Below are 144,179 nucleotides of genomic sequence, written 5' to 3'. Positions count from 1 at the left end.
CAGGTGGAGGGTCTGGAAGCGCCACCAGAGCCAGGTGGAGGGTCTGGAGGCGCCTCCAGGGCCAGGTGGAGGGTCTGGAGGCGCCTCCAGGGCCAGGTGGAGGGTCTGGAGGCGCCACCAGGGCCAGGTGGAGGGTCTGGAGGCGCCTCCAGGGCCAGGTGGAGGGTCTGGAAGCGCCTCCAGGGGCTGGGAGAGTCCGCCATCATGGTGTCTCGCACCATCGACAAAGTGTCACATTTCTTTCCCACAAATTTCGCAGAATTTCACCATTGTAATTATCCTCAGAGCCGACCTGGCACTCACATCGATATCTGGAAGGGTCGCTAGGGATGTCACGGAACGGGGGGGGGGAGGAGAGGGGGGAGGGAGGGGGAAGGGAGCAGAGGAGGGGGGGTGATAATGGAAGGGGGGGAGGGATAGGAAGGGGAGAGGGAGAGAGAGAGTAGCTATGGGGGAAGAACATTAGTGGAAGGACGCTTCCTCTTGTTGCATCATTCCATTATGTAATCGCTGAACTATATGTTTAACAGATCTCTAACCCTGTCTGTGGAGGACAGAAGAAAATGTATATATGCTGGATAGCATTGTAAATGTCTGGCCACGTCTGTGGTAGAAAAAAAAAATCACTTCAAGAGAGTGAATTGCCGGAGGGTTTGAAGAACGCCTAATGGTATGCTTAGGGGGTGCCTTCTCGCCATGCCCTGTGGCTGGGGGGATTGGTGCCCTGAAGCTACATAAACACCCTATACCCCCCCGAAGTGGCAAGGGGAGTTAGGGGGACAACAATAGCACTATAAGCACAAAAATAGGCAGGTACGAGTCACTGTGTCACTAGCAATCACTCCCTACAACGTACTGAAGAGACTAATGAGGCATTTAGACGAACTACCCATTGTTGTTAAGCACCAACATGGGTTCAGCGGAGGGAGATGGAACGTAAACATTCTCAGTAAATCTTTCCGAGTAATGCACTAGAAATGAACTTGCTTCCTAGATCACCCTAGACGCTTGCGTTACACAGGATGCAAGTTCAGTATGCCTGCCTTCCTAATAAAGACCTTTTGTGCCCTCTGTAATGCTTTTGCGCTACCGCTCACAGGATGAGTATGGGGTGCACAATAAACTAGCCGCCTTCGGCGGCAACAATCAACAATCAAAAATATGCCTGCCTTGCCTCAAAACTCTCTCATCCTCATACACGGATTTTATTCTGCATAATGATTTCAATAGATTTGCCAAATTTTGTGGAGTTGTAATACAAGATGAGAAGTGTGGAATGACTTCGTCTACCCATACAACCTTGTCAACAAAGCGGGTGTAGCTGGAAAACTGTATATATGGTTATATATGATATACATGAGAAAAAACTAGTACAAAATAAACGTGGCTTAGTCTTGGAATATCCTGTGCATAGATTCGAATCCTCATCACGACTGCTGAGGAGATTCACGATGAGAAATATGTTATGAACTATCTAGTAGCCTCTTCCTAACTAAATTTAAAATGCCATTCTATTACAAAGCCTAGGACGAGACCGCTAACTAATTTGCACAGTATTGTATACTTCATAGTTATCTATCTTTGTTGTTGATCGTTCTAAAGAAAGATTATGTATACTGATGTCTCTTAAACATGTTTGGTTGGACAGTAATTTAGTAATTTATTGGCATAGGCAAGCATATGCAAATTAGTCTTGCAAGAGTAATAATGTAATTATTTCAAACAGAGGGAGGAAGGAATCAGAAGAGAGACAACCACAAGGGAAAGATATATCAAGATAGCCATCACCAGGAAAGAACGATAACACTGGAGCGGCTATATTGATCTCTGCAAGACACGAAAGATTGAGGTGATGGTGGTGGTGTTGAAGGTTAAGTAGTCCCCGTGGTGCAGTGGTAAGACACTCGCCCGACGCTTCGCCAGCGCTTTGGCCTGGGGTTCGTATCCTGGCCCAGGGGGTAAGGATTGACCGGGCACCAATCCTTAACTGTAACCACCCCCTAACCCCCCAGTTCACCCAGCAGTGAATTGGAACCTGGTTGTTAAACGATCAGGCGAGATCATATTCCGGGAAAAAAAAATTAAGATTACGGACCTGCCCGAAACGCTATGCATCCTAGTGGCTTACATGACGGTAAGAACTTTTTGTATATATAAATAAAAACAAAGTTAACGGCCCCCGCGCACCTGCCAGAGTCACCCTCCGGCCTGCATTCACTTCAAAGTTACTCTAGCATTAGCGCCAGTTTTCACTTCTCTATACAATAGATGGCGGTTAAGACTGCTCTCTCTCTCTCTCTCTCTCTCTCTCCTCTCTCTCTCTCTCTCTCTCTCTCTCTCTCTCTCTCTCTCATCACTACACCTTTGCGTGTTGTACAGCTGCGAGGTAAATAACACATTAAAAGATCGCCAGCTGGTGGTGTAGCTCAATATATATATATATATATATATATATATATATATATATATATATATATATATATATATATATGTGTGTGTACAGGTGTGGGCAGACATCTGCAACTTTATTTCATAAACACAATAAAGCTGTGGAATAGTTTAACAAAGCCACCGTCCAGTTTCCAATATCCCCTGATTTTATTATCAGTATTTTTATAGTTTTATAACTTTAGTGTGAATATTAATATAACCTTTTGTGTTATTGTGATTATTATTATTATTATTATTATTATTATTATTATTATTATTATTATTAATATTATTATTATTATTATTTTGAGTTATTACTATTATTCAAGGGGCTTTATATTCACCCTGAGGAGTATACCACTTCTATACATACATACATACCACTATACCATACACTGAAAGTTTACATTAGTCCTGGAGTATGTTCAGGACTACGGTATAGTTGCTGGTTGGTCAGTAAACTGTTGTAGTGGCCTTAATAACCTTACAGAGGTAGATAGGCTTCAAGCCTAACACCACACCAATGGCATTTTTGTATTATTATTTTACGCTGAAAAATTAGGAAACGGCGGATGTGTGTATTGAATTATCCCGAGTTTCCTTTCCTTTTGACGTCCTTTAGTTACGTATAAACGTATTCCACTAACCCGTCCTCCTTAGCACGTCACATTTTGACGTCGTACTAGAAAATGGTAGGGGCTCTTGCAATTTATTTTTTTTTTGCAAAATTGTTGCAAGAACGTCGCAAATTAATTGCAGCTGCAACATTCATTGTCTAGAATGTATTTGCGGAATTCTATAATTAAATTTGATTACGATGCCGAACTATAGGAAAGAATTCAATTCGACGTGGCTGGCCTTCGTGTAAACCTTCGATATTAGGATGATAAGCTCAGATAATTGTTGCCATCTGTGTTTTATTATTAATTATTATTATTATTATTATTATTATTATTATTATTATTATTATTATTATTATCTACCACAGACGTGGCCACACATTTACAATCCTAACAATCATACATACATTTTCTTCTGTCCTCCACGGATAGGGTGAGAGATTTGTCAATCTGTGGTGTGTGACCTGTCCCCATCTCACTAGGGATGGGGGATGATGGGGCAAGTACAGGGGATGGAACTATGGTATGGGAGAACTGTATGACATGGGATGGATGAATGTATGACAGTATAGCAGAGGCGGAGCGAAGGGCTGAGTAGAGCTGTATGTTAGGGAAGGGTTACATGATATCTAAATTACTTATACAAGAGTGACAAATACAACTCCATTTGCGTGTTTAAAAACTGTCATAATAATGTAGCACAGGAGGGGTGGAACCCCATTGCATTAAGTGACTTGCAATACAATATTCCGAGTCTAAGCGTGCAGGGGAGTGTAGGCTCTAAAGGCTCGGGTAGCCTTTAGAGCTGAGAGTCTTCAGAGCCTGAAAAACGAGATAAATGCCAGATATGCAACACATCTTGTGCAGGTATTGAGAAGCATTAGCTCTGATGCAACAGGACAATCAACCTCACCACAATCATATTTAAGACAGGCATACTATTTTCAAAATTCGAAGCCTCTCTTAAATATTACTTTTGAGCGTTATATTGTAGCCGAATTCTGGCTTATTGCACATATCTGGAGTTTTAAATTACGACTTTTTATGCCGAAAATATGCAAATTAGCGAAAACGCCAATGGGTCATATTTTGCCCAAATTGACCTGCAGTTTTCAAAATACGATGCCTATTGGAAATATGACTCTTGGACGTTATTCTTTACCCGAATTCTGGCTCATTGCACATATTTGGAGTTTTAAATTAAAATAAATTAAATTAAATTAAGAGTAGCTGAATCCAAAAACAACAACAATAACAGGAATACAGGGTGATTGCACGTATTTGGAGTTTTAAATTATGATTTTTTTTTTACAAAAAATATGCAAATTAGTGAAGACGGCGATTGGTCATATTTATGCCCAAATCCCCCTGCAGTTTTCAATGTGCAAAGTAGTGAAAAATATGCAAATTAGTGCAAACGGCGATTTGTCATATTTGGGCGAAATATGACAAATCGCCGTTTTCACTAATTTGCATATATTCCGTATTAAAACTCGTAATTTAAAATTCCAAATATGTGCAATCACCCTGAATTCCGCCCAGAAATAACGCTCAAGAGTCATAGTACCGATAGGCAACATACGTCGAAATAGGATGCCTATCGGAAGAGCAGAAGCATCGCACACAAGCCGTTACGAAGTCATCAAACGCATCTAACACTTTAAGCTCATAGTTTCCCCTAGATATCCTTGGCTATGACGCGCCACTATCACCTGATGCGCCCATTACACACACACACACACACACACACACACACACACACACACACACACACACACACACACACACACACACACACACACACACACACACACGTACGTTTGCTGCCACTTGCTCAAGTTCTACGGCTATAAAGGGGAAATTAACGCATGAACGGCCAAGGGAAGCGACGTAAACACGGAGAGAGGTCGCTTACAGTCCGCCGCCGAGCCTCGTGTCCTCGTCGTCAAATCTCGGGAAATAAACATATATATTATAACTATTACTGATTTCAAATTTCACACATTTATACTGAAATAAAAGGATGTAAATCATATATAAAAGGTTGAAAATTTAAGATTGATAATTATAGTTCACGAGACAAAAATGAAGTGTGAACAGAACTGCTAAACATCGAGGGAGTTTTTATTAAAATGGATACCACACGACTACACTGAAATGCATATCACTACAGTTTAATTAAATCACGCATCACACACCCATAACTATCTTAAACCGATCAGACGAGAGTGACAATAACGTGGCTGAAATATGTTGACCAAACCACACACTAGAAAGTAAGGGAGGACGACGTTTCGGTCCGTCCTGGACCATTCTCAAGTCGATTGTGGATCGACCACAATAGACTTGAGAATGGCCAGTACGAACCGAAACGTCGTCGTCCCTTCACTTTCTAGTGTGTGGTTTGGTCAACTTAAACCGATCACAGTATACAGTTAGCTACACATAATTATAGGGATTATATGATCCCATATCATATAATCATATTTTAGTGGTATCATATCATGGTATCATATTTTATATGATGAGGCTATTTTTTTTTCTTTTTTTTTTTTTGGTGGGCAATGAGGCTTCTCGCTCCATGGAGCCTACAGGCCTCACGTCAAAATAATTAGTCGACCAGAAACCACTCAAGAGCCACGTATCTCCCTGAGCTCATTAATGCACCAATCTTCATTAATTCTCAATCCTCATTAAGCCCCTTCACCCTGTCAACCTGCCGGGTAAGATCCTCATCCTCCCTCATCCAGAAAGCCAGACAAACATCCACCCTTCCCAACCCATCATGTCGGGGAGACCAATGTTCCGTAATCTTTCTCAGCTGCTGCGGGAGACCATCACCCTCATTCTTTCCCATTGGGGGAGCTCCTTCCTCATGTACTTGTGCTGGAGGGGGGGTTATACTCAACCCCCTCCTCATGTCTCCTACTTCAGGTTCAAGTATAATTATAGAGACAAGAAAATACATCTCAAAGGGATAGAGTAGCTTAGGCTATTTCCTTTCTCCTACTTTCTTCCTACTGAGGAAGACTTACACCTCATGCTCTCTTGGGAGCGACTTATTGACCAATCACCATGTGTGAACTTTAAAAAAATTAAACACGTAGTCACGTTATTACTGTACTAATGGTAGTAACGGGAGAGTAGTTCTTTGTGTGTGGTTGGTGGTACGTGATCAGTTTGGTTGTATGAGAGTGTATTTATTGCGTGAAATACTCACCTTTAATGTTTTATATGTTATTGTGTTTGTAACACACACACACACACACACACACACACACACACACACACACACACACACACACACACACACACACACACACACACACACACACACTCTCTCTCTCTCTCTCTCTCTCTCTCTCTCTCTCTCTCTCTCTCTCTCTCTCTCTCTCTCTCTCTCTCTCTCTCTCTCTCTCTCTCTCTCTAATCCTCCGAGTAATTATTCCTTCCCCAGGGTTGAGCTATATAAAGATTCAAAAATAATATCCAAAGTGTTTATATACACCATGAATCTATATAAAGCAATTTTATGACTCGATTATTGAAAGCTGCAATTTTATTTTGAATTAGTTTTTAAACTTTTATCACAGACTTTAATCAAACCTATGGTGTTTGCTTCACTCTCTCTCTCTTACTCTCTCGCATCCTCCTCTCTCACTCTCCGCCCCTCTCTCTCCCTCTGACCCCTGGCCAGAAAACAAAGGGGAGTGACAGTGAGTTACGAGCAGCCACGAGTAGTAACTCTCAGTAAACTACAGACCTTGAAACGTTGTATGTCATAGTAATTTCCTCTTATTTTGAGAGATTATTGCAACAGATGTTGCCATTTCTCAAACACTTTCTTAATGTATCTGGTGGACCTTCTTGAACCTGATGAATGTTGCCATTACTAGCAGAGTGAGAGAGTGAGAGAGAGAGAGAGAGAGAGAGAGAGAGAGAGAGAGAGAGAGAGAGAGAGAGAGAGAGAGAGAGAGAGAGAGAGAGAGAGAGAGAGAGAGAGAGAGAGAGAGAGAGGCACCATATTCTCTCTCTCTCTACTATGTTCTAAGTTACAATTCTGGTGTCTATATTTTCCCCCTACGCCTGTTTCTCTCTTTATTTGCCTCCCTCTCTCACCACCTTTACCCTTTAACCTTATTCTTAATCGCCCTCTCATTTCTTCTGGACTTTCCCCCCCCCCCTCTCTCTCTTCTAGTGTTGCTCCTATAAATACCATTATCACTCCTACGATTGTTATTATTGCTTCTGCAGGTGGTATATATATATATATATATATATATATATATATATATATATATATATATATATATATATATATATATATATATATATATATATATATATATTTACCACAAGCTTGAATGGTCCCCAAGTCAATATGCAACCGAAAACTCCTCACCGTGCCTGCAGGATTCGATCTGTACCCAAAAAAGGTTCACCGAGTGCCGTTGGGCACAGGTATACTAAAAGTTTCACCGAGAAATGTAGCCAGAAGCAGGTGTGGAGGAACAGTTACTTGTAACTGTTCTAAACTGTGCAGGTTAGAACAGTTACAACTAACAAGCGGTCAGATAATAAGCAAGAAAGTATAAACAAAAAGCCTCATGGAACAAATACATAATATTTGATTATAATATTGTATTGAGACATTGTAACACTCCCTAATCAGAGTTTTTCATAAACTGTTGTGCAATATTGCAACTTAAATACGGATCTAGTTTGTACATACCAGTACAAACATTGAGAAGATTTGGACACTGATTAGGACAGATTCAATCAAATTCCGTTCGACGAAACCCCTGCAATTGGTAATCTTTTTTCGCTCCTTCCCATTTAATAGTGTGATCACACAAACTTGTGTGTAGCTAAGATGCCCTCGACGTTTGGGCAGTTCTAATACTATAAGCATGTTGGGACACACGCCATTGTAAGGATTTTCCAGTTTGTCCGAGATACACAGACTCACATTGTAGGGAATCGAATACTAACAACCTGCTGTACCCGGAGAGTATTTTTTTATTAAATGGGACTTAATCGTACTAATATTGAACACCAGATTGATATTAAGGTTTTTAAAAAACTGGGGATAGTTTTTCAAGTCCTACCGCATAAGGTACCACAAATAAGTTACGAATTTCTGGTTTAGTTTTTGGATTATGATTATAAAACGTACGTTTGCCTGTAGCCTAAGCTATTGTAAAAGCCTAAAGCCTGTGGCCTAAGCTACAGTAAAATGAGTTACCTCTTTTGAGATTTTTGAACGCATGAATACTTGGACAATTAGAAATGGATTGCTAAGTAAATCACCATTCACCATATTCTTGCACATGTTAATATCATCGAAATGTGACCTCAACTATACTTTTTTTGTATTGTAGAAACCGTTAGCAAAATCAACAAAATTAGATGTTGCAAAGCTTATATGGGCCATAGCCTAGTGCAGTAATCTTGTCATTATCAAATTGTCTATCCGAGAGGTTGATAACAAAATCCCGGTTGAAGCGTTTATTCCTGCCAATTTACTGAATACGTCTATTCCATTTAAAAATCAAGTTTAATACTCACATTTGTGTAGGCAGACCTCAGAGTAGTATAACAGTAATCCATCAAATAACTGTTCCATTCAGGCGGGATGGCTTGGAGAAACACATATTTACGGCTTTCCACCATTTTAAAACATTCCCCCACTTCTAATTTAAGTCAATCGATGTCTTTTCCATAAGCACTATGCGGGATATCTCATCAAACGCGCCGATCTGACAATTCAACGACGCTGTTGGGTAATTAGGAACGGAGAAGCACTTGTTCGCTTCACACATAAGACACAATTAATAAGACCGGCGTCGCGGCGTCTATGACGTGCTGTTGCTTGGAGGCTCCACCCATTGATGACGTCACAGGTTTGGTTGCCAAGCCATTCTTTTATCACTATTATATTCTACCATATTTAAGTATCACTAAATTGAGAAATTTATATGGTTGTAAAGTTCACATTTTGGATAGATTAAAGATGCAACAGAATATCATAAGCGTGGCTGGTGTGCTGTGCACTAGAGATGATATTATTATGTGATGGAGCACCTCGCTGATCCCTTGCTGTGATTGGCTGACGGTGAATGTCAACAAAGAGTTTCTACCAATGAGATGCAAGCTCGTGGGGGTAGAGGGGGGAGTGAGCTTCCTTCAGCACAACAACCAACCTTTATGGGCTGCTGTTCGCCTGTTGATAGTGCGTTGTCATGATAACAGATGGCACCACCTGTATTTTACATGCTATTTGATGTTGGATTGTTGATAGTGCAATTTTATCCCAACAGATGGCATCAGCTGTATCTTATGAACTGCTGCTAACCTAACCTGTTGATAGTGCATCTTTCTGCGGATAGATGGCATTACCTGTATTGTTTACCTCCGATGTACAAACCCGGTAGCTTCTGATAAGGTAAATACTCTCCTGGTATTAGATATTTATAATTAACACATTCCTGGAGCTCTGCTTTTATTTTATACTTTCTTGTGAGTATCATAACATTTAAACATTTTACAATTTGTGATTAAAGAAGACTTCTCTCAATTAATTTGGAAGGATTAGGTGATTACCTAATTAATACTCAAGTGTACTGTGTTCAAGTTGCCAAAGTGGCAGCCTGGAAAAGGAATAAATTTCGGTTTGGGCAACGGTTCTGTACTTCTGAAATCCTTTTGTATTGTAGCTAGTGCGTAGCTCAGTTGGGAGAAAGCCTGGTGGAGCGTATATACCTTGAAGAGATAATAATCATATTATTTTGGTCGATTTACATATGGGTGGAATAGGGACTGAACTACGTCTAGGGAGCATTAAGTCTGAACAACGTCTAGGTAGCATGGGGTTTGAACAACGTCTAGGTAGCATGGGGTTTGAACAACGTCTAGGTAGCATGTGGTTTGAACAACGTCTAGGTAGCATGGGGTTTGAACAACGTCTAGGTAGCATGGGGTTTGAACAACGTCTAGGTAGCATGGGGTTTGAACAACGTCTAGGTAGCATGGGGTTTGAACAACGTCTAGGTAGCATGGGGTTTGAACAACGTCTAGGGAGCATTAAAGTCTGAACAACGTCTAGGTAGCATGGGGTTTGAACAACGTCTAGGGAACATTGAGTCTGAACTACGTTTAGGGAGCCGTTTGTCAATTGCCGGCTGGAAAAATGTTGTAAATCAAATGCAATATCATTCATTGATAACTGGGACCAATTCTATAGAAGGAATAACATGTATGCTCTAGATGGGGTGCATTTATCTAAGGCTGGGGTTGTTGCTGGTGTCAACTCGTTATAATCATACTAACAAAAATATATATAATGAAACGTACTAATAACTTGATATATGGAACACAGTGTAACGCAATGAATGACTTCCAAGTCATTCATTGTTCCAGGGCTACAATTCATCAAGCACTTACAACTACTTACGAAACCTATGCATCTTCCCTAACTCTTGGCGACTTAGTTCGCCTTTATTAAACAGTTAACGAGCTCCGAAGCTCAACGAGGCTATCTATAGCAATAACCTCGGGTCAATAACGACCTCGGAGCGGTTCCAAGCTCGCAAGCTGTTTATTAATAACAAAGCCGCAAGGATTAAGGAAAGATATGAAGGTTTAGTAAGTGGAAGACGTAAATTCTTGGTGAATCAGGTTGCAGGGTAAAAACAATACCATAATTATCTTGATTATTTGTCGGATGTTTTTGCAAAAATTATCTTACAAAGAAACGGAAAGAGAGAATGAATGCTAAAGGAATAAAGTAAAAATGGGAGGAAGGTAGAGGAGGAAGAGTGAGAGTGAGAGAAATTGTGAGACAGAGAGACAGAAGCTACCCAAATATCAAACAGTAAACCACATAACGCTCTCCCTCACTCTGGCAGCAGCCTTACCAAGCTGCTAACTGGAGGAATATGTGGGGGTTTAATCGGAGTTACTGAGCCTCGCCCCGGGCGTTTTTGCCGTCATTAAGGTCGACTCTCATCACCTTTCATATACAGAAAATGTGGGTTTTTCCTCGACCGTTCCAGGAGAAGGAATACGGACATTAGGAGTGTTTGGCGGCATCAGTTCATATATGGTTCATATACAGTTCATGTAAGGGGCCTGACAGCTGAGTGGACAGCCCTCGGGATTCGTAGTCCTGGGCGAATTCTCCACCAGTTCGAACCCCGGTGGAGGCGGAAAGAAATGGACAGGGTTTCTTTCACCCTGATGCGCCTGTTGACCTAGCAGTAAATAGGTACCTGCGAGTCAGACAGCTGCTTCCTGGGGTTGTGTAACAAAAAGGAGGCCTGGTTGAGGACCGGGCCGCGGGGACGCTAAACCCCAAAGTCATCTCAAGATAACCTGAAAATGGTAAAACCGTTTCTTATGTGCAGGAAGAACATGTACCAATTCTGGGACATGCTGTACAGACATGATGATGCTTTGCTTTTTAAAGCAGCATTGTTTTCGTTGACATTGCTTCCTCTACAATTGCTGTTTGTTTTATTGGCATTAATTGCATAAATCTCATCACTTTTCATATACAGAAAATGTGGGTTTTCCTGGACCTCTGTTTTATTGTATTATTTTAATATTTGCTAACCCTCAAATTTTATTTTAATGTACCTACTAATCTTTGTAAAATATCTTACAAAGTACCTGTTAACATTTTGTCAATTTTTGCTAGAAATTACCTACTTAAAATTATCTGTTAGACTAAAGACCTGCCCGAAACGCTATGGTTTTACAAGATGGTTTTAATGGTTTTGTGGTAGAAAATAATAAAAAAAAAAAAATGAAAAAAAAATGCTATGTACTCTCATCTCTCATAAACCTAATGTACCTTCTTGTATATATATATATATATATATATATATATATATATATATATATATATATATATATATATATATATATATATATATATATATATATATATATATATATATATATATGTATATATATGTATATATATTTATTGTGATATATAAGTTGCCCTAATAGAAATGTATTAATTGTTGAAAAATAAATATATATATATATATATATATATTGCCTTTTCTCTTCTATTGCATTATTTTATTTATTGCCCTTGCCCTTCTATTGCAGTATTTGATCTATTGACATTCCTCTCCTATTGCATTATTTTATCTATTGCCATTGCTATTCTATTGCATTTTTTATATACTGTATTGCCATTGCTGTTATATTGCATTATTTTATATATTGTGATTACTGTTCTATTGCATTATGTTATCTATTGCCATTGCCATGTTATCTATTGCCATTGCCATGTTATCTATTGCCATTGCCATGTTATCTATTGCCATTGCCATGTTATCTATTGCCATTGCCATGTTATCTATTGCCATTGCCATGTTATCTATTGCCATTGCCATGTTATCTATTGCTATTGCCATTTCTTGTTTTATTACATAGTTTTTTTTAATTTAGTTATCCTAAAGAGTGTATAGACAGAAAAGGATAATTCCCAAAACACACGAATTAAGGACAAGAACAAAATAAGTTAATCCCAAGTCTCACGTTAGATTTACTTTAAGAAAGATGGTCCCATCCATGACCATCCTGGAAAAAGAAAATAAGGTCTGGGAGGCTCCACCTGTCAGCGTCTTCAGGTGTACAGCTTTCTGAAGATAAGCTTCAGCCTCACTATATATTTTCTAACATTAAAAAAAAGCCTAAGACATACAAAATAAGAAGCACAAAATATTGGCGTTCTTTGATTTACTTATTAAACAAACGGTAAGAAAATTAATACATTTTATTATTTATGTTTATTTTTTAATAAAAAGTCTATAATTTCACAGGCATTTTTTAATTTTTATTTATACATTTATTATTTTATTTTTTGTTTCACTTGAGCAACTGTTTACATACTGGTAGTTATGTTACATATATTTGAGAGTAACTTTCTCTGGAGACCATGTGATGATCTGGTTTACTTTGTGACCATCTGGTTTACCTTGTGACCATCTGGTTTACTTTGTGACCATCTGATTTACCTTGTGATCATCTGGTTTACTTTATGGCCCTCTGGTTTACTTTGTGGCCCTCTGGTTTACCTTGTGACCCTCTAGTTTATTTTGTGATTCTATGGTTTACATTGTGACCCTCTGGTTTATTTTGTGATTCTATGGTTTACATTGTGACCCTCTGGTTTACTTTATGACTCTCTGGTTTACCTTGTGACCCTCTGGTTTACCTTGTGACCCTCTGGTTTACTTTGTGGCCCTCTGGTATATTTTATGACCCTCTAGTTTACTTGAGACTAGTTAACTCGTGACCCTCTGGTTTACTTGTGGCTCTCTGGTTTACTTTGTGACCTTCTGGTGAAGTTTTGAGGCTCTGGTATACTTGTGACCCTCTGGTGTACTTGCCAGGATACACCAGTGTACCTGGTTTTGTATCATTCAAAGACAGAATGCCAGGCTCTGTGTACATCATAAACAGTATACCTGACTGTGTGTGTGTACCAAAGGCAGCATATTTGGCTTTGTTTACACTAAAGACAGTACCTGGCTTCATGTTCCCCTAAGACAGTACCTGGCTTCGTGTACCCCTAAGACTGTACCTGGTTTCATGTACCCTTAAGTTAGTACCTGGCTTCATGTTCCCCTAAGACAGTACCTGGCTTCGTGTACCCCTAAGACTGTACCTGGTTTCATGTACCCTTAAGTTAGTACCTGGCTTCATGTTCCCCTAAGACAGTACCTGGCTTCGTGTACCCCTAAGACTGTACCTGGTTTCATGTACCCTTAAGTTAGTACCTGGCTTCATGTTCCCCTAAGACAGTACCTGGCTTCGTGTACCCCTAAGACTGTACCTGGTTTCATGTACCCTTAAGTTAGTACCTGGCTTCATGTTCCCCTAAGACAGTACCTGGCTTCGTGTACCCCTAAGACTGTACCTGGTTTCATGTACCCTTAAGTTAGTACCTGGCTTCATGTTCCCCTAAGACAGAACCTGGCTTCGTGTACCCCCTAAGACAGTTCATAAATCCATAGGCGAACCATTTTGTGTACGGTATGAGTGTATGCCGCCATAGTGGCCATCGTACACTACAAGATCAACTGTTGTACGCTTCATATTCCTCCATGGCGAGCCACGCAGGTAAATTCACAACTTTTGGAGTAATATTGAGGCTGTATGCAGCTAAGCTCGCCATATAACTTGAGAACTTCTGCTGGAGGCGACACAGTTTCCCTCTACCAGAGTTCCAGCTGGAGACGAGACTGTCCAGAGTCGATCTCACCACCTCCGATCTCGTCCCGCCTCCCTTCGGTCACAGCGAGACCTCGGTCACTTGTCGTGGCAGCCTGGAACGACAGATAAACATGGAAGGATAATCATTTGTAACGAAATGCCAACACGGGTAAAGAGTGGGGAGGTCTTGCCTGACAAATCAATTGGAATTGTATGAGTAAATGGGGAATATCATTAAAGTGGAATCACACAAAATTTACACTAGTTCTGGCACCATTCTTAGTGTAAATGACCTGAGGGGAGTACTAGACATCTGGTGTAGAGGATGTGTGGGCCTACGAACTGCTCCAAGCAACAGCCTTTTGGACCAAGTTATCACAAGTCTTGTATATATCTCAAAAAAAAGTCAAGCCCGGCTCCCCAGGCCGGGCTCGAGGTGTAGAGGAACTCTCATAACCCACTCCAGGTACACTCCTGGTAAAGTTGTTTACGGGAATCAGAGCGGGTTATAAATGCAGTATGCTCCTGGAAGACTTGCTAATGTCAGTTTCATGGCTAATAGAATTAAATGAAAGCAAAGACATGGTCATGAATAGAAGGACAGGTGAACGATGGTCTGTAGAGTAATACACAAAACGGGGAGGAACCTAGAAGCCTCAATATGAAAAATAACTATACAGACCAGACACATTTTCACCTATGCACACTCACTGTTGTATAGCGATCTGCCGGCCGCGTTGACCGGCCCCACGAAGAGGCTCAGCACGGAGGACTTCGTAAACCAGCTCCAGGAAGAGCACCCAGGCCGAGGACCGTGCAGACTAGGTCCTGGAAGAGCTCCCGGGCTGAGGCCCGGGCTGAGCAGCCCCAGCAGGAGCAGCAGAACCAGCAGGGATGGGAAGCTCGTGTTTGCTGACGAGTGAATGGCCGCAGGAGTCTCGCCTCCTGGGGACGAAAGCCGTATTCAGCTAAACAAGAGAATACAATTACAGATCATATACACAAGTATACAAGGTTATAGAAGCTCACACATTCATATCGCAGACAACCATATGGACATCACTGGATATTTTTCTTGATTGATTGATGAAGATTAAGCCACCCACGAGGTGGCACGGACATGAATAACCCGTGAAGACAGGATATTTTCCTGTCCACTGACCCTTTAAGACGTGTATGGAGATGAACGCTGGACGGGTGTTAGACGGGGAGCAGGTGTAGTTGCCGGAGTCTGTCGGTCTCACATTGTCTAGAAACAACACACTCAGGCCCCCGCTGGTCTCCACGCGGACCTGTCAACACAAAGAAAGAACTTTTTCAGTGTCAGAGTAAACAGCATTAGGCAGTGATGTGGTGGAGGCTAACTCCATACACAGTGATGTGGTGGAGGCTGACTCCATACACAGTTTCAAATGTAGATATGATAGAGCCCAGTAGGCTCAGGAACCTGGGGCCAGATTCACGAAAGCACTTACGCAAACACTTACGAACCTGTACATTTTTTCTCAATCTTTGGCGGCTTTGTTTACAATTATTAAACAGTTAATGAGTTCCGAAGCACCAGGAGGCTGTTTATAACAATAAAAACAGTCGAATGTGAAGTTTTCATGCTTGTAAACTGTTTAATAAATGTAACCAAAGCCGTCAAAGATTGAGAAAATTTGTACAGGTTCGTAAGTGCTTGCGGAAGTGCTTTCGTGAATCTGGCCCCTGTACACCAGTTGAGAGGCGGGACCAATGAGCCGAAGTTCAACCCCAGCTACGAAGTTATGGTAGCTGAAATGGTTACAACATCAGCAGGATGTTCAGGTTGTTAGAGTAGCGAAGGTGGTGCTTATGGTAGCAGAGAGAAGCATTACGAGGATAACAATCCTCCATGCAGGATATAGAAGCGGTTGTGTACGATTCCTTTCACCTGATGCTTCTGTACACCTAGCAGTACATAGGTACCCGGGAGTTTGGCAATTGTTTTGAATTGTTTATGTGGAGGAAGGTTATTAGTTGACCTAAGGAGGGGCCTCGATAGTCATACATACAGGCGTGCTGTCCCCAACAACGGTAAAATAAAATTAAGCACTATAGGCATTTAAAAACAAATATAGACTTACGGGCTTGCCATAGCCCGTGCTCAACCCGTTCTCGCAAATTCGTAAAGTCAATATTGACTTATTAACTACGTGCATAGGTGATATACTAAACATAATAGATACCCTTAAAAAGATTCATAGAAAACACCGACCTTACCTAACCTTATTAGTATCTTAAGATAAGTATCTTATTGCTTCGTAATTACAATTATTACTTAACCTATACCTATTATAGGTTAGGTAATAATTGTAATTACGAAGCTATAAGATGCTTATCTTAAGATACTAACAAGGTTAGGTAAGGTCGGTGTTTTCTATGAATCTTTTTAAGGGTATCTATTATGTTAAGTATGTCACCTATGCACATATTTAATAAGTCAATATTGAATTATTAAATTTGCGAGAACGGGTTCCCCGTGCTACCTGGAACTTTGTGTTCCAGGTAGCGAATCTTATACAACAACAACATCTAAAAACACTGTTACAGCAAACAAGTGACACAACACTTGATAGTGGAAATCTAAGGGTAATTCCTAATGGATACCTTGAGGTTACCTTGAGGTGCTTCCGGGGCTTAGCGTCCCCGCGGCCCGGTCGTCGACCAGGCCTCCTGGTTGCCGGTCTAAGAGCCACACAACTGATGCCAAGGAACTGTACATTAGTGTACTTATAGCCACTTATTGTGAAATTTCCACTTTAATGCTATTCTACACCTCTTGATACCCACATTAGTGGCTCCCCACCAGTATTTATTTATACAAATGGGGAAATGCCAACTGCTTCAAGGTTCATTAATAAATAGATAACAACAATATCCGCCTGAGATATGAGATGATGAGTTAAATCTTTTTTTTTTTTGAGATATATACAAGAGTTGTCACATTCTTGTACAGCCACTAGTACGCGTAGCGCTTCGGGCAAGTCTTTAATCCTATGGTCCCTGGAATACGATCCCCGCCGCGAAGAATCGTTTTTTCATCCAAGTACACATTTTACTGTTGCGTTAAACAGAGGCTACAGTTAAGGAATTGCGCCCAGTAAATCCTCCCCGGCCAGGATACGAACCCATGACATAGCGCTCGCGGAACGCCAGGCGAGTGTCTTACCACTACACCACGGAGACTGTTAAACAGTCTCCGTGGTGTAGTTAAACATCTCAAACAACAATAATAACTGGCAGCAAGATAGTGCCACTAAGACAGTTTTATGAATGAGTTGTGGATATATAGTGTTCAGTAATGATGTCGATGTTCTGGCGGATGAATTATTGCTCTTCAATCAAAATTTAAGAGGCATGTGCTTGCCAGCAGTAGTTGCAAAACATTATATGAAGCACAAGTTTGCTTGTATCTTGACTATGCACGATTCTCTTGCATGGCGTGACCCAGGTCCTCTATGCACCTTTCGATTCCATGCTATATGACTCAGCTCAAGTCCTGATTCACTCTGGCTGTAAAGTCAGCTCACCGGAGAGAGAGAGAGAGAGAGACAGAGAGAGAGAGAGAGAGAGAGAGACAGAGAGAGAGAGAGAGAGAGAGAGAGACAGAGAGACAGAGACAGAGACAGAGAGAGAGAGAGAGAGAGAGAGAGAGAGAGAGAGAGAGAGAGAGAGAGAGAGAGAGAGAGAGAGAGAGAGAGAGAGAGAGAGAGAGAGACAGACACAGAGAGAGAGAGAGAGAGACAGAGAGACAGAGAGAGAGAGAGAGAGAGAGAGAGAGAGAGAGAGAGAGAGAGAGAGAGAGAGAGAGAGAGAGAGAGAGAGACAGAGAGACAGAGACAGAGAGAGAGAGAGAGAGAGAGAGAGAGAGAGAGAGAGAGAGAGAGAGAGAGAGAGAGAGAGAGAGAGAGAGAGAGAGAGAAAGGGAGGGGACTTTAAGATTTTTTTAAGAAAAAACTATCTAAAAAATATTTTAGTGTGCCAGGGAGGGCATTAAAGTGTGCGGGTGAAGGAAGAGGTCACCAGCGCCCCACAGCAAGCGAGGTCTTCCTCCCGGGTGCCACTAAGCCGTCTGGATTTAAAGAAATGCTTTCACCAAGCAACTCTTTGCTCTCAGGCGGGATTATGTAGCACAACGCATCTGATTTTATTTGGATTGATACGTGTATCATGAATGTATTCATTTATTCTTAGATTTTTTTGTATTAGAGAAGAGGAAGACACTTGTAGGCAGTACAAAGATATCTTTTCTGAAGATCAGTTATCTTTCTTTGTTACTAATTTGCTATATCGCCTGGTCATTACGTATATGGTATCCCCAAAGGTGGACCGGACCGAGTTCCAGAAGGACCGAATTCCTGGACCACTTTGAGGACTGTGGACTATTCTATCCCGGGTCCACTATAAGGACTGTGACCAGGAAAGCCGATCCTTTTTTCCAGGCACGACAGATAATAGGACTGACGGTCCATTTTAAAGAAATTCCAGACGCTCTGAAGATCCGAGGTCGCGTTTTTTTTATTTTAAAAACTAGAAAAGGATTAATGTGACGTCGAGGGGACCACAGGTAAGGTGAAGATGTAGATGGTGTCTATGGTGGACAAGACTCTAGCAGTCGTTCCCACTAGCGGTGCGGGTGGGAATGACTGCAATGATGACTTTTTCTGGGGGGCGCTTTTGGGGGCGAATGACCGCAATGATGACTTTTGGGACCGAATAACCGCAATGATGACTCTTTTGGGGGCCGAATAACCGCAATGATGACTCTTTTGGGGACCGAATAACCGCAATGATGACTCTTTTGGGGGCCGAATAACCGCAATGTTGACTCTTTTGGGGGCCGAATAACCGCAATGATGACTCTTTTGGGGGCCGAATAACCGCAATGATGACTCTTTTGGGGATCGAATGACCACAATGACTTATTTTGGGGATGCTTTACGAGGATGAGGAGAAGAGAAGAGAAACAAGGACCAAGCTGGCGGAGAAATTCATAAGCGAGAAAAGGGTGAAACGGAAACCCTTTACCATAAACAAGGGCCTGTTCCCCGGCCCGGGGTTGAAGGATTTGTTCAAGTTCAAAACGCCTATCCGCTCCAGTGCCTCCGAGGAGAGGCTCTCCTCCTCCGGGGATAGACGTCCTCAAGCCGAAGAGATCAGGGCTCATTGACAGCCATTTTCAAATGCAAGTCTTCTTGAAGGAGGAACTAAAGTATTCAACTTATTATATTTGTCCTAGTTTCGTTATATTCATTATTCCTTTGTTATTGCTTGGAAGTTAGTTTTAATTTACTAACACTAAATATTAATGATTTCCGGTGTTTTCGATGGCATATTTCCTTTAATTTTTTCCCCCTAATATTTAACGCAAGAACCGAGGACTGACTCGGTCACAGTAACTTTCTTTCAAAACGACCATTACTGGAACCGTCTGGCCATTCTGAGGAACGGGTCCCGACCTTTGGTTGCCCCTAAATGCTCTAACTGATGGTGCGGTAGTTGTAGTTCTTCCTCATAATCAACCCACCTGTTTAAATGCGAGCTCCACATGCTAACATTCCTGGTAGCATGGAAGTTGGCCCATCTGGTGGTCCAAGGTACCCTCCAGACACCAAGATACCTTCTTCCATACGTACCTCCCTGGTAGCATGGTAGTTGGTCCATCTGGTGGTCCAAGGTACCCCCCAGACACCAAGATACCCAACGACGTACCTCCCTGGTAACATGGTAGTTGATCATGCGGTCGTCGTGGTACCAGAAGACGTAGCTGGGAGGCTGGGTGTGGTCCCTAAGCACACACACAAGTCTCAGGGAACTTCCCACCGTCATATATTTCTCAGGTCCCCCCAATATTTCCGCCGTCGCCTCTGTCGGTACACAAGGGAGAGCGTTGGGGAGTCAAGTTTAGTTTATAGTTTTCCTGCGATTAACTGAAACATATGAACGTTAAACCATTTATTAGGATTAGGAGCAACTCTTAAGGAATTGCACCCTACAGTATATTGATTCATACAAGATATTTCTGGATCTTCTATATCCTCACTGGTGTATCCTAGAAGCATTTTCCAAAAAGCAATTATAGGCTGGGATAATTACTTACCCCGCAAGACGCTGATACGGTGGAAAGGAAGGAGGGTTCCACTTTGCCCCAAGGATGGAGAGTGCACAAAGTCTTACTTAACCAAGGCTGGAGGGATTTACCCAAAGGCTGGAGGGTTGAGGATGGTCTCCCACTTACCCAAGACGTGAAGGGAAGAGAAAAGGCTGACAGGAGGATGTGAGGACACCTGGCATTCGTAGACTCCATCGTCGCGGACCTGAACATAGCGTATGTGGAGCTGCCAGTCCTGTGGGAGGTAGAATTGTCTACAGCAATCCATATCAAGACTCATAAAGGCAGACCAAAGCACTACACACAGAAATCACAATAGCGTGATGCATCAATGAACAAATCCACAAGTTGATTAAGGCAGCGTCTGGGATGCTCTCAGACGTAAATTCGAATCCTCGTCACGGCTCTTGTGGATTTGTTCAGACCAAAGCATTCAATCAATAGTGCGGCAATTAGATGCAAATTAGGCTGCTTGTAAAAACTTGATGGCAGTGCACCAAACTGAATTTTTTTTAGGAAAGACCTCGGTACTCAACCCACGTCCTCCTCACTCACGGCAATATCTGCCATGCTTGTGGCCACACCTGCCTGATGTATGGCAAGATCTGCTATCATCATGATATCAACCACATTCAAGATCCCTACCTGTTATACCCCTGATATCACACTAACGATTATACCTGCTGTGAGTATACCAACTCCTGTACTGCCTATGTCAACATTTGCCGTTACTCCACTGGACATCCACAATAAGGAAGGAATCCTGGACGTGGGTCACCTAAGACCTCTACACTCAAGCGGCCCCTCAGGAAACGCCTAAAATCCCAGTTGAATACCAGTTATAAGTCTCTTGGATCCTTCCTTATTGTGGGTGTCCAGAAGTGTAATGGTCCGGGCTTCCTCTTTTGTAGTTCTGTGTTCGAGGCTCTGATGATCAAAGTGAATGAACTGTTATTTCCAACGTTAATTGTGGTTAGCAACTTATATGTGATTCGGTTATATATATGCTAGTGTGTATATTCATACACCAATCACTGTTCGAAGACCTCATCCAGATCCTCAGAGGTTGGATGCGTGCCCAAGATGCATGCATTCCCCCTCTGGACTGCGACACTGGGGTGCTGGAACAGGAAACTGGCTGCTTATATATATAAGCGGCCAGTTTCTGCTATATATATATATATATATATATATATATATATATATATATATATATATATATATATATATATATATATATATATATATATATATATATATATATATACTGTATACATAGCAAAGAAGATCTTGATGCAGAGGATTATCATTTCCAAACAGTGATATTATGAGACATGGTCATCACTTACATTCTCCTGTTTAACGAAGCGGACCTGAAACCTGTCGTCACTGCTGTAGAGCTGAGTGCCCACTGTGAGTAAGTGGTAGTCACGCCTTCTGATCCACGACACCTGGTGGAGGCCAGATCAACTAAGGTGAGAGAATTCAAATTCAAGTAAGTTTATTGAGGTATAACTACACACAAAGGGATGAGGGAATTGAGGCAAGTTTATTCAAGAGACAGAATCACAATTGGCTTGGGAGGTATCAAATGAGACATGAGCGGCTGCTTAAAGTAATATTCAGAATTCAAAAACAGTACATCTTTTTGGTTCCACTATAGGCATTTTCTTTTGAGAAAACCTGTAATGGATCTGGTGATGTTTTGCTCTAAGCCTGCTAATGAGATTCATGGATGATGTATATAGCATGACAGGTGACGTTCTATCACACCTCTAATATAGCATTACATAAAAGAAACCTTCAACCAAGTAAATATCGGTTGAAGGTCTCACCAATCATAAAAATGTCAATTCCCCTTTCAGTACCAAAGACTGCATTATAACATAACACTCCCTTTAAAATATACACATTAAATAAACTAGTCACGCCGAGACTCAAAACCATGACAGTCATGTGGCTCGGGCACAGCAAGGGCTTGAGGCCACCAGCAGCAAACCAAGACACGCACCGTGTTTTCACCTACATGGTGGGCAAGACAGTGTAGTACAGCTGTAGTGCCCACTTGGGATCTAAGATCAGTGTTGTTCTGCTGGGTGAAGAGCGTAGCGAGTGGTTGAATCGCTGTGAATTTCTCTGTTGGTCCCAGCGGCGTCGTCGTCGTCCTCGTCGTCGGCGTCGTTGTTGTCGTCGGCAGGAGACTTGGGAACACTACAGAAAGAACAACAGCTGGTGAGATACGGAGTCATACTAGAGGAAACATGATCGCTCTTTACGTAGTTTAAAATAAAAAAATAAAGCTTCAATAATATATACAAATATCATTATATTTGGAGACTTAAATTTTGGCAAATTAAATTGAGCTAACTGAAGCAGTTTATAAGTTTCCCATTATTAATTGTTTAAGTAATTTGGAACTATACTGTCACTTGACTGAAACTGAGAGGTATACTTATAAATATCCACTTCGGATACACAACCATGAGTATGATAACTCATTTGGTGTTGGACCTAAAGTGTACCAACCACGGGAGAGCTATTGGGCCCACCACAATTGTTTACTGACCAACCACAATTATACTTTAGGCCTGAGCATTGTCTAGGACTAGAATAACCTCTCAGTGTTTACACTTAGTTTACTGACTTTACATCGAGAAGCGGGGTAAACAGAGTGTCCGTCAAGAGTCACTTCAACTTGCTGCAGTCTAGGACTCCATTGTTGATTCCTCAATTACTATATTCAAGTTAATTTCAATTAGATTTTGTCTTGTAGTTCATCTTTTTACCACGCCGGGTGTTCAAAGATCAATTCTTGATAAGTTCCGTTCATTACAATGATTAAAGTTCACAACAGTAGATACGTTGCAGCAATTTCTGTTTTATGTTGAAAACCGCTTTTGGTTAGTCTCTAGTGTTTGTTTTCATAAGCTGCCTCGTGTTTGTCTGCCGAGCAGATCATGTGTGGGTTTCGGCTCGTTTTAGTCTCAAGTGCGGGTCTTGAGTCGCCTCCCTGTACCTCTAGTCTTCCCACCTGGGACCAGATTCACGAAAGTACTTAAGCAAGCACTTACGAACCTGTACATCTTTTCTCAATCTTTGGCGGCTTTGTGTACAATTATTAAACAGTTAATGAGCTCCGAAGCACCAGGAGGCTGTTTATAACAATAACAACAGTTGATTGGCAAGTTTTCATGCTTGTAAACTGTTTAATAAATGTAACTAAAGCCGTCAAAGATTGAGGAAAGATGTACACGTTCGTAAGTGCTTGCGTAAGTGCTTTCGTGAATCTGGGCCCTGGCCACTAGGAAGTTTCAGGGTGGAAATAGCCTACGCTACTCTATCCTTTTGAGATGTACTTCTTCCTTTTCTCAATAAACGTACTTGAACTAGGAAGTTTACCTTCACGGTCACTACAGAGGCTTACAAGTACAAGATGAAAGACTTCTTGAAGCTCCTCCTTGAAGGCCTGAATGGTGTTTCTCCTGGAACCCTCTAGTGGGGGAGGGTGTAAAACTTTGTCCTTTGATCTTCGTAGCTGTAAATAATTTGTCTTATATCGTGTTAGAGCTTCACAAAGGCGGACCTAACTTTGAGAAGTGTTTTTTTTCGCCTCTTGCGTACATATTTGCATATACTGCTATTCTCGCTAAATGTCTCTTTATGTGATATTGTGTATTTATGTGATATTTAGCATTTCCTTTAGCGAATTCACATTTAATTTTAGGCGAATAATTCTGTGAATGCAATATCATTAGCCAAAATGATGGAAAGAGTTATTTAGTCTGCATGAGGCTACAGACCCAGACACGAAGCACCAGGGGCCAGATTAACGAAAGCACTTACGAACCTGTACATCTTTTCTCAATCTTTGGCGGCTTTGTTTCCAATTATTAAACAGTTTACAAGCATGAAAACTTCCCAATCAACTGTTGTTATTGTTATAAACAGCTTCCTGGTGCTTCGGAGCTCATTAGCTGTTTAATAATTGGAAATAAAGCCGCCAAAGATTGAGAAAAAATGTACAGGTTCGTAAGTGCTTGTGTAAGTGCTTTCGTGAATCTGGCCTTGACCCGTCTCCCTTGCTAAGTTCCTTAGCGGCAACCAATCACATCACGTCTCCTGAAGTGACGTCAGCTTTCCTCTAGCGCAAATCACGATTTTGATTGGTCGTATTGACCTAATTGAATGCTAATTCGCTGCGTCAGGTGTGTTTTTCTTCTTCCTCTGATTGTTGTTTTAGATTCAGCTACTCGGAACAAAAAGTTCCAAGTAGCACGGGCTATGGTGAGCCCGTAGTGGACTTACCTGGCAAAGGAGCGAGGCTGTAACTTGATTTTTTTCTTCTTTCTGGATAAGTTATATCCCCTTTTGGCGGGAACATAGTAATATCTCGGGCCTAGTGACAACTACATGCGGTAGATCATAGTATGGCTGTGAATATTAGAAAATAATCAACACTACACTTTAAAAGAGCGATATAAGGTGTGTATAATTAATTGACACTTGACGAATTGCAAAATGAGTTCGGAAAGATGGCGCCCTCAGTCAGCAAACAAGTGTGTGGGGATATGGTAGGGTGTGGTGGCGATGGTGTGGTAAGGTGTGGGGAGGGGGAGTGTGGTGTACCATTAGTGTGGTAGGAATGGTGCGGCGGCATGCTAGCTGTAGTACAAATGATTAAAGTTGCACTGGACAAAATTAGCACCATTGTTCTGGAGAACACACCTGGCAGCGCTGCAGAGTGGTCCTCGCTCCACGTCAGCAAGATGCGAAGCAGTAACAGTCTGATGAATCTGGACATCTGGCCTGACGAGGTTGCTGGATGAGTGCCGAACCCCACGTCACCTGCAGGAAGGTCACCTACAGGGAGGTCACCTACAGGGAGGTCACTCCACACACCCCAACAGAGCTACTCTACCTGCTGAAGGAGTGTTAAACCCAATACCTTACACACAGAAATCACAATAGCGTGATGCATCAAATGAACAAATCCACAAGGGCCGTGGCGATTAAGCAGTCGATTAGGGCAGCGTCTGGGATGCTCTCGAACATAGGTTCGAACCCTCGTCACGGCCCTTGTGGATTTGTTTACCCCAATACCTTACTACACTCCTGGGAGCTACTACACCCTGGGAGCATACACACGACCACTGTAAGTTACAAAGGTGTCATATACTTCACACATAACCTAAGTGCAGCTTTAAAATAGACATAAGAATACTGGAACTTGTATAGTCTACTGACCTTGTTACTCTAATTCCCGTCGTCAAAGACAGGAAGGGTGTACTTGAGTTTACCGGGGTCCCCCCACCTCAGGGATCGAACCCGGTATTCTCTATTGCAAGTCACGGACGTAGACTACTGCGCCACATGACCCCACTATTAGGATATAGAAGGTATTTCATTAACAGGCTCCTGTAGCTCAATGGTCAGCGCAGTCGGTACGCAACCGAGAGGTTCCAGGTTCGATTCCTGCAGGACAGAGAGATTTAGGTAACGTTTTCTTTCACGTGATGCCTCTGTTCACCTAGCAGTAACTATGTACCTGGGAGTTAGACATCTGTTGTGGCATGCACCACGATCAATAGGTAGTCTGAGAAGGTTCTGAATAAGCCTAACATGCTTCCTATCCCTCCCCCCCCCCTCCCGACAACAGGAACAAAAAGCCGACATAAACAGATTGTTCGGTCAACAGATTTATGACGCATCCTAATATTCGATTACTGAGTTAAGAGAATCCAAAGAGCACCTGATCAACCAGGCTGTGATTCATACGTCAGGATGTGTATGAGCAGCCGGGTCCAACAGACATGACGACCAACCGGGCCGCGGGGCTGTTGATCCCCGGAAACTACACAAGGTAGGGAGGTAGTTGAAGGCCTGGAGCTGGAGGCTATTCCCTGTAAACCTATTGAGTGCGCACGCATTAATTTATGCGCAAATTCGAACGCATATACCCCCTATGTGAAGTTATACTCTGAACACATACTTCTGTATAGCTGCTGTCAACTTGATACACTACACCAGCCGTCAACTTGATACACTACACCAGCCGTCAACTTGATACACTACACCAGCCGTCAACTTGATACACTACACCAGCCGTCAACTTGATACACTACACCAGCCGTCAACTTGATACACTACACCAGCCGTCAACTTTATACACTACAGCTGCCGTCAACTTGATACACTACACCAGCCGTCAACTTGATACACTACACCAGCCGTCAACTTGATACACTACACCAGCCGTCAACTTGATACACTACACCAGCCGTCAACTTGATACACTATACCAGCCGTCAACTTGATACACTACACCAGCCGTCAACTTGATACACTACACCAGCCGTCAACTTGATACACTACACCAGCCGTCAACTTAAAACACTACAGCTGCCGTCAACTTAAAACACTACAGCTGCCGTCAACTTAAAACACTACAGCTGCCGTCAACTTAAAACACTACAGCTGCCGTCAACTTAAAACACTACATCTGCCGTCAACTTGATACACTACACCAGCCGTCAACTTGATACACTACAGCTGCCGTCAACTTGATACACTACACCAGCCGTCAACTTAAAACACTACAGCTGCCGTCAACTTAAAACACTACAGCTGCCGTCAACTTAAAACACTACACCAGCCGTCAACTTGATACACTACAGCTGCCGTCAACTTGATACACTACACCAGCCGTCAACTTAAAACACTACAGCTGCCGTCAACTTAAAACGCAAATTGTCCATAATGAACTTAGGTCGCCCAAAGCTATATTAATTACGTACACAGCGTCGAAATTTAAAATTAAAATTTGTAAAAAGGCAAAAAGTGTGTTTACCAAGTCTACACATTCTCTGTGATGAAAGGTAATATATATTTTGAGGATGGAAACTTGAAGGGCGAGATTCACGAAGCAGTTACGCAAGTACTTACGAGCGTGTACATCTTTCCTCAATCTTTGACGGCTTTGGTTACATTTATTAAACAGTTTACAAGCAAGAAAACTTCCCGATCAACTGTTGTTATTGTTATAAACAGCCTCCTGGTGCTTCGGAGCTCATTAACTGTTTAATTATTGTAAACAAAGCGGCCAAAGATTGAGAAAAGATGTACAAGTTCGTAAGTACTTGCGTACGTACTGCTTCGTGAATCTGGCCCCTTGAGGTACGAGAGAGCTAGGCTGCGCGCGTATGATGTTCCTAGTGGCTCGTAGAGGGAGAATTTTGTTGGCGGATTTGGAATTTTGTTGGCGGATTTGGAATTTTGTTGGCGGATTTGGAATTTTGTTGGCGGATTTGGAATTTTGTTGGCGGATTTGGAATTTTGTTGGCGGATTTGGAATTTTGTTGGCGGATTTTCTTATTTTATATGGAATTGAATTTTGGGGGTTGGTGGATTTTGAGGTTTTTTGTAGTTGGCGGAATTGAAATTGTTGTTTTGTGTTAATATATATATTTACGTCCTAAGGTCGAACTACGTTTTTTTTCAGGGAAATTCCTGTGCGGGCCCAAAGCCTCTGATGGCTGGCCCACTAAGTGTTGCTTGTTTCTGTTTTACTTAGGCGGAGTATGAGTATTTATGACTCGTATGGTCGCTTCAGTAAGATTTTGCCATATGTGTTTAACAACTTCTTCTGTTCTGTTGAGTCTAAGTTAAAAATCTTATTAGGGATGTAACTGTGCACTGTGTTAGATAATGTTCCATATTTGTCGAACTACTGACCCTTACCAGGCAGCAAACCCCACGACTGTTGCTTAACTCCCGGGGACACCTGTTTACTGCTAGGTGAACAGAGGTACTAGGTGAAAGAAAGGAAACGTGCACAACCATTTCTCTCCCGCCCAGGAATCGAACCCAGGATACAAGACAGGGACACGAGAACAAACACGTATGTTGACAGTGAAACACGTGCAACTGACAGTGAAACAACGTGTAGTGACAGACAAACACCTGTCGGGACATCAATCACTCGAGTAAGATCTACCAATCTGTCTTTAAGAATAATAAAAAAGGACAAGAAGAATGAACAAATTAACCGCATTATGGAAGGAAGAAAAAATGTAATCATACAAAAATATGAAATAAAAGACTCGACACAGTGAACCCCCCCCCCCCCCCCCCTCCACGAATTTACCTGGATTTACCTGAGGGGGAGGCCACTAGCACTAGTGGTCTCGGCGAGGACAGGAAGCCAGCGGCTTGTCGAATGTCCCCTCCCCCTACCCCACTCACCATTAGCCTTGAGGATAACAACAAATATAACAACATACAGTTTCTTCTCTAGCTAGGCTTCTCCAGCTAGGCTTCTCCAGCTAGGCTTCTCCAGCTAGGCTTTTACATATAGGCTTTTCCAGCTAGGCTTCTCCAGCTAGGCTTTTACATATAGGCTTTTCCAGCTAGGCTTCTCCAGCTAGGCTTTTACATATAGGCTTTTCCAGCTAGGCTTCTCCAGCTAGGCTTTTACATATAGGCTTTTCCAGCTAGGCTTCTCCAGATAGGCTTCTCCAGCTAGGCTTCTCCAGCTAGGCTTCTCCAGCTAGGCTTCTCCAGCTAGGCTTCTCCAGCTAGGCTTTTACATATAGGCTTTTCCAGCTAGGCTTCTCCAGCTAGGCTTTTACATATAGGCTTTTCCAGCTAGGCTTCTCCAGCTAGGCTTTTCCAGCTAGGCTTCTCCAGCTAGGCTTTTACATATAGGCTTTTCCAGCTAGGCTTCTCCAGCTAGGCTTTTACATATAGGCTTTTCCAGCTAGGCTTCTCCAGCTAGGCTTTTACATATAGGCTTTTCCAGCTAGGCTTTTACATATAGGCTTTTCCAGCTAGGCTTCTCCAGCTAGGCTTCTCCAGCTAGGCTTTTACATATAGGCTTCTCCATATAGGCTTCTCCAGCTAGTCAGTGCTTAGTAGCACTCTGAAGCAATATGGTTCGATAGGGTTGTTGGGACAGAAGGATAAGAAGCTGGGATATGGAGGATAGAGTGAAAAAACTGTATACCTAACCAATCACCCAACTTTTCCTAGTTAATTTCTTATAGACCACTGTTCGCTGCTTTAGCTAGTCACTGCTCATTGGTAGTGTTCTCACTGACGTTCAACACTGTTCAATGTTGGGCTCGTAGATCACAGACAATTTTCACTGTTGACTGAGGCTCGTTGATCGCTTACACTGTAGTGCTCGTTGATCACCGATATCTTACACTGTTCACTGTAGGCTCGTTGAAAACCAATATCTTACACCGTTCACTGTAGGCTCGTTGATCACCAATATCTTACACCGTTCACTGTAGGCTCGTTGATCACCGATATCTTACACCGTTCACTGTAGGCTCGCTGATCACCGATATCTTACACTGTTCACTGTAGGCTCGTTGATCACCGATATCTTACACCGTTCACTGTAGGCTCATTGATCACCGATATATCACATGTTCCCTTCTTTTACTAGTGAATATTCATTTATTTTATTTTCAACAATCTACGCGTGACACTTCAGTAAATTCCATTGGGAGACTCTTAATAGACCCACAGAGGTGTGTCACTGTTCACTGACATGGTCAATGTTCATTAGGAGTCCACTATTTCATTGAGGTGTAGCACTGTTCACTGATAAAAAAAAACAATTTTCACTGTACTATTTCTTCCCCCCGAAATCAGGCATTGTTCACCCATATGAAATATATTTTTTTGGTAAAGCTAAGAGCGCAGAGATGTTATACACTGTATTGTTACATTGTATACATTGTATACATTGTATACATTGTATATTGTATACACTGTTATACACTGTACACATCATATTATGAACCAATGTCAGAATGTAACACTTTTCAACTATAAGAAATTATTCTTAAGTTTTCTATGTATATCTGTGGATGTCGCAGAATATGGTTTTATACATTCTGATTGTGCACTTGTAAACATTGCATTATGGGTTGGCAAAATTTACACTCGTGTATTTACTATTCGTGTCTGCAGAATCGAGCTATTTAGCTCCTGGGCCCCGCCTTTCTAACCAATCTATTTTTTTCCACTATTATATGTACTACTGTACATATATTTCTCTCTAACACACGCACACACATTCCCAGGAAGTAGCCCGTAGCAGCTGTCTAACTCCCAGGTACCTATTTACTGCTAGGTGAATAGCTACATCAGGGTGAAAGAAAGCCTGCGCCCATGTGTTTCCGCCTCCGCCGGGAATCGAACCCGGGTCCAAATACACTACGACCACCCCGAACGCTGTCCACTCAGCCACGAGGCCCCGTTGCACGCATATTGTGTTTGTGAAATAATACTTCAGAAATTGCCGATATTGTTAGTGATAAAGATTTGAATGTATATCGTAATATATATATATATATATATATATATATATATATATATATATATATATATATATATATATATATATATATATATATATTACGCTAATTCTTTGAATTAGCCAAACTTTATATACATGTATATATAAAATGTTGTCATGCCGATAATTTTAAGAATACTTTAAGAATCAAAATTTAGGATATAGTGTTTTGCAGGCTGAAACGCGAGAGTGGAGAGAGAGAGAAAAAGAGAGAGAGAGCAAGAGAGACACCCACACCCCACCACCTCTTGACTGACACTGCCGCCAGACTTCCTTCTCCATGTGGAGCCTGCGCACTCACCTCATTCTCTCCATCTTCCACACCTCTAAAATGTTCCAAAAATTTCAAAACAATTCTTTTTTTCTGGTTGGCGTTTGTGCTGATGAACCTCACTTTCCAAGTCTCGTGCCCACTTGAGAGAGAGAGAGAGAGAGAGAGAGAGAGAGAGAGAGAGAGAGAGAGAGAGAGAGAGAGAGAGAGAGAGAGAGAGAGAGAGAGAGACAGACAGACAGACAGAGAGAGACAGAGAGAGACAGAGACAGAGACACACACATGATTGACATACTTGACAGTTGAGAGGCGGGCCGAAAGAGCAAAACTCAACCCCACACAAGCACAACTAGGTGAATATAACTAGGTGAACACACACACACACACACACACACTGCAGTCGGGTAAGCAAACAGTGATGTAGTGTTCATGGATTGGGACAATATCTGACTTGTTATATATCAACCTTTTGTTTTTTGTAAATGTCCTTCCTCTGTATTTCTTATCTTTCTCCCTCCTTCCTCTGTATTTCTTATCTTTCTCCCACATTTACAATTCCCCCCCCCCCCATTTCAATTGCTTTTTCCTGTCCCTCCATTTCCCCCCTCTACCCTCCCTGCCTGTCTATGGTCATGGGGAACGGACGGGAAGTGTCTATATACGAGCCGTCTCATTCATGGGTTCAACAGGGAAGATTACGTGAAGTATAACGGTTTATGAAGAGAACAAGCCACAACATCCACAACATATGAAGAGAACAAGCCACAACCTTCCTAACATTAAAGCCTCGCTCCCCACAGATATAAAAATAAATGAAAATGGCGACGTTTCCATTCGTATCGGGTCCATCCACTTGAGGTGGACGGTAGAGCGACGGTCTCGCTTCCTGCAGGTCGGCGTTCAATCACCGACCGTCCCAGTAGTTGGGCACCATTCCTTCCTTCCTCGTCCCATCCCAAATCCTGACCCCCTTCCAAGTGCTATATAGTTATAATGGCTTGGCGCTTTCTCCTCATAACTCCCTCCATCCGTACGGGATAGGAAACTTCGTCTCTTCCGTTTCCAATATGTCGGTTGGGTTATGAAGATATGAATCTATTAATATGTGGGCCATTTAGATTATACCGCGAACCGGCTACGAGATTCTTATATTTCAGGACCCAGATTCACGAAGCACTTACGAACGTGTACATCTTTCCTCAATCTTTGACGTCTCTGGTTGCATTTATTAAACAGTTTACAAGCATGAAAACTTCCCAATCAACTGTTGTTTTTGTTATAAACAGCCTCCTGGTGCTTCGGAGCTCATTAACTGTTTAAAAGTTGTAAACAAAGCCGCCAAAGATTGAGAAAAGGTGAACAGGATCGTAAGTGCTGGCGTAACTGCTTCGTGAATCTGGCCCCAGGTAATTAGGTGAAATCAAATTTTAAACAACACTGTCAGTTCATAATCATTATTTATCCGTTACTCTGCTCCTCCCTCTTCTGCGTCCTCCATCGCATTTTCCTGATTTTTCTGTCTTCTCCTTTTCCATTGCATATCATATCATACGACCATACAGTCACCGTGGTGTAGTGGTAAGATACTCGCCTGGCGTTCCGCGAGCGCTTTGTCATGGGTTTGTATCCTGGCCGGGGAGGATTTACTGTGCGCAAATCCTTAACTGTAGCCTCAGTTTAACTCAACAGTAAAATGTTTACTTGGTTGTAACAACACTTCTTCGCGGCGGGGATCGTATATTCCAGGGACCTGCCCGAACCGCTACGCGTACTAGTGGCTGTACAAGTAACAACTCTTGTATATATCTCAAATATCTCAAAATATGTATTTTATTCACTAAGATCCTCCCAGCGTCTAAGTTACGATGGTGAACCTACAGTTTTCTCCGTCTCTTCACTAAATGTCGGTTCTGGAGGTAAGTCCGCGAGCAGCTAAAAGGTTTTGTTGATTGTATTTACTGATAAACATTCCCTCGAGTTGCAGTCTATCATAAAGAAGTCCAAGGCTTCATGCCCAGGACTGGCACTGCTCTAGCATTGCTCTTCTATGGCGCTTGTTGGCACTGTCTAACACTGTCCATACCATGGTGATGATAGTAGCTTAACTGTAAGCACAATTGCAGTAAGCAGTATCATTTTTGGCTAGAAACAGTACTGTAGTGTAAATTATGACTACGACTGTCTCAAAGCCGAGGAGACTCTCGGGGATCGAGCTCGGTCATAGTCAAAAAGTGTGTGTGTGGTGTCCGTAGATTGTAACGGTCGTCGTCGTCAGCGGGGATATTGTGGGTCATGTAGGGTAAAATGTGTGAGTAGGGGGTAAGAGGGGGAGGGTGGGATAAGTAATAGGAGAGGTATACATCAACAAGGTGATAGTGTGAGAGAGGGAGGAGGAGAGGGGGTGCTCACACATGGTGTGGGGCGGGCAGCGGCATGTGGGGGGCGTTGTGGGTCATGTAGGGTAAAAGGCGGTAACAGCTAGAAGAACTAAGTGAGGAGATCTAAACAGGAGATCAATAGTAGTAGGTGAATATGTATGAATATGTGCCGTAGAGTTAATCGTGTGTGTGTGTGTGTGTGTGTGTGTGTTTTTGCGGGGGTTGAGCTTTGCTCTTTCGGCCCGCCTCTCAACTGTCAATCAACTGTTTACTAACTACTTTTTTTTCCCACCCCACACACACACACACACACACCAGGAAGCAGCCTGTGACAGCTGACTAACTCCCAGGTACCTATTTACTGCTAGGTAACAGGGGCACTTAGGGTGAAAGAAACTTTGCCCATTTGTTTCTGCCTCGTGCGGGAATCGAACCCGCGCCACAGAATTACGAGTCCTGCGCGCTATCCACCAGGCTACGAGGCCCCCCCCCCAGGTGTGTGTGTGTGTGTGTGTGTGTGTGTGTGTGTGTGTGTGTGTGTGTGTGTGTGTGTGTGTGTGTGTGTGTAGATATATAGTTAAATAAAAGTATGTAGGATATGTTGAGGAGGTCTAGAGGAGGGGCACCCTCCCCCCCCTACCCCTAACCGGGTAGGAGACCGAGCTTTTAAGATGTGTGGTTAGGGGATAGGGGACGTGAAGGCGGGAAGGGAGAGAGGGGGAAGGAAGTGGAGCTGGCGGAAGCTTCGACTATTAGCGCGGGTCTCTCCTTCCCGGTGTCTGTGTTATGTAGTGAAGTCTATATATTTGACCAATTCTCTGCCTGTGGAGTGGGTCTCCAATATCCAGAGTGTTAAGAAGTGGCGGGACATACGCACCACATGGCTGGATCACCTTTTTCAAGGTCTAGGCACAACTGCAGTGAATGAGAACATTAGGCTCTCATATGAGTATGGGAGAGCCTAATGTCCAGCCCACCGCTCCCCTCCATGTCTCCCGTTCCTGGGCGCCCTGGGCGGCTCCCCCACTGTGACGGTCGCCACATAACGGAGGGCGAGTCATGTGTCTGAAAGGTTATGCTGCCCCATCTACCCTCCTTAAGGGGAAGGAGGGAGGGGGAGGGCGTCAACAACACAGAACGCAGAACTTAAACCTTATGTCGCGAGCAAATATCCTATTACGGCGGTATTAGTAACACACGAACCAGTGCGGGTGTCGCGCGCCCATCAACTTTAAGCTTTTTAGAGTCTACAGGGGGAGTCCGGGATCTGTTCACCCCGGCAGGGTTGTCCCACCACTGCCATTTACTTTTAAGTAGCTGGCGGTGTTACTGTCAGGAGTGAGCCGCATCTGTCAGTAATCCATCACTTGACCGGGATCGTTTCCTCCTCCCAGGAACGCGAGGTTAGTTCAGCGCGAGCATTCTTCCCTCACTCATCTCACCACACCGCGCGCGACGTTATGGAAAGACGAACTTTAACAGCTTGCATGAAGTGTAATACACTGTATAAACCGTCACCAAATCAACTCTGCCGTCTAAAATGTGAGAGCTGCGCAAAGCCTCTCCTAGGTCATTACGACATCAAGTGTAAGCGATGTCAGAAGATCTTTTGCGATAACTGTGAGTAATATTCTTATTTATTATTCCATAGTTCATTTATTCCAACCCACAGGTGAAATATAATGTGTAAACTATTCTCTCTTATAGTGTGAGAATATATGCTTACCCAGTCTATTATATTCCACACACTTAAATATGTTTCTTTTTCAATTTCAGTTTACAAAACGGTGAAGTGTCCATTCTGTGCACGGGCACCACCCTCAAACCCTCGACGTGGTCAGCGCCGGAATCATGCAACGAATGGACGTAAGTTCAATATATACTTCTCTTACCTCTATTACATTTTCATCAAACACTTGCAAGCAAACACCTGCATAATAATATTTCCCCCCCATACACCCATGCTGAATATCATTGTTTACATTTCAGGTTACAATTCTTCCGGCAATCGTCGCGGCGCTCAGCCCTCACACCGAGACATAAGTAAGTTAATAATACTGACTTATTTCAGTCTATTTCCTAAGCATATTAATTCCCACCAGACTGTTCCTATATATATGTTTTCATTCTTTCTTTTTAGAGATAATGGTTTTCTTTTTTACAGATTCCACACCAGTGTGCGTAGACTTGGTATCCAGCAGCGATGCGAGTGACAGTGAGACAGACACGGACAACAGCTGCGACAGCAGTGACAGCCTAGCGGAGCAGACATCGCCCTCAGACGACTCGCAGCCCCCAGCTCGCGCGGCGGGAGGGGAGCGTTCTAACCCCCACTCAAGTCCCCATTCCTCTCCCAGTCCTTTACCTCAATCTACCATCAGCAGTGGATGTATTACCAGCTCTACCGTCGCCAGCAGGAGCAGCGAGAGCGCGCGTGAAGGTGAATTAGGATTGCCCAAGTCAGAAATAGTGTCTAAGAATATTAATCAATTAATCGCTCTCAGACCTAAAACATTCTCTTTCACCACTCAAGATGGTGAACACACTTGTAAGCGTAAGGGTGTACCCTACCACCTACAAGAGAAACTCTCGCATGACTCGTTTGAGCACACTCTTGAAACAAACACTTCAATCAGGTTTGTGTCGAGATCTATACGTAATGTACAAGGAATGATCTGTACATGCAGAGGTTTGTCAGCATTTGATGATAAATGCTACAATCTAAGCCCCACACAGTCCCAAGCGTATGGACATCCAGATATCCCCAATAACAATGATGATGATGATATGGATATAGAAGTGGGAGAGGAGGAGATAGGAGGGATAGAAGAAGTGTTTATGGAGAATGGTGAAGTGGATCAACCACAGAGACTCTTCCCTGTATTCCGCCCCTGGTGCAAGTGAGACTAGAACTATTAATACTAAGTGAATAGGATGTTTAATATTATTTTTGTTTGTGAACTTTGTTAACTGTAGAACTATGATTAGTTTTAATGCTGCAGCTGTACATATATTATGTGAATAAACACCTGTAAATGACTAATGTTTGTATAAATACCGCCACATTTCCATAGTTTTAGCAGTCTTGACGAAGCATTAATCATGGACAGTTCCTATGATATAATTCATGAGGAACATCTAAATATATTCAGAGAACCATCTCATGTTATTATAGCTGGTTATTCTAATAGCAGAAAATCCTACTTGTGCAGTAAACTTGTCAGAAAGTATCAGCACAAGTTCTCCACAATACCTGCTTGATGGGGTTCTGGGAGTTCTTCTACTCCCCAAGCCCGGCCCGAGGCCAGGCTTGACTTGTGAGAGTTTGGTCCACCAGGCTGTTGCTTGGAGCGGCCCACAGGCCCACATACCCACCACAGCCCGGTTGGTCCGGCACTCCTTGGAGGAATAAATCTAGTTTCCTCTTGAAGATGTCAATAATTACATGCGGAGGAGGTTACTCTGAATTACGGTCAGATCTTTCGAGCATTCAAACATTATTGATCCTGTGGAAGAGTCAGTGGATAATGAGTCACATCTTAGTGATCTATAATGACCTTTTTACAGAGTCTGCGAATTCGAAAATTCGAAAAAGTACTTGAGACAGACAAGTACTTTTTTTTTATTTCATCTATTATGAAAATGACAGTTAAGGCGAGAAAAGAGAATCCTAATTCTTAAAGCAGATATAAGAGGTACTGTCTATATGCTGGTTGGAATGGTTATGTTACGTAATTACAAAAATAAATCTATCACTTGGCAAGTTATAATCTTCATAATCTAGTTACAAAAGTTTAACGGTTATATAATAATAATAATAATAATAATAATAATAATAATAATAATAATAATAATAATAATAATAATAATAATAATAATAATATTTTATTTACAAGACGGTACAATGGGTTGGTGAGATTACATTATCATATATATATATATATATATATATGATATGTAATAATAATAATCTTCAGTTTTGTACAGCATAATGGGTCCAAGAGGAGGCTACAAAGTTAAGGGGTTTATTTTTTTTTTATTAACAAGCTTAGGTATTCACAGCAATGTGCTGTTACCCTATTCTATATGAAAGATTACACAGTGTAGATCAAAAACTAGCTATAAGTTCATCTAATATCCCCATCTCTCAGGATGGTTAGTCATAAATAAAATACCAGTCTTAATACAAAAAGAAACCAATTTTGACTAAACAACTAGCTATAAGTTCAGCTAATATTCCCATCTCACAGGATGGTATAGTCATACAGGGGAGAAAATATACCAGCCTCAATACAAAAACAAATCAACTCTGACTAAAAATCAGGTGAGAAAATAAAATGTAAGGCTGATCTATTAGCTCCCACTAGCAAAATCTGGTTACATCATAATAATACCTTCCAATATTCCTGAGTGTATGGAGTAATTACAGAGCTCAAAGTACCTCATGGAGTAATTACAGAGCTCAAAGTACCTCATACCATTTGGTCTGAAGTCAATGATAACAGGGCAATCACAGGTATAGTGTTGGAGAGTATGTCCCAGCTCTTGTTCACATAGTTTAGTTTAGTTTACAACATAGTTTATTGTAAATTGTAAACAACTGTTTACAACAACTGTAAACATAGTTTACAATTGGAATGTTCACCATTGGGGAATAGATTCATAACCTACAGCCACCTGCCATAGATATCGCTATCCCAGCCTAAATCTGGCAATTACAACGTCACACACTTATCTAATAGATGATTTATATTACCCCGTACATATATAAATCCCGGTTCTAAACATGTCCTAGACCTTTATACACATTAGTTAGTTTACTTCATTTATTATGCCCCCCATACCCATCTTGTGAGCGGTAGTGGCAAAGAGTTACAGAGACACATAATGGACTCGGGGACTGAACCCTCACAAAATTCATTTAGCTAACCAAGTTACAATCTTGATAAGCTAGTTAGAAAACACATATTTTCTGTATTTAGTAGTTTAATCTTGGCGGGGGAGGCGGCGGCGGCGGCCCACAGATGGCGTCAGCAGCTGTCAGTGACGTCACCAGCCAGGGCTGTGTGTATGTGTGGAGGCTCAACATATCCTCCAATATTCCCCTTAAATGGAGACTCTCTGACGATAACTGTGACCCCGCAGGTAACCAGCACATGTGGCTAAGTACTCCATGGTTGGGGGGAATGATAGTCACGCCATTTAGCCATTTAAGTGGTTGAAATAAGGAGCGTTTGGTGGGGAGGGGGAGTATATTTGGGGGAGATGAATCACTGGGGAGTGAGTTGAGAGAGAGGCAGACCCCAGGGGGATAGTTTATATGTGAACTAGGGATTTGATGCTTAGGATTTGGCTGTCAGGGTGTAGGTGAGGGAGAGAGGGGTGTGAGGGAGAGGGAAGGAGGGTGATAGAGGTGTGAGGAGGAGCCACAAATGGCTCTGGTGATGGGGCGGCGGCGTCCACCTCCTCCCTCTTGTCTCCTTTTTTTTAGACAAATTAAGCTCAAATTAGCAATGGGGATTGGCAGGTGTTCACCATGAGTTAACACCTGCATCCTCGTAATGACAGGTGTTGAGAGGAGTGAGAGTTGGGAGTGTGGCAGAGCTATTGCTATGTGTAAGGGTGCCAGTTGGTCTTTAAGTAATTTACCTGAATTTACCTGAGGGGCCACTAATTATACTAGTGGGCACGACGAGGACAGGAAGCCGGCGGCTCCTCAAAGGTCCCTCCTCACTTCCCCATCATTGAAGGGTACAGGCTAAAGCATGTGTCGGCATTGTGGCAAAGATTGTTATCTAATTGTAAAAACCCGCATATTTTATTAGGCTGTGTTAGGGGGGAATACAGGTAACGTCGTACGCCATTCAGTTCGCAAATGGGCTTTAAAACCTATACGATCTTGCCCAGCTCCACCTAACCGAAACCAAACTAACCAAGCCTAACATGGCCTAACCTAACAACATATACGATCCTAATAATCTGAAAACGAGCTTCGTTGAATTCTATCTGGCTTCGTAAGCTTGGCTTTGGTTGGATGAGGTTAGACTTTAAAACGCTTTTTCAGTCTGTCTTAAGTGCGATGTAATTTGTATGCAAGTGCACTTTATAAGTGAATTGATATAACCAAGAATTATGTGACCAGCATTATTGATTGCATAACCAGCTCAAGTGTTTTATTTTATCAAGAGTAAAGTTGCAGCATTCTGGCAATTTGTAGGGTCCCGGTAGACAGGATAGGCGGGTTCATTCTCGACGCACAATCGAGAATCCCGGGCGGGACAGAAATGGTTGGGCACATTTCCTTTCCCCTAATGCCTCTGTTCACCTACCAGTAAGTAGGTACTCAGGAGTTAGCTTGTTGTGGGGATTGCATCCTGGGCGGGGTCAGTAATTCGAGCCTGGAGAGAATCCTGGATAAAAGCCTGAAGTGTGTCAATAGATTCTGGCTTCCTGTCTTCCGACACGGTGAATTATTATAAAACCATTATCAGAAGCCTCAAAATCTGGTGCCAACAATTATAGTGAAGATGGGGAAAACTACGAGTGTAGGCCAAGGACTGGGCCACAGAGTCATTAAGCCCCAAAATCATCGCAAGGTAACCACAAGGTAGAGCTCACATCCTCAACACAAGTTCAGTGCTCACCCATTCATTCAATCAGCTGCACCCTTTCACTATTTCATTCGACCTCAGTTCATTTAGCACCCATTTGTTACCTAGCAGTAAATAGGTACCTGGGTGTTAGTCAGCTGTCACGGGCTGCTTCCTGGGGGTGGAGGCCTGGTCGAGGACCGGGCCGCGGGGACACTAAAGCCCCGAAATCATCTCAAGATAACCAAGATAACCTCAAGATAACCACCAACAAATGCACACTTTCTGACTATACATCCGTAATGCCTACACCTACAATGACACCAGAATATTGTTTGTGGGAATATTACATTGTTTGACAATATTTTACTTAATTCTTGTTATACCCAAGATCTTTGTTATGAACAAACTCTAAAAGTTTATATAATACAATAATTCATTGTCGGGGGACAGGAAGCCAAAGTGTATTCATACACAGGCTTTTATCGAGGTTCCCCTCCCCGGCCAAATTACTGACCTCGCCCAGGATGGAACTCCACAACAAGTTGACTACTGAGCACCTACTCACTGCTAGGTGAATAGAGGCATTAGGTGAAAGGAAATGTGCCCAACCATTTCTTTCCTGCCCGGGATTTGAACCCAGAATTCTTGATTGTGAGTCGAGAACGAACCCGACTACTGCCGAGGACCCCCCTGTTATATAGCAGTAACTGTGTGGGAAATAGGCAAAATACCCATGTGTCCACGATTGTTCAACATCCTCCTAGCGAGTATAAGAAATATTGCCAGAACAACCGTGGACATCTTCAAGAGAAAACTAGATAATTTTCTTCAAGAAGTGCTGGACCAACTGGGCTGTGGTGGATATGTGTGTGTGCGGGCTGTTCCAAGCAACAGCCTGTTGGACCAAGCTCTCACAAGTCACACCTGGCCTTGGCCTTTGGGAGTAGAACAACTTCCAGAACCCCGTCAAGTAGGTTTCAAGTAGGTGTCTGTTTACTGCTATTTTTTGGTTGATATCTTAGTAAGTATTGTATGTACAACATTTGCTCAGGTGTAATTTTATAGAACGTCGCCTTTAGATTCAAAATACTGCACTGTGCAAGTTTTCGATTAAACTTAATACAGTATTGTCTAATTATTTTTTACCCCACTGAGAATGTCAATAACTTTCTGAAGTTGTCGGGAAACTGCAAATTTATTCTATAGCTGGGCACAAAAGTTGATTTATATATTACGTTGAATATTTTTTACTGTATTTGAAATTGAAATAAGTTTATTGAGGTAAAATACACTCAAAGGGATGAGGTAGCTCAAGCTATTCTCACCCCATTCAGTACATTGTGTTAATACTGTACATACATATACACACATCACAAACAATAAACATATTACCAAACATTCTGAGAGATAAACATATACATTTCCTCCTTTACACAAGTATTACTGTATTTCGAATGACCATATTTTTCTTTGTGCCATTCTAGGTAAATTTGGTAATCTATATTTGAACGGTCATCAGTAACCAGAAGTCATCACTGAAAAATGCCTATAGCACCTGGATTAGTTGCTAGGTAACAAAAAAAATCCAAATCCAAGAAACTCTGTGTATTCAAAATCTAAGATTCTGTGAACAGTCTATGAAAATCCTAAGAAAGGTAAGGTAATTACCAGGGGAAAGCACTAAGCCATTAAGAATAAGACTAATGGCATATAGTCTTAATCTATATATGTAGGCATGTAGTCATATATTAGGGGCGCCAGGTGACTGAGTGGACAGCACGCTAGATATATAGTCTTGTGGTCCAGGGTTCGATTTGCGGCGCCGGCGGAAACGAAAATGGGCAGAATTTCTTTCACCTTGATGACCTTGTTACCTAGCAGTAAATAGGTACCTGGGAGTTAGTTATAACTGTTACGGCTGCTTCCTGGGGGGGAGGGGGGAGAGGAGGTGGAAAAAAAAAATTGATTGACAGTTGAAAGGTGTGACGAAACCCTCAACCCTCGCAAGCACAACTAGGTAAATACTATATAGGACTTGAAAAAAATAAGGATTTAGAATAGGAAGAAGGAAAGGAATGGTGCCCAATTATTGGATGGTTGGAGATTGAACGCCGACCTTCAAGAAGCGAGACAGTCGCTCTACCATCCAGTCCAAGTGGTTGGTATATAATAAATGTCTGAAGGCTAGCACTAAAATATATCGAGCTGTTTCGGGTCACCATAGGCCAAAACCATGTACTGTATCTCTAAATCAATTGAAAATGCCACCAAATATGTCATGCTACCATGCATAATATAAAATCTTATGACTTAAACTGCTTGGTGTACAATATTACATCTTTTGGTTGAAGTACCCTGACTGAGATGCACATTATTATGTACAGCAGCTAAACATATCGCTGTACTATGGGGACACCCTTCTGCCTCAGTTGTCCATTGATTGTATCGAATATCAGCGTTTCCATTCATAGGAGAACCAATGTTGTCCTGCATAACTTACACCATTTGCAACAATATACATCCTTGTCATTGTTATACATAGAAACCACCAAGAAGCCACTGTCTTGACCCAAATGATAGGAAGCAAAACCAAAGTCTCTGTACAACATTCAGGTCTACAGAAGGGCAGGCCAAACCCAAAGCAAGAAGGTAGGATGGGTTTGTGAGATTACATACTATTGATATTTTTACATTTTTGTAAGGTGACTAACATGTGCTGCATTTCGGGCAGGTCCTTTATCTAACATCAGGTAAGGTAAAAAGGTACATTGCAAAACATTACCAAGGCACAAGGTAGGAAACTAAGAGGATGTAATTACATGTAAGTCCTTTTTGGTTTTACTTTTGAATAAGGCATTGGTTGGACAATTTTTTAATTCATTAGGGAGTGAGTTCCATAGACTAGGTCCTTTTATTCGCATGGAGTGTTTGCACTGATTTAGTTTGACTAAATCACATTTTAATTAAAACGGGCACACTTAAACAAGCCCATGTACGACCTGGGAAATCCACATAACAGACTGAGGAGAACACAACCTCTCTGAAGCTTGTGTGAAATGCCGAGCCTACTGAACCTAATGAACATTTGGGGCCGTCACCTGGAGCAGTAACAGAATGAGCAGAGAAACCCATCTAAAAAGTTTTCCCAGTACCTGTACCATTCCTACCCTTAATTTTCCTATATTCTGTAGACAAATTTTAGTGAGTGAAATATAAATTTAATTGTCGTATGATTGGTAGATTGATATCTACCATGAGAACCTGGCTTGAGAGAGATTTCACCAGTCATTTGAATTAACTCCCAGGGCCCTAAACGGTTACAAAGGTAGTGCCATAACCCCGTAACGGTACAATTGAACCAGGTCCAGCTACTGTACTTTCTAAAGCCCAAAGCCCTTTCTTTTACTCACATTTTCCGCGAAGCCATTATGAGAAGCCATTCCAATTGATATTTTAGGAGATATGGTTTCATATCCATTATTATAACAACATTTTAGCACCTTCACTGTATGATAAAAAGAAGCACAAGACTATCATACATTTGTAAAAAATATGATCTGCTGAAAATTATTTAACAATCTAGATTTCACAATAACATCCTTTGGCATTCTGATTTTAATGGAAAAATCTGATATTTTGAAGGGCAAACTGTTGGGCAAATGTGTTCAGATTTGAGAAATGTGTTTTCTGAAGTTCTGTATTTTGGATGGTCCACTGTACAGGCTCTACCTTGTGGTTACCTTGTGATGATTTTGGGGCTCAACATCCCCACGGTCCGGTCCCTGACCAGGCCTCCTGGTTGCTGGACTGGTCAACCAAACTGTTAAACGCAGCTGCTCGCAGCCTGACGTATGAATCGCAGCTTGGTTGATCAGGTATTCTTTGGAGGTGTTTATCGAGTTCTCTCGTGAACACTGTGAGGGGTCAGCCAGTTATGCCCCTAATGTGTAGTGGAAGCGTGTTGAACGGTCTCGGGCCTCTGATGTTGATGTTCAGTACTGTACTAGGTATCAATTTCGTCTTTTTTTAATGGGAACTATTTTTTTATCAATCGCAGGGAAGGAAGAATTGCCAATAAGGTGATACTGTATATTGTTTTAGATTATAAAATATTGTTAAACTAACATGCCTCTGTAAATCTTTGTTTGATTTTACTAATTTAATGTTGTAAATTATGTGAGCCACTTTAAATTATGCTGGACCTTGCTAAAGTGCTCCTTTGTTTATCTTCTTAGAGACTTGACAAACGAAAGAAAAACATTGTAGTGACAGCAGCGTCAAGGGAACTATGCCAAGAATGTTAGTGGCAGTCAAGAATGACTCTGAAGTTCTAATTTAAACCTGAGGTAGTCTGTATCTAGGAAGCAACGGTTTATAAAACTCTTCTTCCTTTCTAGGATAATTGTTGTAAATTAAGAGTTGGCAATTTGCTTTGCGTTTAATATATACAGTATTGTAACAAAGAAAAGTCTCTAGTACTGTACTTGATTTATGCAGTTAAGAGAGATTTATGCTGTGAAGCAAATATTTGTAGGCTGATATTTGGTGTGATAGCTTCACCAGCCATAATTTCTAAAATGCATCCAGGAAAAAAAATTTATTTGTACATTTATTTTACATTTGCCAGAACATTTTATAATGAGCAAAGCTAGTTAATACAGAATACTTGTTTGCACATGTACATGCGTACATATACATTTGGATCTTTTTAAACTTATTCAGTATTTATAATTTTGGACACTCTTGTTTCAGACATTCCCTGAAGGAGTACTGGGGCACTACATGCATTTGTCACATGCCACACAATAAAAACTGGCTGGCAGCTGTTTGAGACTCGGCAACTATTTTTAAGTAGGCTAAGGGAAAGACCGTATTCACACACCTCTCGAATCGTGTAAGGTGCTAAGTGAAAGGTCATGGGACACCGGCATTCGATGATGCTGGTGGAGTCGGCTACAAGATGATGACGTGTAGCTGCAAACTCTGAGCGGGGGAAGTGAACGCAAGCCGAGAGAGGAGCCAAAAGACGGAAGGAAAGGGTAGGGGGTAGGAGAAAATATTTATTGTTTTGAATGACTGCATAAACCGCCAAATTGAGTACATTCGGGCATCCTCTCCTTCCCCTCAACATGTCTGATGATGAGGATAAGCCACCAGCACCACCTGTCAGACTAACTTCCACAAGGTATGCGAAGAGTTTGAATTATATTTTTTTATTGTGTTTAATATTTCTAGTGTACTGTATATATATCAACTTTTGATGCATCATAAAATGTTTATTTTTTACATTTTTACATAAAGTTTGTCACCCCTTGTTACACCACAAATATTTTGTCTAGTGGTCAAGAGTTTGTATTTTGAGCACTTCACTCCATAATTGTCAGTTTTTGTTGTTGTTCGGCATTAACCCTTGCACTGCGCCAGCCGACTTATGAAGGGGGTGTGTTGGTGCGCCAGCCGACATATGTTAGTATATCATAAGATTCGAAACTCCCATGCATACAAGGGGGCGCACATTTGTTTCTTCAGGCCTCCAGTAACCATCCTCAACCTTGAAAAAAGACATCCTGAGGTGCTCACTTTCTTTCTATGGGCTTAGTAATGTGGCCTAGGTTCCTAAGGCCATGGCTTTAGAAACGATCACCATCACCTTGGAACCAGCTTATGTATGACATGATGCAGGGAGTAAAAACCCCAGGGAGTAATGTGCTGGTTAGCAACATGGAGACAACTAATTAGCACTCTGGAAGCTACATTTACTGACTGTGCTACCTCCTGTCACCTGGTGGTGGTAAATCTGACTTTAATTTAGGGCTTGGGTCTAGCTGTTACCATGTTCACCAGGACGGTTGTAATGGTGGCACTCTGGCACTCTTCCCCGGGGCTGTGATCCAGATATACAGTACAGTACTAAGATTGCACATCAGTGACCCACTGCCTCAACTGAGGGGGTTGCAATCACTCCTTTTTTTTCTGAGGATGGACTCTATGCACTATGTCTCTCTTTCTGACTTTTCTGGGTTGTTATGGATATGTGGGTTTGCCGGTCACACCAAGCAATAGCCTGTTGGACCAAGTTATCACAAATCAAGCCTAGGGAGTAGAACTCCTGAAACCCTCTTAGGGAAATTCAAGGTAATTTGTCTGGTGATTCATCATGCAATTTGTCCTGTTGCCACTGTGGTGGTAATTGTGTGCTGATCACTCTTCCCGAGCCTGTGGCTGTCTTCGTAAATCCCATTTTCATGGTACATTGTACCAAGGCTAGGCTTTATTAGCTGATCTGTCAGCAGGTTTGGTTTGGCAAACCTGATATGCATCGAGATTTGCACATCACTATATGCTATCACTGCATTCTTGACTAATAAATACTCTTATGTCTATGGCTCATATTTAGGCTTAGGGTTTTTGGTGGTCTAACTGCCATTGGTGATTCATTATCTATTGAATGGTCTTTGTCCTTGCCAAACCAGTGGGGGTGCATGGGCACCTTTCCAGTTTGAATACATTCTTCTCTGAGCCCTGATCTCCAGCCTTTTCCCATGGGTAAGTGTGTCTATGAGGAAAGGACTGGAAAGTCTAGCATTGACATTATCCTGGTGGTTCAGTTGATTTGTGCCTCTGGAAGTATCCAATGGAAGGCTCATAATGGTGTTTCACTATGCTCAACACCCTATTTTAGTAGCATATTAACTGTACTTAATTGTACACTATTGAAGTATATAAAGTACTGTATCAGCAAGTGTGTTATGCTTATTGTTTAAATTTTGTCAATGTGCTCCAGCCATTTGTGGCTCTGTCATCAATTTTTTCCTTCCCAGGGCAGAACCAGTGATGGCAGTAGACATGCGGCCATTACCGAAGGAACCAGAGTCAGAAAAGAAAAAGCATAAAGGGCATAAAGGGGGCAAGAGGCATAAGGACAGCGACAAACCAAATATTTCCTATCCAACCAACTTTGAACATACAATTCATGTGGGGTTTGATGCCTGCACAGGGGAGTTTACGGTGAGTAGTATTTGATGTGATTTTCCGTCAGTGTGTGTTGGTGAGCAAGAGGGACAGTGTGAGGGTTCATGACTAGTTGGTGTGTAGTGAAGTCACAAGGCTAACTGCTTTATAAAAAAGAAACGTAAATTACCTTGTCAAAATATTCTTGATACAAAATTAGTAGCCGAAAATATATTATTTTATTGGCCAGGCGTGCTGTCATCCACACAACAGATAAAGATCATTAGGTCACAGGTGATTACCAATAACTGACATGTTACCTCTAGTTAGAGAGTAGAACGAGTCATTCAAATCATCTAAAGACATTGTTGTCATTTAACATGCTGTTACTGTTTCACATTTGTTCCTAGACTTTTGCCATGAAACTTTTTCTATCCTATATCGATCTTCTCTTTACCCTGTGTTTGGTGTTTTGCTTAACACTAGCATCATCCAGAAATTTTACTCATTTTGATATTGTCATTGACTTAATTTATCTTAACCTGAATTTTATGGCCTATTGACGTTCAAATCGTGCGTTTTGTGAGCAAGTGTAGCCAAGCACACCGTATGGTTGGCAGGCTTCACTTCCAAGTAGTACCATGCAAAAGTGTGATAAATGATGCCACCTGCACCTCCTTGCATGTTTGTGGTGATATTTTGTGGCCATTATATAATACTGTACCATCATGGAGCAGAAAATGGAAAAAAAAGAGCAGTCAATAATAAAAAGTTAAATTCTGCAGCATACTGGTACTGTGAAAATTCACAGAAAATATTTTTTTCTGAGCTATTGCTTTTGGTTGTTCCATAGGGTAAGATTATGGCCTCTGGACATGGATAATGAACAGTCAGTTTACACTACAGGCACCGATGCCATAGGAAACTTAAAAATGGCCCCTGCATGGTCATTATGGCCCCTGCATGGTCATTATGGCCCCTGCATGGTCATTATGGCCCCTGCATGGTCATTATGGCCCCTGCATGGTCATTATGGCCCCTGCATGGTCATTATGGACCCTGCATGGTCATTATGGCCCCTGCATGGTCATTATGGCCCCTGCATGGTCATTATGGACCCTAGGGATGTCATAGAAATTAGTTTGATTCAACTAGATATGACTAACAGGTTTATTCCATAAAAAAATCTAGATATACAGTAGTTCTCACTTATGATAACCGTACGAGGTCTCCACCTAACAGTGTACTACCTGCTTAGACACCTAATATCTCTGGCTGCCACAATGACATGAGTGTCATTGGGTGTCAATGAGCAGTGTCACTGCCATGATACAATACCAAGACCCATCTGCTCTTCAAATTCTTCCTGACTGTGTACATGGTAAGGTTCACAAGCTGGGAGCTTGTAGATAAGTGTGTGTGTGTGTGTAAAGGCAAGTCTTTGTGTTATTATACCTTGGCCAATGGCTGAGTCCTTGAAGCATCCTCATTTCTTTTGGACTTTTCACAGTGTTCTGGTGCATGACCCATGACATGGGTGTTTACAGTTGTGTATCGAGTCTTTCCAGATATTTTTGCCTTGTTGAAATGAAAAACTATTTGGTACCACCGGGTCTCCTTCACTCCTGGCTTACCTTCTTTTTCCTTTGTTGGTGGTAGATAAGGTTATGAGCAAGTCTAAATGCTTGCACCATGGCTGCCAGGTTGTGCCTTAAATCTTTGCATTGGAGGCAGTGTATCTGGTGATCTATTTTAAGGTCTGTGAACCTCAAGGCAGTTTTCCAGCCGTAATGTTGGACATAATGACCCCCAACAATATGTCAAGCGGTAATACTATTTGGTGAACTGTGTCAGGATTTCAGATGCTTTTTTTTTTGTGTTTTGTTTTTGTTTTAACCCAAATGACCATCAGTGAAACTTACTTTCTGCATTTTTCCTGCTGAGCACATGGTCATTTTCACCCTAGGGTCTGCAACATGACATGTTTGGGAGGACGCTTTGTTCGAGCCCTCGTCTTGGAGAACAGCTTAGGGTAAAGTTTCCGGTCATCGTGCACTTAGTTACTTTTTATGTGTTTGTAAGCTCATTAAACATACTTTAAATAACTATTTGGAAAACACTAAGGTATGGATAGAAAGTGGCGATGTTTATCTAAAAAAAAAATATAACCATAATCTTGTCTGTAGATGCAATACTTACTGTGATATTAACAAAAATGAGGGTGGTCAACCCTTTGGTGTGTGTGCGCCAAGTGGCCGACCACCTCAGTTACACTACTAATCTACCAGGTAAGTATATCAACCATTTCTGAACTGTGTTACCATTTAGTAAGTTTCCTTAGGCAAGGTCCTGCTCTTTCTATGGACAAGGCTAAATGCATTTAGGGCAGGTAGACCTTTTCCTAGCGCAAGGGAGCCACGGTGTTACACTGGGAAAAGGGATCCACAATGTTACCCTGGGACAAAAGAGCCACAGTGTTACACTGGGACAAGGTAGATACAATGTTACACTGGGACAAGGGAGCCACAGTGTTACACTGGGACAAGGGAGACTGGAGAAGACTGTGCTCATCAAAATGGTCTTCAGAAGGCTCATTCATCTACATTCATTCTGCTTCCTGGGGGTGGAGGCCTGGTCGAGGACCGGGCCGCGGGGACACTAAAGGCCCGAAATCATCTCAAGATAACCTCAAGATCAAGAAGACATTGCCGAGGAGGACTCTGGTAATTACTAGCTGGCCTGTTTGGTTGCTATGCCCCCCCCCCCCTCTCAATTGCCACCAGATGTCACCATCAACCTTCATGTTAACAAGGTAGCCAGGTTCTGCCTCTTTACTATCTCTCTCTTACTTTCATTATTCACATTAGGATGACAAAGATATACATATTTTAGTTAAGTGAACATTTAGTATTCTTAGATACTGTGTATTGATTTTTTGCATTGTGCTATTATTATTATTCTTATTATTTTTTGCACCTGACACCCACATTTGCATTCAGCATTCGTACTGTTGGGTAAAGCGTTGTTCACTACCCGAGATGTGGGTAGTGATTCTGCTGGAATCTTGGACTTGCTGTCTGCAAGTCCAAGATTCCAGATTCTGCTGCAATCTTGGACACTGCTGCTAATGCGAGTGCTGAAATTTTGGCACTGGAAGTTTCAGTGTTTCAGGACTTTTGTAACCTGGCAAAGATGGTTAACTTTCAGGGTTGTCATCTCTGGTGCTTTTCCTTGCGGCTCTGGCTTGAGGCTGGCCCTTTGTACTGGACACCCTTGGGCATGGGGGGCCCTGACAGCTGAGTGGACAACACTCAGGATTCATAATCCTAAAGTTCCAGGTTCAATCCCTGGTGGAGGCGGAAACAAATGGGCAGTTTTTTTCACCCTGATGCGCCTGTTCACCTAGCAGTAAATAGGTACCGGGAAATTATACAGCTGTTATGGGCTGCTTCCTGGAGGGTGTGTAACAAAAAGGAGGCCTGGTCAAGGACCGGGCCGCGGGAACGCTAAGCTCCGAGATCATCTCAAGATAACCTCAAGATGTACCTTGGGATGCTAATAGCATGTCCTTGGTCCTGGAGAGAGAGTATCCTGAATTCCTGTGTGTGTGTGCCCTGGATCCCAGAATGATTAATTTTGCACAATTTGTTTTCACACATCAAAGGTATTTAAGCTCATAAACCATTTTACCATTCCTCCATTACCATAATTTCATGGAACTTTCCTCAGAACCACCATTACTTTTATTCACATTCACCACTAATAACCTCTTGTACCAACTTTTAACTAATCTATACTGTAATATGTCTACCTACTACTGCTAGAGGTGCTGCGTGCATCCAATTTTATGCACTGTACACCTTTATTCCTGTTATGCACCAAGTTCATACCCTTCTCAAAATGGGTCCTATAGCACAGTGGTCTACATCCTTGTCTCACAACCAAGAAACCCCGGGTTCACTTCCTGTGTTGGGCATGTTTACCGTCACCTGATGCCTTTGTTTGGCTAGCAGTAAGTAGGTATCTGGGAATTAATCAGTGGTTATGGAGGAGGTTGTGAGAGGGGGTGGAGAGAGGAGAATGGATGAGAGGGGCAGAAGGGAAATGAGAGGGGGATGGGGGAAGGGAGATGGGAGGAGGTATGGGGGAAGAGAAATGGGAGGGGGGATGAGGGAAGGGAGATAAGAGAGGCGTAGGAAATCACAGTGCAGCTGCATACCCCCCTCCCCTTCCCATCTAGTTCATCTATAATTTTTGTACTCTCTAAAGAATAATCACAGGTCTCTTGTACTCATGTATGGTGCAGTGTTGTCTTTTTTGCATTGGCTCCAAAATTTCCACATCCATTTCTTTAATTTTTAGCTGCCTTACTCAGTTGTTTTCCAGTACAAGATCTTACTAACACCGATTTAGTATCATGCTCTGTCAGGGAATGCCAATATTTGGCATGTGTGTGTGCAGTAGAAAAGTTTTCAAAATGTCTTTGCTGTATCATATTGGTGGTTTGGAGGCGCTAGAAAATAATACTCGATCCTCTCCAGAATGACATCAGAAAGCATTATCGTGTACAAGTCGATCCCTTGTCAAGTGTTTTTGGCATTGTGAAACTTGCCAGTAAACGGTGAATAACCCTCGTATTGCTGGTGATAGTTCTGTTCACTGATGGTGAGGGAGATGATAGCCACTGCATGGCTAGCAGTAGTGGTGATGCTACGTCACCAACCTTCCCAAGGCTCATGCGGCATCTCTTGAAAGATGGATTAAGACATTCCTACTCCTCCAAATTCAGGCGTGTAGCTGTGGTGTCCATGGATATTGTGCTAGAGGGCATGCTGGTTCTCACTGTTGTGGTGTGCTTGCTGCAACAGCTGTTGCCAATGACGCTCGAGTATAGGTTACTGATGAAAATTCTGTACCAAGTTTTTCTCAGTTTGTTGATACAGATTCATTACCTTTGGCAATACGTAATTGGGTCAGTGAGCTTCATGCTCTGCTCTGTTTCCTGGAATTATTTATTCTGGTCATCAGGGTGCTTTTGTGCATTTTCATTCCAATCCGTCTGTCAGAACTTAGACTTGAACATTATGAATGAGCCAATTGTGGTTCAGGCTTGTTTTATCCTTCTCATCATGCCGTGTGCCTGGTGGTGGTTGCTTTTCTTACTGCATTGCCTGTTGGATTTTGTTCACCAATCCTCTTGCCATTTTATCATGCACTAAGGGGACTGTTGCCCAGCTGTTTCAGAGCATAGCCAAGCTGAATTAGCCAAAGGTTTAAAGTAGGGTCTACGATCTGAAGTGTGAGAAACAGAAGTCGTTCTTCTCGAAAGTGTCTTGTGCCGATGTCAAAGCTTGAGGGTTTTGGACATTCACACATATATAAATGCAATATCTGACTTCATTGTGGGCTAGATTCGGTATTTCTCCAGTCTTCTTAACACCAGTATGCACTAGCAGGGTACAGATTTAAGTTACTGCGCCAATACAGAATGTTAACCTACCCTGACTGAAACAGCTACTAACAAGAAGTCAATAGAATCTTTGTCATAGTGCAGAACCAAGTGTACTGGCTCAGAAAAGTGCTCTTCATAAATAATCAAAGCCTGATTTTGGTGCTGGCTGTAATTATTTCTGCATATACTGGTACTTCGTATACACCTAGAGCTTCCTCACATTGAAATTTGTTCACTGGTCTTCTTAGTGTCTCTTCTGTAGATATATTTTGTGGTGTTCTGTCTTGCACTCTTCCTCCACCAACTAAACTAATCATCCTCACAGTTTCACTTCTTGAATTAGTTTCACCCATCAAGCTTTCAGACGTATTCTTAACCTAATTGTAATTTTTTCTTCAATGCTTAACATCAATTCTTCTATTAGGTATGATTTTAATTATGGTGGAATGGGTTTGCTCAATTAAGATAAGTTGGCAATTTAAAAGTAAGATTTTAACTAGTTGAATCAGAGCTGCTTTGGAAAGTAGGAGAGTGAAACAAACAGTGATGAAAGTTGGTAAAAGGGAAGTAATGAAACATAACATGGCAGTAACAATTGAACAGGAATTGAGTTTGATATTTGGCAGGCCACAAGCTGTTGCAGTTCTGAATGTTACAATACAAGAATGATCAGGTTGAGATAGATTGGGATTTTATTTGTTCAAAGTGGTACAGTTGTATTTCTATGGTACTGTACTATTTATTCAAGTGGTCGTACTTCTCGGACTTTATTTGTTCAAGAGTTAGTACTTCTAAAGATAACTATTTTAAACACGTTGATTAAAAAGTACACCGTGTAATGGCTTTCTTTTCATTATAAATTACTGCACTTTGGCGGAGACTTAAATGTTAGTACACATTGGAAGAGAATTCGAGATATAGAGGGCTGCAGGTTTGGTAAGAAGTGAACATCGTTGGTAAACAATGTAGCTTCACGGGTCTGTCTTGGTTTCTAGCATGAATTTTGAACTTCTAGGGCGGGCCTTTCATTTATTCCAATGTGACTGTGTTGATTTTCTTCTAGGCGATTATTTTGTTGTATACCACAATCTTGCAATATTACTATTGACTCCTGAACATGATGTGCATGGAAATTTGATTTTCTTTATTTTAGCCAGTATGTTAATGAATGCATTGATATTTATTTTAGCAGCAGGTCCCAAAACTAATACCTATGTCCTTTTATTTGGGTCTTCATGATCAAAACCCTTTGTAAGTAATGTTTAGATGACATTAAACTTCTCATTTAGCAAATTAATAACGTATGTAGGCAGACCAATAGTTATTATCACAATTCAATTGAAGTAATTTTTCTAATTTTTGGGAAAATGTTTTGTAGGGGCAAAATAACTGTTCAAGTTTTCAATAGATCAGTACCTTTCCTTCCTAACAAATTTTTGATCTAAAATTTAGGTGCGAGATTTAGGACCTTTTAAGAGCGATGAAGAATGAGGCTCCTGTAATCGCGGCAAATATGCAATGATTAATTTTTGTTTAATTTGTATTGCTATTTTATCAGACAAGTTTATTTTGAAACATTTCTCCAGCTTTACAGAATGTGTATATTCCTGAATATGTTTTTATATGCATTTGTTCAATGTCAAAATGGATATTAGAACCAGATAACATTTCTTTTGCAGACTGTCATGAATAAGTTGAGTGTTTTATTTTTTAAGCTACTAATAACTTTCCTTATTTTAAGAGCTATCTTGAATTATGTTGAATGCATAGACATTATTAAGATAACAAGTGGTATGTCATATGGCTAATGAATCGGTTTGCTTGATTGAAGAGTTATTATTTGTCATCAGTAATGGACAGCCTGAAATTTTATTTAGCAAAAGCAGGGTATCCTCAGCATGAAAGAAAAAAAAATTCCGGGTACACAAAATAGGGCAGAAATAATTGACAGTTTCTAAGTGGAATTTCTGGCCAAAGTCATGCAAGACTGCATGTTGTTCAAGCCCACTGTGGTCAACACATTGCATTAGGGGCTCCCAATACCAGAAGCCATTTTTTTATTTGAAAACTCAGAATCTACAGAGCTTCACAGCTCATCTTTACATTTATTAAACATTAACTTTTTTTCAAACTGCTCATCTTCATGCTTATTTAAACCTCCCCCTCGTATCTGTGGGGACATTTCACAGATGCATAATACTGTACTGTAATTATTTCGTAACACCTTTTGGCCCATGCTTCTGTCATCTCTGCTAAATCAGTGGATCAGCGCCTTAATTTGCTCTCAAAAGGATTTATGGTGACGTGTCGAGGTTTAGGTGCTTAAGGCTCAACATGCAGATGTGATCCCTTTTTTTTTCTTTCATGCAGCCTACAGGGGACCATAGCAGTTGCCAGGTGCACCTTCCATTTGTTTGCTTGTGTCCCAGCTTGGCCATTCTATTGAGTGCCACTTCATTATGTCTGGCTATTCTGATCACATGCCGTGTCATCCACATGGCTCTGCTGCTCAGAGGTCAAGTCATTATGTGGGGCTTCTAATTACTTTTAATTTATTCTTTTCTGAAACAAGCAGGGCTTTCCAGTTCTTTAACTATTTTTAGAGGATGAATGACATGAACTTTCAAAATAATTAGTTTTGTAAATAAATTTATATACAGTGAACATTCTCAGCACTTGTATCAAATATGTGTGTGTACTTTTATAATCTTTACTTAATGAATTAATCACTATAACACAGCTTGACAGTGTTTTGTTCCCTTCTCTTATAAGATGCGCAATAATCTCTTTTGACAGGCTAGCATCTTACTAAGAGAAATTACCACTGGAACATTGCTACACCAAATAAATACTAAACTTTTACATGAGAAACAAAAAGTGTGATCACGTTTTGACCACTCGTGGACCGTTACTCGGTCTCAACTTGATAATGGTCCAAGAGGGTCTGAAATGAGAAAATCATTAGGTGCCATGAGGAGGATTCGAATCTGGGATGCAACCGAATCCCACGGTGCAGTGCTTTAGACCATGTGGTGGTGTAGTGGTCTAGGGCATGTGCTTCCTGTGAGAGAGAGTTCGAATCCTCTTCACGGCTCCTACCGATTTTCTCGTCGATACATAGTATTGATGGGATTTCATTGTGCGTGGACTAAAATGTTGTCACACTGTTTCTCATGTGTGAGTTTGATGCTGATCTTATTCACTTAATTTATCATTATTTATCCATGATTATATTTTCTTTATCTTTTTTTTTGTATACCAAGATGCACAGTCTAACTACAACTTTATATTTTTTTTTTTTTTTTCTGCACCCTATATAAACATATTCATAAGTAATATATTAGTTGTTATAAATATAGAAAGCCCTGTATGTTTCAAGGAACAAAATATTATATGTGCACATCCCGCTTCTTATATTCCAAAGCACGTTTTGCTTTTTTTCTAATTAGTCTTTGATGTTGCAGTACTTTGGAGGAAAATCTAATCTCTCTTGTATTACTCTTGAGAGTTATTTATTTTTCCTTTATTTACAAGTTACTGGGGTAAGAGGTTGCAATGTTCTCAATAGTGATAGTAGGCTATACAATTTCTATGTTGTGCATACGTTGTGTTCCTGTTAGATACCGAGAGTGCTTTCGTGTTCATCGAAAGACGAAGGAGTGTGACTTGTGCCAGATGAAAAAATGAACCAAAGTTGTTTAGACGGTGAGAACGTACCGACACCAGTCGTACATGTTCTGTCAAAATTCAAACTCATCGGACGATAGTAATCATGTCTTTAATTATTTATTGTTGACTTTTGATAAATTGAAGTTATCTTTCATTTACCCCCCATGTATTAGCCTTCTTAAGAAAGAATAATTGGTAATATGATGGTCATATATGACACAAATTTACCTTATTTGCTTTAAAATTTGAGCTCGCTCTTGTCTCCCATTTTGAGCTCCAAAACCATATTATGAGCAGACACACAGGTCAGAGCATGGCTATGGTGTTCTGTTAGTTAATTGGCAAGTGACAAATGGCACAGCATCTCAAGTAATTGGTCAAGAATTGCCACAAGTTGGCTTGAGGATGTAGGATGTGTATGTGTTAGTGTTGATCAGAGTAGTACTAGAATGTGCTCAACATTCACAGTTGTGTCTGCACTTGGCTGTTTGTATACATTTTGACAACCCTTCAGATATTTGACTGAACTTTTGATATACTGTATTTTCAATTTGCTTTCTTCTTATTGTTAATAATAGCAGCATAGTAATAACTTTTTCATCACTTGTGAGAAAATGTACTTTTCTTGATAATATTGACTAAAATTTTTTAGGATCTTGCAAATTGTTTAAATCAACGATGCTTCAATGTATTTTAATATTTATTGACTTTAAGCAACAATGCATTTTTCTGGTTTTCAACTTTTATTCAATCTTGCATTTCAATTATCTTTTCTTAAATGTTCATTTATATATATATGATCATATTTATTGTTAAATTTGATCTTTAGGGCATGCCGGATTCCTGGACGAAACTACTGTCCATATCCAACATTAGTAAACAGGAGCAAAAGAATAACCCGCAGGCCGTACTCGATGTCCTTAACTATTACGATGCCTCCACCAAAGAACACCAAACTTCCAAGTTCATGACTGTTACGAAGAATGTCGGTAAGGAGATTAGTGTTATGGTACGTCGTATGCTAGTTGTCTTTGGCCAAGATTTTGGTGCCTTGGGTTTACTATATTTACTCTGAAACAATTAAGAGTTTACATTCAGGTTTACACAGTGTAAGGGGTATTACTCTGAATTTAATTTCAGTTGGACTAATAACCCAACCTATACACCTGAACGGAAAGCGACGACGTTTCACTCAAGTAGTGACAAGAGTTGGAAAGTCACTATAAGGGACAAGGGAAGGTGTGGTGAAAGGAGGAGAGGAGTAATTGGAAAAGTAAAGCGACCAAAATTTGAGTTAATTTTATTTAATTTTAGATGTGTGGGGGGGGGGGTCAGGTTATTTTTTGCAGTCACCAATTAAATCAATTATTGTGGTTTAATCTCTGCATACCAATGTTTCTAATGGATTCATCTTTGTGGTGTAGTGGAATCGGAAATGCACTCATGAATTTGAGTAGAATAGGTAACATAAATTTTCCAATCAAATTTCTAGAATGGTGTGGTGAAATTTTCTTTTCCACTTTCCTGGGAGTAGAAACTTAATATTTTGAGTACCATATTTAGTGGCTCATATTACACCTATTTTCTTGAAAAAAAATACTAAAATATAATACCGCAGCCAATGGACAAAAGCTTCAACTTTCCATTGTCACAGAATGAACATTCCATTGTAGTGCAGACCAAATCTTTTGTAAGATTGCTTGTGATCAACATTAGTATTGTAGGCGATGAGTCACAATAACGTGGCTGAAGTATGTTGACCAGACCACACACTAGAAGTTGAAGGGACGACGACGTTTCGGTCCGTCCTGGACCATTATCAAGTCGATTGTGACTTGAGATTGAGATTGAGTGATCACAATCGACTTGAGAATGGTCCAGGACGGACCGAAACGTCGTCGTCCCTTCAACTTCTAGTGTGTGGTCTGGTCAACAACATTAGTATTCATTCTTGACAAATTTAACCTAATATGCTCTGTGAGGGTTTTCAAATTCAAATAAGTCAATTATGACTACAGTGATTTGTTTCTATTATTGACGTATACAAGTGCAGATGACGAGTCACAATAACGTGGCTGAAGATATGATGACCAAACCACACACTAGAAGATGAAGTTGCCATGATGCCCACAACATGGCAAAAGTCAGAACTTGGCGTAGCCTGGGCCTAACTTGGGTCGCTGTAATTCCCAAAAGTGCAGCCCTATGTCTACAAGTGCTCTGTTCCTGTCTACCTTTAGCAGGCTGCCTGCACTCATAATGATCAGACATAATCATGTCATAAAACAGCTACATGTTATAATTAAGTCATAATCAGGTTATGATAAGGCTTGTCTTAAGATGTCTAAAGTATAGCCAGCATCCCAGCATTGTCAGCCATCTAATCAGCCTGCTTCACCGATTGTTTTTTTCTATTATAATAAAAAGATTGACCTAAACCAAATCTTAGTCTGTGAAGATCAACTTGGCTCTCTGAATTGATCAGGATTCCTTGCTCAAGGGTTATCACCTTCAGTCAGCCCTCTGAGTGCCATTGGAGATACTAGTAGAGTAGTTTTATTTGTCAGATAGAGGTTTGGCACTACGGTGAGTTGTATCTATGACTCCCTAGTTGATTTCTTGGTTGAGGTCCAGGCCAGAGCTGACTACACCTTGTCATTTTGCCAGAATGTGTGATGCATACTCTTTCAACCCTCATGATACACACTACAATGTTCTCAGCTTGTCATAAACACTTGGTGGAGGCCAAAACTGTCAGTAGTTTCAAAGTGTTGTATGACAAAGAATACTGGGAAGACGGGACACCACGAGCGTAGCTCTCATCCTGTAACTACACTTAGGTAATTGTGTGACATTCTGGAATCCTGATCCCACTGGGTCTTTTGTATTTACCAGCTTCTTTATGAGATAAGAAGGTGTTGAGGATTTAATATACACAGGTGTCTCAATGTTGTCTCATCTCTTCCTTCATATGAACAGCCCGTTCATACAGTGCGTGCACATTCCTTCCACCTTGTACTTTGAGCCATACCTAATTCTATCGTAACTCTTGGGTCACAACAATAGTTGCGCAAGTGTTGAGGGGAACTTAGATAATTAAAAAAACATAAATTAAAATTTTAGTAAATGTAGGGAGATCATGGCACCACAGATATATATCCTTGTATAGTCATGACAACCTTTTTATCCTATATATCTCTTGAAATTCTGGAAAAATTTTGGATGTAACATTCCGTGGCACAAGCAAATATGGTGATTAACATCAAATTGACAAGAGATGTGAATGCAATTACTGTAATTGTTTCAATGTGATCTATATTTCATTTACAGTCCTGTATATTACAAACAAAAATATTTTGCAGACCCATCACCCAGACCGAGTTTTCAGGGAGGAGTCAACATTGGTTACCCAGCAACTCCGTCGCCTCACAAAATATCAGATGCCTCGTCTGGGTCTCCTTCTACTCCTGAAACTTGCTCGGAAGTCAGTGTAAGTTTATGCACACACCATTTTCTTATTTTTCTTAAGCCACTGTTTTACTTAACTATTGGATACCAGCTTAGATCATATAATGTTTTTTATGGTTTATCTGGGCTGGCTCCTGTCACAATTTTTTGTTTCTAAGTATGGTATGAGGAGAGTGGGTTTTGTTTAAAAATCCTTTGTTACAGTATCTGGATTTGACATTTTTGGCTATTAGTGCCTTATAAAATGCTAATCTTTGTTTTTATACTTATTAAAAAATCTGTATTTAGAAGAATTTTGAACATTTTGCACAGTAATGCCCAAAAATATTTATTGCACATATTTAAGTTTTATAATTTTTTTATTCACCTGTGTTCATTTTGTTTTATATGAATTGTACAAGAAATATGTCAAATTAAGGTGTAACTGTCCAAATTTCAGGAAATGATATCATTACTAAATTGGCAGGTTCCTGAAGAGGAGGAGGAAGAGCCCCCACCTCCTCCTATAGCAACTAGACCAGAACGTACAAAATCTATTTACACTAAACCTGTTGAAGATGAAGCCAATGCAAATGGAGCCGCTTTGGATAGCAATCGAAATCCACAAGCTACAAGTATTACCCCAGCACCAGTGCCACCACCAACACCTCCCACAACAAATACGAGGTTTGTGTGTGTGCAATTACCGAAGTGAAGTTACAGGATGAGAACTGAACAAATCCACAAGGGCCGTGACGAGGATTCGAACCTGCGTCCGGGAGCATCCCAGACACGGCCTTAATGCTCCCGGATGCAGGTTCGAATCCTCGTCACGGCTCTTGTGAATTTGTTCATTTGATGCATCACGTTAGTGTGATCTCTGTGTGTAAGGAGGAGAACTATATATCGCTTGTGGTGTCTGTCTTTTCATTACTCTGTCGTACAAAGCTATGAAACTACTGACGGTTTTGGCCTCCACTACCTTCTCACTTAGCTTGTTCCAACTGTCTCCTACTCATTTTGCAAAAGAAAACTTTTTAATAATTTTTCAGCAACTTTGTTTCCTTAGCTTGAATCTGTGTCCTCTTGTTCGTGTGTGTGCACATGTGTGTGTTTGTTGTTTTTGTCTCAGTTAAAACATATAGTTATTGATTCCCAGTGTTTGAGCCTTCAGGAATTTGAAGAAGTTATCATGACTCGGTGTGTGGCAATTACTGTTCAAACCACGCCTTGTTGGCACTGTTTAAGTAACAGAACCTAGAGCAACAATCAGCCTTAGTTATGAAAACTTGTTCTTGTTAATGTTAAGCTTAGCCCACTTGGTGATCCTTGCAATAAGCTCAAGGATTATAATTGTTCACTCATCACTTGGGATCTCCCTTATTGGTTAGTGGATTCATGCCTCAGGAATCCACTAGATAAGGGTGTTCGTTAATGGTGGAGTTTAGTTAGAGAATTTATTTCAATGTGGTCAGTGTATTAGGAAAAAGCATCAGTGAGTTATTATTAAAGTAAATTAGTGTTTATGTAAACACAAGATGTGTAAACATTAGGTTTATTTACATTAATCTATTTATATGCTAACAAAGGGGGTTGGCATTATGATTTGGAAGTGTCAAGCAAGACTTGCCAGTAACAATTTGGAATAGAAGAATGTTCAAGTTCAATAGAGGAACTTTACTGGTTTGTCACTGACTGCCTTGTTCACAACTAAAAGTATATCAACAAGACAATGGGATTGAATTTAACACTTGGCCAAATGTTGTCTCCAGTAATATTCTCGGCAATTGAGGAGGAAACATGAAGAATCTGGGAAAATATCAGTCGATAGTATCATGTGTAGTAAATTAATGTTGACTGTTCTTTTAGCTTCTCTGAAAAGTCTCAGATATATGTAATGTGAGCACACACACACACACACACGTATCCCTATAGCTAATAGTGGTAAAAGTATTAAGAGATAACATGTGGCATTACTATTCTCTCAAAATAGTAGCTGGTAAGCTTGAATGGGCTTTCAAACCCTATAGATGCAAGTACACCATCTTCATCTTGGTAAGTCTAGTTACATGCAATACAGCAGAACATGTAGTTGAGTCGGGCATACTCGCTTTAACATGGTGCAAAATCAACAATAACACCTAAGTTATAACTTGAGTTCAGTAGATGTACTTGGGGTTATGATGTACTCACAAAACTAACAGACATGATATGAATGTTAAGAGATGTAATAAGCTTGCCAGGTACAGAAGGTTAGGAAGCAAGGCATGAAGAGTTAAATCTTGCTCCATTAATAGCCAGTATACTCACATTGGACTATAATATAGATAATAATTATAACAGGTTTAAATTCCTGTAGATGCCCGTACTCTTCGGTATATTATAAAGATAATACAGTACCTTGTACACGTTTATATGGGGTGAAACTGGTGTAAGAGTAAGTGATGTAACTGTGGCTGACAACCTCGTGCATACCATAATGCTGGCCATTAATATATTTTGGTTATCTGAACAGGTATTGCATGGACTAGATTCTGGCATTATTTATAGTTTTAACATCCCCCCCTCTTGGTTCATACCATAGGTGTTTACAAGACATTATTACTGCTGTTATATATTCCACTTTGAATACCAATAACTAACTGGTCTTGACCGGTGACATTACCCTAATGTGCCGTGATCATTGTCATCCACATATCTCTGTCCATTTACATCTTTAATGTTTTGACACTGTTAAGTTCAATTTGGTATGTGCTAGACTACTTATGTCTAAAAATTGTATTGTCCTATGTAGTACAGTACAATACTTTACTGTAAAGTATATTTTAAAAATGTCCCACTTTACTCGGTGAGTAAAGTAGGACATCTTATATATGAATTTATATTTCATTAATGGGTCACCTTGTTGCAGTGCAAGTACAGCAATAGAAAGGACAGCAGAGAAACAAAAAAAGAAGAAAATGAGCGATGAAGAAATTTTAGAACGATTGAGAAGTATAGTGTCTGTCGGAGATCCTAACCGCAAATATACCAAAATGGAGAAGATTGGCCAGGGGTGAGTAAAGAATATGGCTTGTGTTACTTTGACTTTCATGAAGTGCAGTATATAAAGGAGTTGAAAGTTATCTAAGAGAACTCACTAAGGGCAGTTTATATGTATGTGAATCCATTGTGACAGTTACAATCATTATATGTAGTGCTTTGATGCCATTTAAAACTACTAATAACTTTCAGTATGCTATAAAGATTTAATATATTATCTGGTGTACGAGATGCGCCCTCACATAAGAAACGCTGCTATTTTGCCATGATATTTTGTAGATTTTTTTTTTTTATTGTTTATCATACATTTTTATTGAAAGTGATTTCAAAATGCAGCTACAAATTGCTAAAATAAGAATTTTCATATTCTATCATGTAAAATACATCGAGCTTAAGATTTGAAAAACATATATCCTGTCCACCAGAAAATACAACATGTATAAACACTGATCTGGACCTATGAATGGTGCTGCTTTATTAGCACTTTTTAAATGCAGGTTATTTTCCTCAGGGCATCGGGTACAGTTTACACAGCAATTGAAACTGCAACGGGTGTGGAGGTAGCAATCAAACAAATGAATCTCTCTCAACAACCAAAGAAGGAGCTTATTATCAATGAAATTTTGGTCATGAAAGAAAATAAACACCCAAATGTTGTAAATTATTTGGATTCCTATCTTGTTAATGAAGATTTATGGGTAAGTTTTTTATTTTTGTGTTGAAATAACTGCCTCTGCTAAGTTTAACTTATGTTGGGAGAGATATTTTCATGGTTAGTAATACTGTATATGTAAGTGAGGGCCAGCAAATGTCTCGTTGTGTTATACATTATTGTATTCTATGGCAAGCGATGAGTCACAATAACATGGCTGAAGTATGTTGACCAATCCACACACTAGAAAATGAACGGACGACGACGTTTCGGTCCATCCTGGACCATTCTCAAGTCGATTGTCGCCGTCCCTTCATTTTCTAGTGTGTGGATTGGTCAACGTTCTATGGCACATTCTGAAGTTGAGCCGAGACTTGAAAATACCACATCTGTATTATTTTCATTCAAAAGTACTCAACTTTGGGCACCTTAGGTTGTAGTTTGCATCAGTGAGCAATGTCAGTTTTCTGACCAACCTGTCCTCTCAAATAATACATAGCATTTTAACATCACATTCCCTATCAACGGACAAAATGTGATGAAATATAAATTATAGCAGCTCAGTCATGTTTTTTATGCATGGCTCACTCAGTTAGGTTTGGTTCAGGTGCTTTAGTGCACCATTTTCTGTCTGTTGTAGCAACTCAAAAGGATGGACTGTTCTGATAGTGTAAATGAACAAAAGAACATTTACCAAATTGTTCACTTTAAGCTTTGCAAATGAATCATTCCTCATTTGCATTCCTCACACTGAAGACTTTAAAGTAACCCCCTGATCTTGTGTCTTCCCACACCTCATTTTGAGTGCTTCATTTGCTTATGTACAGTATTGATTAGCGAGGTTAATAATTACAATCTTGTAATACTGCCTGCAAAAGTGAGAGATCATAAATGTAAACTCAAATGATAGTCTTCTAGCAGTTTGAAGTAAGAGCTAAGGAAAGTACTGTATTATAATTGTGTACACTAAAAATATTCTATTAATTTATTTCCCTTTTACATGGGTTGCATTTTTCAATTTTGCGTATATTACAGGTAGTAATGGAATATTTACCGGGTGGATCCCTCACCGATGTGGTGACGGAAACATGTATGGATGAAGGACAAATAGCTGCAGTTTGCAGGTGAGAAGTGTTGAAATTCTTTGCCTTTATTGTCCTTCATGTACACACAGTAGAAATGATCAGTAAACCATCAATAAAGTACAGTGAAGGCAGATTTGCATGCTTAGGTTCATTATTTTTAAATGTACTACATTGATATAACACACCTCTACTGTAGCCTACTGAAATATTCATGACATGACAACTAAAACAATGTTTTTTGCATTTCCAAGTATCTCTCTCCTTACCCCCATGAAAATGGGATGATGAAATTATAGAGCAATTTATCATGTGATTTTTTTCTTGCATTAATAGCACCTTTATTATATTAAACAAAATTCCAGTGAAAAATGTTCACACTGATTTTATATTTCATTTGGGACTGGTTTGGAAAATTGGTATCAGAGTGGCTTCCCTCTCAGAGACCCTACTTTCTTGTTCATGGAGGTACATGTATTGTCCTAGAAATTTTCTCTCTCTCTCTCGGGTTTTGGTGACCACCAGATTAGGGAGTAATTTAAGCCTCTTATCTCAATTTTCCGTGTGTTCCTCCTTCCCACTTCAAATTAAAGGTTTAACATCTCTTTGTTCAATGAACTCTTGTCAAAGCATCTAACATCTCACGTTGTCCTCACCATTCTCCCTGTTATAGTCTTCAGATTCACGAAGCAGTTACGCAAGCACTTATGAACGTGTACATCTTTTCTCATTTTTTGACGTCTTTGGTTACATTTAATAAACAGTTTACAAGCATGAAAACTTCCCAATGAACTGTTGTTATTGTTATAAACTGCCTCCTGGTGTTTCGGAGCTCATTAACTGTTTAATAATTGTAAACAAACCCGCCAAAGATTGAGAAAAAATGTACAAGTTCGTAAGTGCTTGCGTAACTGCTTCTTGAATCTGGCCCCAACTAATAAAGGATTGTGAACTCTTCCCAACTCTCCGCCTGTCTTCACATATTGAGTTTCAATGCCAAATTTTCTGCCATTGAGGCAGAGATACCTCCCTTACCATCAGTAAGAGGCGGCTTGGTGTACGCTTCAGCAGTTATGGCTCTTCACCATTCTTCATCCTTGATATCTTTCTTGCTATGGCTCTTTACAGTGAGTGGTCTTACTCCTAACACCATTCCTTCCTACCAGGTAGCTCACAAAGCTAAGTCTGGTGTTTGCACTCGACATTTCGTCTCTTCCTTTTCTGATGTTGGGGGTTGTGTTTTTCTATCTTCATCCTCATACTTATTGGCACCTAATAGGTTTCTAGTTGTTGTGATGGACCTCCTATTTTCTCCAAACATTTGGGTGCTTCCACCCTTTGAGGATATGATTCAAGGTACTGTAGAAGCTTCATGCTCTGCTTCATTGGCCTGATTTTGTTATCTTTGGGCATGATATTGGATTTGTGCACCTCCATCCTGAGTCCTCCTTCCTGACAGAGATGGCATCCTCTCAATAGGGGCTTTGGGTGTTTGTGTAGTTACTTGTCTCTGGTTCCTTCGGGCATCTTGGTACTCTGTCTGAGTTTCTGTTCTTTAACTCTTATACTATGCTTCCCTGTTTTAAGGTCTGTGTGTCTCATCTCATCCGCAGAGGGGAGCGAGGGCGTATCTTTGGACTCTGAGACCTGCAAAAATTTGCCACCTTCATTGCATTCTCCGTCATGCACTCTACAGACTTTTGGGCTTGTTTATTTTGTAATGAACAGCACATTTGCCACATTATCTGCCTTTACTCCCTGACCTTCATCATTAGTGTGTGGCATTGTGATATCTCTTGTCCGGCAAATCTCTTCTGCAGGGGATGTGGGCCCTTTGTCTGGTGTTTCAGCAATGCAGTTCTGCTCTTCCCCTCCATCTTCCTGCAACACCGGAAAACTCTCATATAATTAATTTTTTGTTGTGGTCTGAGCACAGAAATGATTTTAAGTATGCTGTTTGTGAAATGTTCCTTTAAGTGCAGGCCATTTCTTTGCCCCAATGTACTCTGCCTTTCCAAGGGTTTGTTGGGATAAAAGTGAGATGGGATCACAGAGTTCCTTCTGTTTACACAGCCGGTAACACTGTATGTTGGTAGGTGGTAGAGTGGTGATCTAATTTATGGTCACTTAGGGCTGCTTTAAGAATTCTTCAATGTATCCTTACAAAGACCAGAGAGGCAGGTTTAGGGAGTGAACAAGTCACCCAGAAGTAATGTTTCATTTACACATTTTACACTAAAGGATACAGGGGCAGAGGTCTTCTAGTTCTTGCTTGTAGACTTAAGTTCTCCTTCTCACAGCTCATTTGAAGCCTTTCTTTACTTGTTACCCCTCTAATATGATCTGCTAACCAATTTACAACCAGGTCCCCAGTTAGTGCTGGGTGAACAATAGGAAACATTGATTGGTAACCAGTCATCCCACTCATTCCAGGATTTAAATCCAGGAATGTTTTGTTGCAAGGTGAGTGGGGTGATGCTGCTAACCACTTGCATTACAGGGTGCTGCATGTGTGGTGGTGGGCAAAGGTAGCTTCTCAATCTGTGATTATGGGGATGTAAAACCTAGCTCTTTATGCCCTACCTCCTAGCAATTTATACCTGGTGCACTAATTACCTCCCTCAACATTAAAGCTTTCGTCTTTTTTTTTAGACACTTCAATGCATTCCACTTTCCTAGCACCTGTACAGGGAACAAGAACATTCTTAATCTTCAACTCAAATGCATGTCCTAGGCATTCCAGGGTGTATTAATTTATACTAAAGAGAATTAGGCCTAAGCACCTTAATGACTGTATAATTTCTTTGAAAAGTTGCATGTGGTTCTGGTGTAGTATGACTTCTGACTTTGTGCTCTTGCACCTTGGACAAAGTAGGTTTTACCTTAGGGAGGAGGGAGGGAATTATCAGGGGGGGGGGGAGGAGGTGCCAAGCCATTACAAATATATAGCACTTGGAAGGGGTCAGGATAAGGATTTGCAGACCAAAAGTTAAAAAAAAAATATTTTTTTGGAATTTGTTTTTGATAAATTTGTAAACAAATTGTATTGGCTTCTACTAAGCATGTAAAATAAATTTTTCTAAGATATGATTACCACCACAAACAGGAATCATGTACATTCGCTAACAATTGTTTGTGCTCTTTGCAGGGAGGTGCTACAGGCTCTTGAGTTCCTTCACCTTAGCCAGGTTATACATCGTGACATCAAATCAGATAATATCTTGTTAGGAATGGATGGCAGTGTCAAACTTAGTAAGTATAGATGAAAGCATTTCTTAATTTTTGTTTAATCTTAAATACTGTTGTAATGTATAATTCATTTTGTCAGGGAGAGGCAGCCTATGTGTATATGTATGTATGTTAGGCTTATGTCTAAGTGTCCCCAAGATCTAACTACTGACCCTCCCCAAGATGCAACCCACAACTCGCAAACTCCCAGGTACCTATTTACTGCAATGTGAACAGAAGCATTAGGTGATAGGAAACACGCAAGAATTTCTGTCCAGCTCACGATTCAAACTTGGGATTCTCATTAGTGTGTATAGATCAAACTCTACTGAGACCCATAGTACAAAATAAGCTACACACTTAAAGGAATTTCGTAATGTAGAAGGTGTCTCAAGCCATTCAGAAATTAAATCTTTTTATAAAATGCAGATGTGTAATAAAATTTCACATGGTCTGTACGTATACATAGCTTCATGCTTAACACTGAAATGGAACATACTGGATGTGTTACAATAACAGACCGATATGGACAAACATGATGAAACTGATGAGAGACTTACCAGGTGGACACAAACTGGCCTTTGCTGAGAAATTTTCATCTACATTATATATGCAGATTGGGATCAAATAAATTCTAACACAACTGACTGTAGAAGTCAGTAGCTCTGAGAGCCACAATGGTAGTAAAAAACCACAGTATTGAGGAACATAATGATATATTGTACTGGTAATACTGAAACTCTAGGAGACATGGATTGCCATATGGTGGCAGCTGGGTGCATCATATATTTGCCCTATGGAAATGATCACTTGCTTTGCTCTCATTTTGCAGAATGAGCCATATTCTGGTCCTGGCCTTTAGTTGCCAATGGATTGGCCTCGGAGGCCTGGCATGTTGATGTTTACTTTAGTAGTACCAAGGTTAAATTTTGAGATCAACTTTTGACCCACCAGAAAGGGATGTTTCAGTACATTAAACACTTCATAATTTTTTTGTACCAGGAGGTAAAACAAAACAAAACAATGACAAATCTTGGGTGCAGTGCAGAGGTTAACATTTTAATATATAATATATATATAGATATATATTGTATATATGATATAATTTTTTTTTTTTACATATGCAAAACCATGAATCACACATAAGAAAACTAACATGGTTTTAGACTAGCAGAAAAATGAGAAATTATTTAAAAACCTGGATAGTTTGAATTTTTTTAGATCAGATCAGGAACAGTATGATCCAGATTTTGTAGTTGCTACTGTATTTTAAAACAAATTCTATTATAACATATTAATGTTCACATATTATTATGAAGCAAAAATAACAACAGAACTTACACAAAACTGGCAATGTAGAGTGTACGTTATGAACAGTTCTGGTATACGAGCCCAGCACATGAGACCCTTGTGATTCTCTGCCTGTCTCGTGCATACAATACAGTAAAAGAAAACTTATTCGTGAAGGGTTTTATTGCAAAATTTTTCATTTTTACACTGCATTTTTGTTTGTTATTAACCAGATATCTTGCAGTGGCATTTACATAGCCTTCCTGGTTTGGTGCCTTCTTTTGATAATTATTTACTTGCAGTTGCATTCCTGGTGCTTAAGGTGGTAAGAGATAGAAGAAATATATATTTCCATTGAGCAGAAAATCAACCTGATAAAGGAGAGGTATGGTAAGCCTTCCTGAGACCCATGGACTGGGAGTGGCAAACTGCAAGAGTGGCTTGCTGTTTACCTAATGAAAATGTTAAGAAATACTTCATGTCTGTACAGTACATTCATTATCATTTCCCACTTTTATGGGGGTGGGAAGGCATCAGCCTGGATAAGTAAATGAGAGTAATATTGTCAAATGTTACAGGTATTAAATAATAAAACATTAAAACATTACTATTTGACATCACTGACAATTAAAATATTACTACCTCCTGGGTTTATTAATATGTAATTTAAGAAACTGGCCCAAGGCAAGTAGAAGAACTTGGGGAGTAGAAGATCTTCCAGAACCCCATTCAAATGCAATTCAAATAGGTCAGCCTGCAGTCTGATATCTCGCAATTTGTTTTTACAAAAAACTTGTCGAAAGTAGAAGTGCTTCCCTAAACAGCCTACTTCAAGCCAAGTCTGGAATGTGCAGCAGCATCATAGAATTCTCACCTTCTGAAACACCTGAAAAAGATTGAGATGATTCTGAGATACGCTATGAGACTTGGGCCAGTGATAAGAGAGCAGAGTTATGAAGACAGGCTTAAGGGAACTCAATCTAACACTGCTAGAAGAGAGGAGAACCAGAGAAGACACGAATAAAACATGTAAAATACTGAGGGACATAGGTAAGGTGGACAAAGGCACCACAAGAGAGAAATAGGAGGAAGTGGGAGTTGCAAACTGAATAGTCAGAAAGTATTGTATTTACATGCAGTGTGAGAGGTAAGCAAATAAAATGAACTGAAAGCAGAGTTGGTAGAAGACACAGCTTAAAGGGCAAGTATGATAGAATACAAGTTTGTGTGTGTATGTGAGCTCACATATTATGAGCTTGATAATGCCCAGCTGATTATCAGGGCAGGTGACCATAAGAGGAAGACATATATGAAAACTTTCCATTACTGTGTAATCATTGACCCAGCCCAGTACAGTTTGAGCATAGCCTCTCCCCTAGTTAAATTAATGTTACACATACTAATAATAGTTGTCTACGTAATTGTTATTTACACCTCAACTACTCTTCATATCCACATTTTCATGTTTTGCTTGCATTCTGTCCTCTAGATATGAAAAAGCTCTCAGCATTATGGTCACCTATAAATTAAGTCTTTCCTAATTTTGGTGTTTAAATTTTTCAAGCTTACAGACTTGAAAAATAATGCTGTTTTTAATGCTAGATATAATTTGTACTGTACAATAGACCACTGACTATTTTATTATTTTAGTTTATATAAAGTATTCATACTGTGCAATAAATTTATTGATTTTTTCCTTTCTCCAACAGCTGATTTTGGCTTCTGTGCACAAATATCTCCTGAACAGAATAAAAGAACAACAATGGTTGGTACTCCTTACTGGATGGCACCAGAGGTGGTTACAAGGAAGCAGTATGGCCCTAAAGTTGATGTATGGTCATTGGGTATTATGGCTATAGAAATGATAGAAGGTAAATTAATCATCTTTGGTAATTAGGGAGGTTTACTTACTTGTAAAGGTAAATTGACTGACATGGATTCTTGGCTGTAATACGAGTCTCTTGCTTTTAGAAACCATTATCCTGCAAAGATAAAACAAAATACATGATTTTTGTGTGTACTAAATATTTTGTAACTTTATCTCTCCAGGAGAACCCCCTTACCTGAATGAGAACCCTCTAAGAGCACTGTACCTGATTGCGACCAATGGGAAGCCAGAGATTAAGGAACGAGAGAAACTGTCTCACGTTTTTCAGGATTTCCTTGATCAGTGTCTGGATGTTGATGTTGATAGGCGGTCCACAGCCCACCAACTTTTAAAGGTACCCTTCTTTGGTTTCCAAATAAATTAAGTTCTAGGTAAAGCAGGTTTTTTTTTGTTTAAATTGCTGGGCATTTGAAGATACGGCTGTGTTTTTCATAAGTAATGTTTGTTGTTGTTATCCATTTCCCACTTTTATGTGATGGTGAAAGGTCAGCTTAGATAAAAAAATAATGGGGGTGGGGGAAATATATGATACGAAGGTTAAAGATATTAATAATTACATAGCAATGCCTGAACATGTAGCAGTCATGTCCTCACATTTTGGGACAGAGCAGGAACAATCTGAGTACTATTGACCTCTGTAAAGGAAGAGCCACAGAGAAAGTCATGAAAAAGCATAGGCATCTCCCTCTAATTAAGCTTTTGCCCAGGCAAAATAATTGTTTGCCAATCAGGACAAGGCTAAGACCTTATACCACATCCGGGAAGTGGACAAAAAGATGAACTCGAAGTAAGAAGTCCTTTGCTGAAGCAGTTTCAGTTATGCAACATGTATCAAAGAAAATCCTGCCAAGCAATGTTAGAAGATCGATGGGCACTTGGAAATTTGTGTTTGGGTAGTATATCCACATGAAGAAAGGGAAACCACAAAGGCACCCACGGGAGAGCAGAGGAGAAATCGCTCTTGTACTGGGAAGGGGGGATAAGAAACCAGTCACTATGAAGCATCGTGCCTACTAGTCCAAAAAGAAAACTCCGATAAGGGTTAAAGGACATCCTTGTATCCTCTTCTGACAACCCAAGACTTTCAACCTGCAAAGAAGACCGGGAAGGGAGCACACATCCCCTATTAAATGGAAGAGACTGGGCCAGTACAGTATAACTATTTTATGGATTATATGTTATAGCTTCATTCCCAGACAATTAGACAAGTCTCCAAGAATAACAGGCCTGGTTTCCAAATGTTTGGCCACATGGGGTGTTGATAGACTTGGATTAGGAGGGTGGTGGAAGCGAGTAAAAGATATCCAAATGTTTGGTGGCTCATTTCTGTGATTTTATGGGACTTGGTAGCAGGGTGGACTTGGACTAATTTTAAAGTGTTCTTTAACCTCATTGAGAAATCTCAAGAGGAGCTATTGAGAGGGCTACCACAGAAATAGAATGTCAAGTGAAATGAAATGCCCCATTTTAGGGTGACACCTCTGTAGGTCTCTATTCCTGTACTGTCTCCCCACTTTCCCATGCCATTGGTTGCACTTGGGCATGAGTTGAGAGGTTATTTCACATTGCCTCCTTTTGATTCACATACCATTTGGTGGTTCTTCACATTGCCTCCTTTTGATTCACATACCATTTGGTGGTTCATCTCAGTACTAGGTGATCTCCAATTCCCACTGCTATCCCTGCCATATGGAGGGGGGATAAAATGGGTTTTAAAAAAGGTCTCTGTGCCAGTGGGTAGTGTGTGGGTATTTGACCTTGGTGTACCTAGAATGTCTCTTAGTGTGCAAATACTAATCTCAAAGGAGCTACTGAGGTGCCGTTCCAGAATGGGACATTTCATTAAACTCATTATTTTTTGTAAAATGTCTAATATTGTTAGATAGGCCAGAAAAGGTGACTGGAAATACCTTTCTTATTAGCCTTCATATGCTCAAATCAAATCTAATTATTTTTAAGGGTTTAACAATTTTATATTCATATTTAATTTGTTTATACTTTCAGCACCCATTTCTAAAGCTGGCTCGACCCCTATCAAGCCTCCACCCTCTTATCGTAGCAGCAAAAGAAGCAGCCAAGAACCATTAGCAGTGAGGCCTTACCAGATAGCTACAACTGACTCCGCTTACATATGTAATGCCAGCTCTGACCCTGGTTACGATTGGACATTGCTATTCATTACAGAAGCAGAAGTGCTTATGGCATTATGGATTAAAAGTTGGCAAGTAAGTGGGAGCAATTTACCTTGCCCTACCATTGCCATTATTGCTATTCAAGTGCTGGCGTTTTCAGAAATAGGCGGTCAGCCAGGTGAGAGAAATGTACAAGGATGCCTTAATTATCCATTACCCAGTCTATCAGATACTGTGTTTAGTACCAAATGAATCTATTGTCTTTCAAGGACTACACTAACACGAATGTAGATTATTGAAGACAAACTCCTGATAGTTTTTAAATTAATATTGACCATTTGTGTTTTAGTACATAATAGTTTTCAGTGGCATATGACAAATGAACCTGATTATGAAACAGTGTGCACAGTATGTGCATGTTGACCCCACACTCTGTATGTCCCTTACTTTAAGGGTACAATTTTGCAGTTATGTGGTTTATTTTTTAATACCGGTTTTTAAAGACACTGGGAGAGAGAGGGGAGAGGGAAATCTCTCTTTTTAGCTGCATTTTAGTGTTCGAGGCAATCGTCAAAACCAAATAGTTTTGTTATTTTTTTACATTTGAATTACAAATATTGCTTTAATCACATTTATATTGTCATAGAAGTCTTTATGCAAAAAGTTTTTTGCATTATGATGCTATTAGGTAAGTTTATAGTTTGGCTGTTGTAAAACAAAATTGCTCAGTCGGTAGGGCCCCTATCTCCCTGAATAATTTACAGTGAGTTGGAAAATAAAACTGTGCTCATAACACAATCAACGAAAAGTTGATAAAGCTACCAGTACATTGTCTAATTCTGGAGGAAAGTTGCAGTACTGTATTTGTCTATATTGTCTTGTTGTCATAAAATAAAATAGGACCTTTTAAGGTGTCTGGAATGCATCCCTATTTTCCTTGTAACGATACTCTACTTGTGCAGTTTTTATTTGCTAGCTGTTCCTGTGATAGCATCCTCTATATAAATCAAGTGCCAATCTCTCAGAATTTCAAAAACTAAATAGCTTTTCGATATGCCCAAATTGGAGGAAAAACAAAGGAGCTATGATAACCACATACGTATTGTATGTAAATTGTACATACGTACATGTATTGTATGTACCAGTATGTAAATGGTTTGAGGAGATAGAAAAGGAAGATTTATGGAACTTAAGATAAATGAAAGAAGTCGCATGCGCAAATTAGAGAACAAATGATGTAATGCAAATACCAGGAAGTATCCTTTGATAAAACCCTCAGTGACTCTGCCTCCTTTGACATCACTTATCTATATGCTTATATTAACATCCAGAATGATATCTAAGAACTCTTCAGTATAATGTAATACAGTAGTGCTATATAATACCATATTGGCCAAGTACTTTTTGACAGTAATTACTTAAGAAGTATTTTTTTCCAAACTGGTTTTGAATCGACTGATGATAGTGTGTGCTAAAACCATCGGCAGTTCTGAAACTTTGTATACTTTATCATGGGGAACATAAAACATCATGAGCATAGCTATTTGTGTAACTACTAATGGGTACAAAGGTAGAATGTAAATCAAAAGGAAGTTTTCTTCATTGTTCAATTATCTGGGTTAAGGATAATTATGGTATTGATTGACATTTCTTTCTCTTTGAACTAATAAAATATTCAAAATTCTATTTTAAGTTAATTGTAATACTGAAAGCACAAATATTTGTTTTAGTGCAGATTTGAAAGTACAGAACAGCAATCTGTTATGGTAATACAGTAAAAAAAAAAAAAATTTTTTTTTTTTGTTCTCTACAGTATTGTATAGTTAAAACTGGGTGGTCAGCATATAATTATTTCACCAAGAAGTGATTAAATTAATTGAAATAGTTTCTGCCAACAAGCATTGTTTCGCTATTGAGGAAAGGAGTATTAGTTATTGTGCAGATTTGCTAAATAAAATCTATTGTCTGAAGATTTCTAAATGTCTTAGCAATCTCATTATGATCTGAAAATGTACTCTTGTTCTGTGTGTTCACTTGATTCTTGTTATCCTAAATACAGGACAACACTGTAATAACATAGATTTCAAAATGGAGCTTGTAAGTTGTACCGAACAGGCATTCTTATCGTGTCTGTTTAGTAGGACTTAGTGGGCGAGTTTAATTGGTGAACTCAAGTTGATTTACATAATAATTTGACTTCATTATCAAGCTATGCATGAAGCACTTGTTTTAAGAGTCACTGAAGTTGAATTTTCTGAGCAAATGCCTGTTATGCAGAAGTCTTAATGATTACAGGATGCAAATTGTGACTGGTAGCAACATTTGAATCTCCACGAAAGCATATTGCTCATAAGTCGGGTATCTGCCAAAGAATTAATTTGTGTCATTTTCCCATAATGGGTAACCTATTTTTTTATGTCCATTCTATAAGTCTTGGTGGACTATGACACATTCATGTTAGTACAGTTTTATTGCTGCAGCATATTCATTCTATATAATTAATCACTGCCTGACTTTTTTTAGATTATCCTAAATCTTTCCTGGTTGAAAAGGATATTTTCTGATAGTATACAGGACAATACTTCAAATGTTGCTCTCAGTCCTTAACATTAGAAACTATGGAGTTGTACAGTGGTGAAAGATTTAGGAGATATTGGAAGACCAGATCTGTTATAACTGCAGACAACTTGTCTATTGATTATAGATATACCATATAGAAATAGGTTATGTTAGTGCCTGTAAATGTGGGAATTTACTTGAGTGCAGCAATTAAATAGGGCCCTAATTTGTCTGGCTGTATCAGTCAGGGGTTAATTGTGAATTGATCATGTCACAATTATTCATATATTAAGATCTGTAGTCACAAATTGAAGTAGTGCTAAGAATTTAACCCGTGCCTCGTTTTAAAAGTTTACAGTGAATTTGTGTCGTTGCAGCGAGTATGGAAGTATGAGGAAGTCGGTCTTATTCATTGTATGGGAGAGGGAAGGGTTATTTTTTTCTGTGGGATCAGTCTTAGCCATAAGACCTGCAAAATGTAGGATATAATTATTGAAAAGTTGTGGGAAAATGTAGAGTATATTTTGTTGTAAATTAGGTAAGTCGAAATGATAAAATATAGTTTGACTGTCCAGTGCATATTGACTAAAAATACTGAATTATTTTTTATCTTTTATTTCTGTATTTACTGTCAAAATATTGTTTGTTCTTGGACTTCAGTATATGATGTTGCATTAAGCAGTATCTGAAGAAATCTGCTGACAATTAATTACTATACATGTACAATACAACTTGCGCTTCAGGACTTCAGTGTCAAAGCACCATATTTGTGGCAACTCATAAGCAGCTTCTGTGCCATGTGATTTTTTTTTCTTTAACATACCAGTACTCTAGTTCTTGACACTTATGTAGACAATTTTATTATTGAAGCTAGGCTGCCATTTGTGCCATAAGGGTGGATGTCATGGTGGAACATTCCATCATTATTCAAGAAAAATTATCCACAGTTTGGACTGTCTGATACAATTTTGTTAATGCATAACTTCATGTCCATTTTGTATTTTAGAGTGAGGTAATTGCACTATGATGACAGACTCAACTATTCCTTCTTTGAGGACGACTTTTGTTTGGAAAGGGCTCCAAAAGTTATTCTGTGATTAAAAATCATGGAAATAATCTGGTAAGTATGACTAAGAATTATTTCCTCCTCGTTTTGTGAATTTTTAAAATAGTTTGAGCTCTTTATACAGTACCGGTATTATTTGTAAATCACATGACAAAAATTCCTTACAAATTTTTCAAAGTCAGTGAATAAACTTGTGTGCCAGTGTGCATATTTAATATGGAATTTTAAGTCATTTAGTGTTACAAGAGGTTCTGCTGAGACTTGTCTTTGTGCTGGGTATTTACTTGTATGATTGATAAGTTTATCCTCGGCTGAAAGTGTTCTCTTTGCTTCTTGTAGAACATTTGAAGTGTGACTGCAGTTTTCTCCAAGCAAAAGTGTTAAAAGAATATAATTCAAATTAATTTTGAAGAAATGTCTTGCTGATCAAGGGTACTTGGTCCTTTGGTATGGGCAGGACTCTGTACTTAAGTTTTTTTATTTAATGATTGCATTGGCCACCCTCGGAAACATTGGCTGTTAAGGTTTTATATAAATTTATGCTGCAACTTGTCCAGTAGTTTGGCACCCATTATCAAAGCTTCCAAAGATTACTAGTCTGTTTTTTGTATTTGGTTTAACTGTTCTTTCTAATGCTTTGCTGTCTTCTCTTGCTCTTTTTTTTTTTTTTTTTTTTTTTTTGACGCATTTGTAATTTTGAGTACAAGTAATTACTATTGAAATTGATAGCCAAACTATGTGGAAATCATCAAATATTTTACACTGCTATTGGCTGCTGGCTCTAAAGTAAAGAAATATCAATGACTGAAGTGTTTCAGAAACATACTGCATGCATCATCTGTTCCAAATGTGAATTAATTATGACTAAACATTTTTATTTTAATAAGAATTAAAATGCATACTCTTCATTTTTTTTTCCTGGATGCACAAATTATTGAATGGACTTTCACTTTTAACTGTGACCATTTATTTAATGTAACATAGTACCAAGTTGTTCCTGAAATTTGTAAGTAGTAAATTCATGAACTTTGTATCCCTGTGTACTAAAATTGTGTTTTTTTTAATTTGCCCACGGTTATTGAGCTTGTAATCACGTACTAATCTTGTTAAGTGGTCTATTTTCCAAGAACTTTATCATCCATTCCACAGTGAATAAGAGAATCTTTGTGAATGCTGTATAAGGATGTGAAGGCATTTATTCACAGGTTTTTGTTTATGATGACTATTATTTTGAATCCACATCAATTGAGGCATCATTGTTTAATCCATGTTAAATTGACTTTAACCAAGTAATTTATATGCACATTAAAACTGATAAGCTGGTTAAACAATATTAGGCAAGTGTTAGTATTGATAATTATTGTTTACCTTTTTCTTTATTTTTTTGTGAATGCATCTGAGAACTCCACAATTAATTTTATTTATCTCATTATAACAAATTTCTAAAGTTAATGTATAAACTTCCACACTCAACTCTCCTTTTAGATGACTTTTAGAGCTTTATTAAATATACCAAATACACAGAGGACTACAAATGGTTGGCAATAACTGTTATTATAACTAACTAGTTTCCCAAAAACTTGGAATGTAAAACTAGTTGAGCACTGTATGTGGAATTTACAGTATTTGCTGTACTATATCTCAGGAGAGCTGTGTTCAGAGTGATAACTCATGGTAGATACAGCACCCTAAAAATGGTGGTTAAGCTACTATTAAATAATGTGCAACTGCAAGGTGGCAAATTTTCTTTATTTTTTATTTTAATCTGTTGGATGAAGTGCATTTTTAATTTTAATATTTCAGTAGCAGGGGTATTAAAATACAAGTTTTAAATGCAAAAAATGAAGCATGTTTAGCCTTATTTCTTAAGACATCTTTGGAGAGTACAAAATCAATCATTCCCAATACTCGTTGACAATAAAAGTGAATCTGCTTTTGAAATGTACATTCTATGGACTGTCTTGATCTCACTGGGTGTCTTAAGAATATGGCTGCATCAACATATGCGCAGTTAATTTAGCAAATCTTGAGTTGTCATATCATCCCTTTTATAAATTACCAGGTGTGTATTTGTTTCTTGTTCAAAGCCAATAGTTTGTTTCTATGCAGGACCAAGTTATTGAGTGGAATTCTGTTGTGAATGTATTTATTGTGCAAATTGTTTAATTTACAATTGTAATAGGATTGGTTCTATGTGCTATTACCAATATATATAATCTAATGCCTATACCAGTGGGATGGAAAATAATTTTTTATCAAAAATTAGTTCTGTCATTTTTATTCAAATTATGATCCCATCTGTTGTACATTTAAAAAGAAAGCCAATACACAAATTGAATGTGCTTTTTACTGCATATATGTGCAGGAGTACAGAGTTTGGCCTTGTGAATCATAAGGTATTTCTTATAGTGAAGAATGTAAATGCAGGACTTAGCATGATTATTACTTTGTGGTCAGGGCTTCAGTGGTATTTAGTGGCAATAGAAGTATCCTTAAAAAATTAAAAACACTTTGATGTAAAGGCAGAAAGCATGTTGTGAACTGAACCCATATTTCAGGAAACGAGTAAACTTTGATTAAGTTTTAGATTGTCGCAATATAATGTTTTAATGTGTAAAAACTAAATAAACAGCAACCAATTATCAGAATGGGAAAAAATGTTTTGTATCGGTGACTTTTTACTCACTGGAAGGCTATGATATGAAGGGAAAGGATAGTTTGGAAAACAAAATTGGATACTGTATGTGCATTTTCATAGAAAACTGATGACATTTTAAATTTCTTGCTTGATAATGAAATGAATGGGCACGTTATTTTGGATGAATACCCATAGTGTTGCTGTAAAGTGTGGCTATAATGTACTTCTCTATGCAATACGTATAACCGAGTCTTTAAGTGCTGAAAATAAAAGGGGCAACAGATGCTCTTCATAAGCATTTATTGTGAAAATTGTTTTCTGGATCACTTTTGTAGATTAAACTAAGTATTATACATTCAGAGCCAAAAATTTGTGTTCTGTATATCAAATCCTTTCTCTGTACATTGTGCTAAAGTTAAATGTTTCAAAAAGGAAAACATGACTTAAATGTGTATAGAGTATGGTGACTTGTTTTACCCTCAGCCTTCAGAACTGTATATATCTACTACAAAGAATGCAACTGCTCCACCATAAATTTTTATAGAATCAATTCTATCTTGAAGCAAGATGAATTTATAAATGTTATAATAAGAACCAATGTATCTGTGGAGAGCTAGTGTGTGTGCTGATGTCGGGAAATTGTAGTGCTCAAGTCATTACTTGACTCGGTGAGGCAGTCATGTTGCCTTCTCTCTGCAGGCACCAGTGATGACAACATGTGCATCAAAGATTTCTGTATTATTCACTAATCAAATGATTAAAATCTTCTATTTCCTCAAGTAGGTTTCACTTTTAAGAGGCAATGTACAGCTTTGTTCATAGGATATCTTTAATTTCAATGATAAATAATTATTAAACATCAATAATTTGTCTGGTATGTGTAGTTGGATTTGGTTCTCTCCCAAAGGATGATGAATTTTGTAGAATCAAATACTTTACTGTACAATCCATTTATTTTTTGTCAAGTTTACTTGTAACTTGTGAATATTGTGTTCATGGAATGTTTTTTATTGTGTAATGTATATTAATACAAGAATGCAAAAGTAAAGTTTTGCAGTTTGCTACATTTACAATGAGGGTGAAATATGCAGTAACTCTGATATACTCTTGTTGCAACACTACGGGTCTGTGGTAAGCCTCCAATATGTCTGCTGCTGTCTTGAGAGACACTACACTCAATACCAAATAGGACTTGAATTTTCATTTTATATAAACATAACTGTCAAGTAAATAATAAACGTAAGCATTTTACCTATTTTGTTTAAAAAATCCTATTACATTACAACACCAAGCCAATAAGAAACTCATTGAGAAGAAGCCATGAGCATGATTCAAACCTGCACACTGGGTACCCCCAAGAACATAGCTTAAACCACGATATGCTAAAATTAATATAACCTGGAATTCAACTGAATCCTCTTGGGCAGCAGCCCACTGGTCACCTGCGAGACAATTATATTTTCACATTGTTTATTACTGTGTAGTATTTTCTTTGTTATATTTAATAGCAGTCAAATACTTTGACTTTATTAACTAATTTCTTTTTTGGTGAACCGCGGGATTTAAAATTATGAAGTTGGTGATCTGTGAGCTCCGAAAGGTTGGCAACCGCTGCACTAGGATTCCTAAGGCAGCCTTTGGTTCCAAATTAGGGTTTTACACACTACCTGCATTAGCTCTGGCTGTGGTACACAAGCTCTAGTCCCTGATTTGGGATTTGATGATGACTCGGAAGCCCTAGAGCAATCGGTTGAATACCAGGTTACATTATATTCTATGTATCGTGGCCTAGTGATTTAGAGCATGTGCAAGTTCAAATCAGAATTATGATGCCTGATTTTCTCATTGATACATGTTAATATGATTTCTTTGTGCACTAAACCAAATTTGGCAGGGCTAATAATACTGTATTGGTTATCAGGAGAGGCCTATGATTGTGGAGCGAGTTAGTCCAACACAAAGTAAGCTAATTATTTCAAATTCATGAACCTGATCTTAATAATATCCCTTTTGACTAGCTCTCTTTAGCCTCTTTCTAGCCTATAGCTCTAATCCTACACAAGTCTACAGTGAGGGCTGCATGGATAGCTAAGGCTAGCCTACATCTAGGTCAAGCAGGTTACCGACTGCCCCAGCCACGACCCAGGGGCGTGGTGAAATGGTTAGGCACTTTTCCCATCACCTCATGTCCTTTTTCCACCTAGGAGTTAGCCAGCGTCTTGTGGGGTTGCATCCTGGGAAGAGTTAATAATTCGACCCTGGGAGGGGGGGTGGACCCGATATAAGCTTAACATATACTGAACGTATAGACTGGCTACACGTTCCCCAATGCAATGACTTATTAATTATAATTCATTGTGTCGGGAGGCAGTCAGCCAGTATAAACAGGTCATGCTTATATTTAGGTCCCTTACCTTACCCCAAAGTCGAATTACCGACCTCCCTCCAAAATGCAACCCCACAAGAAGTTAACTCCTGGGTACCAATTGCTGCTAGGTGACAGGAAATACGCCCAACTATTTATGTTCCGCCCAGGATTCGAACCCAGAATTCTCGATTATGAGTCGAGAACGAACTCGACTGAAATACTGAAGCTCGTCCTCATAAACAAAGGCCAAAGTCTATTCCATACAGCTGCCAAATCTGCCTGTTCTCATTATCAAAGGCTAAAGTCCATTCCATGCACCCACCAAACCCCCTGTTTATGAATGAAAAAAAAATATTTACACACGACTCACAACTGATGACGTTCGAACACTTCCAGAACAAGTACTTCACTGATGAATCATGTTCGAACCACAACGCTGTAAAGGCTTCACCCACGTACTACAAATACAAATAATCGCCAACAGAACCTAAACACCTAACCTAACCTAACCTATGCTTATATATGCACAATATGCTAATATATTAGTATATTAATTTATATTTGAGAAAATTCCTGACTTGAATGAACATGTTAAAATTTATGAATGCGTCTGTGGGGTTGACCGCTGGATGTAATGGATTCGAGTCGAGGACGGGTTGTCGAACCACAACACTGCAAACGCTTCACCCACGTTTTACAAATACAAATAATCGACAAAAAACCTAAACACCTAACCTAAAAACGTCATTTGCATTGACGCCAATTCGACGTCGAATCGGCGTTAAATAAACATCTATTCAAGGTTGGAATTGGTTCTAATTTAATTCACCATCAATTCGGCGTTACAACGTCGACATTTTAACGTTGCAGTGACGTTGAATTAACGTCGATTCAATGTTGAATTAACGTTCAATAAACCGATACACTAATGGCGTTTGTTCTATTTTTATTAAAAAACGACGTATGGACGTTGATTTGACGTTGATTTAATGTCGATTTGACGTTGCTCTAGCGTCGATTTCTCGTCGCACTGCTGTCAATTCGACGTCGATTTGGCAGGGAAATCAAGATTAAGGACCTACCCGTCTTGTAAGAATTATGTAAGTTCTCTTGTATAAATAGATAAATAAATAAATATAGCGCCTATTATGATACATCACACAGCTAGCCGGTCGTTTTTTCAGCGAAAACGTAATTTCTTTTATTTTTGTTATAGCTATAGAAAATAGTCAATGAATAAATCAAGAAATAAAAATGGGACCAAAAGATAACAGCGAGCATTTTCCCTCGGGCCATGACGGCTGGACGGAGTGACGTCAGAGAAGGAGGGAATTATCAAAATATGGGGCAAACGGCCAGTCGCCGGAAAAGAATCGCCACCTCGGCGAAATCGTCATTTTTCGCAAAAGTCAAAATCAAAACCAGCCATAGAATCGCTTTGAAAATACTACCATTGGATTTGCCACAACGATTTACATTTCTTTTGGTTAAGGTTTTCTTTGCTATTTTTCAATATTAAGGTCTTTACACACATATTTACCGAGATACAGCCAATTCAAATATCCAACATATCATCATGTTTTCTCAACATACTATTAAGAAAAATGAGTTGATGAGCAAGTAATAATAATTATAATGAGCTTAATAATAAATGGTTTTTAAAAATTACACATTACACACATATTTACCGAGGTACAGCCAATTCAAATATTCAACATATCATCATGTTTTCTCAACATACTATTAAGAAAAATGAGTTGATGAGCAAGTAATAATAATTATAATGAGCTTAATAATAAAGGGTTATTAAAAAATTACGCATTTTGTGTTCATTTATGTAGATATTTTTGTTTATTTCTTCAAGCTAATAATAATAATAATAACAATAATTTATTCACAAGAAGGTACAATGGGTTGGTAAGATAACATAAGATTGGTATTTGTACATTCTTGCAAAGCCACTAACAGGCAAAGCGTTTCGGGCAGGTCCTTAATCTAACATATCAGCTAAGATGAATGTCACTCTGTAGCAAGGCTTTATATCAACAAATAACTACAATATAAATTGTCAAGAGGTGATTACACTGGTAAAGATATATGTCCTAAGTACTAATATTGGGAATGTGGGTTGTACAAGATACAGTGTGAGTTTGAAGCACAAGGTATAAAACTATGAGGATGAAATCAAGTTCTTTATGTTTTTACTTTTGAATAAGGCCTAGGTTAGATTTTTTTTAATTCGTCAGGGAGTGAGTTCCAAAGACTGGGTCTTTTTTATTTGCATGGAGTGTTTGCACATAGTTTGACTCTAGGGATATCAAAGAGATATTTATTTCTGGTGTGGAGCTTATGGGTTCTATTACACCTATCAAGGAAAAGTTTCAGATCAAGATTAGCATTTAGGAACAAAGTTTTGTACATGTAAACAGCACATGAGAATGTGTGGAGTGAGTGTATGTTTAGCATGTTAAGGGACTTAAACAGAGGGGCTGTGTGTTGTCTGAAAATAAGAGTTTGTTATAGTTCTGATAGTAGATTTTTGTTGAGTGATGATAGGCTTGAGGTAATTTGCAGTGGTTGAACCCCATGCACAGATACCGTATGTAAGATAAGGATAAATTAGCTCGTAGTATAATGTGAGGAGAGCAGAGTGGGGAACATAATGTCTGATTTTAGAAAGTATACCGACCGTTTATGAGACTACAAGATTACAAGAAAAGAGTACAAGAAAAGTAAAGAAAATAGCAACATAACAGATTTAGGGGGATGACAAAAAAGACAACCACGAAACTGACAAAGACTAACGCTAAAAATTGGCCTCTACAAATACCCAGCAATGAACACTTGGAAATTAAAAGCTGCAGTTCATTAAAATGAGCATAAACAGTATTTTCAATTGAATAATAGTCATCGTGAGAGATGCACACAATACTAAAGGTTATCAAGGTTAAGAGATCTGAGAAATATGGGGTTAACATGGCATGGGTAACTCTTACTTATAATGTAAGTTACTACTTACTTACTTACTCTTACAATGAATGGCACGAAAGGAGGCACTGATGGAAGTAAGTAATTATCAAAAGAAGGTACCAAGCCGGGAAGGCTAGGTAACAGGCAAGGATGGAAGCTTAAGGGCAAGCATCAGTTTCTCTCTGCTTGGGGACAGAAATCCTATCGTCAACTATACTCATCTGGTCCCCCTTAGAGTGGTCAACTACTGAAAACTTTGCAAGATGCAACCCACAACAGTCGCCAAACTCCCAGGAAACAATTGACTGGTGGGCAGACAGAGGCATTATGTTAAAGGTTACATGTCTTAATGTCTCTGTCCAGCTGTGAGAAACGAACCCGGGACCTATTAGTTGTGAACAGACTGTACTGACCACTGGCCTCTGTTATGAGAATTTTTGAACGAACAGCATGTTAAAATTGATGAATGCGTCTTTGGGGTCGGCCGCTGGATGGAATGAACATATTCTGTGGACGGGATGCGATTGAGTTCAGTACAAAGCCAACTGTGCCACGAGACCCCTTAACTCTATGTGTGTTGTCATAACACACCACTACAGCACACCTGTGCTCTGGTGTGTTATGTCAATAGCGGGAGTTGTGGTGGTATATGCTATCTGGGACCTTCAGCGTTGTGGAAGGTGATTTGTACCACAGCAGTTTGTGCAACAGTCTGCTAAAAACCAACTGGTCCCAGGATCGATTATCGGGCAGAGCAAGACTTTTTTGGCACGTTTTCTTACACCTGATGCTTATGTTCACCCCAGCTTTAAATACATACCTGGAAGTTTGTCAACAGTTATGGGTTACACTTTGGAAAATGATGAGTCATTAGTGGGACGTCAATATGCCTAACAAGCTTCCTGTCCTCGACAAAGGGAAAATCATGACCAAAGTTCCACGGGCCTCCCTACCCTGACTCTGGCAGTAAGAGATGACAGGATTAGCAACTGGATTAGCAAGACACAACTGTGAACGTAACGAACCAAATCAATCTTCCTGATTTACAAATGACTCGCCTCTCCATGATAGCAACAGAAATATCGATTAAGGTGTGCTATTTGATAAGATTACGCTGCCCTGTTATCTCTGGAGCTGGCAGGAGCGCCGGAGTATGCCCTAGATTAACAGTGAGATACCATTAGTGGTGAGGTGCAGGAAGCAACCTGTGTGTCTCCTGAACTGTGAGGACGGCCGCGCATACATCAACAGGCTAGTCGCTATAGTAATCCTCGCCGCAGCCTAGTGTGGCTCAGATTGTGTATTATCGATAATGTGATGTGTGAGGGGGGTTGTGTGGCGGCCTGTGTTATTGTGGTGTGCTATATTACATGGTAATATAAGGAACCTGCAGAAAGCCTATTGGCTCATCAGGTAGAACTTGTATACATATATTCAACCAATCGTATTTATGCCTAACCTACGCTTGAAGCACTCTCACATCTACTACGTTACCTCTGTAATCTAAGACGCTATTCTCAAAGCAGTATTTACCAGACTTATCTAATTTGTTTTCATTGTTCTACGCCTGGTTTTGAGGTATCTATTTGACACAGTATTAATATTCCTCTCGTTATACCTCTTCATCTATATGTATACATCAATCACGACAACCTTCCTCTACTCCTTGCCTTTCTCGTGTGTCAACTGAGATGTCTCAATCTCTTCATCAATAAGAGAGATCTCCAATTTCTGAGATTATCCTCGTTATACTTATCTGTACACTTCAAGTGAACATGTCCATTTTAGAAATGAATTGCGTAATCTAAATTGAACATAAAATGGGCAAGATAAAGCTGAAGACTAGTATTAGATGTCTTATTATTAACACATCTAATATTAAAGCACAAATCCACAGGAGCCGTGACGTGGGTTCGAACCTATGGGCTAAGTATTCCAAGACGCGCTCTAGTCAACTGTACCACAACATGGTCATTTAACTTCTAATATTAATGCCAGTATCCATTGCGCCTGATTTTAAACATATATATACATTAATCTTTTTGGCCTAAAATTTATACTAATTGATGACAAAATAAAAGAACTACAAGATAGAAAGAACTGATAAAACTGTGTCAGGATTTTTAAACATTGGATATAAAAAGTGGAATTTGTGCCATGATAACTGCAGTAAAAGAAGAAATTCCTCAAAACAAATTCAAACAAAAGTAATTAATGAGAGGTCAGGTGAGTTATGATTAAAGGAGGATAGGACAAAGTTCTCTAGGAAGTCAGAACTAACCATATACAGACCCAACGACAAGCGCGCATAAAACCAAAGGGCCAATATACGGAATAATATTATCTAAAGGGCCAATATACGGAATAATACTATCCAAAGGGCCAATATACGGAATAATACTATCCAAAGGGCCAATATACGGAATAATACTATCCACAGGGCCAATATACGGAATAATATTATCTAAAGGGCCAATATACGGAATAATACTATCCAAAGGGCCAATATACGGAATAATACTATCCAAAGGGCCAATATACGGAATAATACTATCCAAAGGGCCAATATACGGAATAATACTATCCAAAGGGCCAATATACGGAATAATACTATCCAAAGGGCCAATATACGGAATAATACTATCCAAAGGGCCAATATACGGAATAATACTATCCAAAGGGCCAATATACGGAATAATACTATCCAAAGGGCCAATATACGGAATAATACTATCCAAAGGGCCAATATACGGAATAATACTATCTAAAGGGCCAATATACGGAATAATACTATCCAAAGGGCCAATATACGGAATAATACTATCCAAAGAACCAATATACGGAATAATACTATGTAAAATACAGGAACAATTTCTCAGACCCCTAGGAACAATGTCAAGTTTTAAATGGCTTCTATAAAAAATGCTAAAAACCTAGTAAATAAAGTTGACATTGTATCATTGTATGCATAACTGAGGTTGAAATGTTGAATGGTGTCCAATGTAAAATCGTAAAGGAACTGGTCCAAGAGCACTTGACATTCTCTATATGACTATTACCCGTCCAACGTGTACTTTCTTACCCAGTTCAGTGTCTCGCCAACTGTTCCCGCTTGTCTCTTCATCCTATACTCTAGCTGTGAGAAACAGTATCAAAGGTGTTTTTGTCCGTCTAGGAATATGCAATCAACCCAATAATGGTTTTCATTACTTGGTGACTTGACCATAACTATCAGATTTGTCATGCTCGAATTTTTTCTCCCTTTGAATGACCCCAAGTTGCTTTCAAAATTCCTTCTCTCCAAGTATTCCACTTTTCTCTTTCAAATTACTGTTCCCAGAATTTTGTAAGGAGTGCGTGCATGTACCACCAGTCTGACGTTTTGTACCGCCTGTTTATGTTAAAATAAAAAAAATTGTGACTACCATCTTTCGATATTTCTGGGAGCTCGCCAGATTGTATTATGTTGAAACCTGTTTATTAATAACAGAATCCTTAGAGACTACTTCAGCAACCACGATACCTTGTATGGTCCTGCAACTTTTGTAAAAGCTTATTACTTCATCACCAGTGACTACTCAAGCCATATCAATCCTAGGACTCTACCCTGGTTCTCTTTTGCAGACCTGGAACCTCTTGTTAAATTTCTTTCCCCGTACACACACAATGTTATATTTATATATATATATTTATGTTAAATCGCTGCAACGTAAAAATGTTAATTTTAAATACACAAGAAAATAATTATCTTTACCCATCAATTAAATGATTTTTGCCATTTGAATGCGTAATTTAATATGTGATTCCAGGCAGCGTGACCACCACCCTCCCGAGCATCTGGGCGAGGAGCTGTGCCAGTGGCATCATAATCTCCCACGGGAGACGGCAAGATGTCTAAGCAAGAGAAGAGTCCCACTTCCTTCATGCAATGGGCGCCCCCTCCGCCAGCCAGGGTCTCCTCCATGCAGTAAGTTACCGTCTGTCTGCTCGCTTCACTTCTCAGAATTCTGTTCCGACTTCCCCACGAAAAACATCAGTTTTTACCGATCATTTTGTACACACACACACATATATATATATATATATATATATATATATATATATATATATATATATATATATATATATATATATATATATATATATATATATATATATATATATATATGTGCCTGTCTGTTCGAGGCCAGAGAAGAAAGAAGGGAGATGAGTAGGGAAGGAAGGAAAGAGGGGGAAGATAGGGAGATGGGGGTTGAGGAGGGAGGGAAGGGGGAAAGGCGAAGGGAAGGGGGAAAGGCGAGAAAGGGGGTGGGGAAGAAAAATTGAGCGGATGTGTGTGAGAGAGAGAGAGAGAGAGAGAGAGAGAGAGAGAGAGAGAGAGAGAGAGAGAGAGAGAGAGAGAGAGAGAGAGAGAGAGAGAGAGAGAGAGAGAGAGAGAGAGAGAGAGAGGAAGGAAGGAAGGAAGGAAGGAAGGAAGGAAGGAAGGAAGGAAGGAAGGAAGGAAGGAAGGAAGGAAGGAAGGAAGGAAGGAAGGAAGGAAGGAAGGAAGGAAGGAAGGAAGGAAGGAAGGAAGGAAGGAAGGAAGGAAGGAAGGAAGGAAGGAAGGAAGGAAGGAAGGAAGGAAGGAAGGAGGGAGGGAGGGAGGGAGGGAGGGAGGGAGGGAGGGAGGGAGGGAGGGAGGGAGGGAGGGAGGGAAGGGGAAGGAGAGAGGGGTACCCGGGCACAGCCGGTCACCTGCCAAACTCGACCCCATACTCCACACACCAACAAAACTCGAACCCTTAACAATACGAGGAAACAAAACAATCCAAACTAAACCATGACAATGTACCCGATGCATCAAGACTCTTCCAAGACCACTGCCGAAGTCCGCCGCATCGCCGACCTTCTTCAGACCCACTTCTACGACCTGGTGACGACGTAGAGGCGAATCTAGAGTTGTACAGAACCATACCTGCGACCCGTGGAAGTATGGTTGAAGCTGCTATGTCGATCTGCACCAAACGACTCAACTTTCTTCACTATGGAGCCCATCTTGATGACAAAACAATGCTTATCCAAGTTACCATGCGTCGAAAAATCGTCGGCAACAAATCTAGGTTGACAAGTGACTGTTGAGAGCGACGGTCCTCCCCCGTGCAACGCTGCATGGTGACTGCGGCCGTGGCTGCGTGACCGCGCGTCGCTCCCTCGGGTCTCCTTTGAGTTTCTGATAAATTGTTTATATTCTCCATTGTGAGATAGACATCCATCTCACGTACGTTGGGGGATGATTTCCAATATTATTTGTAACTTCAGAATAACCGTTAAGGTTTACTACGTTGGCGGCATGCGTAGAAAGGAAGGAAAATGCATAATTAATTGATCGCCATATGGCATTATGCTTGAGCTGGGATAATAACAATTGAAATATCTCTATAACGAGACGCTATTAAAGAAATTATCTATATATAAAAAGTACCGTTATTACGAGTCGGTAACTTGTGCTAATATTGTGGCCGTTGAAGAAATTAGCGATGAAGTTAAATGAGTTAAGTTTCTACGTGGCCGATCTCCTGTTGCTAGGATACTCTGCCAAAATGTCCTCTTTAGCGCCTCTCAACTATCACCAGATGCTAAAAAAAAACAATTAAACGCCGATTGTAATCCTGGTTCTTTCACAGACGTATGACTCTCTCGTGTATATTGTACACCAGCCACAGGTGTTGTACAGTGATGTACGACTCTATACTGTAACACAAGCTAGAGGTGGTGTTATACTGTGATGTACGACCCTATACTGTAACACAAGCTATAGGTGGTGTTATACAGTGATGTACGACTCTATACTGTAACATAAGCTAGAGGTGGTGTTATACAGTGATGCACGACCCTATATTGTAACACAAGCTAGAGGTGGTGTTATACAGTGATGCACGACTCTATACTGTAACACAAGCTAAACGTGGCGTGGCTGCTCATTGATACTCTTCCGAATTTGACTTCCATCCAAGCGACTAGCATTTGTTTGGGGATTTTAATCAAACGCCTCCCTTAATTAAGATGCTGTGACCTCTGGGACCTAGATGGGGTTCTGGGTATTCTTCTACGCCCCAAGCCCGGCCTTGGGGGCCATGTTTATCTTGTGATTACCTGATCTAACAAGGCTGTTGCTTGGGGAGGCTTGCAGCTTGTGACCCAATCACGCGACAGCACCAAGGAGAGTGAGCCATTTTGTTACCCTTCGTCCCTCTTTCCCTTACAGCATGGCGACTGAGAGGACGGTGGCCAGCAAGCCGCTCCCGAAGACCCCGGAGCCTCAGCGACGCATCATTCCCAGGATAAAGAACCGTCGACGCAACAAGACGCTGCCCAACATCTCCCTCCCCACCAACGTCATGCACGTCATCCACGTCTACTTCAACCCCGTCACCGGGGACCTGGAGGTTGGTTGCTGGTGTGCGTGAAGGGAGGAGAGGGGATAGGACGGTCGCGTCAGCAGGCTGGGATAGGTGGGTTCAGCTGGAACGGTATAGAAAGGGAATCCACGCGCTGGAAGTCACGTCAGGTAAGGTATTTAAGACAGGTTAAGAAGCCAGACTACGTACGGTATCCATGCCAAGTTGGAAACCCAGATGAGGAGGCCAAGCCAGGTAAGGAGGTCAGGTCGGTCACAGGGGTCATGTGAAAGAACCAGGTTCGAGGACCAGGGAAGAGCGTCAGAAATATAAGGTAACATTCTCCAACTTCCTGATTGCATATCTTTATTAATAGAGCCTCTTATTTCCTAATGACTTCAGAGGTCTCGTGAAAACTTTAGTAACACAAAAATGACCTTAAATCACAAGCAATGAAACGAGAGGGATAAAATAAATGGAAAATTAGAGATAAATACTTAGATATATACCTAGATAGATACTTAAGATATATAGATACTTAGATAGATACATAGACAGTTAGATAGATAGAAATCCATGTAAGTAGAGAAAGAAATTCACGTGATGACTGCTCCTAGGGGTTACCGGACACAATGAAGGAGATGCTGGAGTCGTCGGCCATCACCAAGGAAGAGAAGCAGAGGAACCCAGAAGCCGTGTACCAGGCCTTGCGGTACATGCAGAACCCGCCCACCTACACCGACAAGTACATGACGCAACACGAAGGTCTCAACGGCAACCCTCACTTTCTTTACTTGCATTATTATTACAAATAATTTTCAACAGTGAATCAATGAAATGTGAAAACAAAAATTCTTGTCTATCTGCTGTTTTGTTCCCGCGCGGGGCCCCCTGGTCAGCAGCTGATGGGCCTGGCGGTACTGCTGCAACCTTTGAATAATACCTTTGTTGCTTACAGATGCCGACTACGACGACCTCCCGCCGCCCCGACCAGTCTTCCCGCAGTCTCAGACACCGTCCCCGCCCCTGCCGACCATCAGGGAGTCCAAGGAGTTCCCTCAAGCCCTGAAAGTGGTGAGTGGTTCGCTTTCTTCTGTCAGAGTCTGAGGACAAGGTCAGTGCCGTCTTGTCGTTCCCTTCCCGCCACTGGCCGCGACCTCTGAGCGAGGGAGCTGCTGTGTTCCTCACCCTGGGAGGCTTGAGCCAGATTCTTCCCTTGATCTATTTTTCTCTTGATCTATTCTTCCCTTGATCTATGTTCCCCTCGATCTATTCTTCCCTCGATCTATTTTTCCCTTGATCTATTTTTCACTCGATCTATTCTTCCCTCGATCTATTCTTCCCTAGATCTATTCTTCCCTCGATCTATTCTATCACTGATCTATTCTTACACTGATCTATTACTTCCTTGATCTATTCCTCCCTCGATCTATTCTTACCTTGATCTATTCTTTCCCTAGTTTATTTTTTCATTAATATATTCTTCCCTTGATCTATTCTTCAACTGATCTATTCTTTCTTTGACTTATTCTTCCATTGATCTATTCTATCTGGATCCATTCTTTCATTGATCCATTTTTTTCTTGATGTATTGGGATAGACTTGTGAGCATGTGGATAATGTGGATAATAAGTTGGCACAGAGAGAGAGAAATCACTCTAACGTGACGTATCACTGAGAAAATCCAGCGCATAGGTTCGAATCTGCATCACAGCTCCTCTGGATCTTCTCGATTTAGTTGGTGTTCGTTACAGTGTTTTCCCCGTACAGGCGACGGATTCCCGCGACCCGCCGCCGCCTCCAGTACCCGCCAGACCAGAGAGAACGAAGTCTATCTACACGAAGCCCGCAGACCAGACTGACGGCCTGCCAGCTCCCTCCAGGTATGTTGCGACCTGGGGGCCTCCAGGTATGTTGTGACCTGGGGCCTCCAGGTATGTTGCGACCTGGGGGCCTCCAGGTATGTTGTGACCTGGGGGCCTCCAGGTTTGTTGTGACCTGGGGGCCTCCAGGTATGTTGCGACCTGGGGGCCTCCAGGTATGTTGTGACCTGGGGGCCTCCAGGTATGTTGTGACCTGGGGGCCTCCAGGTATGTTGTGACCTGGGGCCTCCAGGTATGTTGTGACCTGGGGCCCTCCAGGTATGTTGTGACCTGGGGCCTCCAGGTATGTTGTGACCTGGGGCCCTCCAGGTATGTTGTGACCTGGGGCCTCCAGGTATGTTGTGACCTGGGGCCTTTAGGTATGTTGTGACCTGGGGGCCTCCAGGTATGTTGTGACCTGGGGCCCTCCAGGTATGTTGTGACCTGGGGCCTCCAGGTATGTTGTGACCTGGGGCCTCCAGGTATGTTGTGACCTGGGGCCTCCAGGTATGTTGTGACCTGGGGCCCCTAGGTATGTTGTGACCTGGGGGCCTCCAGGTATGTTGTGACCTGGGGCCTCCAGGTATGTTGTGACCTGGGGGCCTCCAGGTATGTTGTGACCTGGGGCCTCCAGGTATGTTGTGACCTGGGGCCTCCAGGTATGTTGTGACCTGGGGCCCCTAGGTATGTTGTGACCTGGGGCCTCCAGGTATGTTGTGACCTGGGGCCCCTAGGTATGTTGTGACCTGGGGCCTCCAGGTATGTTGTGACCTGGGGCCTCCAGGTATGTTGTGACCTGGGGCCCCTAGGTATGTTGTGACCTGGGGCCTCCAGGTATGTTGTGACCTGGGGCCCCTAGGTATGTTGTGACCTGGGGCCCCTAGGTATGTTGTGACCTGGGGCCTCCAGGTATGTTGTGACCTGGGGCCTCCAGGTATGTTGTGACCTGGGGCCCCTAGGTATGTTGTGACCTGGGGCCTCCAGGTATGTTGTGACCTGGGGGCCTCCAGGTATGTTGCGACCTGGGGCCCCTAGGTATGTTGTGACCTGGGGCCTCCAGGTATGTTGTGACCTGGGGGCCTCCAGGTATGTTGCGACCTGGGGCCCCTAGGTATGTTGTGACCTAGGGACCCAGGCTGTCACCCTCCCAGCTTCTTCGATACCTCATGACCGTTAATCTCATTCCCGTGACCTCTGACCTCGTCCACAGGTTCCTCGTGACCTTTGTCACAATTCCTCACAAGCCTTCACTCTGTTAACCAAATGACCAATATAAACACTATTCCTGTACACTCAATGATCCCCCCTCCCCCACACACCGTAGAACCCAACCACTTGGGCTGGACGGTAGAGCGACGGTCTCGCTTCATGCTGGTCGGGGTGTTCAATCCCCGACCGTTCAAGTGGTTGGGCACTGTTCCTTCCCCCCCCCCCGGTCCCATCCCAAATCATTATCCTGACCCCTTCTGCTATATAGTCGTAATAGCTTGGCGCGTTCTCCTTATAGGTCCTTTCCCTTACCCATAGTAGTTAAATATTTGACTAAAACTGACATATATGAAAGTTGTAATAATTTTTTTGGGGGGGAGGGTTGTGACTGATGATTTAAGATGTTGACCAGACCACGCACTAGAAGGTGAAGGGACGACGACGTTTCGGTCCGTCCTGGACCATTCTCAAGTTGATTGTCTTAACCATCGTCGATTGTCGAGACAATCGACTTGAGAATGGTCCAGGACGGACCGAAACGTCGTCGTCCCTTTCACCTTTTTTTTTTTTTTGAGATATATACAAGAGTTGTTACATTCTTGTACAGCCACTAGTACGCGTAGCGTTTCGGGCAAGTCCTTAATCCTATGGTCCCTGGAATACGATCCCCTGCCGCGAAGAATCGTTTTTTCATCCAAGTACACATTTTACGGTTGCGTTAAACAGAGGCTACAGTTAAGGAATTGCGCCCAGTAAATCCTCCCCGGCCAGGATACGAACCCATGACATAGCGCTCGCGGAACGCCAGGCGAGTGTCTTACCACTACACCACGGAGACCGCCTTCTAGTGCGTGGTCTGGTCAACATACTTCAGCCACGTTATTGTGACTCGTCGCCTGCTGATGATTTAAGAGTTGAGTTTGATGCTATGTTATGTTACCCCGGCAGGCCCCTAAGTGCGGGGGAGGTGGTGGTGGCGGAGGTCGGCCGGCAAGAGACCCCGGCCAAGGCCAACAAGCGGGAACAGTTGGCTGAGACGCTGACCAAACTTCGTCAGCTGGTGAATGTGGGTGACCCAAGACTGAGGTACAACCTCATGAGTAAGATTGGCCAGGGGTGAGTACAGGGGGTGAGTTTATAGTTTTAAGTTTGGTTTCATTTAGCTGTATATGTAAACAAATCCACAAGGGCCGTGACGAGGATTCGAACCTGCGTCCGAGAACATCCCAGACACTGTCTTAATCGACTGAGCTACGACAGGGTTAAAATGTAACTTACAGGGTTTATATGTAACTTAACCCTGCTGAATATAGCATTTTTCATTCATCATATTTAACATTAACAGGTTTCACAGTCATCAATTTTTTTTTTTTTAAATACTTAGGCCTATTGTATAATTATTGCACGTGATAGCGGAACATTCAGTACTAAGGGAGGGTAGAAATAGCCTAAAGTACTCAATTCCTTTAAGATGTATTTTCTTGTCTCAATAAACAAACTTGAACTTCAGTACTAAAGTTAAGTGATTCAGATCAGGCTTTAGGTAGTGTATGTACTAGCTCTACCTATAAATCCAACATTATGTTTGTAACGCTTCATCCATGTATGTACTCTTACCTGAATTTGAATTTGAATTTGAATTAAAGTGTGCTTGAAACCCATGTTTCAAGCGCGGGTTGGACAAGTATATGAGTGGGATTGGGTGGTTATAAATAGGAGCTGCCTCGTATGGGCCAATAGGCCTTCTGCAGTTGCCTTTGTTCTAATGTTCTTATGTGACTATGCGCGCGCAGGGCGTCAGGCGCGGTGCACACGGCTATGGACGTGAAGACCGGGGCTCTGGTGGCGGTCAAACAGATGGCCCTCCTGAAGCAGCCTCGTCCCGCTCTCATCATCAACGAGATCCTCGTCATGAGATGCAGTCAGCATCCCAACATCGTCAATTATATCGACTCTTATCTCGTTAACGACGAACTCTGGGTATGTTGTTAACGGCGCGGTGTAGGGGTGGTCTGATGGGCTCGTTACTAACAACGCGCTCTGGGTAAGTTACTGATAACTGGTTCTTGTTACGTTACTAATGACGTGTGGTCTGGGTACGTCACAGCGTCACTGCCCTGCCCCCCCACACCCTGTGGGATACCACAGGATGGGGGGGGGGGGGCCACAGGAATACCACATTTGCTCCCATGGGAATGGGAAGTCTCAAAGATCTCGGGCTCACCATAGCCCGTGCTACTTGGAACTTTTTGTTCCAAGTAGCGAATCTTAAACAACAGCAAAATCTTAAAGAAAACTTTACTATGATATCTATGTCATCTATGTCCGAAAACTCGGACATCTGTGTCTATACAAATCATTCACCCACAAAATAAAGATTTGTTCTATTTCTCAAATGATCTTCTAGATCTAAGTTACTAAGTCACGATAGAATGTAGACGATGAGTCACAATGACGGGGCTGAAGAACTGATGACCAAACCGAAACTCAGATGATGAAGAGACGACGACGTTTCGGTCCGTCTTGGACCATTATCAAGTCATTGATCATTCTATTGATCGAACTATTGATCATTAATGATCCAGGACGGACCGAGTCTATTGATCATCACAATAGAATGTATCTAATGCATGTATAACCTACTGTTAAGTCGTCGCCATTACTCAATAGATCAGTAGAACATTATTAAGCAAATCAGTAAGAGGTCTTGGGCAGGTTAATGGCATCTGGGGAAGTGCCATACAAGACCCGTTCTCTCGATCTGTCACTCCGTTAAAAATGCAACTCTTTTTGCCTCATAAGAAACGTACGCACCGAAGCAACCCACCTAACCCATCGAGACCAATGCACAGAAAACGTTAATTTTACGGTGCTTTAGTTTTAACCAACAGATTGCCTTTTTAACGAATTTGTCGATTCCGTTAAAAATGAGAGGACGGGTTGTGGTATGATAACTGGCCCGTCACTTGGTCAGCAACGTGGGTTATCTTGAGGTTATCTAAGCTCAGTTATCTAAAGTTAGTTCTCTATAAGTTATCTAAACTCTGCCCATTGTTGGGCAGTTTCTTTCACCCTATGCCCCTGTTACCCAGAGTTGGGTGTGGTGAGCGAGTGGATGGGTGAGCGCGCGAAAGTGCTGCCCTTGGCCAGGTAGGGGAGAGAGGGAGGGCGGGAAGGAAGGAATTATCAGGGGGAAAGCGCCATGCCATTACGACTATCTAGCCCTTGGAAGGGATCAGGATAAGGCACGGGAGACATCTCCCGTCACGCAGGGTGCAGTCACACCTCCACAGATCTCCAGTATCAGCTCTTGATACTGGTAATGGCTCAAAAAAGGGCCACCACTTACGGGCTATTCATGCCCGTGCCACCTTTTGGGTGGCTTAATCTTCATCAATCAATGAATCAGGATAAGGATTTGGGATGGGACGGTGGGAAGGAATGGTGTCCAACCACTACACACAGAAATCACAATTGCGTGATGCACTAAATGAACAAATCCACAAGGACCGCGACGAGGATTCGAACCTGCGTATGGGATGCTCTCGGACGTAGGTTCGAATATTCGTCACGGCCCTTGTGGATTTGTGCCCAACCACTTGGACGGTCGGGGGTATTGAACGCCGACCCGCATGAAGCGAGACGGTCGCTCTACCGTCCAGCCCAAATGGTTGGGAGAGTGAGAGTGAGAGGTAGAGAGGAGAGTGAGAGGGAGAGTGAGAGGAAGAAAGGAGAGTGAGAGTGAGTGTTGCCAACAGGTGATCATGGAGTACCTAGAAGGCGGCCCCCTTACCAACGTCGTCACCGAGACCTGCATGGAAGAAGGACATATCGCTGCTCTCTGCAGGTAAGCTCAAAAATCTCTCCACTTTCAACCAGTTCTAACACTTAATGCATCGTAATATTACCTCTGTCGACCACAGTTTAAAATTCTAGTGTGAGCGGATATAATAATTACTCAGAAAATAATTGTTGTGATAATTAATATTATTATAATTCTGAACAACGTGTCGTACTGTTCAATATAACATAACGGTGAGTGTAACACGCTCGTTTTATTCATCCTACTGGCCCGCAGGGAAGTGCTTCAGGCGTTGGAGTTTCTACACGAGAGGAGCGTAATCCACCGAGATATTAAATCAGACAATGTTCTCCTAGGCATGCACGGTGAAATAAAAATAAGTAAGTTCTCCCTCTAAACTATTTCCATGAGGCTTCGTTTTCTCTAGTATAAAAGTCTAGTAACTGTTAGTCTTCAGTCTTCCCTTTTAATTCACGTTGTGTGTGTGTGTGTGTGTGTGTGTGTGTGTGCTTGGGGGGTTGAGCTTTGGCTCTCTGGTCCCGCCTCTCAATTGTCAATCAACTGATGTACAGATTCCTGAGCCTACTGGGCTCTATCATATCTACATTTGAAACTGTGTATGGAGTCAGCCTCCACCACATCACTGCCTAATGCATTCCACCTGTTAACTACTCTGACACTGAAAAAGTTCTTTCTAACATCCCTGTGGCTCGTTTGGGTACTCAGTCTCCACCTGTGTCCCCTTGTTCACGTTCCACCCGAGTGTGTGTGTTGTTGTAATAAATATTTTTAAATATTCAAACACGATAGCAAAATATGTATGATAGCAACACCCATGATAAAAATGTAGTCTACCAAAAAACTTAAATAATTACTTTTAAAACCAAACGCTTACTTTCCAACTATAAAATCCTTCCCATAAATATCAGCAGTAAAACCATTTTTACAGTATACCTAAGCCTATTGAACTAGTAATGTGAACTATTAAATATTATCTTGTAATAATTACTACTACATTCACTATCTATGTATCTCTGTAACTATATCTTGTCGGTATATAATATATATGTGAGTTTTCAGTCGCATATAGTCCTTGGGACCATTCAGGCTTCAGGCTTGTTCGCAATATATATATATATATATATATATATATATATATATATATATATATATATATATATATATATATATACTCACCAAGATATAGGCTCAGTGTATATACATTATGGGTGTAATCAGGTCACTGAAACGTTAACTTTTTGCAGCGGACTTCGGGTTCTGCGCTCAGCTCTCGCAGGAGAGAACACAGAGGACCACGATGGTGGGAACGCCCTATTGGATGGCCCCGGAGCTCGTCAGTCAGAAACAGTACGGGCCTAAGATCGATATTTGGTCTCTTGGCATCATGGCTATTGAAATGCTCGATGGTGAGTTAAACACACACACACACACACACACACACACACACACACACACACACACACACACACACACACACACACACACACACACACACACACACCATTATAACTATCTCCTGTGTTCACATAAAAAATTGCTTACATACATACGAGTTATGAATGCAACCACTGATCCAAATATGCGGAAAAGCCACATTTAAAATATTAAAGAATGCTGAACGCATTTTCGATTCGCCTTCATTAGCGCATTTTCAATTCGCCTTTATCAGAGCAAGATAGCACTATCGTGCTCTGATGAAGGCGAATTGAGCCGAAAACGCGTTCAGCATTCTTTAATTTTCCAGACGTGGTTATTCCGCAAGAGTTATGATAAATTAGTGTTGAGAATCTGTGATATATTTTGAAGGAGAACCGCCGTATATGAAGGAGGACCCGGTCAGGGCCCTCTACCTCATCACCGCCAATGGCAAGCCCGAGATCAAGCAGCGGGACACGCTGTCGCCGCCCTTCAAGGACTTCCTCGACAAGTGCCTCGAAGTAGATGTTCCCAAGAGACCCTCGGCCAAGAAACTCCTTCAAGTAAGTCACCCTTCGAGAGCTCATATGTGAGTCGTACACAATATGTAGTGATGTAGTATGTGAGGAGATCTTGGGAGTTGTGTGGGTGGAAACGAGGCGTCTGGACCACCCCTAGACGCACGTCTGGGCCTCCCCTAGACGCACGTCTGGGCCTCCCCTAGACGCACGTCTGGGCCTCCCCTAGACGCACGTCTGGGCCACCCCTAGACGAACGTCTGGGCCACCCCTAGACGCACGTCTGGGCCACCCCTAGACGCACGTCTGGGCCAACCCTAGACGCACGTCTGGACCACCCCTAGACGCACGTCTGGGCCACCCCTAGACGCACGTCTGGACCACCCCTAGACGCACGTTTGGGCCACCCCTAGACGCACGTCTGGGCCAACCCTAGACGCACGTTTGGGCCTCCCCTAGACGAACGTCTGGGCCACCCCTAGACGCACGTCTGGGCCACCCCTAGACGCACGTTTGGGCCACCCCTAGACGCACGTCTGGACCACCCCTAGACGCACGTCTGGGCCTCCCCTAGACGCACGTCTGGGCCACCCCTAGACGCACGTCTGGGCCACCCCTAGACGCACGTCTGGGCCACCCCTAGACGCACGTTTGGGCCACCCTAGACGCACGTTTGGGCCACCCCTAGACGATATGCTACAAAAGTAATAACGTTTGTCGCCTTCTTTTGATAATTACTGACTTACTTAAGATTGATTGATAAAGATTAAGCCACCCAAGAGGTGGCACGGGCATGAATAGCCCGGAAGGACTTACCAAAACAATGTTACCTGGGATTTAACCAAATCCTCTTGGGGTTCCTAAGGTATCATGCTGATACCAAATCAGGATTTCACACATTAATCCCTAATCCACTCTGGTGTGGCATAGGAGTACTCCCTCCAACACTTATATCCTCCTTGATTTAGGATCAGAACATTTACCTCAGGAACCCTAGTGGGTTCAGGTAAATCCCAGGTTACGTCCCTGGGAGCCGGTCGGCCGAGCGGACAGCACACTGGACTTGTGATCCTGTGGTCCTGGGTTCGATCCCAGGCGCCGGCGAGAAACAATGGGCAAAGTTTCTTTCACCCTATATGCCTCCCTATTTTACCTAGCAGTAAAATAGGTATCTGGGTGTTAGTCAGCTGTCACGGGCTGCTTCCTGGGGGTGGAGGCCTGGTCGAGGACCGGGCTGCGGGGACACTAAAGCCCCGAAATCATCTCAAGATAACCTCAAGATACGTGACTTTTAGCATATCGTGGCTTAGTGGTTTAGGGTGTGTGCTGGGGAATACAAAGTGTGTGTGCGGGTTCGAATCCTCCTCCTCAGGGCTGCTACTGATTTTCTCATTAATACATCACGTTAATAGGATTTGTTTGTGCGTTAGTAGTAGTACTGTTATCACCAGTAACACCACCATCACTACCACAATCCCCACCAGTAACACCACCATCACTACCACAATCCCCACCAGTAACACCACCATCACTACCACAATCCCCACCAGTAACACCACCATCACTACCACAATCCCCACCAGTAACACCACCATCACCACTATCCCCACCAGTAACACCACCATCACTACCACAATCCCCACCAGTAACACCACCATCACCACTATCCCCACCAGTAACACCACCATCACTACCACAATCCCCACCAGTAACACCACCATCACTACCACAATCCCCACCAGTAACACCACCATCACTACCACAATCCCCACCAGTAACACCACCATCACCACTATCCCCACCAATAACACCACCATCACTACCACAATCCCCACCAGTAATACCACCATAATCCTCACCAGTAACGCACCAACACCACCACCAGTAACACCACCATCACCACCACCAGTAACACCACCATCACTACCACCACCAGTAACACCACCTCCAACAATAATAACGTTATCTGTCCCTACAGCACCCGTTCCTGAAGATGGCGGTGCCGCTCGTGTCCCTGCGGCCACTCATCAAGGCCGCCAAGGACGCTCTGGGGCTCCACTCTGACTCCAACTTCGTGTAACCAACGGGCCGGACCTCGAACTCCTGGAAGGTGAAGGCGACAAAGTCCAGCAGATGGGTTTTGTTAGTAGGGTCGGGAGCGCCTCTCTCAGGGGGCGCCTCTCTCAAGGGGGCGCCTCTCTCAAGGGGCGCCTCTCTCATGGGTGCCTCTCCGGGAAAAACTGAGTCATCGTAGAGATTCTCCCGATATCGTAGAGATCCTCCAGTCATCGTAGAGATCCTCCAGTCATCATAGAGATCCTCCCGACATCGTAGAGATCCTCCAGTCATCGTAGAGATGATCTAGTCATCGTAGAGATCCTCCAGTCATCGTAGAGATCCTCCAGTCATCGTAGAGATCTTTCAAGTCATCGTAGAGATCCTCCCGATATCGTAGAGATCCTCCAGTCATCGTAGAGATCCTCCAGTTATCGTAGAGATCCTCCAGTCATCGCAGAGATCCTCCCGACATCGTAGAGATCCTCCAGTCATCGTAGAGGTGCTCAAGTCATCGTAGAAGTGCTCAAGTCATCGTTGAATTGAATATAAAATAATTGTAAAACGCCAATAGTGTTATTTCAATATCCTATTAACAATGCTTGGCTCCAGGGCTGATATACACATTAAACTGTGTATTTAGCTTATCAAGACTCTAACTGTACTGGCGAGAGCAATTTTAAAGTTCAGTTCCTGAGCCCAATTTTGTGCCTATTAAAGAATATACATTGTACGAATTACCTGACATGAAATTACAAGTTTAATATATACTTTCATACTATTTACAAGGTAAACTAGTTTGACTGTAACCCCATATAACTTGGAAGGGGTCATATGGGGTTCAGGAGCTAAGACATGAAGACGGAGTGAAGGAAGCGATGCCAAATCAATTGGGCCACTGGGGATCGAACGCCGACTCTGTAAGCATCGAGGACGTCGCTGTATCCACCAATCTGAGCGGCTGGACTGGATGCCATGGTCCAGGTATTAGCGGACTGGAGGGTTGGCACTGGTTATCAAGAGAGATATCCCATAGTAGAGGTGGTTGAACTGGTAGGAGAGGTTTAACCACCATTAATAGCCGTGGTAGGAATACTATGCTAGTAGTAGTAGTAGTAGTAGTGGTGGTGGTGGTATAACTAGTAACAGTAGTTATATTACTAGTATCAATGATGGTAGTGCAACTAGCATAGCAGTGCTAGCAGTAGTTATAATAAAAAACTAGAGTAGAGTGACTAATTGAGTAAGAAGCAGTAAGGCACAGAGCTTAACAGCCAGTCAAGAAACATGTTTCAAAATGTTAATTGGAACACAATTCCGACAAGAGAAACCGAAGCTAACGGAAACAAGAAGGTTCGATAGAAGCCTAACGTGTATGAATACACTCTGGCTTCCTGTCCCCCCCGACACAATGAATTATTATTAATACATGTAATTTGTGTTCAATAAAATTTCACAATTACATCTAAAGAACAATAATTAAATTTTTCTTCAATATATATATCTGTGATGGAACAGAGAACAGGTATCTATTAATCTTTTGAGAGATTGAGTAGTCAATTAATGTTTAGGCAACTAATTGTTTATATGATTTGTTGTGAATTTTAAATTGTAAAAATATTTTTAAATGAATTTTAAAAATTAGGCTGCAAACCCCGTATTTACACGGAAGGGTTAGCAGGCTGGAGCCGCGGGAGACGGGAGCGCTGCGCGCCCGCCCTTCCCCAGTGGCGTCTGGCGGAGGTCTGTCGGGCGCTGCTTGGCGGGCCCTACTGCTAGGGACCTTGCGCGGGGAGTTACGCCCCTTTCTACCCCGGCCCCGCCTTCCATCCATTGTGCGCCAATCACATTGTTTCCCGCTCATTGTACACCAATCAAATTGTTTGCTGTCATCAATTCACGCGTTGATTGGCGGACAATGCGCAGATGACACCTGAGTGGCTGGGATTCCGCGCGCATGGCAAAAGGCGATTTGACAGGCGGGAAAAGTCGCCCATGCTTCAAAGAATGAGTGCAAAATGGCTTGAAAAGAAATAGTGTTATACCTATTCTTTTGTTCGACGTAAATGACGAGCGCCTGGCCGAACTCACCAAAAGTGTAAGTATCAACAGCGGTGCAGGAGGGCCGGATCGCACCACAGCTGGGGAGTGGAGGAGACACCTGTTTGGTGCAAGGAAGGTCCAGGAGGACACACTCAGCAGGTGTCACGAGGTGAGTACCGCTACCAGTTGTCCTTATCTGCCTCCCCCGCCGCCTGCCGTCGCCACCAGGCAAGAGGAAGAGGGTATTGTGCCAACGATGCCCCGAGGCCTTGTAGTGTGGGGGGTGAGGAGGGTGTGTGTGTATAATTAAAGGTAATTCACATGTGTTTCACGTCGGCTGGTGCAGACTGACTGATATATGGCGCCTGTCTTCTTATCGTCCACCCAAGGCCAAACAGTGAAACGGAAGTGAGACAATTGAACAGTCCTGATACGTTCATTATAGTGCAAAGCGTCTCGATATATTGAAAACATGGTCTTAATACCACGGGAGCTTGGAGACTGGCTTGAAATGCTTCACCGCTAGTTGGTTAGCGCTCAATGATGGAACTAACCTTGATAATAGAGACAAAATTTCACTAGGTGCTCTTCTACGTGTAAAGAAGTGAAATTAGCATAAATATGTTAATCAATATTGATTATGTTAAGCAATATTGTATAAAGTGAACCTAAAGAGCAAACAGTCAGAACTTGACAGGAGACTGTAAGAAAATGTTGTAAACTTATGTTAACATGCAAAATCATCACATTAATTTACGTAATTATTTCTCAATGCAAATTCATTATCCACAAGCACGCACGCACGCACGCACACGCACACACACATACACATATATATATGTGTGTGTGTAAATTGGTCACTTTTTGTTCAATGGTGAAGTATTCAGTGATTTTGATCCTGCTTCCATAAAAATATCAACCAGAAAGAATTACTAAATAACAAGACCTAAATGGTGGTTATCTTAAAGGCGTATTGCGTTACTTTCTATAAAAAAAAAACCAGCAAATTATATTTTCTTGCAATGTGTCAGAATATAATTGGTGGTTTTAGTGGAAAGTGAGATATTATGGTGCTGGCCAGACTCTCTTGTCTTGTGTGAATATCTTCAGTGTCGTCTTTTATGGACGTGATTTGTTTGTCTTTTGTTTATGTCTTCTGTTTGTGTGCTTTGTTTATGTCTTCTGTTTGTGTGCTTTGTTTATGTGTTTTGTTGATTTTTTTGTCTGTGTCTTTTTGTTCACTTCTTTTGTTTGTGTGCTTTGTTTATGTATTTTGTTTACTTCTTATGTCTGTCTTTTGTTTACTTCTTTTGTTTGTCTTTTGTCAAGGAGCTTTGTTTATATCTTTACAAAACCCGTAGCACTAATGACGTGGTCAATCCGTAATCAGTTCTGTTGACCGACACTGACAAAAATGGCCGCGCAATGCTATTAAACAATTTCAACACAATCCCTCTCTGTATATAAAAGGACCACAAACTAGTAGGTTTAGGCTCATCACCCTTTCTCTCGCCTAAAACTTTTTTTTTTTTTGTACCGAATTGACCAATCCGTTAAAAAAAACTTTTGCATTATTAACGGAGCGGCAAATTGAAAGAATCAATCGGGTGTAAGCTAGGCTATTGGAAGGAGAACGCTCAAAGCTTGCTTACAAGAGACAGAACTCATCTACTCTGGTTATGGTGACAATAATGGCACCACAGTATAGTGGTGGCCATAGTATCAACAACGACAACCCTAGGAAACGTACCCGAACGTCTCCCATCGCGGAAAACATTCGCTGGCCCAGTCCTCCATAGTAAACAAACCCGGCCCGACATAGCGTGTCAAATGTTGTCCAAACAATCACTACACAGTAGACCTATAGTACGTTACAGCCAAGTGTTGAACATGAGCTATGTGTTAACTCTGTTTAATAATGTTACCTAACTTTAGGGAGCCGGTCGGCCGAGCGGATAGCACACTGGACTTGTGATCCTGTGGTCCTGGGTTCGATCCCAGGCGCCGGCGAGAAACAATGGGCAGAGTTTCTTTCACCCTATGCCCCTGTTACCTAGCAGTAAAATAGGTACCTGGGTGTTAGTCAGCTGTCACGGGCTGCTTCCTGCGGGTGGAGGCCTGGTCGAGGACCGGGCCGCGGGGACACTAAAGCCCCGAAATCATCTCAAGATAACCTCTCAAGATAACATTATGGGGGGGGGCACCAGGGGCTCCGGTGGCCCCCCCATATTCCCTACACATTCATATCCAATTTTCGCTTGATATTTAATAGGATACAAAATACATTTCCCATCACAACTGTTAATATTGGCTTTCTTTGAGTCAGTAAAACTCATGACATGATTATTGTTGTATTTTACTTGCCTGGCGCCATTGTTCTATTTTTTGTTTGTTTTGTCTTTGTTCTTTGTCCTACTTCTCTTTATGTTAGCAGCACTTTGCCTGTCCACTTTGACTAATCGGTACAGCGACGATTTCGCTTCCTGCAGGGTCGGGGTTCGATTCCCGATGGCCCTAAGTGGATGGGCACCGTTCCTTCACCCCGTCCTCACATCCCAGCTCTTTGTTCTCGTACTCCAGCTCCTGGTCCTTGTCGCGCTGGTTTAGCGCTTTCTTCTGATAATTCTCTTCTTCTATTTCTCTACTTTATAAGAGAAATAGATTTATTAGATATAATATATTTCTTTATATTTAAAGTAGATAATTAATGCGCCAATATGTACCTTTATTACTTTGCTTATATAACTTTTTCGTAAGTTTTTCAATGCAAAAAAAAACTTACATTTACATTAATTCTCTTAAAACTAAATTGTTTCGTTTTTGTTTCTTTCTTTGCTTCTTTTAGAAGATATTTGCTTCTTTCCAGTCCTCTAGAGAGAGAGAAGTAGCAAGTGTTGACTGAGACAAGAGGAGACACAAGAGCCAGGTGTCAGGCGAGACAAGAGGGGACACAAGAGCCAGGTGTCAGGCGAGACAAGAGGAGACACAAGAGCCAGGTGTCAGGCGAGACAAGAGGGGACACAAGAGCCAGGTGTCAGGCGAGACAAGAGGGGACACAAGAGCCAGGTATCAGGCGAGACAAGAGGGGACACAAGAGCCAGGTATCAGGCGAGACAAGAGGGGACACAAGAGCCAGGTGTCAGGCGAGACAAGAGGGGACACAAGAGCCAGGTGTCAGGCGAGACAAGAGGGGACACAAGAGGCAGTAACAGCAAGGAGAATAGAGCTTAAGTCGTCGACGGGTACCTTACAGTACACAGTAAGATGCCTTACTCTGGAAACTGGTGACTGATCACAGCTCCAGAGAAGAGGAAAGTGTTTAAGAAGAAGATTAACCTTAAAATATATTATTAAACACAATTTAAAACACCATGAATTTAACAATTTCCACCCAACGACATAGAGAAGAAATCACTTTGTAAACACATACGACAATATAAGATTGCAACGCTATATTTAGCAGGAAACTCTGATTCTGTTTTTTGGAAAAAAAATTATTTCCTCAGGAAACTATAAGTGAGGAAAAGCATTAAGTTGTAACAATTCAGAGAATTTAAACTAGACAAATACAAATCGATAAAAGTTAAATGAATTAACACCAAATGAATTAAAAGCTGCCAGCATTGACCCCACAATATAACTCCTCAAATTCACATTCTGGTACAACACGATTGAGACTGAATTATTAAAGTATTAAAACATCACAGAACCAAAGAATCAACAACTGGAAATACTGGACAAACCTCAGCTGGACACATATGAGATACACTAATACATAAATGTATTTTTTAACCGTATACATTACATCCAGAGAAACATTACACAATGCTCCCAGCACCACGGCGAAGGGATCAACAGTTGAATGACTAAATACGAGTAGAAAGAAGCTGTACAGCTAGCAGAAAAGGTGCACACAAAAGCAGTTTTCTCGAAGAAGAAGTCTCTAGAGAAAACCATACCAGGAGGTTGACGGAGGCCAGCGGCAATGATCGTGGACGCAGTGAGAGTATCCTGCGGCTCCGACGGTGTGGTGGCCGAAGATGACCCACTTCGCCCGCCTTTCAGTCCGCCAGATCCCGGCCATAAACCCAGCGAAGTCAACCCGGCGGCCGAAGCCCGCCTTCACCCCCACAACCTCAATGAAGCCAACTCGACGTCTGAGGCTCGTCTGCACTCTGAAGCACAGGCCAGCCTCATTGAGACGCAGCAGCGGCAGGACCACAAGACCCCCGATAACACCCTCTCTGGCGACACCAAGGTAAGACACTCAAGGACTTTCATCTTGCGGAAAATATTCTTGAAGAGTTCGATAAATTTTAAAATTCCATCTTGGCACCCACAGCCACTTCTCAATACCCTTCATTGCCCTTTATTGTAACAAATTTCTTATAGATTGAGCGTCAAATTGGAGAAAAATAATGAGAAACTAATATTTAAGTTTGTGTAAATAATCAGGTTGATTCAATGCGAGGCTTCATGAGGCGGTTGTTAGGGGAGTTAATTGATTGTTTGTATGTGGTGGCATCTCAGGGGTGCGGGGAGGTGTGCCAGGGGTGCCACGACGTCATCGCTGACCGCTTCCTGCTGAGGGTCAACTCTCGCTCCTGGCACCAGACTTGCCTCAGGTGCTGTGTCTGTCAACTCGCCCTCGACCGTCAGCCTTCCTGTTTCATCCGTGAACACAACGTGTACTGCAAGACTGACTACACCAGGTGAGTCTCCTAGTCTGGTGGGTAGTACACCAGGTGAGTCTCCTGGTCTGGTGGGTAGTACACCAGGTGAGTCTCCTGGTCTGGTGGGTAGTACACCAGGTGAGTCTCCTGGTCTGGTGGGTAGTACACCAGGTGAGTCTCCTGGTCTGGTGGGTAGTACACCAGGTGAGTCTCCTGGTCTGGTGGGTAGTACACCAGGTGAGTCTCCTGGTCTGGTGGGTAGTACACCAGGTGAGTCTCCTGGTCTGGTGGGTAGTACACCAGGTGAGTCTCCTGGTCTGGTGGGTAGTACACCAAGTGAGTCTCCTGGCCTCCTGGGTAGTACACCAAGTGAGTCCCTGGTCTGGTGGGTAGTACACCAGGTGAGTCTCCTGGTCTGGCGGGTAGTACACCAGGTGAGTCTCCTGGCCTGGTGGGTAGTACACCAGGTGAGTTTCCTGGCCTGGTGTGTAGTACACCAGGTGAGTCTCCTGGCCTCCTGGGTAATACACCAGGTGAGTCTCCTGGCCTGCTGGGTAGTACACCAGGTGAGTCTCCTGGTCTGGTGGGTAGTACACCAGGTGAGTCTCCTGGCCTGGTGGGTAGTACACCAGGTGAGTCTCCTGGCCTGGTGTGTAGTACACCAGGTGAGTCTCCTGGCCTGGTGTGTAGTACACCAGGTGAGTCTCCTGGCCTGGTGTGTAGTACACCAGGTGAGTCTCCTGGCCTGCTGGGTAGTACACCAGGTGAGTCTCCTGGCCTGCTGGGTAGTACACCAGGTGAGTCTCCTGGCCTGCTGGGTAGTACACCAGGTGAGTCTCCTGGCCTGGTGGGTAGTACACCAGGTGAGTCTCCTGGTCTGCTGGGTAGTACACCAGGTGAGTCTCCTGGCCTGCTGGGTAGTACACCAGGTGAGTCTCCTGGTCTGGCGGGTAGTACACCAGGTGAGTCTCCTGGCCTGGTGGGTAGTACACCAGGTGAGTTTCCTGGCCTGGTGTGTAGTACACCAGGTGAGTCTCCTGGCCTCCTGGGTAGTACATCAGGTGAGTCTCCTGGCCTGGTGGGTAGTACACCAGGTGAGTCTCCTGGTCTGCTGGGTAGTACACCAGGTGAGTCTCCTGGCCTGCTGGGTAGTACACCAGGTGAGTCTCCTGGCCTGCTGGGTAGTACACCAAGAGTCTACTACCTCATTCCTCCCTGCTCGCCCATCTCCCCCTGATATGAAGAGAAGGATTAAGTGTGGAACAATCGGTCAATTACACTCACCAGGAAATTACCGGTGTTACCCCTCTCTATCTCCCCTCTTGCCACTACCACCAGTACCACCAGTACACCAGTACCACCAGTACACCGTCACCACCAGTACACCAGTACCACCAGTACCACCAATACACCAGTACCACCAGTACCACCAATACACCAGTACCACCAGTACCACCAGTACACCAGTACCACCAGTACCACCAGTACACCAGTACCACCAGTACCACCAGTACCACCAGTACACCAGTACCACCAGTACCACCAGTACCACCAGTACACCAGTACCACCAGTACCACCAGTACACCAGTACCACGAGTACACCGTCACCACCAGTACACCGTCACACCAACACAAGGGGGAGGAAGTACAACAATACAATGATATCAAAATGTCCTCAATTACCTTGTCAAATGATATCAAAGAACTCAAAGGAGTTTTCTTCCTCAAAATGGTTCTAATTCGAGTTGATTTCTAATGAAATTATGATGATGTTATATTTCAAGAAATAGATTTTCAAACCGAAATTCAAATTTAAAACTTTATTCATAAGAGTTTATACGTTTCTAGTTATTTACATATAATTATACATAATTTACCTGAGAGAAAATAATATACGAGTTATGAATAATTCATATATTCTTATATAATATGAATAATTATGAATAATTCAAAGTCATATTCTTTGTAAGTTAATTACGTATATCTGATAAGTAATATGATATGTATTTTATAAGGGATAGTATATATTCTCCCGTTATCTTGATATCAAGTATTTTAGTGATATCTTATTATTTTGCCCTTTCTCTCTCTCTCTCTCTCTCTCTCTCTCTCTCTCTCTCTCTCTCTCTCTCTCTCTCTCTCTCTCTCTCTCTCTTTCTCTCTCTCTCTCTCTCCCTCTCTCTCTCTCTCTCTCTCTCTCTCTCTCTCTCTCTCTCTCTCTCTCTCTCTCTCTCTCTCTCTCTCTCTCTCTCTCTCTCTCTCTCTCTCTCTCTCTCTCTCTCTCTCTCTCTCTCTCTCTCTCTCTCTCTCTGTCTCTCTCTCTCTCTCCTCCCTCTCTCTCTCTCTCTCTCTCTCTCTCTCTCTCTCTCTCTCTCTCTCTCTCTCTCTCTCTCTCCCTCTCCCTCTCTCTCTCTCTGTCTCTCTCTCTCTCTCTCTCTCTCTCTCTCTCTCTCTCTCTCTCTCTCTCTCTCTCTCTCTCTCTCTCTCTCTCTCTCTCTCTCCCCCCCCCTCTCTCTCTCTCTCTCTCTCTCTCTCTCTCTCTCTCTCTCTCTCTCTCTCTCTCTGTCTCTCTCTCTCTCTCTCTCTCTCTCTCTCTCTCTCTCTCTCTCTCTCTCTCTCTCTCTCTCTCTCTCTCTCTCTCTCTCTCTCTCTCTCTCTCTCTCCCCCCCCCTCTCTCTCTCTCTCTCTCTCTCTCTCTCTCTCTCTCTCTCTCTCTCTCTCTCTCTCTCTCTCTCTAGTTTTACTGCTCCCACCTTATTCCTTCATACCATCTCCCCGATCTCTTTCATTCTCCAATTTATCTCCCCCTGTCTTTTCCTTTCTTTTGCTGGTGATCTGTTTATTGTTCCTTTGTGTATTTCTTTGTTTCATTCTATCCATGTTTCATCTTCCCCTTCTTCTCTCGTTCCTGGTTCCATCCCTTTCTGGCCTCTCTCATCTCCATAATCTTCTAATCCTTCGTTATCTTCCTCTTCCGTATTCCTCTCTCGTGTCCTCTCCCTCCCCCTCTCTCCCCCTCTCCCTCTCTCCCTCTCTCCCTCTCCCCCCCCTCTCCCTCTCTCCCTCTCCTCCCCCTCTCCCTCTCTCCCTCTCCCCCCCCTCTCCCTCTCCCCCTTCCTCAACTCACAACTTTTCTGGGGATTTATTTTGGTGGTACAATTCACGACTCCCCTCCCCCCCCCTATCCTTCCCCTCTCCCTCCCTCCCCCCCCTTTCAATCTCTCTCCTCCACCCCCTCCCCTTCTCACTCCACCCCCCCCTTCCCCCCCCCCCTTTCCTTCTCCAAAGTGCAACACAGCTTCCCTTTGTATCGCCTCCAACTTTTACAACCATTTCCACACCTGTTATCGTGTTATCATAATACATATAACCTCACCCCCAAAAGGCTATATGAATTGTCTCCCTATACACTATATTTTTTTGTGTATATACGTCATTTGAAGGGGGGATGGTGTGTATATATTATACAGGACCGGGACGAGAAGTTTTGGGAAGTTGGGAGAGAAAGGAGAACATTTTGGGCAAGGATGAGAGCGCGGGACTGGGAAATGAGGTTACCAAGAAACAAAAAGGTTAACAAGGGGGAAAATATTCAATTGCGTTGTTGTGCTGATACCACATACAGAGTGTGTGTGTGTGTGTGGGTGGGGGGGGGATGTGTGTGTTTGTGTGTGTGTGTGTGTGTGTGTGTGTGTGTGTGTGTGTGTGTGTGTGTGTGTGTGTGTGTGTGTGTGTGTGTGTGTGTGTGTGTGTGTGTGTGTGTGTACTCACCAAGTTGTGCTTGCGGGGATTGAGCTTTGGCTCTTTGGTCCCGCCTCTCAACTGTAGGCGGGACCAAAGAGCCAGAGCTCAACCCCCGCAAACACAACTAGGTGAGTACACACACTTAGAGCCTAGTAGGCTCAGGAATCTGTACACCAGTTGATTGACAGTTGAGAGGCGGGACCAAAGAGCCAAAGCCCAACCCCCCATACATTCATACATTATACAAAAATACATCCATTCTCCAAAACAGTTCTATCCAGCCTACAAGCCAAAAAAATGTAACTCGCGTCATTGGATTAGGATAAATCAATACCTCAATCCACTTAATACAGAATTATGAAGTTGGGAGAAAAAGCTAAATTAATAAACTAATTTATTGACTCACTCGCCAGAACTCTGATTCTGTTTTGCTATTTTTTTTTCCTTCAGAATTGTTGATGTCTATGAGAAGAAGGAATAGGCTTTTGTGCAAATATTTTGTGGGGTATATCTATATGATATCTGTATGTGTGTATGTGTACATTACGTACTGCTGTAGTACACCAGCAGGAGGGTGGCTGTGTGAGGGCCCCTGCTGTAGTACACCAGCAGGAGGGTGGCTGTGTGAGGGCCCCTGCTGTAGTACACCAGCAGGAGGGTGACTGTGTGAGGGGCCCCTGCTGTAGTACACCAGCAGGAGGGTGGCTGTGTGAGGGCCCCTGCTGTAGTACACCAGCAGGAGGGTGGCTGTGTGAGGGCCCCTGCTGTAGTACACCAGCAGGAGGGTGGCTGTGTGAGGGCCCCTGCTGTAGTACACCAGCAGGAGGGTGGCTGTGTGAGGGCCCCTGCTGTAGTACACCAGCAGGAGGGTGACTGTGTGAGGGCCCCTGCTGTAGTACACCAGCAGGAGGGTGGCTGTGAGGGCCCCTGCTGTAGTACACCAGCAGGAGGGTGGCTGTGAGGGGCCCTGCTGTAGTACACCAGCAGGAGGGTGGCTGTGTGAGGGGCCCCTGCTGTAGTACACCAGCAGGAGGGTGGCTGTGTGAGGGGCCCTGCTGTAGTACACCAGCAGGAGGGTGGCTGTGAGGGGCCCTGCTGTAGTACACCAGCAGGAGGGTGGCTGTGAGGGGCCCTGCTGTAGTACACCAGCAGGAGGGTGACTGTGAGGGCCCCTGCTGTAGTACACCAGCAGGAGGGTGACTGTGAGGGGCCCTGCTGTAGTACACCAGCAGGAGGGTGGCTGTGAGGGCCCCTGCTGTAGTACACCAGCAGGAGGGTGACTGTGAGGGCCCCTGCTGTAGTACACCAGCAGGAGGGTGACTGTGAGGGGCCCTGCTGTAGTACACCAGCAGGAGGGTGGCTGTGAGGGCCCCTGCTGTAGTACACCAGCAGGAGGGTCGCCACTACTCCGTCAATAACTAGATCTAGCGAGCTGTTGCGATTCGTTAGGTTCATCTGGACAGAGGGAGAGAGGGATGACTATTGGATTAACCCCACTATGGGGGCAGGGACCAGGCATGGTGGTACCAGGCATGGTGGTACCAGGCATGGTGGTACCAGGCATCGGAGTACCAGACATGGGGGTACCAGGCATGGGGGTACCAGGCATGGGAGTACCAGACATGGGGGTACCAGGCATGGGGGTACCAGGCATGGGAGTACCAGGTATGTTGGTACCAGGCATGGTGGTACCAGGCATGGTGGTACCAGGCATAGTGGTACCAGACATGGGAGTACCAGACATGGGAGTACCAGACATGGGAGTACCAGACATGGGAGTACCAGGCATGGTGGTACCAGGCATGGTGGTACCAGGCATCGGAGTACCAGACATGGGGGTACCAGGCATGGGGGTACCAGGCATGGGAGTACCAGACATGGGGGTACCAGGCATGGGGGTACCAGGCATGGGAGTACCAGGTATGTTGGTACCAGGCATGGTGGTACCAGGCATGGTGGTACCAGGCATAGTGGTACCAGACATGGGAGTACCAGACATGGGAGTACCAGACATGGGAGTACCAGACATGGGAGTACCAGGCATGGGAGTACCAGACATGATAGTACCAGACATGACAGTACCAGACATGGGAGTACCAGGCATGGGAGTACCAGGCATGGGAGTACCAGACATGATAGTACCAGACATGACAGTACCAGACATGGGAGTACCAGGCATGGGAGTACCAGACATGGGAGTACCAGACATGGGAGTACCAGACATGGGAGTACCAGACATGGGAGTACCAGACATGGGAGTACCAGGCATGGAAGTACCAGACATGGGAGTACCAGACATGGGAGTACCAGACATGGGAGTACCAGACATGGGAGTACCAGGCATGGAAGTACCAGACATGGGAGTACCAGACATGGGAGTACCAGACATGATAGTACCAGACATGATAGTACCAGACATGATAGTACCAGACATGGTAGTACCAGACATGGTAGTACCAGACATGGGAGTACCAGACATGATAGTACCAGACATGATAGTACCAGACATGATAGTACCAGACATGGTAGTACCAGACATGATAGTACCAGACATGGTAGTACCAGACATGGTAGTACCAGACATGATAGTACCAGACATGGGAGTACCAGACATGGTAGTACCAGACATGATAGTACCAGACATGGGAGTACCAGACATGGGAGTACCAGACATGGGAGTACCAGACATGGGAGTACCAGACATGGGAGTACCAGGCATGGGAGTACCAGACATGGGAGTACCAGACATGATAGTACCAGACATGATAGTACCAGACATGGTAGTACCAGACATGATAGTACCAGACATGGGAGTACCAGACATGGTAGTACCAGACATGGGGGTACCAGACATGATAGTACCAGACATGGGGGTACGAGACATAAATAAACGAGATTAAGACAAACAGGAAGACAAACAATCATTGAAGAAAGAATAAACAAGGAACAAGACAACAAAACAAACAAAGAAATCAGAGAGCACGCAAACAATCACAACCCTAAGAAGCAGAAAACGCTTGCAAGCACAATCAATAAGTTTCAAGAATCCAAAGAGTGAAGGTCCAAGAATACGTGCAAGGAAGAGTGTCAAGATACCCCCAGCCACTCAAGAACGGTCCAAGAACATTACATCATTCTTACATAAGAAACTTTAACACCCATATCTTATCTTGAGGTTATCTTGAGATGATTTCGGGGCTTAGTGTCCCCGCGGCCCGGTCCTCGACCAGGCCTCCACCCCCAGGAAGCAGCCCGTGACAGCTGACTAACTCCCAGGTACCTATTTACTGCTAGGTAACAGGAGCATCAGGGTGAAAGCCCATATATACACGTATCATACAGAAAGACTCCTTTAATACTCATACATACATGTATCTTACAGAGAGGAACCAGTAATACACATGTAGCCAACAGGGATGAATTTGTATATATATATTACAAAGTATATTTGTATTTTTCGAGATCCATGGGCCATTAATACAGATGTTGTGTGTTTACTAGTTGTGTTTACTAAGAAACTTTGCCCATTTGTTTCTGCCTCGTGCGGGAATCGAACCCGCGCCACAGAATTACGAATCCTGCGCGCTATCCACCAGGCTACGAGGCCTCTTGTGTATGTATCTATGTGTGTGTGTTCTGACAGACAAACACATACACGTTCAGAGGGGGGAAATGTTGTGTATTGTAGCGGGGGATAAAAACTCACCTGATCCAATTACATCATAAATCAGAACGTCAAACAGGCTCCCCGAGGGAGGCCAGGGAGCTGCTGTTGATCCAATATTCTCACAAGCACCGCTGCTTCCTTCACTGTGGGGTGTGGGGTGTGGGGTGGGTGGTGTGGGGTGTGGGGTGTAGTGGGGTGTGGTGGGGTGTGGTGGGGTCTAGGCTGTGTAATGGGGTCTGTGGGGTGGGGTCTAGGCTGTGGGGTCTAGGCTGTGTGGTGGGGTCTGCATGGACTTTGCTACTTTGGAGTATGTGATGGACATTGAGGTATGTGACAAGTATCCTCGCATATTCACGTCATACCGTCTTGTATGAGGCCGTACTGGTTGGGCACACAAAGTCATATATTCCTTGTGCAAAAAACTCAGGAACATGGATGGGATTCGAACCCCTCTACCAACGCGACACACGGCTACTACTGGTGGCCCACCGCACCATATAGTAATGAGTCACTAACGTATTACTGCGTCACTACGTATTTACACGCAAATAATAACATTACTACGTTACAAGTTCTCCCCCGCCATAAACTTGAGTTGCCCCAATAAGTTACAAGTTGTCCACGGACCAAATTAATGAGAACTTGACTAAATCGCAACTTTTCGCCGGCAGAAACTTCGGTGCGCGATGTGCCAAGTGTTGTCGAAGCATCGGGGCGGCAGACTGGGTCCGGAGAGCTAGAGACCGCGTCTACCACCTCGCCTGCTTCGCCTGCGACGCCTGCAAGCGACAACTGAGCACCGGGGAGGAGTTCGCCCTACACGACAACCGCGTCCTCTGTAAGCAGCACTACCTCGAGTCCATCGAAGGCGGCGCCTCCAGCAACGACGGTAAGTCAATTGAGATACGTTTAACATGAATTGTAGGGCAGATTAAAGTATTTTGACGATATCGTTGGCCAAACTAAACTATTTTGACCGACATCCTAGTCTAAACTAAACTATTTTGACCGATATAGTAGTCCAAACTAAACTATTTTGACCGACATTCTAGGCCAATCTAAACTATTTTGACCGACATCCTAGTCCAACCTAAACTATTTTGACCGACATAGTAGGCCAAACTAAATTTGACCGACATCCTAGGCCAAACTAAACTATTTTGACCGACATCCTAGGCCAAACTAAACTATTTTGACCGACATCCTAGGCCAAACTAAACTATTTTGACCGACATCCTAGGCCAACCTAAACTATTTTGACCGACATCCTAGGCCAAACTAAACTATTTTGACCGACATCCTAGGCCAAACTAAACTATTTTGACCGACATCCTAGGCCAACCTAAACTATTTTGACCGACATCCTAGGCCAAACTAAACTATTTTGACCGACATCCTAGGCCAAACTAAACTATTTTGACCGACATCCTAGGCCAACCTAAACTATTTTGACCGACATCCTAGGCCAAACTAAACTATTTTGACCGACATCCTAGGCCAAACTAAACTATTTTGACCGACATCCTAGGCCAAACTAAACTATTTTGACCGACATCCTAGGCCAACCTAAACTATTTTGACCGACATCCTAGGCCAAACTAAACTATTTTGACCGACATCCTAGGCCAAACTAAACTATTTTGACCGACATCCTAGGCCAAACTAAACTATTTTGACCGACATCCTAGGCCAACCTAAACTATTTTGACCGACATCCTAGGCCAAACTAAACTATTTTGACCGACATCCTAGGCCAAACTAAACTATTTTGACCGACATTCTAGGCCAATCTAAACTATTTTGACCGACATCCTAGGCCAACCTAAACTATTTTGACCGACATCCTAGGCCAAACTAAACTATTTTGACCGACATCCTAGGCCAACCTAAACTATTTTGACCGACATCCTAGGCCAAACTAAACTATTTTGACCGACATCCTAGGCCAACCTAAACTATTTTGACCGACATCCTAGGCCAAACTAAACTATTTTGACCGACATAGTAGGCCAAACTAAATTTGACCGACATCCTAGGCCAACCTAAACTATTTTGACCGACATAGTAGGCCAAACTAAATTTGACCGACATCCTAGGCCAAACTAAACTATTTCCAACTGACCGACAAGAACTTCAACCATTTCAACTCTATATTCGCGGGTATCGACAGAGAGTGACGGGAGTGGGAAAGCCAAGAGCAAGCGGGTACGCACCACGTTCTCGGACGAGCAGCTACAAGTGTTGCAGGCGAACTTCCAGATAGACTCGAACCCTGACGGCCAGGACCTGGAGAGGATCGCCCAGATCACCGGTCTCAGTAAACGGGTGACGCAAGTGTGGTTTCAGAACAACCGCGCGCGCCAGAAGAAATATATGACCCAGGGTAAGAGGCACAGCGCCCCGCCTCCCACGCCTGTAGGCGCAGGTAAGTCTGTCTAGCGTCCACCCCTGTGGGTGTAGGTGAGTCTGTCTAGCGTCCACCCCTGTGGGTGGAGGTGGGTGTCTCCCACGCCTGTGGGTGTAGGTGAGTCTGTCTAGCGTCCACCACTGTGGGTGGAGGTGGGTGTCTCCCACGCCTGTGGGTGTAGGTGAGTCTGTCTAGCGTCCACCCCTGTGGGTGTAGGTGAGTCTGTCTAGCGTTCACCCCTGTGGGTGTAGGTGGGTGTCTCCCACGCCTGTGGGTGTAGGTAAGTCTGTCTAGCGTCCACCCCTGTGGGTGTAGGTGAGTCTGTCTAGCGTCCACCCCTGTGGGTGTAGGTGAGTCTGTCTAGCGTCCACCCCTGTGGGTGTAGGTGAGTCTGTCTAGCGTCCACCCCTGTGGGTGTAGGTGAGTCTGTCTAGCGTCCACCTCTGTGAGTGTAGGTGGGTGTCGTCCACCCCTGTGGGTGTAGGTGAGTCTGTCTAGCGTCCACCTCTGTGGGTGTAGGTGAGTCTGTCTAGCGTCCACCTCTGTGGGTGTAGGTGAGTCTGTCTAACGTCCACCTCTGTGGGTGTAGGTGAGTCTGTCTAGCGTCCACCTCTGTGGGTGGAGGTGGGTGTCGTCCACCTCTGTGGGTGTAGGTGAGTCTGTCTAGCGTCCACCCCTGTGGGTGTAGGTGAGTCTGTCTAGCGTCCACCTCTGTGAGTGTAGGTGAGTCTGTCTAGCGTCCACCCCTGTGGGTGTAGGTGAGTCTGTCTAGCGTCCACCCCTGTGGGTGTAGGTGAGTCTGTCTAGCGTCCACCCCTGTGGGTGTAGGTGAGTCTGTCTAGCGTCCACCCCTGTGGGTGTAGGTGAGTCTGTCTAGCGTCCACCCCTGTGGGTGTAGGAGAGTCTGTCTAGCGTCCACCCCTGTGGGTGTAGGTGAGTCTGTCTAGCGTCCACCTCTGTGGGTGTAGGTGAGTCTGTCTAGCGTCCACCCCTGTGGGTGTAGGTGAGTCTGTCTAGCGTCCGCCCCTGTGGGTGTAGGTGAGTCTGTCTAGCGTCCGCCCCTGTGGGTGTAGGTGAGTCTGTCTAGCGTCCACCACTGTGGGTGAAGGTGAGTCTGTCTAGCGTCCACCCCTGTGGGTGTAGGTGAGTCTGTCTAGCGTCCACCTCTGTGGGTGTAGGTGAGTCTGTCTAGCGTCCACCCCTGTGGGTGTAGGTGAGTCTGTCTAGCGTCCACCCCTGTGGGTGTAGGTGAGTCTGTCTAGCGTCCACCTCTGTGGGTGTAGGTGAGTCTGTCTAGCGTCCACCACTGTGGGTGTAGGTGAGTCTCTCTAACGTCCGCCTCTGTGGGTGTAGGTGAGTCTCTCTAGCGTCCACCCCTGTGGGTGTAGGTGAGTCTGTCTAGCGTCCACCTCTGTGGGTGTAGGTGGGTGTCGTCCACCTCTGTGGGTGTAGGTGAGTCTATCTAGCGTCCACCCCTGTGGGTGTAGGTGAGTCTGTCTAGCGTCCACCCCTGTGGGTGTAGGTGAGTCTGTCTAGCGTCCACCCCTGTGGATAAAGGTGAGTCTAGCTTCCATCACTGTATAGTAAATATGATATAAAAATAGCGGTGAATCAACACATTAAGACAATCGACGATTAGAAAGCAGGGTCCTAGAGCTAACAACTCGATCCTGCATGCACAAATAGGTAGATAGGTCAACACACACAAGCAAAGGTCTGGTAGCTGAGTGGACAGCGCGCAGGACTCGTAATTCTGTGGCCCGGGTTCGATTCCCGGACCAGGCAGAAACAAAGTTTCTTTCATGCTGAATGCCCCTGTTACCTAGCGGTAAATAGGTACCTGGGAGTTAGACAGCTGTTACGGAACTGCTTCGTGGGGGGAAGGGGGTTGAAATAAATAAATAAACAATAAATAATCAGTTGATTGATTGACAGTTGAGAGGCGGGCCGAAAGAGCAGAGCTTAACCCCTGCAAACACAACTAGGTGAATACACACACACACACACACACACACACACACACACCCACACTTCCCAGCACACAAAGAGTGCTGGGAAGACGGGACACCACGAGCGTAGCTCTCATCCTGTAACTACACTTACGTAATTACACTTAGGTAATTAAACACACATACACACACACACACACACACACACACACACACACACACACACACACACACACACACACACACACACACACACACACACACTCACTTATACCATAGACTAGACCAATAATTACAATACCCTTAACAACTAATACTGCTGTAGCCATCCCGCATTGCAACTCACCTGTTGAGCGTCTGCAACAATTAACAACTCGGAAATTAGCATTCTTAATTAACCGACATCAATTATCATTTACTGAATGACCATTAGACGTTGAGTCGTTAATGGGCATACATGCCAGGCTGGCCAGGGGGGGGGGGAGGGGGTATTCACCTGTATCGATTCACCTATACGTGCTTGCATAGAGAACTTCAGCTCTTGGGCCCCTCACCTTTCAGTCGGTGTGTGTGTATGTGTGTGTGTGTGTGTGTGTGTGTGTGTGTGTGTGTGTGTGTGTGTGTGTGTGTGCTCTTACTTAGATTTAGTTGTCTTAACTACCACCCTAACAACCGAACCACCAGTTACTGACCTGTCGATCACTTCAAACAAGCCTCTTAATGTGTCGCAAACCAGCTCACTAATTGACTTTACTGATCGTTCTAACTTCAGCTCACACTTAATCCAAACCACCGAACTACCACTACTGTCCCTCCTAACTACCAAACAGCACCGTGAACTACCTTCGTTAGTAATTATTGGTCAACAACATCTCATTAGTCTGTCCAGTTCGGTAATTGTATCGTGAACGATCGGGTAAATCCTAGCATTTACGCGAGAGGAAATGAAATATGACGAAACACAGAGACACGAAGACATGAATTGGAACTAGGGGGGGGGGGAGGGGGGCATGGGGGGGGGTATAGATTTATAGTCAGTGGCGAAATGTTTTAAATTATTAAAAGTGTGTCGTTGTCGTCTGCATTTTTTTATGATACTGTATTGATTTTTGTGTATTTTCAAGGGGCATATATATATATATATATATATATATATATATATATATATATATATATATGTATATATATATATATATATATATATATATATATATATATTTATATATATATATATATATATATATATATATATATATATATATATATATATATATATATATATATACCCTGGTACCAGATGCTTATACCCTTATATCTGACCTTCCATTATACCCCTTATATGTGACCCCCTCCCCCCCCTCTCCCCCCCCCTGATCCGAAGACCTGATCCCACATCCTGATTCTTAATCTTCACATACACACACTACTGTATGTCTTCAATACGCCCCGCTCCTGTGCCAGGTAAGTCCACTTCGGGCTCACCATAGCCCGTGCTATTTGACACTTTTTGTTTCCAGTAGCTGGATCTTAAACAACGAGCAACACACACACACACACACACACACACACACACACACACACACACACACACACACACACACACACACACACACACTACACTACACTACACTACACTCCCGTCTCACTGGAGACGGGAGACCTACCAGAAATATGGAAGACGGCGAATGTGGTCCCAATATACAAAAAGGGCGACAGACAAGAGGCACTGAACTACAGGCCAGTGTCCTTGACTTGTATACCATGCAAGGTGATGGAGAAGATCGTGAGAAAAAACCTGGTAACATATCTGGAGAGAAGGGACTTCGTGACAAATCGCCAACATGGGTTCAGGGGAGGGTAAATCTTGCCTGACTGGCTTAATAGAATTCTACGATCAGGTGACACAGATTAAGCAAGAAAGAGAAGGCTGGGCGGACTGCATTTTCTTGGATTGTCGGAAAGCCTGTGACACAGTACCGCATAAGAGGCTGGTACATAAGCTGGAGAGACAGGCAGGTGTAGCTGGTAAGGTGCTCCAGTGGATAAGGGAGTACCTGAGCAATAGGAAGCAGAGAGTTACGGTGAGGGGTGAGACCTCAGATTGGCGTGAAGTCACCAGTGGAGTCCCACAGGGCTCTATACTCGATCCTATTTTGTTTCTGATATATGTAAATGAACTCCCGGAGGGTATAGATTCATTTCTCTCAATGTTTGCGGACGATGCCAAAATTATGAGAAGGATTAAGACAGAAGAGGACTGCTTGAGGCTTCAAGAATACCTAGACAAGCTGAAGGAATGGTCAAACAAATGGTTGTTAGAGTTTAACCCAAGCAAATGTAATGCAATGAAGATAGGTGTAGGGAGCAGGAGGCCAGATACAAGGTACCATCTGGGAGATGAAATACTTCAAGAGTCAGAGAAAGAAAACGACTTGGGGGTTGATATCACGCCAGACCTGTCTCCTGCAGCTCATATCAAGAGGATAACATCAGCGGCATATGCCAGGCTGGCCAACATAAGAACGGCATTCAGAAACTTGTGTAAGGAATCATTCAGAACTTTGTATACCACATATGTCAGGCCAAACCTGGAGTATGCAGCCCCAGCATGGAGTCCATATCTAGTCAAGGATAAGACCAAACTGGAAAAGGTTCAAAGGTTTGCCACCAGACTAGTACCCGAGCTGAGAGGTATGAGCTACGAGGAGAGACTACAGGAATTAAACCTCACTTCGCTGGAAAACAGAAGAGTTAGCGGGGACATGATCACCACATTTAAGATTCTCAAGGGAATTGATAGGGTAGATAAAGACAGTCTATTTAACACAAGGGGCACACGCACTAGGGGACACAGGTGGAAACTGGGTGCCCAAATGAGCCACAGAGATATTAGAAAGAACTTTTATAGTATCAGAGTGGTTGACAAATGGAATGCATTAGGAAGTGATGCGGTGGAGGCTGACTCCATACACAGTTTCAAGTGTAGATATGATAGAGCGAATAGGCTCAGGAATCTGTACACCAGTTGATTGACGGTTGAGAGGCGGGACCAAAGAGCCAGAGCTCAACCCCCGCAAACACAACTAGGTGAGTACCCACACACACCCACACACACACACACACACACACACACACACACACACACACACACACACACACACACACACACACACACACACACACACACACACCCACACACACACACACACACACACACACACACACCCTTCCCCCCCACACACACACACACACACACCCTTCCCCCCCACACACACACACACACACACCCTTCCCCCCCCCCCACACACACACACACACACACACACACACACACACACACACACACACACACACACACCCTCCCCCCCACACACCCTCCCCCCCCACACACACACAATACTCAACTCCACCGCCACAAATTATCACTAATATCTTCCCCCCCCCTCCCCCCCGCCACAAGCCGCCATTATTAAAACCCACTGATAAAGGGGAAAATACAAACAGATCAATTACTATGGCGATCTGTCCTCGGCCACGTGTTCCCGCCGGCCGCCATGTTGGCCTTTGTCACGTGACCTTTGTTGTGGTGACGTCATGAGGAGGCGGCCTGGGGGGGGGGAGGGGGAGGGTTGACGAGTGGTGATTGGCCTGCATCTGGTGCTTACCTATCAGTAATTACCTACCAGGGACTAAAGGTAGAGGGTTAGGGGATGAAAGGAGACTGTGGTTTAGCACTCTATGCCCCTGTCTAAGAGCCGCGTTTTACCAATAGACAGGAGAACGCTATCGCCAATAGATATCCAAATAATGCCCCCAATAGACAGAACAAATGCCACCGTCAATAGACAACACACACTCAATAGACAGTCAAGAACCTCAATAGACAGACAATAGACCTCAATAGACAGTCAACCGCACGAAGATAGAACAGAGTTTGACGTCACTATTTTTATCGCGATGAGTACAAATTGACTCCAGGTGTAAGTGGATGGGACCCAGGTGATTGATGGGGCAGATCACTGTCCACCTGGGAGATGGGGGGGGGGGGAGTTGAGGGGGGTCATGGGGGGGGGTTGTGGGGGGTCATGGGGGGGGGTTGTGGGGGGTCATGGGGGGGGGTCAGAGGGCGGTTGATGAGTCTTTGAGATTATTTCCCACTCTTCATATTAATGATGAATTTTTTATTCGCAAATTCTGGGGTATGTCTCTTGCGATGAGTGGTGTAAGGTAGGGGGTGTGGTAGTTGTGGTGGTGTGGTGTGGTAGTGGTGGTGGTGTGGTAGTTGTGGTGGTGGGGGTGTGGTAGTGGTGGGGGTGTGGTAGTGGTGGTGGTGTGGTGTGGTAGTTGTGGTGGTGTGGTAGTTGTGGTGGTAGGGGTGTGGTAGTTGTGGTGGTGGTGGTTAAACGAACCGTTGAAGTAGGAGATTATATGCATTTCTCAGGTCTTACTACAGATCCTCACCTCTCACTCCTATACCAAATATCATCACATTGCATTTGCTTGGAGTGAAGTCGAACATCCATTTCTCTGACAATATCCAGATCTTGCAAGTCAGCTGATGTATTGTTGTGCTTCTGGCCGCCAGAGGTCACTGGAAGCAGAGTAGCAATGGCGCCCCAGTGGCCATAGAACCGCAGCTACCATCATAGGCTGCTGGCTCCAGCACCTCACAAGTCCACTACGGGTTCACCATAGCCCGTGCTACTTGGAACAGAATATTTGTAGATTATTTTGTGATATTAGTGATTATTTAATTATTCGTGATGATAAAGGTGTATACTTAAAATTATGGTATAGTATAATAACATAGGATACCCGGCGAACTAAGCTGCCATAGAAAACGGATATGTGTGAGGCGCTATACCTTTCATGGTAATTTGTATGTTGGGAACAATATACCAGACACAATGATATATGTAGTGGTTGAGAGGTCGGGTTGTTGAGTGTGATGAGTCAGGACCTTCACTCATCACCACAACTCATACTTCCTCAAGTCTCGTTGACTCAAGGCGACAACATTAATAAATTTGAATGTTTAACAAAAATTCAAGTCTATATTCTCAACTTAATGTCACTCAACATTGTCGTTAATACTTTGTGCTATGTTCACCCAGGGAATTAGAGGGAGACATGTTCCAGACATACGCTATTAATGAGGCATTGCCAATGTAAATACGGATGTTCAGCATGAGGATTGACGGGGCACGGAACTAGTATCAGGCATAAGGATGCCAGGATCCATTAAGTTAGCATAAGTTAGACACGACGATATATAGAAACAGTTAAATACCTAGTTTTAAAAGTAGACACGATGAGGAACTGACGGCTGGAATGACGGGACACAATAGCTAACGCCCGACCCTGTAAATACATCTAGGTGAGTACACACAAACACACAAACACAGGCGGGACCAAAGAGCCAGAGCTCAACCCCCGCAAGCACAACTAGGTGAGTACAAACAACCAAATCAGTCACCACCACCCATTATTTGGACACGCGTTAATTTGTAAACAGTTAATAACGAGTTATAAAACCCCTAAAACCCCGACAAACAACCCCATCTCAAAGTCCACTGCGGGCTCACCATAGCCCGTGCTACTTAGAACTTTTTGTTCCAGGTAGCAAATCTTAAACAACAACAACAATCCCATCTCTACCATTCCAGAACCCCCCCCCCCCCCCACTCCCCCTCCCCCAAACTCCACACCCCATTTATTCTCCCCCCCCCATCTCATCACAACTCGTGAACGACCTCCTCTTAACATATTTAGACACAATAAATTTCTATAAGCGGCGTGACAGGCGTGAAGCCCGGCGTCCTACGGGACCGGGCTCGCTCCCCTAATAGTCCGGGATGGAGCGTTGTCTATCAGGTTATAAGCCCCGTGGGACGGCTCTTTCACAGGGGGGGCCGGATACAGCTCCCCAGAGGACCAGAGGGGCTTCGTGTCACGGTACACACACACAACTCTCCTTATCATCGCTATCTGAATCCGTTTATTGGGGATTTTGATGTGGTTGTGTGGGATGAGATGATGTCTGATACCCCCTTAGTGTATTATACACCCCTGCTTAGTGTATTATACACCCCTGCTTAGTGTATTATAATGTGAGGTGGGATTACTGGGAGCCGGAGAGACAGTGAGATCACGGCAGGTATTAAGTGTGTACTTGTCTATCTGTGGCTGCAGGGTCGAGCTTCAGTTCTTGGACTTCGCCTTTCTAGCCGGTGATTGGCTTGGCACTTTCCCCTGATAATTCCCTTCCCCCTCTAGCGACGTCAGGTCTAATTCTTTCAGTCTTCCTTCATAACCGATCCCTCGCAATTCCTTTCAACCTTTTGTAATTTTCTTATATTTTATATTTAGATGGAGACACCACGTTGGGACGACATACTCTAAGGTTGGTCTCACGTAGGTAGTCTACAGTGGTCTAAATGTTTCCTTCTTCTTGGGAGGTTATCTTGAGATGATTTCGGGGCTTTTCAGTGTCCCCGCGGCCCGGTCCTCGACCAGGCCTCCACCCCCAGGAAGCAGCCCGTGACAGCTGACTTACACCCAGGTACCTATTTACTGCTAGGTAGCAGTCTTCCTTACTTAGACTTCTGAACCATGTTCTCACTTTCGCTAGCGTAGAGTATGCAGCTGACGTTCACCCTATGCCCCTGTTACCTAGCAGTAAAATAGGTACCTGGGTGTTAGTCAGCTGTCACGGGCTGCTTCCTGGGGGTGGATTCCTGGTCAAGGACCGGGCCGCGGGGACACTAAAAAGCCCCGAAATCATCTCAAGATAACCTCAAGAAGAAGATCCTATTTCTACGAGGCAGTTTCCCTTCATTGTGTTCTGTCATTTTGCCCTCCTGTCACCTGTTGTCATTTCTATCACCTTACACTTGCTGGCGTTGAATTCCAGTTTCCGTTTCTTGGATTAAATCTGCAGCTTGTCTAAATCACCTTGGGAAGTTTCACAGTCCTCATCGGTGTCAACTCTTCTCATTAATTTTACATCGTCTGCAAACCTCGACATATAAGACTCAACTTCCTTGGGTTAGCTTAGTAATATAGATGAAAAATAGTATGGGTCCCAGCGCCGATCCTTGAGGTACTCTGCTTGTTTACCCTACGCCAGTCCAACGTCTTTCCCCCTCACTGTGACCCCTGACTTCTGTCTGTTAGGTATTCCCTACAACCCATCCTCTTAAAAATAACGTCACTTTTCGCTCGTATGCGCACTATGGCCAAATTTGGACGTACTCCCTTACCCATGTCAGTGCTGTTCTGCTTACTCTCGCTTGCCTCTCAAGAGGGAGTACTGTGAGATACTGTGTCATAGGCTTTTTGACAGTCAAAAATACGACCTTCCAACGCCTGTCCTGCCTTATTTTCGTCATTTGATCATAGTGTGTTGACATGCCTAATTCTCCCCTAGTGTGCGGGGGAACAACTCAGCGTGTGCAGGGTGGTGGGGGAGGAAATCAGGGACAAACGGACCCACGTGGAGGAAAATGATGAGATTTTTCTATGTTGAGTCTTGCGGCGGATGAGAACAAATGATCACATTAGGAATATTGTTTATGACATCATATTTCACGTTTTCTTCCCCACCCCTCTTCTCGCTCTCTCTCTCTCTCTCTCTCTCTCTCTCTCTCTCTCTCTCTCTCTCTCTCTCTCTCTCTCTCTGTCTCTCTGTCTCTCTGTCTCTCTGTCTCTCTCTCTCTCTCTCTCTCTCTCTCTCTCTCTCTCTCTCTCTCTCTCTCTCTCTCTCTCTCTCTCTCTCTCTGTCTCTCTCTGTCTCTCTCTCTCTCTCTCTCTCTCTCTCTCTCTCTCTCTCTCTGTCTCTGTCTCTCTCTCTGTCTCTCTCTCTCTCTCTCTCTCTCTCTCTCTCTCTCTCTCTCTCTGTCTCTGTCTCTGTCTCTGTCTCTCTCTCTCTCTCTCTCTCTCTCTCTCTCTCTCTCTCTCTCTCTCTCTCTCTCTCTCTCTCTCTTCGTTTATTATGTCTCTGCTTCATTCATCAGCAGGCGATGAGTCACAATAACGTGGCTGAAGTATGTTGAACAGACCACACACTAGAAAGTGAAGGGACGACGACGTTTCGATCCGTCCTGGACCATTCTCAAGTCGATTGCACAATCGACTTGAGAATGGTCCAGGACGGACCGAAACGTCGTCGTCCCTTCACTATCTAGCGTGTAGTTTGGTCAACAAACCATCATTTACAACCACTTAATTTATTTATTTGTGGAAACAAAGCCGCCAAAGATTGAGAAAAGATGTACAGGATCGTAAGTGCTTTCGTGAATCTGGCCGAATCAGTATCTGAATCTGAATCAGTAAATATGGTAGACGCTCCCACACGGCGCTTTCCCGCGCGTGAAGGCGTGTCGGCGTCCGTATGTCAGCGCCCGCGCGGGAAAACAAGTGCAGGGCGGGAGAGAGGGGGATCAACTGCCACGTGGGATCTGCTTAGATTCCGGATAATCGTGTTAGATCCTCCCCCAGGATAGTATCGATGTTCAGCTGTTTAAGCAATTCGGGGGGACGGTGTGGGGGAGAAGATTATGGGACTTGTCAGCTATGAATCTATGTTAGTCTTGCCCGCGGCGTGAGGGCTGACAAGTGTGGCCGCCAGGAGCTTGGCCGCCATCTTGGGGAATGTTTTGACAATGTTGGAATGCTCGTATTTTGGTTTTATTTGAATCCTCCAAAGGATACCTGATCAGCCAGGCTGTGACTCATACGTCAGGCTGCTAGCAGCCGCGTCCAACAGCCTGGTTGATCAGTCCAGCAACCAGGAGGCCTGGTCGACGACCGGGCCGCGGGGACGCTAAGCCCCGGAAGGTAACCATCATCGTATATAAAATAAATATCAGCAAAAAAGACAAAGATAGAGGTAGAGAATATATGTAAACTTGGGTTCAATTGCCTCACAGGGCTGTGACGTTTGGGCACGTTTCCTTTCACCTAATGCCTCTCTTCACCCAACAGTGAATAGGTACCCCGGGAGTTAGGCAACTATTGTAGGGTTGCATCATGGGGTAGATCAGTTGTTCTAGGCCATGATGTTGATAGACCATAGGCCTATCAAGGCCTATCATCATGGGCCTCGATAGGCCTCCATGTCAAACAACAATAAACCTGACAATGAGGCTAAATAAACCCGCAGAAAAGTTTATTAATTAACCTATTAAGACCTGCTAACCAGGGGTCAGATTCACGAAGCAGTTACGCAAGCACTTACAAACTTGTACATCTTTCCTCAATCTTTGACATACGAAGCAGTTACGCAAGCACTTACGAACGTGTACATCTTTCCTCAATCTTTGACACACGAAGCAGTTACGCAAGCACTTACGAACGTGTACATCTTTCCTCAATCTTTGACATACGAAGCAGTTACGCAAGCACTTACAAACTTGTACAACTTTTTTCAATATTTGGCGGCTTTGTTTACAATTATTAAACAGTTAACGAGCTCCGAAGCACCAGGAGTTTATAACAATAACAACAGTTAATTGGGAAGTTTTCATGCTTGTAAACTGTTTAATAAATGTAACCAAAGCCGTCAAAGATTGAGGAAAGATGTACACGTTCGTAAGTGCTTGCGTAACTGCTTCGTATGTCAAAGATTGAGGAAAGATGTACACGTTCGTAAGTGCTTGCGTAACTGCTTCGTGTGTCAAAGATTGAGGAAAGATGTACACGTTCGTAAGTGCTTGCGTAACTGCTTCGTATGTCAAAGATTGAGGAAAGATGTACACGTTCATAAGTGCTTACGTAGCTGCTTCGTATGTCAAAGATTGAGGAAAGATGTACACGTTCGTAAGTGCTTGCGTAACTGCTTCGTATGTCAAAGATTGAGGAAAGATGTACACGTTCATAAGTGCTTACGTAGCTGCTTCGTATGTCAAAGATTGAGGAAAGATGTACACGTTCATAAGTGCTTACGTAGCTGCTTCGTATGTCAAAGATTGAGGAAAGATGTACACGTTCGTAAGTGCTTGCGTAACTGTTTCGTGTTTCCCATGTGCTCTTGTGTAAACAAACGTATATGTAAACACCACAGCTAAATGAAGTGTAATAATGATTTTATCTCACCCACAGCCGGCTACTCCCTGGAGCGGGCACCTTCCCGGCTCTCAGACTATGGCGACATGTCTTCCTCCTCATCCTCGCCCCTCGACTCCCCCCTCTCCCAGATTCTCTACAGCTTCGGATGATTGTCGGCCCACGCCCACACTTACGCCCACATCCACCAGCATCAGAGCGGCCTAGGAGACGAGGGCGCCGCGGACCACCAGCCCTCAAGGGCGCCAGAATCCCATCGCCTCGCCCTCAACAACTCTTCCGCCTCCTCCGAGGCCGCTATCCTGGGCATGGGCGCGGGCTTTGGCATGGCAGTCCTCCGAGGCGACGGGGGAGGAGGATATCAGGATGTGTACGAGGGTCCTGTGTCGCTGCGACGGGAGGATACATACCTGAAGCACAGCCAGGATTACAAGAGTCAGGATTACAAGAGCCACCAGGACTTCAAGAGCCAGGATTACAAGAGCCAGGACTTCAAGAGCCAGGAGAACGGGGGCTCTTGAGAGACCACCATCTTCGCTGCATGTGATTGGAAATAATATACATATACCAAAACGTAAACCAGGTCTATCAGGCATCCCATTAACCTGCATAGACACTCGACATTACTGATGGTATACAAGGCTACCAAAACAATACTTGTGAACTGCTAGCTTGTAGAATGAATCACTTATAACGTAGAAGAAACAAGTGCGGCGCTCTCACTGTGTTATCCCTGTGTTATCACTGTGTTATCAGGTGAGTAGAAAATATGGTTCACTCAACAGGTAAACAAGAGAATTATTAAGAGCGTCAGTCGCAAAGTGCAGTGAACAGTGACTTGCCGGCGTCGGTTAAATGGACCACAGTGCTCTATAGTGTCGACTCTCGTGTCTAATAGAGGGACCACAAGCTCTGTAGCGTCGACTCTCGTGTCTAATAGATGGACCACAAGCTCTATAGTGTCGACTCTAGTGTCTAATAGATGGACCACAAGCTCTATAGCGTCGACTCTAGTGTCTAATAGAGGGACCACAAGCTCTATAGCGTCGACTCTAGTGTCTAATAGAGGGACCACAAGCTCTGTAGCGTCGACTCTAATGTCTACTCACTAAAACCTTCAATTAATCAATTTTTTAGCTGTAAACAGCTAGGCGGGCAGTCGACATATGAAATCTTTTAAGACAAGGAGGATAAGATGGTTTTGATTTACATATTTAGATAAAAGATATCCCTCCCTCTCCCCTTCTCTCTCTCTCTCTCTCTCTCTCTCTCTCTCTCTCTCTCTCTCTCTCTCTCTCTCTCTCTCTCTCTCTAAGTCTCGGGAAATCCAGTCTCTCCAAAATGAGCAACCTTTGGACACCTTTGCTTTTTTTATCCAAAATTTGCCAAAGAAAAAAGAGAAAAAACGAATGAAGATATTATTTGAATTGCAAATTCTTCTTTCGCGAAATCTGCATGTGTAATGAATGACTTGCTGGCCTGGGCTGTGGCGGGGACCTGGGAGTCTAGGGAGGACTAGGGGGATGGTGGATATCGAGATCATGTCTCCCTCTGGTTCTTCCCTCTTCATCAGTCTAGTTGCAAACTTCCGAAGTTTCTCAGGCTACTTTTATGCTCTTGACGAGAGGATGGATTCACGCTGGCGCTGCATGCTGTAGAACTTGTCTTATATACGTGGTGGTCAATATTATGATTTTTTTTTGTTTTTTTAGGCTTACTGAAACCTTTCCTTATGAATGGTTTTTCGGTTCATTCTCACCTTGGGAGATCGTTAATCTCTCTAAGTGTGGATGTGTGTGTGTGGATGTGTGTGTGTGTGTGTGTGTGTGTGTGTGTGTGTGTGTGTGTGTGTGTGTGTGTGTGTGTGTGTGTGTGTGTGTGTGTGTGTGTGTGTGTGTGTGTGTGTGTGTGTGTGTGTGTAAATAATATATACATGTTTGATTTTCAATGTTAAATTCTTTATAAATATAGCTATATATATATATATATATATATACATATACAGATATATTACTGAACATTTCCACAGTGAAGGTATTTTTAATACGGCAAGCCGGAAGTGACGTAGTGCAGGGCAATGACTTATTGTATTAATACTGTATTTGCAAATACATTTACTGTTGCCGTTTCGAAATCTGAGATATGACGAATAGATTTTTATCCACATCATTTATCTTTTTCAAACAAATTACTTTTAAACATTTTCACCATTCAATTTGTAGTTCAGTGAAAAATGTTTCAATTATAACATGTAACTAGTGTATATAAATAACTAAGTCACTTACGACCAGATAAGTGTGTCTCATACTGACTTGGGACATCTGTGAGTGTGTGTATGTTATTATACAATGTCAGATTGACTTAGTAATACGAGGTCACACTTGATTGGTGTCCAAGTGCATAGAAGCTCCTTATATATAAATATATATATATATATATATATATATATATATATATATATATATATATATATATATATATATATATATATATATATATATACAATACCTGTGAAATACAATACCTGTCAAATACAATACTTGTGAAATAAAGAAATATATTAATGTGATAATCTTAGATTGGTTTAATTATCACCTTTAATTGTTTAACTGTCGCCTCCCATGACACGAGCCGACGACAGACATCAGGAAGTGACAGCCGTGACAGGAGCCGTGACAGGCATCAGGAAGAGTGACAGGAGGCGCCGACAGCGCCACAAGTGACACATCCTGTCAACTAATCCCATTAGAACTATCCTGACACCCCCGGGGGAGGAGGTCCACCCTCCCCCCCCCACCCACACCCCACAACGCTCCTATATGTAAACACATAATAATCCTAAATGGATTATATCATATATTGGAAACATGGGATAAAAATGTATGGGTGGGATTGTGGGTTTAGTCGAGGGAGGGGAGCAGTGTTTGAGGGCTAGTGTGAGGGCAGGAGCAGTGCTTGAGGGCTAGTGTGAGGGCAGGAGCAGTGCTTCAGGGCTAGTGTGAGGGCAGGAGCAGTGCTTGAGGGCTAGTGTGAGGGCAGGAGCAGTGTTTGAGGGCTAGTGTGAGGGCAGGAGCAGTGTTTGAGGGCTAGTGTGAGGGCAGGAGCAGTGCTTGAGGGCTAGTGTGAGGGCAGGAGCAGTGCTTGAGGGCTAGTGTGAGGGCAGGAGCAGTGTTTGAGGGCTAGTGTGAGGGCAGGAGCAGTGCTTGAGGGCTAGTGTGAGGGCAGGAGCAGTGTTTGAGGGCTAGTGTGAGGGCAGGAGCAGTGCTTGAGGGCTAGTGTGAGGCCAGAAGCCGTGCTTAAGGGAGATAAATTTATGTAATTAATTCCCCTTTTCTCTCCACAAATTCATTGCTCTGTAACTAATATGTTTCCTTGGACATCTTGTGTCTCGTCTGAGTTACTGGTTCCATCCTCGCCTTCACCCTCTGCTACCTTGTCAATTGTATCTTAGGATCTTGTATGACGTAGTCATATCTCATGGTCTGAATATCTATCTCCCAGCTGGGTGAGTGGACATTTCCTCAGCCTTCCTTTCCTCATAGTTCAGGTCTCTGCGTTCCGGGACCAGTTTTGTAGGCAGATTATGGAGTTTGGGTGTGTTTGTGTGCTCTCTCTCCCTCTCTCTCTCTCTCTCTCCCTCTCTCTCTCTCTCTCTCCCTCTCTCTCTCTCTCTCTCTCTCTCTTTGGTCCATCATAGTGTCAACCCGCACCCAGCTATTGTACACATTGTCATGTGTTAATTACCTACACCTTCCACACTCCAACACTGGGCAGCTGTCGCCACACATGGTGAGTCTTCTCTCTCCCCTCACTTCCCTCATACTATACCTCCTCACCCCTCATACTTCCCCCTCACAGCTCATGCCATCTTCCTGCGTATTTTCCCCTCACTTCAGCACTGTTTGCGCCTGTGTCCTCACTTCATTTACGCCAAATGAAGTGAGGACACACCTCTCCTCCTCACCACACCGCCTCATACCCCTCACACGCCTTTCCCCTCACCACACGCCCGTCGTTAGGGTACGTCCCCATCCCTCTGTAATCCAATTGTCGCGCAAGTCTCTTGTAAACAAATGTACTTTGAATACGCCCCTGTGTCTCTGATGACCTGAAGGGTGTATGGGTGTATGGGTGTATGTGTGGTGGTGTTGTGTAAGTGTATGTGTGCGTGTAGGGGTGAAGGGTGTTGATTTCAACACAAGGTTCACTCTCATGTGAGTTGGAGGGGGTGTACTCATCTAGTTGTGCTTGCCGGGGGTTGAGCTTTGGCTCTTTGGTCCCGCCTCTCAACTGTCAATCTGCTGGTGTACAGGTTCTTGAGCCTACTGGGCTCTGTCATATCTATATTTGAAACTGTGTATGGAGTCAGCCTTCACCACCATGTGTGTGTGTGTGTGTATGTGTATTGTGTGTGTGTGTGTGTGTGTGTGTGTGTGTGTGTGTGTGTGTGTGTGTGTGTGTGTGTGTGTGTGTGTGTGTGTGTGTGTGTGTGTTGTGTGTGTGTTGTGTGTGTGTTGTGTGTGTGTGTGTATTGTGTGTGTGTGTGTGTGTGTGTGTGTGTGTGTGTGTGTGTGTGTGTGTGTGTGTGTGTGTGTGTGTGTGTGTGTGTGTGTGTGTGTGTGTGTTCCATCTCTCCCCACAATGCTTGCCCCATTACACCTTTACCTGCACCAATAACAGAAGTTATTTCCCTATTTTTCAAAACAAATTTCAACATTTCCCCTCACTTTTTAAATCAGGCTAAGGGGAAAATGTGGGAGGACAGGACCAAGTAAGGGGAATATTTTTTCCCTTTACCTTCCTCTGACTGAAGGGGAATGACCTGCTCTTTCTCGCATTTCCCCTCAGCTCCTCTAGAGCGGATATGACCTCTACGCTGTCAGAATTCCCCTCTGTTTCTTCCCCTCCTTGAACCCCAGAATGACCCCTGCCCCTTCCTGACCCCACATGACCTTTCTACGAAGCCAACATTTACATTTACACCGGGATCATAATAGCGAGATGTTTCTAAGGGGGGGGATCTTTTGGAGCATTGCAGTGGGATTGAACTCTCGTTTCGGGGTCGCTCCCGGACGCACGCATCCCACATACACACTGTTTTGTGTGTGTGTGTGTGTGTGTGTGTACTCACCTATATGTGCTTGCAGGATCGAGCATTGACTCTTGGATCCCGCCTTTCTAGCTATCGGTTGTTTACAGCAATGACTCCTGTCCCATTTCCCTATCATACCTAGTTTTAAAAGTATGAATAGTATTTGCTTCCACAACCTGTTCCCCAAGTGCATTCCATTTTTCCACTACTCTCACGCTAAAAGAAAACTTCCTAACATCTCTGTGACTCATCTGGGTTTCCAGTTTCCACCCATGTCCCCTCGTTCTGTTATTATTACGTGTGAACATTTCATCTATTTTCACTTTGTCAATTCCCCTGAGTATTTTATATGTCCCTATCATATCTCCTCTCTCCCTTCTTTTCTCTAGTGTCGTAAGGTTCAGTTCCTTCAGCCGCTCTTCATATCCCATCCCTCGTAGCTCTGGGACAAGCCTCGTCGCAAACCTCTGAACCTTCTCCAGTTTCTTTATGTGTTTCTTCAGGTGGGGGCTCCATGATGGCGCGGCATACTCTAAGACGGGTCTCACGTAGGCAGTGTAAAGCGCCCTAAAAGCTTCCTCATTTAGGCTTCTGAATGAAGTTCTAATTTTCGCCAGTGTAGAGTACGCTGCTGTCGTTATCCTATTTATATGTGCCTCAGGAGTTAGATTAGGTGTCACATCCACTCCCAGGTCTCTTTCTCGAATCGTTACAGGTAGGCTGTTCCCCTTCATTGTGTACTGTCCCTTTGGTCTCCTGTCACCTGATCCCATTTCCATAACTTTACATTTACTGGTGTTAAACTCCAGTAGCCATTTCCCTGACCTGTGTGTGTGTGTGTGTGTGTGTGTGTGTGTGTGTGTGTGTGTGTGTGTGTGTGTGTGTGTGTGTGTGTGTGTGTGTGTGTGTGTGTGTGTGTGTGAGAGTGTGTGAGAGTGTGTGTGTGTGTGAAGAACTCATATTTGACCCCGGCCAGGATTCGAACCCATGACGTCCAGAATCACCCCTAAACGAACATAGTACCTCGATCACCGCATCATTAAAAATAAAAAGATCGATATATATGGGGTCCTGTAGCACAGTAGCCTACGTCCTCGACTCACAATCGTGGTACCCAAGTTCAATCTCCAATCAGACCGCAATTGGGCATGTTTCCTTTCATCTCATGCCTGTCTATCTAGGGGAGTGAAATAAGGGAGCTAGACACTAGGGGGCAACTAACTGTTGTGGGTAGCATGACATGAGGTTAGACTAGGGGGAAAAGGGGAGACCTCGATAGTCCTAAATACAGGCTTCCTGTCCCCTGCAATTGGAATATTATCTTAGTGCAAGGGAGGAGCACTGTGCACAAGAACCCTTGGGTACTGTGTACTGTGTAGAATAACCCTTGTGTACTGTGTAGATAAGCTTTGTGTACTGTGTAGAATAACCCTTGTGTACTGTGTACTGTGTAGAATAACCTTTGTGTACTGTGTACTGTGTAGAATAACCCTTGTGTACTGTGTACAATAACCTTTGTGTACTGTGTAGAATAACCTTTGTGTACTGTGTACTGTACTCACCTATTTGTGCTTGCAGGATCGAGCATTGACTCTTGGATCCCGCCTTACTGTGTAGAATACCCTTTGTGTACTGTGTACTGTGTAGAATAACCTTTGTGTACTGTGTACTGTGTACAAGGAGAACATCTTAGAGCCTCAACAAACCCTCACACCTTGCGTCTTTCCCCCTGCTAACGACGGAACCATCTCTCCTCCTCCCCTCAGATGCCTCCCCTCTCCTGCGCTCATTAACTCTCTTTACACACTGTCGACCTTTTCAAGTCCCCTCATGCGTTAGGAAATCCCCCCCCCCTCTCTCTCTCTCTCTCTCTCTCTCTCTCTCTCTCTCTCTCTCTCTCTCTCTCTCTCTCTCTCTCTCTCTCTCTCTCTCCCTGCCTCACTCCCCCTCACACTACAGTGACCTCTCTCTCTCACTTCCCCTCACACTACAGTGACCTCTCTCACTTCCCCTCACACTAGTGACTGCTCTCTCACTTCCCCTCACACTACAGTGACTTCTCTCTCACTTCCCCTCACACTACAGTGACTTCTCTCTCACTTCCCCTCACACTACAGTGACTTCTCTCTCACTTCCCCCTCACACTACAGTGACTTCTCTCTCACTTCACCTCACACTACAGTGACTTTTCTCTCACTTCCCCTCACACTACAGTGACTTCTCTCTCACTTCCCCTCACACTACAGTGACTTCTCTCTCACTTCACCTCACACTACAGTGACTTTTCTCTCACTTCCCCTCACACTACAGTGTCCTCTCTCACTTCCCCTCACACTAGTGACTTCTCTCTCACTTTCCCTCACACTACAGTGACTTCTCTCTCACTTCCCCTCACACTACAGTGGCCTCTCTCACTTCCCCTCACACTACAGTGACCTCTCTCACTTCCCCTCACACTACAGTGACCTCTCTGTGGCTCATTTGGGTACTCAGTTTCCACCTGTGTCCCCTTGTTCGCGTACCACCAGCGTTGAATAGTTTATCCTTGTCTACCCTGTCAATACCCCTGAGGATTTTGTAGGTAGTGATCATGTCTCCCCCTTGTGTGTGTGTACTGGTGTGAACGACCTGCTACTACGCTCCAGTGGCCCTCAGCTTCTCCCCTCGTGTCCCGCGCGAGCATCTCCCCTCTCCTCCAACCTCTTGCCCGTCCCTCAGCGGTAAATTGTCCCGATTAAGCGATTAATAGTTGTAATCCCTAGACGACCTGCAGCCTGAGGTACGATGATTATCCACCACTGTTCAAGGTACGACTTTGAGTTTATTTAAAGTACTTGTTTAAGCGCCTCGTCCTCGTACATGGTAGCCATCTCCAACCGTTTACGTACGTTGTGGAGGAACTGGTACGTAGCGACATTGCGGGTGCAATTTTTCCCCCGGTGCATGTGATCTATGCACCAAAGATAGCAGTCAAAGATTTGTGCTGAATGCGCGGTGATTGTAATTGTCCATAGAGACCAACAATTACGCGGGCAAACTGCTCGCCTCCCTGTGGTCCAGACTGGTTGGCGCGCTTTTTGAACTTCGCGCCTGCGCGCGTCTCTCTTTATTTACACGGTGCTCGGAGAGTCGGGTTTCAGCTCCGGAGCTCCACCTTTCGCTCATATTTTAAATCATATTCTCTTTTTTGGAGTTATAATTGAATTTTCTCTTCAGCGTTGGGTGTAACTGCTCTTTGCTTTGTCTGCTGTTAAACCGCGGAAGTTAGTTTGCTTCTATCACTTAATTCACTGATGTTACCTAAGGCGATAGTTCGAGCCCACCGCCCTGCTCCATAGATTGATTCATTGTGTATTGGCTAGTTGTTACCTGTTCTTTGCTACTTAAGGAACACGCTTAGGTATCTTCGTCTGTGTTTTCTAGTTTTCATCAGTGCTTTGTCGTTCTGTTTCTCCTTGGTCAAAACTGGTTATCGCTGTTTGGGTTGTGTCTGGTAAAATCTTGTACGTTGCTATCATGTCTCCTCTAGTTGTTGTGTCTAATGATGTTTGGTTAAATTCATAGTTTGTTCTCGTAGCTAAGATCTGTTAGAGTTCTCTTGTATGTGTTTGTTCATACACACACACACACACACACACACACACACACACACACACACACACACACACACACACACATATATATATATATATATATATATATATATATATATATATATATATATCCTCTTGTTTGATAAGCTGTTCACTTGAGACAGTTAAGCAAGTCCCAACTGTGTCTGGGTACAAGTGACAGGATGAACAACCCAGCGGGTTTTCTTCCTATTGGGGAGTGTTGTACATGCTGCTATGGCGGTGTGTCCACTCACAGGATGAGTGGCGCTGCCCAATACTGTCACTATGGCGGTGTGTCCACTCACAGGATGAGTGGCGCTGCCCAATACTGTCACTATGGCGGTGTGTCCACTCACAGGATGAGTGGCGCTGCCCAATACTGTCACTATGGCGGTGTGTCCACTCACAGGATGAGTGGCGCTGCCCAATACTGTCACTATGGCGGTGTGTCCACTCACAGGATGAGTGGCGCTGCCCAATACTGTCACTATGGCGGTGTGTCCACTCACAGGATGAGTGGCGCTGCCCAATACTGTCACTATGGCGGTGTGTCCACTCACAGGATGAGTGGCGCTGCCCAATACTGTCACTATGGCGGTGTGTCCACTCACAGGATGAGTGGCGCTGGCCAATACTGTCACTATGGCGGTGTGTCCACTCACAGGATGAGTGGCGCTGCCCAATACTGTCACTATGGCGGTGTGTCCACTCACAGGATGAGTGGCGCTGCCCAATACTGTCACTATGGCGGTGTGGTCACTCACAGGATGAGTGGCGCTACCCTTTGGAGCTAAATTTCAAAAATAATAATAATAATTTGGAATAGAAAGGGAATGTATGCTGGAGGAGGTGGGAAGGGGGAGGGGGGGATTGTAGGGGAGGGGTTTAAGGGGAGGGGGTGTAGGGGGGGGGTTAATGGGGGGTGAGATGAAGGGAAGGGAGGCCAGCACCTGCCTTAATAAGGTAATGGTCGGAGTCTAGGGTAGGCAAAAGGGGTAACATAAGGGGCAGTGAGGGGTGTGTGGTGGTAGTTGTGGTGGTGATTGTAGCCACTCTACGCCACAATCATCACCGCCACTCATCACTCCCTCCCTCATCTCCCCCAATCCCGTCATTATAATGCTTTTCAAAATCTACGCAAATCGATGTGTAATTGTTAATTGGACAGATGGAAAATTACAGATTTAGTCCGTAAAGGATTTTTTTTTTTTTTTTTTTTGAACCAACAGAATATTATTTTATCTGCGGAAAATTTATCAGTTTTTTACTTCTTGTCAATCTATACATTAATAAGAAACATACATATATACATTCATGTATACACGAACAAACTCATAGATACTTTCATACAAGCGGGTATTAAGTTCTTGTCGGAATTGTCATTATTTTCTAGTAATTACCGTTACTCATGACTTCTGTTTCCTCATTTATGAGTTGCAGACAATGAAAATGTTTCTCCATTTATGAGTTGCAATGAAGAAGTTCCCCCATTTATGAGTTGCAATGAAGAAGTTCCCCCATTTATGAGTTGCAATGAAAACGTTCCCCCATTTATGAGTTGCAATGAAAACGTTCCCCCATTTATGAGTTGCAATGAAAACGTTCCCCCATTTATGAGAACAGTAACTGGAAGCGACGAAATAATTTTGAGAGTTATCCTGATATTCTCCTTCTTCCTTATCCCTATGTTTTCTCTCTCTCTCTCTCTCTCTCTCTCTCTCTGAATATCACAAGATATTCAGTGGAAACTCCTCCATAATGTGAGGCCCAACTTGTCATTGTTTAAGGGCTATTCATGCCCGTGCCACCTCTTGGCTGGCTTAATCTTTATCAATCAATCAATTGTCATTGTTTTAAAAGCCCGAGTGCCCAATCGCCTCCGGTCACTTGGCCAGCTGCCGGCCTCCTCTTCATCTCTCAATGGTTCTGCCTGGTTAGGAGTCGTTCACAGTGGATAAAAAACATACACACACACACACCCAGCCACTTGGGCTGGACGGTAGAGCGACGGTCTCGCTTCATGCTGGTCGGCGTTCAATCCCCGACGTCAGGAAGTAGTTATTGTCGTGACTACGGACGTCAGGAGAGAACAAGAGCCGTGACGAGGATTCGAACCTGCGTCCGAGATGATCCCAGACGCTGCCTTAGTCGACTTAGATCCCAGTCGACTAAGGCAGCGTCTGGGATCATCTTGGACGTAGGTTCGAACCCTCATTACGGCCCTTGTCGATTTATTCAACGTAAACGTTTCCGCGAAAATCTAACGTTCTTGAAAAAAAAATATCTGACGTACTAAGTTAAAATATACGACCTGGTAGTCGTAGGTCGATTAGTAGTCCTGAGGTTCCGGGTTCGATCCTCGGCAGAAACAAATGGACAGAGTTTCTTTCACCCTGAAGCCCCCTGTTCACCTAGCAGTAAATAGGTACCTGGGAGTTAGACAGCTGCTACGGGTTGGCTGCTTCCTGGGGGATGTGTAACAAAAAGAAGGCCTGTTCGAGGACCGGGCCGCGGAGACGCTAAGCCTCGAAGTAACCTCAAGATAACCTCAAGATAACCTGTCTGTAGTCGAGAAGACGCCACGGTCAGAGGTGCGGCAGGATGCTGCTCAAGGAGGGAGGATAATTGAGGATTATATATGACACTTGGAGCGGCTATGACATTACGGGCTCACCATAGCCCGTGCTACATGGACACTTCGTCCTGAGTAGCTAAATCTTTAACAACAACAACGGCTATGACAAGACATCTTCCTATCCTACATCTCCCTATGAGGATAGGAAGATGTGGAGCGCTGACCCCACCCCCCCCTCCCTCCGAGGACCATCGGGCAACGAACGCCGACCCCTGGAAGAAGCGATGCAGTCGATGTACCGTCCAGTCCGACCGGTGTTGATTACAGTATTATGATCCCAACAGTATAATGATATAGGGATCATAATGCTAAACAAAGCAACAGGAGAAGGAGATAAGTGTAACAGCTCTTTCTCTCTCTCTCTCTCTCTCTCTCTCTCTCTCTCTCTCTCTCTCTCTCTCTCTCTCTCTCTCTCTCTCTCTCTGACTTGGGGGAATTTTAGGGGAAATTAGGATGCCCCGGGGAGAATTTTTTATACGTGACCTGAAATGTCCCTAACGATGAAGAATGTTGTGAGGGGGGTGGGGGGGATGGAAGGACAGGAGAGGAATAGGGGGTCGGGAAGGGATGGAAGGGGTCGTGAAGGGATGGAAGGGGGAGGGAAGGGATGGAAGGGGGGGGGTTATATGAGGGGTCGTGTGTCAAAAGCTTAAGAAGCAAGAAGGTTGCGGAAGGAACGGTGGATTATACTGACTTGATTGTGAATGGTTGTGGTGATGGTGTGGGGGGGGAGGCAGCAGGTGTGGTGGAGGGAAGGAGGAGCAGGTGTGATGGAGGCAAGAAAGAGCAGCAGGTGTGATGGAGGCAAGAAAGAGCAGCAGGTGTGGTGGAGACAAGGAGGAGCAGGTGTGGTGGAGGCAAGAAGGAGCAGCAGGTGTGGTGGAGGGAAGGAGAGCCGCTGCACAAACCTGCCAGCACAACACTGCCACCCCCGAGGGGCGGCTACCCCCCCCCCCCCCTCCCTGAGAGCTGCCATATTGGAGGCAGCAAATCAATGGGCCGGCCGCATGTGACGCTCTCTTGTTAATCAATTACCAGAGAACAGCCATTTCCACGCTCTGGTCTGTAATTTCATGCTCAGAGTGTTTCATTGCTGGCGGCGTCCTCGTGGGGGAGGTCTACCCTCCCTGCTCCTTTATTATCCTGCTGGGGGGGGGGCTCCTGCTGAGGGAGGGGCCTCCTGCTGGGGGGGCTCCTGCTGGGGAGGCTCCTGCTGGGGGGGCTCCTGCTGGGGGGGGGCTCCTGCTGGGGAGGCTCCTGCTGGGGGGGGGGGCTCCTGCTGGGGGGGGCTCCTGCTGGGGGGCTTCTGCTGGGGGGGACTCCTGCTGGGGGGGCTCCTGCTGGGGGACTCCTGCTGGGGGGGGGGCTCCTGCTGGGGGGCTCCTGCTGGGGGGGCTCCTGCTGGGGGGGCTCCTGCTGGGGGGGGCTCCTGCTGGGGGGGGGGTGTGGGAACCGACCTGTGAGATTTATATTTATTTAATTTATATGAATTTATATTGAATTTATATACTTCGATAGCAATTTGTATAATGATAAGTGGACTGTATTTCTGCAATAATCTCATAATCTCACAAATCGATCCTCTACACATTAGGGGGGGGTTATTAAATTAATATATATGCAGCCAATCAAACTACAGTAATAGCTACATACATTGATGAGGTTCCTTATCTTATAGTACAGCAGGTTAGTCCACCAGGTATAACTAGGGTGTAGACACCAAATTATCCTCTTTGAGGCAGCTTCCATCACCCAGTAACTGGTGCACAAAATCTTGCATCCTCGTCTTGACCTGTCAAAAGTGCGCTAGCTGTGAAGCCAGATACCTATATATGACAAGTATATCAGAGAAAACAGTACATGGAACATGAAGACCTGGCTTAATTACCTTTAGTTTGAGGCTTCCACGTGATCTAACCGGGTCAACCCTATATCCTGACATTAATGGCCATAAATGAATGATAAACGGGTTTCGGATAGACACTTAACTTGAATTTGTAGACAGCGTGTTGACAAATGGTACACCTTTGGTTTCCATAACACTACGTCCAAGTAAATTTAACAGGAGCCGAATTTGCTCCCGTGTGAGCCTCTGGTCTCAATAACAACAATGGCTGCCCCTTCCCCACTGACGCCTGGCCTACTTTGTCCAGATTTCAGAAAGTGATAGAAGGGTCACATTTACTCTACTTTAATATTGATAATTAAGTTAATTTATATAAGATGTTTTTATGATGGTAAAGTCCAAAGACTAATGTATTTAAGAATAATTCCCAGCAGAATAGCTGGTCAATTTATAATGGTATGTGGTGATGATATCCCGTTTTCTTTAGACGGTAATTCCACTACAAGTTACGTTTTCTATGGGTAACTTGTTGGTAATACAGCAGCTATTATCTGTATGATATTAAATGGTGTCGGATTTTCCGACATAATTCCCCAGGGGGCTGCTCACGGGTCGAAGTCCTCTTTAGAACAGACGAACACCGATACTCCTCCTTCGAATTATTAGATTAATCACACATTTGTGCGTCTGTTCGTACAGGACGGATGTCCCGTACTA

General features: G+C 42.9%; 5 protein-coding genes and 1 long non-coding RNA gene across 11 annotated transcripts; 4 read left to right on the top strand and 2 right to left on the bottom strand.

Annotated features, from left to right (window-relative positions):
- Positions 1-12,857: 12,857 nt before the first annotated feature.
- Positions 12,858-28,441, bottom strand: LOC123769412 (opioid-binding protein/cell adhesion molecule homolog). Of its 2 annotated transcripts, XM_069310039.1 has the most exons (9): positions 25,666-28,441; positions 25,147-25,266; positions 22,433-22,632; positions 21,771-21,872; positions 20,548-20,656; positions 20,022-20,176; positions 15,448-15,577; positions 14,997-15,230; positions 12,858-14,398 (listed from the first exon to the last, which is right to left on the bottom strand). In XM_069310039.1, exons 2-9 carry the CDS (start codon positions 25,220-25,222, stop codon positions 14,382-14,384), a joined length of 1,023 nt encoding a protein of 340 aa, XP_069166140.1. In that variant the 5' UTR covers positions 25,223-25,266; positions 25,666-28,441; the 3' UTR covers positions 12,858-14,381. The 2 variants fall into 2 exon arrangements, with proteins under 2 accessions (XP_069166140.1, XP_045616478.2); XM_045760522.2 differs by lacking the exon at positions 25,666-28,441 and having other exon boundaries at positions 25,147-25,656.
- Positions 24,714-36,405, top strand: LOC138355187 (uncharacterized). Its single transcript, XM_069310038.1, has 5 exons — positions 24,714-24,903; positions 34,834-35,059; positions 35,216-35,305; positions 35,429-35,482; positions 35,604-36,405. The coding sequence occupies exons 2-5, from the start codon at positions 34,900-34,902 to the stop codon at positions 36,341-36,343; spliced, it is 1,044 nt and encodes a 347-aa protein (XP_069166139.1). The 5' UTR covers positions 24,714-24,903; positions 34,834-34,899; the 3' UTR covers positions 36,344-36,405.
- Positions 36,406-38,445: 2,040 nt separating this feature from the next.
- Pak (serine/threonine-protein kinase PAK 3-like protein) lies at positions 38,446-80,379 on the top strand. 4 transcript variants are annotated; one of them, XR_011223902.1, is made up of 14 exons: positions 38,446-38,584; positions 44,785-45,217; positions 46,854-47,040; positions 56,934-57,093; positions 59,467-59,594; positions 60,012-60,238; positions 62,463-62,606; positions 63,105-63,291; positions 64,281-64,369; positions 67,476-67,579; positions 70,555-70,716; positions 70,895-71,067; positions 72,738-72,958; positions 76,431-80,379. XR_011223902.1 is itself a non-coding variant. In XM_069310036.1 (13 exons), exons 3-13 carry the CDS (start codon positions 46,867-46,869, stop codon positions 72,819-72,821), a joined length of 1,632 nt encoding a protein of 543 aa, XP_069166137.1. In that variant the 5' UTR covers positions 38,446-38,584; positions 44,785-45,217; positions 46,859-46,866; the 3' UTR covers positions 72,822-80,379. The 4 variants fall into 4 exon arrangements, 3 of the variants coding, with proteins under 3 accessions (XP_069166137.1, XP_045616137.1, XP_069166136.1); XM_069310036.1 differs by having other exon boundaries at positions 46,859-47,040; positions 72,738-80,379; XM_045760181.2 differs by having other exon boundaries at positions 60,039-60,238; positions 72,738-80,379.
- Positions 68,253-89,608, bottom strand: LOC138355184 (uncharacterized). Its single transcript, XR_011223903.1, has 3 exons — positions 89,421-89,608; positions 70,757-70,827; positions 68,253-69,731 (listed from the first exon to the last, which is right to left on the bottom strand). It is a non-coding gene; the product is annotated as an uncharacterized lncRNA (long non-coding RNA).
- LOC123769178 (serine/threonine-protein kinase PAK 2) lies at positions 85,575-102,297 on the top strand. Of its 2 annotated transcripts, none has more exons than XM_045760182.2 (13): positions 85,575-85,717; positions 88,276-88,433; positions 90,711-90,891; positions 91,461-91,608; positions 91,802-91,917; positions 92,614-92,726; positions 94,863-95,030; positions 95,708-95,894; positions 97,673-97,761; positions 97,993-98,096; positions 98,982-99,143; positions 99,544-99,716; positions 101,650-102,297. In XM_045760182.2, exons 2-13 carry the CDS (start codon positions 88,357-88,359, stop codon positions 101,749-101,751), a joined length of 1,620 nt encoding a protein of 539 aa, XP_045616138.1. In that variant the 5' UTR covers positions 85,575-85,717; positions 88,276-88,356; the 3' UTR covers positions 101,752-102,297. The 2 variants fall into 2 exon arrangements, with proteins under 2 accessions (XP_045616138.1, XP_045616139.1); XM_045760183.2 differs by having other exon boundaries at positions 85,609-85,730.
- Positions 102,298-106,642: 4,345 nt separating this feature from the next.
- Positions 106,643-132,166, top strand: LOC123750350 (LIM/homeobox protein Awh). The gene is made up of 5 exons (XM_069310183.1): positions 106,643-108,027; positions 108,225-108,481; positions 116,526-116,743; positions 118,025-118,279; positions 130,312-132,166. The coding sequence occupies exons 1-5, from the start codon at positions 107,755-107,757 to the stop codon at positions 130,425-130,427; spliced, it is 1,119 nt and encodes a 372-aa protein (XP_069166284.1). The 5' UTR covers positions 106,643-107,754; the 3' UTR covers positions 130,428-132,166.
- The last annotated feature ends 12,013 nt before the right edge of the window (positions 132,167-144,179 follow it).

Source organism: Procambarus clarkii, chromosome 66 (assembly GCF_040958095.1).
Source record: "Procambarus clarkii isolate CNS0578487 chromosome 66, FALCON_Pclarkii_2.0, whole genome shotgun sequence".
Taxonomy (NCBI): Eukaryota; Metazoa; Arthropoda; class Malacostraca; order Decapoda; family Cambaridae; genus Procambarus; species Procambarus clarkii.
Note: the sequence above shows the minus strand (reverse complement) of the source record. Positions and strands in the feature narration are given on the sequence as shown.

Coding starts and splice junctions, on each gene's coding strand:
- LOC123769412 (XM_069310039.1), bottom strand. CDS start 25,222: ATGTCCAGATTCATCAGACTGTTACTGCTTCGCATCTTGCTGACGTGG. Junction 21,873..22,432: donor ACCATGTAGGTGAAAACACG/GTGCGTGTCTTG, acceptor GGCCTCCACCAG/GTGTCGTGGATCAGAAGGCG. Junction 15,578..20,021: donor ACTACCATGTTACCAGGGAG/GTACGTCGTTGG, acceptor TTGTGTTGACAG/GTCCGCGTGGAGACCAGCGG.
- LOC138355187 (XM_069310038.1), top strand. CDS start 34,900: ATGGAAAGACGAACTTTAACAGCTTGCATGAAGTGTAATACACTGTAT. Junction 35,306..35,428: donor GAATCATGCAACGAATGGAC/GTAAGTTCAATA, acceptor TTTACATTTCAG/GTTACAATTCTTCCGGCAAT. Junction 35,483..35,603: donor GCCCTCACACCGAGACATAA/GTAAGTTAATAA, acceptor TCTTTTTTACAG/ATTCCACACCAGTGTGCGTA.
- Pak (XM_069310035.1), top strand. CDS start 45,162: ATGTCTGATGATGAGGATAAGCCACCAGCACCACCTGTCAGACTAACT. Junction 62,607..63,104: donor ATGGAGAAGATTGGCCAGGG/GTGAGTAAAGAA, acceptor TATTTTCCTCAG/GGCATCGGGTACAGTTTACA. Junction 63,292..64,280: donor TTGTTAATGAAGATTTATGG/GTAAGTTTTTTA, acceptor CGTATATTACAG/GTAGTAATGGAATATTTACC.
- LOC123769178 (XM_045760182.2), top strand. CDS start 88,357: ATGTCTAAGCAAGAGAAGAGTCCCACTTCCTTCATGCAATGGGCGCCC. Junction 95,895..97,672: donor TCGTTAACGACGAACTCTGG/GTATGTTGTTAA, acceptor TGTTGCCAACAG/GTGATCATGGAGTACCTAGA. Junction 99,144..99,543: donor GGCTATTGAAATGCTCGATG/GTGAGTTAAACA, acceptor TATATTTTGAAG/GAGAACCGCCGTATATGAAG.
- LOC123750350 (XM_069310183.1), top strand. CDS start 107,755: ATGATCGTGGACGCAGTGAGAGTATCCTGCGGCTCCGACGGTGTGGTG. Junction 116,744..118,024: donor CGGCGCCTCCAGCAACGACG/GTAAGTCAATTG, acceptor GGGTATCGACAG/AGAGTGACGGGAGTGGGAAA. Junction 118,280..130,311: donor TCCCACGCCTGTAGGCGCAG/GTAAGTCTGTCT, acceptor TCTCACCCACAG/CCGGCTACTCCCTGGAGCGG.